This window comes from Callospermophilus lateralis, chromosome 10 (genome assembly GCF_048772815.1).
Source record: "Callospermophilus lateralis isolate mCalLat2 chromosome 10, mCalLat2.hap1, whole genome shotgun sequence".
In the NCBI taxonomy this organism is placed as follows: Eukaryota; Metazoa; Chordata; class Mammalia; order Rodentia; family Sciuridae; genus Callospermophilus; species Callospermophilus lateralis.
This window is the reverse complement of record NC_135314.1, coordinates 94,967,272-95,111,450: the sequence shown is the minus strand read 5'-3', so window position 1 is coordinate 95,111,450 and position 144,179 is coordinate 94,967,272. Positions and strand designations below refer to the sequence as shown.

Sequence of the window (144,179 nt, the reverse complement as noted above, 5' to 3'; positions counted from 1 at the left end):
ACTTTCCACTAGACACACCTCCATCTGTTCTGGGCCCTCTGTGTTCTATGGGAACAGGAATCATCTTTGCCCCTGTATAACATAGACACTCCTGGTCAGAGAAGTGGCCTTGATAGAACTGGAGGGTCTCTGGCATAGGCACAGGGCTGGTATCAGCCCACTCTTTTGAGGAGCTAACTCTGACCTGCTGAGCCAGCTCTCTACTAATCTACTGAAAATGGGAAGCAGATGAGCCTCCAGGATAGTACACCTGGCCAATCAAGCACCATGGCTTTGCAACACAGTACAGATCCTGTGGCTGTTTGGGAGCTGGAGCTGTAGTTCACTGCTGCAGCCCAGTGTTGGGAGAAAATGCCATGCCACATATTCCAACTTAGATAAAGATCAAAATTCCAAATGCCAAATGCAGCTTCTACTGAATATTATCAACTTCTCACCATCATAAAATTTGAACAGTCCATTAAGTTAGACCATCATAAGTCAGGTACTCTCTAGACTTCTAGATCTATTGCCCCTACAAGGAGCACAGAACAGGAATTGAAGGTTCTTATTTGCGAGGAGTTGATTAGAAACTATAGGTATTAGGAAGCCATCATTTTTTTTTTTTTTTTTTTTTTTTTAGGGAAGTAATAGGATCTGATTTATACTTTACCAAATTCATTAGCACTGTGAAAGGTAGGTCCAGGAGAGAAGGCCAGGCAGAGAGCTATTGCAAAAGCTAATACTAGAGAGACTGATCCAGAACAGAGGCAGAGAGTGTGGGGAGGGTCATGAGACAGGAGAGATGCCACACAAAGTTGGAATAGGGGCTGGGGATGTGGATCAAGCAGTAGCTCGCCTGCCTGGCATGCATTCGGCCCAGGTTCGATCCTCACCACATACAAACAAAGATGTTGTGTCCGCCGAAAAAACTAAAAAACAAATATTGAAATTCTCTCTCTCTGTTAAAAAAAAAAAAAAGTTGGAATATACAGGACTTTGAGAATGCTCAGACTACAGGGGAAGAAAAACAATGAATCTAATATTGGCCTGGTCTTGATAGAGTGACAAGATGGATTGGGAAAGAGGGAATAGAGAAAGAGATAAATAGATAAAGAGTATTTTTTTAAGAACTAGGGATTGAATTCAGGGTATTCTATCACTGAGCTACATCTCCAATCCTTTCAATTTTTTATTTTAAGACATAAAATAAAAAATTAGGGTCTCACTAAGTTGCCCGGGCTAGCCTCAATCTTGTGATCCTCCTGCCTCAACTTCCAGAATCACTGGGATTACAGGTGTGCACCACCATGTTTGGAAATAAAGCTACTTTTTTTGATAAAACATTTTTAATGTGTTCTAATTAATTATAAATGAATATAGAATGCATTTTGATACATCATGCAGAGGTGGAGTATAATTTCTCATGATTATTCATGATGTAGAATCCCAATGGTCATATAGTTATGTATGTACATAGGATAATAATGTCTGGTTCATTCTACTATTCTTCCTACTCCCATGCCCCTTCCCCTCCCTTCACTCCCCTCTACCTAATCTAAAGTAACTATTCTTCCCTAGCTCCCCGCCCCCTTATTATGAATTAGCATCTGCATATCAGAGAAACATTCAGCCTTTGGTTTTGGGGGATTGGCATATTTCACTTAACATGATATTGTCCAGCTCCATCCATTTACTAACAAATTCTATAATTTCATATGATGGCTGAGTAATATTCCATCGTGTGTGTGTGTGTGTGTGTGTGTGTGTGTATCTCACATTTTCTTTATCCATTCATCTGTTGAAGAGCACCTAGGTTGGTTCCATAGTTTAACTATTGTGAGTTGAGCTGCTATAAACATTGATGTGGCTGTATCAGTGTAATATGCTGATTTTAAGTCCTTTGGGTATAAACAAAGGCATGGGATAACTAGGTCGAATGGTGGTTCCATTCCAAGTTTTCTAAGGAATCTCTATACTGCTTTCCATAATGGTTGTGCCAATTTGCAGTCCCACCAGCAATGTATGAATGAACCCTTTCCCCCACATTTTTGCCAACATTTTATTGTTGCTTGTATTCTTGATAATTGCCATTCTGACTGGGATGAGATAAAATCTTAGAGTAGTTTTAATTTGCATTTCTCTAATTGCTGAAGATGTTGAACATTTTTTCAAATATTTGTTGATCGACTATATTTCTTCTTCTGTTTAGTGTCCTTAGCCTATTTATTGATTGGGTTAATTTTTTGGTGTTAAGTTTTTTGAGTTCTGTATATTTTCTGGAGATTAATGCTCTGTCTGAGGTGCGTTTGATAAAGATTTTCCTACAGTCTAAAGGCTCTCTCTTCACATTATTGATTATTTCCTTTTCTGAGAAGCTTTTTAGTTTAAATCCATCCCATTTATTAATTATTTATTTTATTTCTTGTGCTTTAGGAATCTTGTTAATAAAGCTACTTTTAATTTTGAAATAATTACAGCTTCACACTCATTTCAAAGATAAGATAAAGAGGTACCTTTTGCCTAATTTCCCCTAATGGAGGCATCCTACATAACTATAGCGCAATATCAAAACTAGGAAATTCATATTGATACACTGTGTGTATAGTTCTCTGTCATTTTCTCACATGTGTAGATTTGTATAACCAACAATGCACTCAATAAAATTACCAAACTATTTCATTCAACTCTTTATAGTTAAATTCACCTCTCCATTTCCTTTGCCAACTTCATCCGCCCACAACCACTGATCTGTTCTCCATCTCAACAATTTTGTCATTTTGGAAATATCATGTAAATGGAATCGTATAGCATGTGAACTTATGTGACTAGCTTTTTTTATATTTAATCATACAGATCAAATGGAAGCATGAGGCCTTAGATGTCCCTAGCTGTTGCCTGTACGTAACAAGGTTGTTCCTTTTTATTCCAAATGATATGTCAAGATTGGGTCTAGTGTAGTTTATTCACCCACTGAAAGACATTTTGGCTGTTTCCAGTTTTATGCTATTAAAAATAAAGCTTCTATGCATAACTGTGTTAAGGTTTCTGTATGAACCCAAGTTTTCATTTCTCTAGGATAATGCATAGGAGGTGAGTACTTGGCCATATGTTTACTTTTCAAAAAAATTGAATAAGGCCAGTCTTTAAGGTAAATATTATTTTATCCCCATTTTAAAAGTAAGAAATGTCTGTGCATGGTGATGCATGCCTGCAATCCCAGCAATTTGGGAGACAAGGCAGGAGAATCCCAAGTTGGAGGCCAGCCTGGGCAATTTAGCAAGACCCTGTCCCAAAATAAAAAGGACTGAGTATATATTTCAGTGGTAGAGCATCCTTGGGTTCAATCCCCAGGACCATAAAATGAAAATAAATAAATAAATAAACAAGTAAAAAATGAGAAGGATGGTGATTAACAGCCAAGAGTTGGAGTTGACCCTATCACTACCATCATCAACTGTGGGAACTTAGCAAATCAATTGACCCACTCTAATTCTGTGTCATTTTATCTCATGCAATTTTTTAACCTTTCAAAGGCTTTGGAATAGTACAAGCACGATAATATCCTACTTTCTTGTACATGGAACCAACAGAATTCCTAGGTATAAAATGCACAATTGTGTCAATTGTTGAGTCAGGAAACAGGATGCTAAGATTAATAGAACTAAGAATGCAAGAGAAAATAGGGCAGTTTATACCTAGGTTAAAGTAGTGCATGCCTATAACCCCAGTGACTCAGGAGGCTGAGACAGGAAGACCGAGAGTTGAAAGCCAGCCTCAGCAACTTAGCAAGGCCCTAAGCAATTTAGTGAGACCTTGTTTCAAAATAAAATATAAAAAGGGCTGGGATGTGATTCCGTGGTTAAGCACCCCTGAGTTCAATTCTTGATATATTAAAGAAAAAAAAATGAGCAGGGGATGTGGTGGAGCATGCCTGTAGTCCCACTTGCTTGGGAGGCTGAAGTGGGAAGATCACTTCAGCCCAGGGGTTTGAAACAATTCAGCAATCATTAGGACTCATCCTCTGTATTAGGTTTAGGGCTAAACTTCAAAATAAAAATGTGCCTCGTTGGGGTGGGATGATAATGGGACAAGGTGATTTAGAAAAGGGGAGTCTAGACAGGAAATATCAAATAGAAGCAGATATTTTGACAATTAATGGCCCAGTTCAAGGACACCAACAAAAGAAATAAAGGATAGAAACATACCTAAGTCCAGGCAAGCACAGTCAGCTACTGGAAGGTCAACACAATGACAGAATAATGTTGTGAATGAGGTTTTTTTGTTTATTTTTGGTACCAGGGATTGAACTCAAGAGCACTTAACCACTGAGCCACATCCTGGGCCCTTTTTATATTTTATTTAGAGACAGGATTTTGCTAAGTTGCTTAGGGCCTTGCTAAATTGCCAAAGCTGGCTTTGAACTTGCAATCTTCCTGCCTCAGCCTCCTGATTACAGCGAAAGCTGTACCCTCTGAATCTGGCTGCAGCCAAATAAAACTGTTTCCTGTTATCTTCGGTGCCCTGCCTCGTCTGTCCTCTATAACAGAGGGTGGTTTGAGTATTAAAAGAATGAAGAAATCCTTGCACATGACATAGGCTCTAACTTCACAGACAAAAAAAAAAAAAAAAAAAGACATAAATGTCCACTTAATTCCCATCATCAAATTTTCAAATTGATCTGTATCCCTGGGTGTGGTGGCACACACATCCAGCCACTAGAGAGACTGAGTTCAGCCTCAACAATTTAGTGAGACACTCCTTCAAAATAAAAATGAGAAAGGGCCAGCGTGTAGTAGCTCAGTCGTAGAGGGCCCCTCATTTAAACCTGCATTGCCACAAACAAACAAACAAACAAAAACTTATATCCAATGGTTTATTTTATTTCCTCTTGCTCTTTTCTTTCCTGAAGCTAATCCTGTTCTGCTTCTGCTTACAGCCTTCTGGAAACCACATTCCCTCCAGGTCTATATCTTGTTAGATCACTCTCATAGTTGTCTCTTCTCTTTGCAGTCAAAATAAAAAACTGTCTATACCCACCCTACCACCTTTATGTCAATTCCCACAACTCACTTCTCAGTCTACTGTATTCTGGCTTCTTGCCTCTCCAATCCACCAAAATCATTCTTACCAAACAGGCAAAAATGACCATTAATGCTTTTTTGTTTATTGATTTGTTTTGGGGTTGGTTGGTTTGTTCTATACTGGGGATTGAACCCAGGGTCTCATGTGTGCTAGGCAAACATTCATCCACTGAGCTGTACCCTCAAACTTTTTAAATTTTATTTTGAGAAAGAGTCTCACTAAGTTGTCCAGGCTGCCCTTGAATTTGTGATCCTCCTGCCTCAGCCTCCCTAATAGCTAGGATTATAGGAATATTCCACTGTGTCCAGCACATTTAATTAATTTTTTAAACTCACTTTAAAAATAATAACTTTAAGACAAAAATTATATTAGAGAATATTCTCAAATCAGTTAAAAGATGATTCATATGAATCTCTGTAATAAACAACCAAATAAGGTGAGAGCTAGCATGCACCAGCAGGATTTCACCAGCAAAAGGAAAAAGTGAAAGTGAGAGATGGAAAAGGGCAGGAGAAATGTAAGTTTTCATTATCATGTCATTAAAAGCTGCACAAATGTCAAATACACAAAAAAAGAAAAATTCTTTCACCTGCAAGGACAAACATTCTAAGCAACTCTGTGGTCCCAGCTTTCTAGTTTGGGGGTTTACATCCCTCAAGAGCATAGACTGTCAAGATTGGTTCTGCCTCTTGAATTTAGCTCTGTGTTTTGCTATTTGAAATCATAAATAAAATGAATTACAGTGGATGGGGTAGAGATAGAAGATGGGAGGAGAGGGGAGGGGGATAGTAGAGGATAGGAAAGATAGCAGAATACAACAGTCACTAATATGGCAATATGTAAAAACGTGGATGTGTAACCGATATGATTCTGCAATCTGTATACGGGGTAAAAATGGGAGTTCATAACCCACTTGAATCAAATGTATGAAATATGATATGTCAAGAGCTTTGTAATGTTTTGAACAACCAATAAAAAAAATAAAATGCAACAAAAAAGAAATCATAAATAATCATACACAATGACCATGGTAGTTTGTAGTTACAGAGTACCTCAAATAGGAGGAAATTTACATGCCAATAGAGCATCTGAAAGTTGGATGTCCTGTATGTAGAAAGGGCAATGCCTCCTGTCACCACATCCAGGAAAGAGGAAAACGAAGTGGGTCCCAGAAGTCTCTGAGGCTGGCCTCCCATGTTTCAGAGAACATTTTCTTCTAGAAGCCCCCCTAACCCTCAATACAATGACTTGATAAGACAGCAATCATATTGTAGTCTTACCAATCTTCCTGCATCAGTTAAAGATCTTTTGAGTAGAAGTAACAAAATCCACTACCCCAACTGGCTTAAACAATCAGGGTGATTTCTCAGTTTATGTATTTCAAAAGTCAAGAGGAAGGGCAAGCTTTTTATGTATTATAGGAGGTGATGGCCAGCATATATAAAGAAAAAAAAGTAGCTGGGACTTGGCTCAGTGGTAAAGCACCCCTGGTTAAATCCCTGGTACCAAAAAGAATAAAAAGAGAAAAATTCTGTTTTGGAAAACTCTAAAAGAAAAAGTAAAATAGTCTGGACAATGCTTCAAACCAAATACTACCCTTTGTGTTAATCTTGCACTCTGAGTAATTTTTTTGTTTTTTGGTTGTTGTTGGTGGTGGTGGCGGTGTGTGTGTGTGTGTGTGTGTGTGTGTGTGTGTGTGTGTGTTGCTGGGAATTGATAGAGGCCCTCTATCACTGAACTACACCCCCAGCATTTTTTTGAGACGGGGTCTTGCTAAGTTGCTGAGGCTAGGCTTGAATTTGTGATCCTCCTGCCTCAGCCTCCCAAGTCACTGGGATTATAAGCCTGTACCACCACACCCAGCTAGTAATTAAGTTAAGGAATAATCTAAAAATGTGTACAGTAGAAAAAAATTGAAAACCAATTAAATATCTGTCAGTAGGTGAAGTGTTATATAAATTATGGTATATCCATTCAATGAAACATTAGGCCATAATATTAAATAATGATTCTTAAGTCTCTATAATAACACATGATTTATTACTCAGTGAAAAAAAAGCAGAATTTGAAATATAATTGTGCAGCCAGGTGTGGTGCTGCATGATAATTCCCAGAAACTTGGGAAACTGAGGCAAGAAGATCACAGTTATAAGCCAGCCTCAACAACTCAGCAAGATCCCACCTCAAAATAAAAATAAAAAGTATTGGGGATGTAGCTCAGTGGTGAAGTGTCTCTGGGATCAGACCCCCCCCCAAAAAATAAAAAGAAAATAAAAACATAATTGTATAAAATGTATATATCAGCTACAATTATATAAAATATACATGTAAAAATAAACTGAAAAGAAAGATACCAAATGATAATTTGAGTTTTACTGAAATTTGATTGTTTTCTATTCTTCAACTTTTTTATGATACTGTTAATTTTGCAACTGAAAAAAAAATAGAAAGCATTATTAATCACAGATATCTACTTAACAGTTTGCCTCTGTGCTGATAAAATACAAGTTACAATTAAATGGTCTATTCTCTGTTTCAATAGACCTCATTCATTCATTCAGCAAATTATTATTAAACATTGCCAGAGCATCAATCTGGGGTGTCCCCCAAAGGCTCATGTGTTAAAAGCTTGTTCTACAACTTGATGCTATCAGAAAGTGGTTAAAAACTTTACAAGGTTGGGCCTAGTAGGAGGTCTTCAGGCCATTGAGGACATGCCCTTAAAAGGGTTAATGGACCCCTAGTCTCTTCCTCTTTGTTTTTTGCTTTCTATCTAGGAGATGTGTAGTTTTATCATGCACTGCCTCACTCCAGGCTCAAAGCAATAAGGCCAATTAACCATGGACTGAAATCTCTATGGCTATGCCAAACCTTTCCTATTTATTCAGGCTTTTTGTTACAGTAACAGAATGCTGACTAGCATAGCACCTATTATGTACTGGGTGCCAGGGATCTATCAAGAAGCTAGATGACTGGCCTGCTGACTGTGCTTATAACACTGTGAATTACATAGATACTGACCAATTTGTTACAAATTAGGAAAACATGCTATGTAGGTAACCAATAGAATGTCATAGGAGAAGGGGAACTTGCTTTAAAAGGGGGTCAGACAAGCTTCTAAGTGAGATTTGAGGATGAAAAGGTGCCAGGAACAATAAGTCCAATTTAGCAGAAAACCTAAGATAAGAAAGAACTGAAAAGAGGAAGCTGGTATGACTAGAACTTGGTGCAAGATGAGAAGGGGTTAAAATGAGGTTGGCGAGGTAAGTAGAGACCAGATCATGCAAAACATTGAATAAAATTTTGAATTTTACTCCAAGTGTGAAACTCTCATTAAAGGATTATATAGGTGAGAAAAAAAGCCTCTTCTTGCCTTTTAATAAGATCACTTTGGGGACTGTGTTGTGGCTCAGTGGTAGAGTGCTCACCTAGCATGTGTGAGGCACTGGATTTGATCCTCAGCACCACATAAAAATTAAAAAAAAAATAAAGGTATTGTGTCCATCTACAATTAAAAATATTTTTTAAAAAAAAAGATCACTCTGGCTACCTTGTGAAGAATGATTGGTGGTGGATTGGAGAAAAAATAAGAAGTAGAGAGAGTAGCCAGAAGGTCTTTGCAGAAGATGGTGAGCTGGATTAACAAAAGCATAGTGGCAATGAAGATAAATTGGACTAGAATGAGGCTTCAGCATAAGTTTTCAAGATATACCAGAGGATATGTTGAAGAGAGGGGAGAGTAAGACATCAAACCTGGTGCTCCGAGTGGATGAATGGCAGGGACGTTTACAGAGATGAGAAGAGGGAGGAAGAAATAAACTGGGGGATTTAAATGAAGAATTTAGTGAAGTCTAAATAATGAGGAACTGTGCCATATAATCTGTTTATATAATCTTTCTCTCCAAGATGATATTTAAGAATAGGGAACATGTTTTCTGCCTTTGAAGTCTCGACATCCTGAACAACATGCTGCAGAGTACGCCTTCAGTAATGTTTATTAGATGAATATTACAGCTTTGCAAATATTCATTCATCTTGTGTACACTAAGTTTCTAATTATTGGGGTTCAGGGTGTAACTCAGTGGAAGAGCATTTGTCTTGCATGCATGAGGCCCTTGGTTTGATACCCAGCACAGAGGAGAGAGAGAGAGAGAGAAAGAGAGAGAGAGAGAGAGAGAGAGAGAGAGAGAGAGAGAGAGAGAGGCATAGAGATTCCAGTTATTGTAAAACTCCTTTTTAACAGTTTTTTTTTCCACTAAAACAGACAAGAAAAAACATAATTGACTGTTAATTATTCTTTAACTTAAAAAGAGAATCCGGGAGGGGGCATGGGAAGAATGGAGGAATTTTGGATTGGGCAAAGGGGAGGGGAGAGGGAAGGGGGCATGGGGGTACGAAAGATGGTGGAATGAGAAGGACATGATTACCCTAGGTACATGTATGATTGCACAAATGGTGTGACTCTGCATCATGTATAACCAGAGAAATGAAAAGTGTGCTATATTTGTGTACAATGATACGAGGTGTATTCTGCTGTCATGTATAATTAGAGAAAAAAATGAAATGTTAAAAAATTTCAAAAGAGAATGAAAAAATATTAGATTATTTTTAATTATTTTTTGTTTGTTTAGTTTTCTGTAGTCAAACTAAAAGAGGAGTTAAAAGCTCTAATGTGTGTGTGTTTAAATTCTTGGGACTGCTGCTGACCTTCCTGAAGTGATTTTACCTCCCAGTGTTTCAGTTTCTCCATTTGCAAAAGGGAGATAATGGTAGTTGCCGTATCTCAGAAGGATGTCATGAAAATAAGTCAGATAAATTGCTTTGCCCTCCTTGGAGAGGGGTTCTCAAAAGTAAGGATTATTAGATATGATGATGAATACCCACAACATCAAAGATAGTTTTAAATTGCCCCCCAAGTCTTTGAATATGTTAAGCCTGGGAATAGCACTGGGTTAGGTGTTTATACTTTCTGGCAAGCTTTCACCTCTTGTTAAAGCAGTAAATGGTCTTTGAACAAATGTATTTCTCATTCTTTGATAACTATGCTTCCTTGTTTGTACACTTGAGAGATGATTATCTTCTGCCATATGAGGTCAAGTTGAACTCCTTGGTGCCATTACAGTTCAATTGTAGCTTTAATTGAGTTTTTCTTCTGAGGCTGAAAATATGCCAGTTGGTTCAGTTTAGCAAACTACTTGCATTTTTAAAAAAGATTGTTAGGTGAATGCAATTATCTTCTGCAAATGATATATAAAAATAGTGTTTTTCATTTTAGTTACAATACTCTCATTCAAAAATTGGTCATATAAAGAATTCAGTACTTATATTTTTTCATTGCTTCATTTTTTCTGATGCTTTCTGTAAATTGTTTGTTTGTTTTTATGGTGCTGAGGATTGAACCCAGGGCCTCGTGCATACTAGGCAAGCCACATCCTTAGCCCATGTAAATTGTTTTTAATAGCTATAATTCTGTTTTTTAACACTTCTAATATAGTCATGGTATACATACAAATATCATGCAAGTAATAACCTACAGCCCTCAAGACAAAATTCAGGATAGTCACATATCATTTATAGCTACATTCTTATTGCAGGTGTACATCAAGTTCATAATCACTGTTATATAAAAAAACTCACTAACCAATATCACTTCACCTTTCTCCAATATCCCTTACCTGCATACTCAACACAAATAAAAACTACTTCCTGCTGTGGTAGCTATAACACACCCATCAAAGGTGTTATAAAATCATTACTTGTAAAATACAAGAATAAGACAGACCTCTCCTCTCCTTAATAATGCCAGTTGCTTTTACATTCTTTACTTGTGGATCCGCCCAGCCATCCTTCAAAGTGTTTTGGCAGATCCATTTAACACATGTAGAATCTAAAGTTGGGTAACTTATGATAGATTCCTTGGCTAAGTTAAAACAGGGTGAGTACTGGCCACAATGAAACTCTTATTCTCAGGTCTTCCTTTTTCCTTTTTAATCCCATGGAGGGAAAAATAATTTGAAGCAACACAAATGAGGATACTATACACTTCCATTCCTTCCTAGGAGGGGGGCTCTTAATCAAAATAAAGGACAGGTATAAGGGAAATGGCCTCATTTTCATCAAATGATGATGGCAATATCTTCACTGCTCCAGCGGAATCTAAAGAAATGAACACTGAAGGACAGGTCCATCTTCCAGGCAGAAAGTTCCTGGAGTAAATGTCCCGGGCCCTGTATAGGGGAAAGGAATAGTACTTCCATTTCAGGATATTATAAAAGTTTAAATTTGTAACTTCTGTCTTTATTGATATTCTCCGGGGGCCTAAGAATATTACCAATAATTGAGCATGGTGGCACACACCTGTAATCCCAGGGACTTGGGGGACTGAGGCAGGCTAGTCTTGGCAGATCCATTCAAGGCTAGTCTTGGCAACTTAGTCATACCCTATCTCAAAATTTTTAAAAATGGGAACTGAGGATGTACCTCAGTGGTACAGCGTCCCTCAGTTTAATTCCCAGTATCAACTATAAGATAAATAGAAAATAAATAAAATTTATAAAGGACTTGGGATATGGCTCAGTGATAAGAGTATTTGCCTAGCATTTGCAAGGTCTTGGGTTCCATCCCCAGTACTTTGAAAATAATAAAAAAAGAAACCAATCATGTACATTCTTCTAAAATATATTTTTCTTGGTTATCTTAAACTGGTAGGGTGACCCAACTCTGCACTTCTAGAGAAAGCATTCCCAACTTCTGGCATCATTGAATTGTTGAGTCCAAGATCATAAATTAGTAGCCTATAATGGACCATATTTTATCTCTAAGAGTTTTTTGTTTGGCCCATTGCAATGACTTTGGATATACAACCCTGAGCTAGACGAAGCTTCACTAGTTAAGGGCAAAATTTTCCACAAACTGCTTTTACTTTAGACACAACCACAAATTAGTGGATCTTCAGGCTACCCTCACTTCTGACCAGCTAGCTAAAAATTAAGGAGTTCCTACTAACCCCCAAAGTTTTAATAATTCACTAGAATGACTTAAAAAATTCAGGAAAGTGCTATATTTATAATTTTATTATAGCAATAAGATTCAAATTTGGAACCAACCAAAAAATGAGACACATTGAGTGAGGTCTGGGAAGGTGAAAAAGGTAAGGCTTCCATTGTCCCTTTTCTCATATCCTCCCAGCATATTGATATGTGGCAAGGCACAGATATTACCCATCAGGGAAGTTCATCCAAGTTTCCATGTATCTAGAGCTTTTACTGGGGATTTGCTATGGGCATGACTGGTTGAATTGTTGGTCATGTGACTTATCCCTAACCCTCTCCCCTCCAGGGAGGGCTAGGCTGATATCAAGGACCCCAGAGACCCAACCCTTTAATCACCCTCTGACCAGCTCCTATCTGAGCCTTCTCATTAGCATAAACTATTAGGTACCATCCAAGGTACTCACTGTGAATAAGAAAGATACTTCTAACACACCAGAAACTCCAAGGGTTTAGAGGCTATTTCCCAAAATTAAAGAACAAAGCCCAGCCAAATTCTTTTTTATGCACTCATACAGTATTTAAATTTATTTCAAATTAGCTATCAACATTTTTAATTCAGCATTTTAAAAATCAACATTTCTTAAAAAAATTTTTTACTTGTTCTTTTTAGTTATGTGTTTTGACATATCATACATACATGAAATATAACTTCCCATTCCTGTGGTTATACAAGATGTGGAGTTACACTGGTCATGTATTCATATATGAACATAGGAAAATTATGTCTAATTCATTCTACTGTCTTTCCCATTCCTATCCCCGCTCCCTTTCTCTAAATTCAACACTTTAAAATCAACATTTATTATCACTTTAAAATCAATAAAATTCTAATGTTTGGGCATTGCATGTAGCTCAGTAGTAGAGCACTTGCTTGGCATGTACAAGGCCCTGGATTTGATTCCCCCACCAAAAAAAAAAAAAAAAAAAAATGAAATTGTGCTCTTTCCTTCAATATTGGAAATTTTAGGCATCACATACCACAAGGTCGTTGTCCCCTCTAAAAAATACACTCATTCTCCCCACCATTTCCATAGGCTCTATTTTCTTGGATGTGACTCATTGCTTTTTTCAAACATGTCCACTGCAGGCACTGAAATTTGCAAACATTGGCCTAAATCTTGGGTATTTTTGCTGTTTTGACTTTCATCATATAGTATTACCTTAAAAAAAGAATGAAAAGGGAAGGAGTGACAATTGCCTTTTGTCATTTCACTCTCATTTAAATGAGTTTAAACCTGTTAGGTTGTTAGGCAGCCATGAGTGGGTCAGGAAAGACAATGAACAGGCTATAATTCACAGGCTGATCTGAGGACATCAGATATATACATCAAAGAGAGTCCATAGGTCACAGGATTGGGAATCACAGGGAACCTTATCAAAACATACAAACATCTGGAAAATGGGAATTGGTATGCCAAACCTCCCCCAATCATAGTTAATTATAACCTCTTAAGGGAACTATTGTTTCAAGATCATGTCACACCCTCCCCATGTCATCATAACCCTCTCAAAGAATATTTACTGAGAGCTTTTGTATAAGGGAAATGTGAAACTTTGGCAAGAACAAAAGAACCCAAAGACCTTAAAAACCCTAGATTCTGCAAGAGCCACCATTCTCTCTGGAGACAGTCCATGCAGTTCCTACACTGTAAACTATCCTCATTTCTCAATCTTCTGAAAAACTCCTGCTTGTTACTCTGTGCAACTAGCTTGAAATTCTTCCTGCAGAATTGCAAGAATTGCTAGGCATGGTGGCACACACCTGTAAACCCAGTGACTCAGGAAGCTGAGGCAGGAAGATCTTGAGTTCAAACCCAGCCTCAGCGACTTAGTGAGCCTCATCTCAGAAAGACCCTGTCTCTAACAAAATATAAAAGAAGGGCTGGGAATGTTGCTCAGTGGTTAAGTGCCTCTGAATTCAATCCCTAGTACAAAAAAAAAAAAAAAAAATTACAAGAATTGATGACTTCAAATCCACAGGCACATATCCTGTGTAACAAAAACCCTTCCTCTACACTGTGTGTGAATGTGGGTGAAGGTATTCACACACATTGGGTCTAAGCCAACTATTTGTCTTATGTCTTGGGTCAGGCTAATATGAAATTTTTTTAATTTCAGAATTGGAACAAGATGAATTGAAACTCATTATCATCCTTGGAATCAAAAAACATAGCCAACCCTAAACCTTAGGAAAGAGGCCTCTCATTCTGAGGGAAGGACAAAACAAAATCCACATTTCTCAATATTTTTAAAGCCAAAGCTCCTACATGAGCATAATATTTTCACATTCTCCTTTATTATCTGAAATTCAACATGAGTATCTAAAATAAAGGGGACAAATATTATTATTGATGAACTTCAAATACCTTTTCTTTCACTATACACCTTTGAGGATCACTGTTTAAATAATATAAAAGGCATAAAACGAAAGACCTGACAAGAATAATTTTAGAGGAGGAAAAGTTTATTTGAGGGCTCACATTTCAGAGATCTCAGTCCAATGACAGTCTGCTCCATTGCTCTGGGGCCTAGGTGAAGCACATCATGGCAGAGTGTGGTGGAGGAAAGCAGCACAGGACATATCACTAGAAAGTAGAGAAAGTGCACTCCACTCACCACTGACAAAATATATATCCCAAAGGCATACCCCCAATGACCCACCTCCTCCAACCACACCCTATCTGCCTACAGTTGACACCCTACTAGGGGAATAATGCATTGATTAAGTTAAAGATCTCATAAGCCTATCATTTCATCTCTAAATTTTCTTGCATTGTCTCACACGTGAGTTTTTGTAGGACATCTCATATATAATTCATGGATATGTGCAGTATAGTGAAAATTTTGATTGATCCAACATACAGGTTACTACTAACTGAGCTCAAACACAGCACATTCTGCATTTTTGTGGTCTAATTAGTTCTTAGTGCTATTTTTTTCACATTTCTGTGCTTTTTATTGGTGATTTTACTGTTTAAAGTGACTCAAAAATAGAGTTTAGCGGGGCACCACAGTATTCACCAGTAATTCCAGCAACTGGGGAGGCAGAGGCAGGAGGATCGTAAGTTCAAAACCAGTCTCAGCAACTCAAAGAGACCCTGTCTTAAAAAAAAAAAAAAAAAGTCCTGGGGATATAGCTCAGAGGTTCAGTGCCCCTGGGTTCAATCTCCAGTACCAAATAAGTAAATAAATAAGAGTTTAAATGCTGTCTAGTGTTCCCAAGCACAAGAGAGTTGTGATATGCTTTACAGGGGAAAAATTGTGTTCTTTCAGCATAAATTACAGTGTTGATGAACATGTGTTTTAAAATAGAAACACCCACCAAGCATGGTAGCACATTCCTGTAATCCCAGTAGTTTAGAAGGCTGAGACAGGAGCATTGCAAGTTCAAACCTAGTCTCAGCAATTTAGCAAGGCCCTGAGCAACTTAGTGAGACCTTGTATATCAAAATATAATATAAAAAGGAATGCAGATGTGGCTCAGTGGTTAAGCACTGAATTAAATCCTCAATCCCTGGGTTCAATCCTCATTAAAAAAAAAAAAAAAAAAAAACATAAAATAAGATTATGTATTGACCAGTTAACAAAAATGTGACAAAGGCTCCTGGGAACCTAATCTTGTGTTTCCTCTAGGAGCAAAGGCACATTATTCACCAATTCCGTGTTGGTGGAGAATTTATAGAAAACAACTACTGCAAAAGATGAGAATCACTCCACTTGTAAAACAGTGAAATGCACATTGAACTTCCCAGCAGAGAATCACATCAAAGTGTAAGAGAGCAAAGGCCTACAATGGAGGTAAGGCAGCTGCAGATATTCTCAGTTAATAGTTCTAGTGATCACACTGGAAAGGTTTCAGACATGTCATTCAGAGTAGTAGGCATGAGTTTATTGGAAGGGACAGGAAGAGGGGAAAGGACAGAATGGTTCCTCCCAGAGAGAAGAGGGACAGCACATCTATCTTGCCCTCCAGTTTTATTGGGAGTCCCAAGGAACTTTTCAGAGAGTCTCACCTAGGTCCAACTCTTGACTTTTGACTGATAGCAAGATTGCATCAGACTTCCAAGTCCCCACTGAGCATGGTAAAGATCCAAAACAACTCTGGTCACTTTGGTGTGGGCCAACTAGTTCTAATTATCATATATCCCTGAATTCTGGAATCTAGTCTCTGTAAAGTTCACAAAATTCCTTCCCTTCAGGCTAACTTATTCTTCTTATCATCAAGAAAGAGCCTTTCTTTGGGTCTACATTTCTCCTACAGATAACAGGCTTTTTGCTGAGGACTATAACACATTCTATTGACTTAAGCCAGGTAGGACTATATGTAAATTGCATTTTTTTCTTTCTTTTTTTTTTTTTTTTTTTTGGTAATAGAGATTGAACCCAGGGGCACTTTATCACTGAGCTATAGCCCCAGCCCCTTTTATGATTTATTTTGAAACAGGATCTTGTTAAATTTCTTAGGGCCTTGCTAAGTTGCTGAGGCTGGCCTTGGACTTGCAGTTCTCCTGCCTTGGCATCTGAGTTGCTGGGATTACAGACATGCACCACCACACCCAGCATAAATTGCTTTTTAAAAGAACACATGTAGGGGTCAGCATAGTAGACCCAGTTTATGAAAGTATCCCTTCATATTCCCACTGCTCACATCTATCTGTTACCTATTAATCGTAAGGTGGGGATGGAGGTGGATACAAGGTAGAACTCAAGGACACAGACATGTAACCCATGAAGGATGTTATTTTATTTCAAACCTTGCATGGTGGCACACACCTGTAACCCCAGTGGCTCAAGAGACTGAGGCAGGAGGATCACAAATTCCAAGTCAGCCTCAGTAATTTATCAAGGCCTTAAACAACTTAGTGAAAACCTGTCTCAAAATAAAACAAAAAGGGCTGGCTGGGGATGTGGCTCGGTGGTCATGTGCCCCTGAATTTAATCCCCTGTACCAAAAAAAACAAAACCCAGAAAATGATCAGACTTAATGCTAGCTATCTTTCCCAGGCTAACCAATACAGCCTAGGATGCAACATATGAATGAACAGAACACCCAACCACCCAGGAGGCTGAGGCAGGAGGAATGAAGTTCGAGGTCAGCCTCAGCAATTAATAAGACTCTCAAAATAAAAAATAAAAAGGGCTGGGAACGTAACTCAGTGGTAAATTGCCCCTGGGTTCTAGCACACACCCACCCTCACCCGTTCACCAAAAATGAATAGAATATTGGTCTGGAACTTGAAAGACATTGTTGCTAGTTCCAACTTTGAAAAAAAAATTTTTAGACAAGTCATTTAAACCCCTGTAAGTTCAGTTTCTTCATCTTCTAGAGCCACTTACATTTGTCATAATTATTATTTGTAAAAGTTTGTCACACAAACTGTCTCATTAGATGAATTTAAAAGCTACACCCTTATTCCAAAATTATAGAAGAGAATCATTTTGCTAAAAAGAAAATGTATCAAATGTTTGTAAAACTGCAATGGGGAGGGTCAACTTCATACTTTGAGCATAAACCATGCTGCTGCACTGCAGACTTTTAAAGTGACATTTCCCCCACTTTTCTTCTTCCTTTTACCACCTCCCTAACAGCAGGGAAACATGACTAATTCCTGAAGTGTCCCCAGGCTAAGCCAGTGTGTCCTTCATTGCCCAGAATATCACAGCCCGCAAGAATAAACTTCAAACCTGGGAACTGGAGTAGGGCTCTCTCAAGAATATTTGTTGGACACTAATTAGTTATATTTACTGATAATATTTAGAACTCATCCCTGTATTCCTCTTTTAAAAGCCCTGTGGTTCTCCCCTTGGCGCCCCCCCCACCCAACTTCTGGGACAGGAATCTCTGTATTTTTCCTCTGCTAGCAATCAATAAAACTTTCCTTTTCCTCACATCTTTGTCCTCACTATTGGATTGGCAAAGGCGACAAGGGCCAAACTTTCAGTACAAATATTAAGAATTTTCTAAAAAAAATAATAATAATATACACTAATCAGAGGAGAATTTCAACTATAATAGCTAAACAACTATAGATTTATTTAAAATTTGAATTAATTAAATCACTCTTTTAAAAACCGAGAGAAAAGCATTTCTAGTCTATGGAAATCCTTCTCTCAAGGACTCACTACCACAAAGTTTATAAATGTGGAGAAGCAAAAGCACCACTAGATGGAGCAGGAACAAAAGGCATCGCTCTAGTTTAAAGAATCTGCAGTCTTCAAAAGGGGTTTTAAGAGATCACCTTCTGAGAAAAGGGAGGCTTAATAAAGCAGAGTTCTTGAAAATTCTGTTGCCAAAAGCTCAGTCCTTGTCCCTGATGTCAATCCAATAATGAGGACACAGTTTTGAGAAAAAGGAAAAATGAAGGTTTATTGCTTTACTAGCAAAGGAGAAACACAGAGGCCTCCTTCCTGTCCCAGAGGCTGTGATTCTGCCCATCAGCAGAATCAGGGGGCCCATGTGTTCTCTCTTGGAGATGTAATTCCCTTGTTAATCTGGGAAATAGTCCCTTCTGAGATCTTCTGGTACCATCCCCAAAGACTGGATTACTTCATTCCTATGGTAGGTTTGTACTCAAGGACAGATAAATCTGTCTAAAATGGGGACGAAAAGTAATCTTGTTTCCCCTGAGATTAGGGAGAAGCAGGGAGAGAGGAAAAGAAAGAAGCATGTCCATTTAAAAATAAGTTGCAGTAACTCAGTGAGACCCTGTCTTTAAATAAAATATAAAGCTGGGGATGTGGCTCAGTGTTTAAGTACCCCCGAGTTCAATCCCCAGTACCAAAACAAACAAGAAGTAACCACAAAACCCCAGGTCATGCACATTTTTATCCTGGTATCTTCTTGAAATTTTATAATTGTATATTTACATGTGTCTGTGATCTAGCTTGAGTTGACTTTTGTTAAAAATGTAAGGACTGTGTCTAGACTTGATTCTTTTTTGCATATGGTTGTCCAATTTTTCCAGCACCATTTAAAAAAATTTTTCCTTTTTCCATTAAATTGTCTTTGCATCTTTGTCAAAAATCAGTTGACTATATTTGTGTAGTTCTATTTCTAGACTCTGTTCTGTCCCACTGATCTTGTTATGAATTCTTTCCTTACACGGTATTGTTTTGGTCACTGTAACATTATAGTAATTGTTGAAATTGAGTACTGTCAGTCCTTTTGCTTTGTTTTTCATCAATATTGTATTGATACTTCTGAGTCTTTTGCTTTTCCACAAAACATTGAGTTATCGATTTGAATATGATTGAGGTTGCGTGGAATTTACAGATTGTTGGGAAGAACTGATATTTTAACAATATCGAATCTTCCTATCCTATTCATGAATAAAGGAATGGTTTCTTCATTAAAATAAATAAATAAATTGCAGTGGCCAAGCAGCTAGGACTATTTTCAAAGCATAAAGTAGACCACTTTAATTTAAATCCAGAAAGATTATTGGCAAAATTGGTACTATAACTTCATTCCTTATTTTGTATTCTTCTCCACAAAACCACACAGACCAGGCAAAAATCCTTTTCCTTCTTAGAGAATATTACCTCCGCCAGCCAGGAAAATGGTGCATACCTACAACTCTAGCAGCTTTGGAGCCTAGGCAAGGAAAACCACAAGTACCGGGCAGCCTCATTGGGGAGAACCTGTCTCAAATTTAAAAGAGAACTAGTTCAGTGATAAAGCACACCTGGGTTCAAGCCCTGGTACCAGGGGAAAATAAAGAAAAACCCCTGGTAACAGGGAAATAAAATAAGAAAATTACCTTCTAGCAACTGTGGATTTCACTTTTTCACATTTCTTAACAATGTGATGCTAACAAATACTTCTGTTAAACAACTCTGAGGGACCTATTTCAGGTAAAAGGCTGAGATGCTACAAACATACTTCATTGAACCCACCAGGGACTCAAATGACCTACATCACCAGCCCTCTTTTATTTTGTGGTGCTGGTGATTGAACACAGGGCCTTCTTTCTGCTTGCAAGGCAAGCACTCTATCAACTGAGCTATACCCCCAGCTCTCATAAACAGCATCTCCTTAAATTCTTGCTCAAGCTGGCCTCAAACTTGCCATCTGCTAACCCTCAAAAGCATCAAGATTAGAGCTCTTTGAGTATAACCCTGATGATTTGCCTTTATAATGCAGGCTCCTGGCTTTCCCGGACAGGGTAACCTACAAACGTGATTCTAAGGAAGTAAAGGCACTAAATTACGATGATGAATCACACCTAAGTTTGGAGTTTTTCATGATGAGTGGGAAAAAATAGCCTGTTTGTGTGGTTTCTTTCTTTCTTTTTTTTTTTTTTAAACCTAAGGGGCCATCAGTTCATTTCCTTTACTGAAAGAAAATCAGACCCAATACCTTGGGAGGGAGTATGAATGGAGATGGACTAGAGAAAGGGTATATATTCCTTTGTAATTTTTTCCTTCTTTCTCCACTTAATATCTTACATCCAAAGGCAGAGTTAAAAATGAAATGTTAAAACCATTAAGGAACAAAGATTCCGCTTAGAAAACAGCCAGAACTTTTAGTTAAAAACTTAAAATCTCGTGCTGGGGTTGTAGCTCAGTAGTAGAGCGCTTGCCTGGCTTAAGTGAGGCACTGCGTTGGATCCTCAACATATTAAAAAAAGGGGGGGGGGTACTTTTTTTAGTTCACCTACAACTAAAATATTTAAATTTTTTTAATCTGGGGCTGGGGTTGTGGCTCAGTGGTAGAGCACTTGCCTAGCATGTGAGAGACACTGGGTTCGATTCTCAGCACCGCATATAAGATCCATCATCAACTTAAAAAAATTTTAATCTTACACAGGCTCGCGCACATACACACTGTTCTTCCACGCCTAAGGGACTGCTCTGCATACCTTGAAAAGGACAAAACCCCAACACACTTCGCACTCAGGAACTAAATGATAGTTCAAGAATAAGTGCAACAAAAGGTGTGGGGGAACAAAATAAACCTCTAAGCGGGAACGTCTACTTGGCAACCTTAGGTCACTGCCCATTAGTTTGGGCCAACTCTGGAGGTTGCTCCACGTCTCCTGCCAAATTTACAAGCACTCTAGTCCAATTTTCTAGGCCCGGGGCGTCACTAAGCCCACCACTAACAGCGAGGGACGATGGACAGCACAATCGGCGTCCGCCATTCCATAGGGGATGCATGTATGAACCGAGTCCCGGGTCCACTTCCCACAGCTCAAGGAAGCGCACCGCGCACGGGGACCAGTTCCGTTCCTCTTCCTGCGACCAGACGGCCCAAGCCTCGCCCTTCGCAACCGAGACACCCGCGGCTGACAGAGACGAACTCTTCACGGCGGCAATGGGTGCCTCCGGAGAAGCCCCGGGCCGACCGCGGCCTTTAGGCGGGGCGCGGGAACAGGGCGGGCGAGCCCCCGCAGGTCCCCGGGAGGGGCGACGGGTCAGTGGCTGACATTTTTTGTTTGCTCCAGACTAAACGGTGGTTGGCGGTAGGCCAAGGCTTTTCCGCCCGCTGAAAGTCAGCCAGAAAAACAGCGCGCGGGAACCAAAAGCACGGCGCCTACGCCATTCTTAGTTAGGGTTAGAAAAAGGGTGACCGCCACCCCTCCCGGGCCCACCCTCCGCAACCCGCTGCGAAGCGTGCAGCAGCTCCTTATAAAGGAAGAGGACGGCGCCGCGCGGATTGGCTAAGTATTTGCCACAGATCTCGCGAGAGTTGGCCTCAGAATGGGGGAGAATTCTTGAGATTGCATTTCCGGCCATGAGGGCAAGCACCGCCCCTCTCCCTCTGTGGAAACCGTGGTGTGGTCTTTTACTGTACTTTAAAGATGAAACCAATTGTGCTTCAGAACACCTTTTTATTCTTTTACATATCTTTAAGATTCTTCTGATTACTGTATATATGAGGGTGTGGGGCGGCCAGGACACTGCTCTGGCCTTATTTATTGAACCTTTTCACATATCGTGCCTCCACCCCCCAGTTCGAGGATAGTGGGGAAGCCACTGTTAGGGGGAAAATGGCCCGGTCTGTCTCTAGGGCTTGCAGAGTGTACCAGGAAGAATGGAGCAGGCTTTCTTTCTTTCCTCTAGAGCCAGTAGGCAGAATGCCTTTTTCTGTCTCCAAACGGACCAGATGCTGTGTTCCTTCACTTAAAGATGGAGTTAACAGGGGAAAAAAGGGGGGGGCCAAGAACTCAACAGTGATTTCTAGTTCCAACTCCCACATTTGTTTGAAACCTCTATGAAAACAGATTCCTGGGCAGCATCCGAATTCCTGCCCTGCCCACTTATACCTGGAAGAACTTTTCCAGCTTCTTGTGCTGAAGATGGGTTTTATTAAGAGTAACTACACGGGGCTGGGGATGTGGCTCAAGCGGCAGCGCGCTCGCCTGGCATGCATGCAGCCCGGGTTCGATCCTCAGCACCACATACAAACAAAGATGTTGTGTCTGCCGAGAACTAAAAAAGAAATATTAAAATTCTCAAAAAAAATAAGAGTAACTACAACTGGTTTTGTTGTTGGCAGTACTGGGGATGGACATACCCAGGGCTCTGTGCATGCTAGGTAAGGGTTGAACTACTGAGCTACATCCCTAGCCCTACTTCACACATAAGAACCAACTCTCTGGATTGGGGATATAGTTTAGTGGTAGAGTGTGCATGAGGCCCTGGGTTCTACCCCAGTACCTGAAAAGAAAAAATAAAGAACACCTCCACCTCTCCTTTTTAGGAAAGAAAGGCTTTCAGTCCTTGACAGTGCTTGAAAGTAAGGTTGTGTTGTGATAAATAGGATCAATCCACCGCAAATGGTAGGTTTTTACAATGGCCAGTATGATGTAGTTTGGTGTATAACTGGGCAGCTGATCTTAAATTTTACTTGTGCTCAGTTGGGAAAACTCACTGTTGGCCCTCCTTCAAGAAGTGAAATGATAATGTAACAGGGGTTAACTTGATGTTTTGACTATATCCCTTGTGGGTTTGAAAATTGCATTTTCCCCCCCAATCTTCTTTTCCCTAAACTACCCCTCCCTGATCTTCATTTCCCTAATCTCATTTTCTCTGAAACACCTCTATAAAAACGTTTGTGTTCCTGCTGATAGGCAGTATCACAGCCTTTGGGACAGGAGTCACCTGTGTTTCTCCTTTGCTAGCAAAGCAATAAACATTCTTTTTCCTTTTTCTCAAAACCACGTCTTCAATGGACAGGCATCAGGAACAAGGATCAAGCTTCCGGCAACAGTAAGAGTTTGGTTTATGATGATTGTTAACGACAGAGAAAATATAACTAAAACTGAAATTTAATATTTTGTTCCCTAGATTTCACCTGAAAAGGAATACCTATGACTCATGGAAGAGGTTGGAGTCTACAGAATATGCTAGGCTGGTTGTTCTTAAGAGACCAAGATTAAGAACTGTGTGCCTGGATTAGCCATGCAAGCTACTTTTGGATCACTTTAAACTGAAATCTCAACCTCTTTAAATATAGATTTCTTAACTTGTGAAATGGAAATAAGACATCTCTTGAAGTTGTTGAAGTTTAAATTAGATAATGTATAATTAGTCCTACTTTCTTTTTTAAAGTGCTTTACAAATTATAAAATGAGGAGTTGGAAAGTAATTGGCCTTGTGGGAGCTGAAGTCAGCCTTTTGGTGAACTCAGTGTGGACTTTGATAAGCTTGTGTAGTTCTGCTTTATATTCATAAAGATAGGGTTTTGTTTTAACTTCCAAAGAAAAGCTATTCTCTAATCTAAAAACTAATCTTTGGGGTAAAGAGTTAAGTGTCCAAAGGTTTTAACTGTTCATGAGGTCAGAGGGAGTTAGCCTGGCACTTGAACTCTGCCCTTCCACAGCTGACAAGATTCCTACAGAAGTGTATTTAAATTCTCTAGTACTAGACAATGCTGGGCAGGGTGAGTGAGGGGATAGGGCTGGGTATTTTAACAAGTGATTGCCAAGGAGTGGTGTCTGGACAAAACAAAGTCACTTCCCATTTTTTTGAAACAAAATAAACTTAAAAAAATAATTTTTGTTTGGTAAAAATGGGAGAGAATTCCCACCAATGTCCCTAGCCACAAGGGACCAGTTCCTCTGAGAAATGAATAGTGGAAACTCAAATTTGAAAACATTTGGGGAAAAGGAAAATTGGCTTTCTGTTAATTGGCAAGTGTTCCAGTGGAACTCTATTTTTTATGGGATGTTTATGTTGTAAGTACCTGTATATAGACCAGAGTCTCAATTGAGTTTATAAGGTTCAGAAAAGATGATTGGTAAAATTTTGATTTTTGTTAATATATCTCAATAAAAGCCCACTGGAATGCCAAAAAAAAAAAAAAAAAAAAAAGAGGGCTTGGGATCATTCTGTCTTCAGTGCTTGTGAATCTAGTTGAGTGTGAGCATCAACTGTTAAAACTGCCCTCAAGTAATCATTTTTTACACTTTACCCAATCCAGACAATCAGTAAAATGCACCTCTTCACAAATGCTTGACTCAAGCCAAAGGAGTTATTTCCTGCTCTTTTTTTTTTTTTTTTTTTTTTTTTTTTCACAGCCCAGAAATTTTGCCTTACAGTTCTCTTTGGGGGAAAAGTAGCTATATGGTCAGGTTTGTAAGGACCTTGCTTAACATCTGGACAGCCACAATTTTAAGAAAACTTTCCCTCTCCCACCCAAGGGCATTTCTTCCAAAGGCTCACTACTCCCTCATATCAACCCCACCCTTAACTGCCCACATTTGGACCCACCTGTTTCTAATCCCTGAGCCTGCCCTATAAAAGTCCTGAACCCCAAGCCTGTTTTGCCTCTGTCTATGGAGAGACTGCCTTTATTTGTCAGCTCTGACAAACTCTCGTGTGTATCTCTGCCTGGTCTCCATCTTTCATTTCTTGCATGCCTGTATCCTGGTTCCTCACTTTCCTTTCAAGTTTTGTATATCAATATACCTACCAGGAGTGTACCATAGTAGGCATCAGAGAAGGGGACAGAGATGAAAAGGAAAATCTAAGAGTTTATCTAGTGAGGGAGAGAGGCAAGCAAACTAGAAGATATTACTTCATGAACTAAGAGGTCAGCTGAAGTACAAGTAATAGAATATACTAGAAAATATGAAGGAATCATTTTGATGCCATGGAGGGAGTAATATCTGAACTGAGTCTGTAAATTCTCTTAATTTTATAAGCAAAAAAAAAAAAAGTTGTTTCAAAAATCCCTTTAAGTACATTATTTCAATGAACCTCACAATGACCCTGTGAGACAGATAGGAATCAGCAACCCCATTTTATGGATGAGGACATTTATCTTCAAAATGTTTAAACAGCTGGATTCCAGTGTTGCACGCTATAATTACAGCAATTTGGGAGGCTGAGGAGGGAAGATTGCAAGTTCAAGGCCAGGCAAAGAACTGAAAAACCAGCCTCTACCTCAGAGCAAAGCCTGTCCAAGGAAGGGGGAAAGACCCTTGTCCTTGGAAAGACCCACAGAGCACTCCTAGGCACATACCCACCCTGCTGAGTTGCTTATCTACAAATAACAAGAGAGATCTTCGGAGCCAGATGTCTCTGACTCAGTCAGGCTAGGTGAGGACCCATAGCAACCCCCTAGCAACCACCAATCAGCATGAGACAGGGAAAATACCTGGAATGCTAGATGACTTTGCCAGTAGTTTACGGTGGTTGATAACGTGTTGGGAAACCGCGCAGTTCAGCACGTACACCCCTCGTGGCTTAAACCAATCAATTCAAAGGAATCCTCCTCTTGTACTAACCAATCATCCTTACCCAACTTGTTCCCACCAGTGAATGTGCTAATCATGTTTTATGATTTAATGAGTTGTTTTATGATTTTCCCGCGTGTGTGATGATTTGCTAAGAGATGCTATGATGTATGTGAAGTCCCTGCCTTCCCGAAAGAGTGTATAAAACTGCTGCAAACCCTGGGCTCAGGGCCTCTCAGCGTCACCAGTTGCTGTGTACACGTGGAAGACCAAGCTAGCTCGCAATAAACACCTCTTTGCTGCTTACATGGATCTTGGTCTCTGGTGGTCTTTTGGGGGTCCCGAATTCGAGCATAACACAACTTATTGAGACCCTGTCTCAAAAGGGGCCGAGGGGTACTGAAGATGTACCTCAGTGGTACAGCACCCCAGTATTGAAAAAAAATAAAGTTTAACCAGTGGCTCAGGAAGCTGAGACAGGAGGATCACAAGCTCAAAGCCAGCCTCAGCAATGGTGAGGCGCTAAGCAATGAAGTGAGACTCTGTCTCTAAATAAAACACAAAAATAGGAAATAGGGCTGGGGATGTGGCTCAGTGGCTGAGTGACCCTGAGTTCAATCCCTGGTACCAAAAACAAACAAACAAATAAATAAATATAAAGTTTAAACAGCTTGCTTTAAGTTATGCAGTTGGTAGCTGGCAGAGTCTGCACCTAAACCCACACATTTTGCCCCTAAATTCATGGAATTGGAAAGGCACTCCATTAGGTATAAATTCTCATTGTCTTTCAAGCCTAGCCCCAAATCAAATCTATTGGAAAGTCTTCCTTGAGCTCTCAACTAGTATTGGATCCTTAGAGCATTTTATACTTCTCATGGGACACTAAATCACTTTTTACCATGTATTGTTATAATTTAGGTATAAATGAATTCTGTCTGTTCTACGAGGTTGTCAGAGTTTGTTGTTTAAGAGATGAGGTCTTAGAGCTGGGATTGTGGCTCAGTGGTAGAATGCTTGCCTAGCACGTGTGAGGCACTGGCTTCAATTATCAGCATCATATACACATAAGTAAAATAAAAAAGTTCATCAACAATACACAAATTTTTTTAAAGTGGGGGGATGAGGTCTCACTATGTTGCCCAGGCTGGCTCTCGACTCCTGGGCTCAAGCAATCTTCCTGCCTCAGCCTCCTGAGAACCTAGGACTATTAGTTCATGCCACTGTACTCAGTCTCATCATCTTAAGGACAGAATCTGATTCCTGATTTAGCATTTATTACACTTGGCAAATTACACCTTTCACAAATCATATGCTAAAAACTTTGAATTATGTGTCAATACTTTCACCATTCTTTCAGCTACCCAGGTCATTTCAGAACTTCTTTTCCCTTTCATATCTAACTTGATACCTAGTCTTGTCAGTTTTTCATAATTTTATTCTTTTTAATTCCTATTGCTCTTAATCTTGAGTAAAAGGGATGACTACTTTTTATAACTTACCAAATGAGATCACTGAATCTCTAGGGCCTTCCCAGTCTAATTTATTTTCCAAACTACTCCCACATTCACTTTAACATAATTCCCTTATGTCTACTACTTTTAAATCTTTGCCTAAAAGTCACTTAAAACCTTTAAGTCTTTGCCTTAATTTACTTTCCTAGTCATAGCTCTCACTCTGATCCCTATGAGCTCTTCATTTTAAGAAACCTGTCTATTATACATGCCTTGAATATGCTTTGTTCACATCCAGGATGCTCACCTGGATATCTGCCCACTCACCACTGTAACATCTATCTAATACCACCCCATCCATGATGTTATACCTCTGTTATGAAGACTTTCCTCACCAGAGCAACCTTCTTTCCCTAAACTTCAGCAAAACTTAAACCTAATCACTCATCTGACACATAGCACATTGTACCACCTATTGGTCTCGTGCCGAGGGAAACATAGGCTCCTCAAGGTCAAGAATAGTTTTTCCTATAGCATTTATCTTGATTCTACTCAATAAGTATCAATTTTTCCATCCTTATCACCATTTTTATTTTTCCATCCTTATCACTGTTATAGAAATGCAACAGATATGAACATCCCAATAATTGAAATATTTTCTGTTCTCCCAGAAACATAATATCCAAAGTTTTCTGCCACAAATACTCAAAACATTTTCTTCTGACCATTTTATCTGTATTTTAGAAGCATCTTTGGTGTACTATGTTGTGTCCAACTTCTTTAAATTCTGCAGCAGTGATCCACATGTCCCGAAAAGCAGACAGGGATGCAAGAATAGACCCTCCCATCCACACTGATATTTTCCTTTCAGGGGGAACTGTAACCTGCACTGAGGTGTTAGGAGGTGCCACCTTTGCTATATCCTTAATTAGCCGCTTGTCTAAACCAGGGAAAGAGGTTGATCCCCCAGCAAGGATAATATTGGAGAAGAAGGAATTCCTCAGATCCACATCACATTTCATTATACTGCTGAAGCACATCTTGTCAATTCCAGGGGCATCGAGGTTCATGAGACACGGAGAGAAGAGGGCCTCTGGACAACGAAAGAGCTGGTCATGGAGCTTGAGGATCTTCCCATCAGGTAGTTGGTAAACTTTCTCTATGCACTCAGGTTTCTTGGCCCTTTCCTCTTCATAGTCTGTTGCCACATAACAAGAGGTTTCCTTAATGCTTTCAACAGTCTTTTTGTCTGTAGTACTAAGCAGCATGATGCCATGGTCCTTCAGTAGCATCATGAGGTAGTTGGTAAGGTCAAAGCCTGCCAGATCTAGCTGTTTTACACCATGAGGCAGACAATAACCCTCAAAGATGGGTACACATTGAGTAACCCCAGCACCTGAATTCAGCACCAAGCCAGTAGTGAAGCCAGCGGCAAAGAGAGCCAGCACAGCCTGGATGGACATATAGAAGGCAGGAACACCCAGATGTTCAAAAAATACTTCAGTGGTTTTTTGCCTGTTGGCCAGTGGATTCAGTGCTGACTCTGTAATCAAGACTGGGCCATCACAGGGCTTTAGTTTCAGGTTAGAGTCATAGATATGCTTCCACATAATCTCCATGTCCCCCCAGGAAGTAATGACACCACGCTCCACAGGATAGCTGTAGGGAGAGCAATAAGATAAATGGTAGGTTTTAATTTTCCCAGTTTCTGCTTTCTTCAGACTTCGACTAGTCCCTATATTATCGGTATCCCTTTCTAGGCAGTAATTGCTACAGCCTCTCAGAGGAGGTAACTGTCAGCAGAAGCAGCTGTTGCAGTTATACGACTGTAATTTAAAAAAACTGGAAAATCCCCAAATTATAGTATAACTTAAGTAGTTATACTATTTAGTTATTTGAAGATTAAACTCCAAATGACAAACAGCACCATAAATTATGTAACACCATTAAAGGAACTTGTATATTGTGAGCTATAGCTTTATTTACACGTTTGAATACGTTTGTGTAGATACAGAGAACAAATAAAAGCCTTTAGATGTTCGGTACCCTGGGTCTCAGGCTGAGGCTTTCCGGTATTCACTTCTTTCTCTCACCGTAGCCCGCCCCCCCTCGCTAGGCTCGCGGCCCGCCCAGCCCGCGGGGAGGAGGGAGTACCTGATCGACAGCGAATGTCTCCTTTCCTGCACCTGGTCGCCCAGCCACAGCTCCAGAGCGCCGTCGGCCGCCAAGTTCTGACATTTGTCGCGGCCGACAATGTTCGGGTAGACAAAGTCCGGTTCCCGGTTCCCGGCCAGGCCGGCCTTGATCACTCCCGAGCCGTTGTCGATCACCACTGGTAGCTGGTAGCAGTTCATGCCGCCGCCGCCGTCGCCGCCTGCTGTCCCTGGCCGCGCCTTCTTTGGGCTCTGCCAGGCCAGCGGCCTGGAACGCCGCGTCACAGAGGCCCTGCACCGCGCAGTCCTGTCGGAGCCCCGCGGCTGCGGGCCGCGGGTCCGGAGCGCGCCAAGCCCACGGACCGGTTCCCGCGGTGAGCCCCGCGGTGCAGCCTGCGACTGCCACTCCTCCGCTTCCTGGAATCGCGGAATAGCAATACTAGGAAAACCCCCAAAGATAGCAAATCTACCCCTTCACAGGTGCATTTCTCAACACTCTGAAAAACCACAAAAACAGATTGTTCCCCAAAGTCCTAGAATTCTACTTAACGCGTGTGCGTTTTAGAGTCCGCGGGAAGCTCTGGAAGGCGCCCTGGAAACTGGGAAAGTTGTCGCAGCATGGGAGGCACTGTCCTGTATCTGAAAGGCTCAACTTTTAGGAAAAGAAAATTGCCGAGTTTTAGACACTTTATTGTTTCTGTGCACTGGGCAATGCTCCCTTGAATTTCTTGCCTGGGATTTCTAAAAATGTACGCAATTAAAACAAATTATCCAGCGGGTTGCGGATGCGGTCGCCTGAAGTTCCTTTTCGGAGCCTGAGGAGGAGGATCGCAGAAGTTCGAAACCAGCCTGAGCAAATTAGCAAGGCCCTGTCAATAAAAAGGGCTGGGGGTGTAGTTCAGTGATAGAGCGCCCGTGGGTCCAATCTCTACAGTGTTCCCCTCCAAAAACCAAACAACAAAACACCTCCTCCTCCTTTTTTTTTTTTTTTTTTTTTTTTTTGGTTTGGTTTAAATAGCAATGTCTTCGCATTTTATCCCTCGGTTTTTGGAAGCTTGGTCTTTTTCTTGATTTTTAGGCATAAGCGTGTGTCTGCCTCTTTGTAGTTTAAGTGAGGTTCATAGGCAGGTCATATGGAGAAAAAAAGTACATTGCGTATTCAAAAACAAAGTACTTGGTGTCTGGTTTGGCACACCCTTTAGGGAATTTTAAAACAAGTACACAAATGAGAAACTCTGGTTGGTCTTCAGGAGCGCTAAAAGGAAATTAAAACGTTATTTACACGTTCTTCCACGAGGCCCAAAGGTTTGCTTTGTCGCTGGCTGACTAAGAGCATTGCGGGTCGGAGGAGCGACCCGTTGCGGGCTTTGGAACCTGGGTATCCGCTCAGGGATCGCATTCCCAAAAAGAAAGCCCCAGGACGTGTCCGGGATTCTGAACAGCTTGACGCGCTGGAAGGGTGGGGATGGGTTTTTAAGTGTGCCCAAAGAACTGGCAATTAGCGGGTGCCTGGGTTTTACAGCGGTACCGGGAGCTCTGCAAGAAAATCAACTCAAATTCGAACTTTCGAAATACTTTGAGTACTGTTCAATTGAAAATGTGATTTAATTTTCTGGGTGATTGTTATTTTATATATACATATTGTTGTCCATTAAATATTAAAACAATTTCCTTTCCTTTAGGTCAAACTGCATGTTGCCACACAGACATCAGGGACTTTGAGGAAACCTCCCAGCAACTCGGTTTCCGTAGTGTAGTGGTTATCACGTTCGCCTAACACGCGAAAGGTCCCCGGTTCGAAACCGGGCGGAAACAGCAGCCAGCTTAGGTTTTTTTTCTTTAAAAAAAAAAAAAAAATCAGTAACAAACCAAAGATGATAATTAACTATCCACTTTTTCCATGCATGTGATTTTAATAACAACTCTGCAGAACTTTTGAGAATCTGAACTTCTCAGTTTGGCGTTATTTGATTCATTCACCAAATGTTTTACTAGGAGATTTGCCACGTGAAAGAACTTCCCCAGATTCTAAAAAATTGAATTTGTACTATATATAGTGTCATATTAAGTTTATAATTATTTCTCAATAAATTATGGAAAATGGTTCTGACCCCTTCCTAATGGAATCAAGAAAAAAGATATAATTAAGACAGAACCAGTCTTAAGATTTTTTTTTTCCTTACATAACGGCTGTGGTTTTATTCACAAATTTGATTCATACAAGAGGAAATCCATAGAGCAGGAAGAAGCTAGTAGAAAAAATCTCACGGAAAGAAGAGGAAATAATTCAAGTTGAGATTAACCTTCAAAATAAAGTCATAGGTTAAATTCCTTAAAGTCTTTTTATTGGTGGGGGTATTGGGGACTGAATCCAGGGATGCTTAACCACCGAGCCACATCCCCAGCTCTTTTTAAAAATTTTGAGGCAGGGTCTCACCTAGTTGCTAAGGGCCTCGCTAAATTGCCGAGGCTGGCTTTGACCTCAGATCCTCCTGCGTTAGCCTTCCAAGCCGCTGTGATTACAGGCATGCATAACAGCGAGGGCTGACACAGAATTTTTTTTTAAAAAATCTTTTATTAGTTATTGATGGACCTTTATTTATTTGATTACACATAGTGCTGAGAATTGAACCCAGTGCCTCACACATGCGAGGCAAGCACTGTACCACAAGATAAAATATTTAAGTTGTAGTTTTGAGATTCATGATGTCCACAGGTAATAGGAAAAAATCCACCCAAACACATCAGTAAGGCTCATTTTATTGTTTGATACTTCTGTATATTGCAGACATAATTGATAGCCTTTTCCCTAACTGTACTAACCCCAAACTCGAAGTAAATAATTGTATTAAAATTACTCGGGTCTAGACATTGGAAAACCTTTTCCGGTATAAAGCCCACCTTCCTCTGATGCTGCGCATGCCCAGTGTGTTCTACTGCTTTGGTTTGCTTTCGTGCGTATCAGACTTCTTTCACCAGGTAAGGCATCTTGGAAACAGAGCTATAGTTGGCTGGCACAAACAAAACCCAGGGGGTCCCAAGAGACTTCGGGTACGTAAAAGGGAAGGGGGTGCTCGCCCTCTGCGTTAACAGCCCCCACGGCCGAGAGCCAGAGTACATAAAGCAGCAGTTTCCACTGGCTGGGCCGGGAGGGAGGATGACGGGAGAAGACAAGCAACTACAAGCCCCAGCATGCAGTGCGCAGCGTGGTCTCCCGAGAGACTGGCGGTGCAGGCTGCCCGGCCTCGGTCCAGAGTCGGGCTGACCGATACAGGCTGACTGTCGGCCAGAGAGCTCAGCATGAGGAAGAAGGGTGCGGCACTGTGCACCAGCCTTTAGGTCTCGCATCCCCGGTGCCTGCTGTTTCGGGGACGCCTGGCATGCTGGGGAGTCAGGGTTCTACGGGCCAGCTTGTCGGCCTTGGCCTGTGTGGGACCTCCACGGCACTAGAGCCTCCCGAGTTACCACGGGACTACGGAGCCGGATGTGACGCTGCCGTGGAGGAAGAAGGGAGAGGCGGAGCGTGGCGCGGTGACGTCCTCCCAAGATGGCGGAGAGACAGTGAAGAAACTGTTCCCCCTGGGTGGCCGTCGGTGAGTGCCCACTTCACCCTAGACCCCCGTCACTGCTCTCTCCAGACCCTGGGCCATGGGAGGGCAGGCTTCTTGGAGTTCTAGCGCTCGTCGGGGCGAAGGTGGAATGCTGTGCGAAGCAGCCCCCGTGGTGGCCTTGGCCCGTCTCAGCTGTGGGATTTCGCGGGAGTGGGAACCGGGCGGAGGGCAGGGCAGTGGAGGCCGAGGAAGAACCGGCTTCGGTTGTCACTCTCAGAAGCTGCCAGGCGGGAGGGAGTAGGAGGGGAGGGGTGTGGCCTCCTGGGGCGAGTGACAGAACCTTTGACAACCCTTGGCCCTATGCATTCCCCGCCCCTCGGGCACGCGCCTCGCGCTTTGGAGAAACTGCACCGTGTAAGCTAACAGGTTTTGGTGATTTGAGGGGAATTTTTTTAAAAAGTATTTTTCTTCCCATCTGTCCCAAGGAGTTGTTTCTTGATAGTTTGTGATTTTTTTCCCGTTAACCATTTACTGAGTGAAAGTTTGAGGGTTCAACTGATGTAAAACCTTGAAATTGTGCGGGTTTTTATTTTTATTTTTTGCAGTTTGTGCAGTATTTTCATTCACGTTCATCACAGTCATTTGTTGTTATGTGTAAGGATTGTGTTAGTGTCCAAGGCAAAACAAAATCATTTATCAGGTTTTTTTTTTTTTTTCCTTTTTGTTGCTGGGATTGAATCCGGGTCGTTTTACCACTGGCTGACATCCCCAGTCCTTTTTCATTTTTTATTTTGGGTCTCATTAAGTTGCCCTAGCTGTCCTCTAACTGCCTCTCAGCATTTTTAACTGGACAGGTTTGATAAAGTCTTTTCAGAGGAGATAAAATAAGACCTTTTTTTCTTTAAATTTTGTCCTCTGTCCCTTCTCCCCTCAAATGAGTGAACCTTTGATGAAAATTTGTGGTTATTGATTACTTTTTTCCTTTGTCTTTTAGATCAAGGGTAAAATCCCATTCTGATATCAAAATGCAGTATTCACACCACTGTGAGCACCTTTTAGAGAGACTGAACAAACAACGGGAAGCAGGTTTTCTTTGTGACTGCACCATAGTGATTGGGGAATTCCAGTTTAAAGCCCATAGGAATGTGCTTGCTTCCTTTAGTGAGTATTTTGGTGCAATCTACAGAAGCACTTCTGAAAACAATGTTTTTCTTGATCAGAGTCAGGTGAAAGCTGATGGATTTCAGAAATTGTTGGAGTTTATATACACAGGAACTTTAAATCTTGACAGGTAAAGTACACATTTTATTTTCAATTATAAAAGCTGCTCAGTAGTCTTTAGAGCTCAAGTCATTTGTATTTTTTCTATTTGGTCTCTTCATTCATTCTTCAAATGTTTATGCACACAATGTTTTTCTTTTAATAAAGAAGTCAGTGTCACTGACTTGGGATTAACAAGTATTTGATAAGCACAAAAAACAAAAATTTAGCATATTTGTCAACCACAACAAAGGCTGTGATTTCAGCTTTGTAAATGCAAAATTTAAACAGTAAATTCCAGTTTCCCTTTGCTTTTTGATCTTTATATCCTTCTGTTGTTCTTTCTCCCTTCTTCCATCTCCTACTTCTTAAGGTATCTGGAGTATAGATGGGGGAAGAAGGAAGAACTTCTGGGCTCATACAGTAGTGCTTCCATTGCCAACCATAAATAGCAGTGTGCAGGATAGCTTCCTGATCCTGATTCGGGAAAATTGCTTTGCTGGAGCCTAGATGGCAGTAACTCTGTTATCTCTTAACATTAACCCACCGTATTAATGCTTAAATCAGGTTGGTGCTAGCATGCTTCTCTAAAATGCTTACTGCTGTCACTGCATATACCAATAGGTTCTGAGGGACCTGACAACATAGGTACTGTGTGTCTTCTCTACATAATGAACCAGATAATTAAAATCAATAGCAATACATTTAGTAGTAGGAGGAGAAAAGGGGGAGAAGATAAAGCAAAGAGAAACTGATGATATTATTGCTGTTTTCCTACTGCTACCACTTGTGAAAGTGGTAGAAGAATATAAGTAGACTATTCTCCGTTTCCCCCCCAATCTCTTGATAATCCTGGGGATTGAACCCAGGGCCTAAGACATGCTAGGCAAGAACTCTACCACTGAGCCACATCCCCAGGCTTAGTCAAGACTATTCATAATCTTCTGACATAGATTTATGGGCTTTAGAATGAGATTTTGCCAGCCAATCAGTGTCTCCTTGACCAAGTTGTAACTTCCCTGGGCTTCAATTTCCCCATCTGTAAAAATGAGAAATAACTACTTTGATATTGTTGTGAAGATCACATGAGAATTTACTTGAAGCCCCAATAAACATTAGTTTATTCTAATAACGAATAACATTAATTTCTTTTTTCTTCTATACTCCCCACCCACATTCTGATTCCACATTTTTCAGAGAAAAATTAGAAAGAAAAAAGGAAATACCTGAAATTTTGCCACCCACTAATAACCACTATAACTTTTTAATATATATTTATTCTTTTCCTGAAGGTCTGTATAGATATTTACATGTACACATTAAGTAAAATTCTTCCCTTTTATATTGCAGTTTATTATGGAACTATACTTCTTTAAAAAGTAAGAATCAAGATGCTGCTTCATCCTTTTGAAAAGGAAACTTTTCATGCTGTTTTGGAATTATTTTAAATTTTGGTAAAATGGAATTTTTAAGTGAATCAGTTCTGTTTGATTAAAGGAGCAAAACAGTGTCATAGATTAATCTCACATAATAAATTACTTAAATTTGCTAAATAGTTGATTGTGCAGGTACCTCTGATCTAAGATTTTAGAATACTAGATAGAAAATAACCACATACCAGTGATTTTTGGTTGACCTTTAACTTAATGGTTTCTTTTTCTTGGTTAACTATGCAGGAAAAGATCTTAACTTGATTTGAACTCACTGCAGAGCATCTTTCTTTGTACCTTCATGCAAAGAAGCAATGTGAAGAAGAGCCAGGAGTTTTGTTCAGTCTTTTTTCGATGCCTATCTTTCCTGGTGAGCTGGGGAACTAATTGTTTGAGCCCAGCCAGGAGTGTAAGAGAAGATTTATACCAAAATAGAAATAACTGAATAAAATTTAGTTATTAAGAAAAAAGACATGGTGGTATGTAGTACCTGTAATCTCAGATTACAAGGCTGAGGCATCAGGATCCAAGTTTGATATCCTGACTCAAACAAAAAAGGGCTGGGACATATGGTTTAGTGGAAGATTGTCCCTGGGTTCAATCCCTAGTGCCAGAAACAAACAAAACCTAAACAGAGTAATAGAAAATCAAGTGGGCTCAGGAGCCAAATTGTCTTGGTCAAATCTTGGAATCTTAGTTCTAACACTCTGTAATCTTGGACAAGTTACATAGTTTCTTTGGAACTCTGACTTTTCTTTTCCTTTTTTTCCTTTCTTTCACTAGTGCTGGGGATTGAACCCAGTGCCTCATGCATGTTAGACAAGCGCTCTACCACTAACCTATACCCTAGCCCCTAATTTTTCATTTGTATGTACAATGAGAATTATAAAAGATTTCATAGGCACCTTCTGAGGATTAAGTGAACCAATTCTGTAAAGTATTTGGCCATATACCTGGCAATAAGTAATTAGATGACCTTCAATGATTAAAAAATGATAGAAGTCTGGATGTTGTAATTTCGTGTTTGTAAACAAAAGCAAAAGATCAGTTATTGAAATAAACAAATGCTGACTGGCTCTCTTAACTGTTGCTGAGATTATAGACTATGAAATAAACAAATAGTTTGTATAAATCACTGTTTCAGTATTGAACAATTAATGTGTCTTAATGCTAGTTTTATAGGCCTTTAAGGCTACCTCACCTGGTTGTTTGGTTCATTTTATGCAACACAGAGCATATTAATTTAAGACCACAAGATCTGTTTTAGTTAAGTATAATAAGTGGTACAGGAAGTTTGATTTTTATCCTAGTAGTGTCTCTCATTAATTGTACTTTTAGTAACACATTATAAAGTCAATAAAAATGCTGAAAGATGTTTTTAGATACTGATAATGCTGTATACCCATAAGAAAAAAATTGGATAAAAAGTGAATATAATTATATTTGGGGCATTTGTGCTATTTTGCAAGTAGAGAATTAACATGATTACAAAGAGTCATTATATATTTTAAAATTATAGCAATGGCCAATAAGAAAAGAATATCTTAGGTAATATTTTCTTATCTAGGGGAAAGACTGAGACTATACCAAAAATTTATTTGTAATCTGTTTAAGAATGTGGGATGGATTTTCTGAGAGAATAAAATATTCTAAGCTGGAAGTTAGGTTTACAAATTAGCCTGAAAATCTACTTAATCTGTAATGAACTGAAAAATGATTATTTGCAATAAAACACAAATTTTTAAAAGACTTTTTTAATGCTAGATTGAATAAGAGAAAACAAGGCAGGTTTAATTGGAAGATGATGAGAAATAGGTAGAGATTTGCAGGTACTGTAGAATGCTTGTAGATATCCTAGAGGTTCATGATGTTATTTTTTTAATTAAAATTAAAATTTTAGTCCTAAAAGTAATAATATTACCAGCACTATATTAGTATTATTAGCTACAATTAAAATTAGAACTTATCTTAGAGGACCAAATAATTTAGGAGAGAAATGACAAGTAAGGAAAGTTATTTGAAGGTGGTCTGTTTGTGTCTATACTCAGTATGACCTTTTGGTCATATTTTTAGTATTGATAACACAAACTTTCTTAATTTTATAGCTAGAAAATTGGAGTTTCCAAAGGTGCAGACTCACCCAAATTAATTTGTTAGTACTACCAGCCAAATCTAATGATTTTTCTCTATATTGTAAACTTGTGGTAGGCAGGGACTATTTGATATTTCTTAATATCTCTCTCAGTATCACTCATGTTAGATGCTCAGTATTAATTAGAATGCTGAACAGAGTGACTTGTCTTTCTATATAACTCTAACATGACAAACTGTAAAGCCAACTTAGATTCTGAGTATCACCAAAAGTGTGGGAAAGTTGCTAGAGGGAGCTTAATGCATTCTAAAACATTGTTCTTCTCGGCTATGATCCATAGACCTGAAGAATTGACATCACCAGGGAATATATTAGAAATGTAGAATGTCAGGCTCTGTAAAGACTTCCTGAATTTGAACCTTTATTTAACACAATTCCTGGGTGAGTCACATACACAGTGAAGTTTTAGAAGCAGTTAAAAGTCTCCCAGAGGAGCAGGGCAGACTAGTTGAAGACAAGTTTCATTAGACTCTTCCTGTTGCCAATTAAGAAAAGTTGGGTTGCTATCTGAAGAGACTTCAGAATGAATGAGAGGAAGCAGGGAGTTGCCAACAACTATTTTTGTTTCCACGGATTTTTAAAAGCAACCAGATAATTAAACATTGTTTTCCTATAGTGGTCCACCTGCAGCTGTAGCCATTATTTTCCATCTTTTCATATTTTGTAAAATTGAAGATCTTTGCCTAAACATTATTTTGAATGAATTAAATTGTGTAAATTTGTTGTTAAGTTATACCTTTTTCAGTATTCTGTTTCATTTGGTCTTTAAAATATGTGTAGCTCTGTTTCAAAAACAGTTTTTCTTTGATCAGAATATTGTCATTTAGCCTTGTTTCCTTACAGTTGGAATGTTAAAGAAATTCATCAGGCTGCTGATTATCTCAAAGTGGAAGAGGTAGTAACTAAATGTAAAATAAAGATGGAAGATTTTGCTTTTATTGCTAATCCGTCTTCTACGGAGATATCTAGTATCACCGGAAACATTGAATTGAATCAACAGACTTGTCTTCTTACTCTTCGAGATTATAACAATCGGGAAAAGTCAGAAGTATCTACAGATTTAGTTCAGGCAAATTCTAAACGAGGAGCCTTAGCAAAGAAGTCTTCTCAAACTAAAAAGAAGAAAAAAACTTTCAACTCCCAGAAAACAGGGCAGAATAAAACAGTGCAATATCCCAGTGACATTTTAGAGAATACATCTGTTGAATTATTTCTAGATGCAAATAAGTTGTCCACACCTGTAGTCGAACAAGTTGCACAGACAAACAGTTCAGAACTCGAGTTAACATCAGTTGTGGAGAATACTTTTCCTGCACAAGATATTGTACAAACTGTTAGAGTGAAACGGAAGCGTGGAAAATCACAGCCAAATTGTGCTCTGAAAGAACACTCTATGTCTAATATAGCCAGTATCAAGAGTCCTTATGAGCTGGAGAACTCTGGGGAAGAGCTGGATCAGAGGTATTCCAAGGCCAAGCCAACATGTAACACATGTGGGAAAGTGTTTTCTGAAGCCAGCAGCTTGAGAAGGCACATGAGAATACACAAAGGAGTGAAACCTTATGTTTGCCACTTGTGTGGAAAGGCGTTTACCCAGTGTAATCAGCTGAAAACGCATGTAAGAACTCATACAGGTAAGACTGGTTGACTATGGGAATATTCAACTCTTTGTTTTTTTTTTTTTGTTGTTGGATTGTTGTTTGTGTGTGTGTGTGTGTGTGTGGTTTTTTGTTTTTGTTTTGGTACTGGCAATTGAAATCATAGGTGCTTTACCATTGAGCTACATCCCCAGTCCTTTTTCATTGTTTATGACAGGGTTTTGCTAAGTTCATGAGATTGGCCTTAAACTTGTGATCCTCTTGCCTCAGCCTCCTATTCACTGTATAGTGTGCTACTGCACCAGGATGACTTTTTTTTTTAATACTATAGCTACAAGGATTTGGGTGGGGGATGCTGGGCAATGAACCCAGAACCTTTAACATTCTAAGGATACAGCCTACCACTGAAATATCTATACCCTGACCTAAAATAGTATTTTTATAGGCAGCATGTTAGCATACAGTATTTTCCACTTATGATCAAAATTTGCCATGTTCTTTTATTCATAGAAGTATTTAGCAATGTTAAACTGTTGGAAAGCTATTTGTAATTATAAGCAAGTATTTAATGGTTGTTTTATTGTAATTGACATTTTAAATCCTAAGGTGCTAGTTCCTTATTCCCTTTTTTCTCAAACATAAACGTGGTCCTAGCTTGCTGAGTATTCAACAGAGACAGGATTACAGCTGGTAAGAGAAAATATAATCTTAACTTAAGCCAATTTTCACATATTACCAACCACTCATATTATGTGCTCCTTTGTTGACTTCTGAACATGTTTATTAGAATCATATATACAGGGGCTGGGGTTGTGGCTCAGCAGTAGAGAACTTGCCTATCACGGGCGAGGCCCTGGGTTCAATCCTCAGCACCATATAAAAAAAACCAATTAATTAATTAAAGATATTGTATCCAACTACAACTAAAAAAAGAAAAAAAAAAGAATCATGAATACATTCTTAGATGGGCACAGTGGTGCATGTCTATAATCCCTGCTGCTTGGAAGGCTGAGACATGAGGATCACAAGTTCAAAGCCAGCCTCAGCAATGGCAAGGCACTTAGCAACTCAGTGAGACCCTGTCCCTAAATAAATACAAAATAGCAAAATAGGGCTGGGTATGTGGCTCAGTGGTTGAGTACCCCTGAGTTCAATCCCGGGTGCAGAAGGGAAAAAAAAAAAAAGAATTATATATACACTCTTTCCTCAGTTTCTACCTTTACCTTATTTTGCTTGTTCTATTTCTGGTGGCAAAGTATGAGCACCATTGGTACACTTACATTTATGCTTTTTTTATATACAATATATATTTCTCTTATTAATCACCTTTCACTATTATGAATTATAATGAGAAACATTAATTTCTTTTATTCTACCAATATTTTCAATAGTCTGGAAAGAGGTCCTCTTTACTTTTTTTTTTTTTTTTTTTTTGAGAGAGAGAGAGAGAAAGAGAGAGAATTTTAATATTTATTTTTTAGTTTTCGGCGGACACAACATCTTTGTTTTGTATGTGGTGCTGAGGATCGAACCCGGTCCGCATGCATCCCAGGCGAGCGCGCTATCGCTTCAGCCACATCCCCAGCCCAGCAGTTAACATTTTCTAAATACCAAAACTAGTACTGTTGATGAACACTTTTGAAAACTTAAATGACTTTAGCAATTAAAACAGAATTTTTCCTTCTTAACATATTTATTTGCTCCTTCAGGTGAGAGGCCATACAAATGTGAATTATGTGATAAAGGATTTGCTCAGAAATGCCAGCTAGTCTTCCATAGTCGCATGCATCATGGTGAGGAAAAACCCTATAAATGTGATGCGTGCAATTTACAATTTGCAACTTCTAGCAATCTCAAGATTCATGCAAGGTAATACAAACAAAAAATGACTTGTTTGTTAATCACCATAATCTTATGAATATACTGCTATATTAAAATTCAGGACAGTAGTGGTTCCAGCCTTCAGTATTCTTAGCACAATCCAGAAAATGTGGTAGTTGAAGGGTAATAAGAAGGGGTAAAAACTAGGAAATAAGGTCAGGGTGATATGGTGATTGGATGGTATAGTTCCCCCCAACCCCATAAGCCATTGCAGAGCTTTACCTCTTGAGATTGAGAAACAAGTGATATGACTTGCATTTTAAGAGGATCATTCAGGCTGCTGTAGTAGGAAAAGACTGTAGGATTGCAAGAGTGGAAGCAGGGTGACCAGTTAGGAATCTGTTCATAAAATTCAAGTGAAGGGATTATGACTTAGGACAGGGTCATAATAGGCAAGGGGATGGGTACCAGACATTTTAGAAATAGAACTAACAGAATTTGTTGACAGCTTGGATACAGGATCTGTAAGAAGAGTCAAAGGTGATTTCAAGGTTTGGGGCCTGAGGATCTGAAAGGATGGAGCTGACGTTAATGGAGGAGGGTTATAGAGAGAGCTGTTTAAGAAGGAGTTCAAGAGTCTAGAAGTACAGTTCTGAACATTTTAAATTTGAAATGACTACTACACATCTGACAAGAGATGTGCCATAGACAATTAGTTATCTAAGTCTGGAGCTTAGGAGACAAATTCGGTAGTCATCAGTCTGTGGTCACCAAGAGAATGAATGTGGATAGAAAAAGGTGGGAAGACTAAATCCTGAAGTACTCTAGGGAGCTCTTAGATCTGGGATATGTGCAAAAACCAGCAGAGGTAGTCAATAGAAAAGAAGGGCCAGTGTAAAAGGAAAATGGGCTGCCCTGGTATTCAAATGAAGACAATTATTCCAGAAGGGCATAATCACCTCCTAAATTCTGGTGATAGGGAGATGAAGATTTAAGAATTTACTTGAATTTAGTGAAAAGGAAGGTAAGCAATTCTCATAACAAAAGCCTTGTTAGCAGAGGTTAGTAGAGAAGGAAGTGAGTAGAGAAGAAATGGAAATAAAAGTTTTAGAGACTCAAATTTTTGGTAAAAGGGAACAGATAAATGGAGGAATAAGCTGGGTCAGGTTTGTTTTTGTTTTAAGAGGGAAGACATACTGTTTGTATGCTGTGATCCAGTGGCAGGGATGGATGGTATAGGATGGGGTATATTGTAGGAGTGATGCCGTTGAGTAGGATCTCAAGTACTGTACAAATAGTTTCTCTGGATTCAGATGAACTGTCATCCTCATATTTGTTTCCAGAAGGAAAACAAAACAATATAGGAGGCAAGATGCCAGCTGGGAGCAAGGATGGATGAGGATGTGCTGGTGACTTGAGGAAGGAATTTTGACAAATGAGTGAACGGACCAATAAAAATAATTGCAGTATTAGGAACTCACTGGCAACCATGTAAAGATGATAGCAAAACTTCCTGGCTCTCAGAACTAATGTTTTAATAATTTTATTTAACATTTAATTTTGGCAGTGTTTTACATTGAAACAACTATTGATTTTAATTTGAAATAAAATACTCTGTGAAATATTATTTGCAAAATGACTGCTGTATAGTTTTACCTCTAAATTGTTTTACTTAACAGAATACAATTGTATATTTATTTACCAACAGGAAGCATAGTGGAGAGAAGCCATATGTTTGTGATAGATGTGGACAGAGATTTGCCCAGGCCAGCACTCTGACCTATCATGTCCGTAGGCATACTGGAGAAAAGCCATATGTGTGTGACACCTGTGGGAAGGCATTTGCTGTCTCTAGTTCTCTTATCACTCATTCTCGAAAACATACAGGTAAGAGTTTAACACAGAGATTACCTAAAATAAGGAAAGTTGTACATAAAAGAAAAAGGGGAATTGGCCCTTTATAGAAGGAAGATTATAGATTTTATAGTTAGATAACTGTTCATACTTCTTGAAGCTATTGTGATTTTCACCTAAATATTAGATATAAAATCTGACACATTTTCTAGAATAATACAGGTGGATGAAATTTTTTATCATGTAACACACATTAAAATCAGTGAGGTAATTTTGATACTTACATAAACTTGAATTAAGACATGTTTTATAACTTTAGAAAACATCCTAAGCCTCTTGAGAATTTATTTCCTTTGGGTAAATTGTGGAGGGAAGTTAAGAGGTAGGAATAGGTTTAGGTGGTGCAGAATTTAAACTTCTTAAGACTTTTCTTACACAGACATTCTGAGATTTGTAACTTAAACAGATAATGCAGCATATTATCAGTCTTGAAGCATACTATTGATTTGAGTCTCATTTTTTGGTAAGGTATGTTTTAAAAGAGAATCGTCCTTAAGTGCTTTATTCTCCTTGAATAATATAATAGATGCAAGATCTAAAATATGGATTCATGAATTTACATAATCTTAATCACCTAAAAATCTACTTGCCCAGTTCATCTCTACCAGAAGGGACATTTTTAGGAATAAAGTTTCAGTATATGAAAAGTATCAGGTTATAAGAACAGTATAAAATGATTATTAATAATTCATATAAGTTGGATCACTGAAAATACCTCTAAAATACAACATAGGTTTTAATTTAAATATTTTAGAAAGCTTACTTTAGATTATTTGTAATTGAAAAATATTATGTTGGTTATAGTACACCACTTCGCTATCTTTTATTTTCCATCTAGGTGAAAAACCATACATATGTGGTATTTGTGGGAAAAGTTTTATTTCCTCAGGAGAGCTCAACAAACACTTTCGATCCCATACAGGTCTGTGTTTAGGGAGAACGTATTATTTTTTGTTCTCTCTTAATTTCTTTTAATGTAAACCTTGGCTTTTAAACCATTATGAACTATATGGTATCTAGTCATAATTTACCTATAACAATATTTTAATGTATGAATATCAACATTTTAATTGCATTTTTTTGTTTAAAATATGACTTAAATTTGGTCAGGAATTTTAAAGATTTTCCAAGAAATATGCCAGAAATCAATAGGATTTGAATTAAATCACACAAATGTACCAAGAAACAAAAAGGAATCAATAATATTAAGAACATATCAGATTTGCTTATTAAACTGTTTCTGTATGCAAGATTTAGGAATAAATTTAAACATTGAAATTTTTATTGTAAAAAGTAGTACAAAAGCATATAAAGAAAATATTTAAAACAAAGGAAATACCACTTTTAAAGTATACTATTTTAAAGGATTCTTCCTCATAATTCCTAAGTAGATTAGTGTGAATATCTAGTAGAGATTTAATAAATTTATTGGCAACTTCTGTATTCTCATGTTTCTTGGTTTATAGTGTGAAGCACTGAATCGCTCTTATTTCAAAAGAATTACAGAGCTGGGGATGTGGCTCAGGGATAGAGTACTTGCTTAATGTGTGCAAGGCCCTGGATTCTATCCCCAGAACCACAAAAAAGGGAAAAAAGAGAATTATAATATTGTACCCTATTGTCATTATTTAAGAATTTTCTAATTTATAAGCTGAGAGCAGAAACCATAATTACATTGTTTTCTCTAGCTCTTTTAGCCAGGGTCTGGCATAAATTGACACTCAATAAGTACCTAAATGATAGAAGTAAAAGAGTAGGTTACTTTCTGGTTTGTAAACAAATTTCAGATAATGAAAAAAAATACTCAAATTTTTCTGAAATAGGGATATACTATGAAGTACAGGAATGCCTATGTGTATAGAATTTCTCATTTCAGTATATTATAACCAAGCGATTAAAATGGTAGATTAAAACCAAATTTAAAAAGTATAATGATTTTTGCCTTATATTCATAAATATTGATGTTTTTGTCTCAACAGCTTTGTGAATATTAAAGTTTTAACTTGCTTTTTAGGAGAAAGACCATTTATCTGTGAATTATGTGGAAATTCTTACACAGATATTAAAAATTTAAAGAAGCACAAAACAAAAGTCCATTCTGGTAAGTACTTGTATATTTAAAAAATTTGTTGTTCTCCCATTGCTGCGTTTCGTTAAAATGTTGAGTGTACATTTTAACAGCTTAAATTAGATATCAGTTCTTAAAAACTAAGACCAGAAATCTAATAAATAAATGGAAAATGTAGGACATAATAGATATAAAAGTGATATAGTTTTTCTGGGGTATTAGGAAAGTTCTAATTTTAGGGATTTTAGGAATGAAGAGAGTTCAAAGAATGGACATGGGTAGGGGAGGGTTCTTTCTAGGCCAGCCTCAGCAGCCTAGTGAGATCCATCTCAAAATAAAAAGGGTTGGGGGTGTATGTGACTGTGGTAGAACTTTCCTAGGTTCAAACCCCCAGTATCGCTAAAGAAATAAACAATACAAAACAAGAAAAAAAAAAAAAAAAGGTAGTAGAAAGTTTTCCCCCTGAGTAAAGCAGAATTTCTGACCTCTTAATATAAATGAAAGTGCCATTGTCTGAACTTGAGTTCACAGAATAATAAAACACTCAAATTTTTTATTTTCCAGTATTTAGAAGGTACTGGAGTAAAATTTGAGGAATTTACAGCCTAGTTGAAGATTCAAGGCATACCTAGGTAGACTGTTATATAGCAGTGAGAGAGAGATGCCACAAGGCAGTATGTGAAACTTTACAAATGTATAATGAAGTAAATGGAAAAAAAGTTTGTTCTTATCTAGAATAACTAGTTCCATTTTTATAATGGAGTTGGTGCTTAAACTTAGCCTTGAGACCCAGATGGAGTATGTATAAATAAGGCAGGTATATCAGTAAAAGAGAAAATGCTAACATAAAGCTTCGAAGGTTTAGTGCAGTTCTGGGACCAGTAAGTAGATTTGTGTAGTTCAGGCATTTGGGGTTTTTTAAAAAAGATTGTGTGAATTTTTTCCCCGTCGATTTCAGGTACAGATAAAACTCTGGATCCCAATATGGAGGATCATACTTTGAGTGAACAAGATTCAATACAAAAAAGTCCTTTGTCAGAAACTATGGATGTGAAGCCTTCTGATATGACTCTACCATTAAGTCTTCCCCTTGGGACTGAGGATCACCACATGCTTCTGCCTGTCACAGATAATCAGTCTCCTACATCAGATACATTGTTGAGGTCAACTGTGAATGGATATTCAGAACCACAGTTGATTTTTTTACAACAATTGTACTGACTTTGTGAGGAATGTGGAATTGCTAAGACATCTGTGGTAGTAAGCATAAACATCTCTGGTAAGGTGCATATATTCATATTAAATTCTCATTCATTTGAATTGTGACCATTCTTTTCATTCACCGAAGTAAAAGCACCTGATGCTGCATTCATAACTGCAGTGCTTGTTTTGTTTGGGGGCTTTTATGTCTAGACTATATACACAGCTTTTTAAGGAATGAATTAATTCTATGGTAGCACTATCTTGGGTGGGTGGATTCGTTTTATTATTTTTTAAGTTAGAGCCTCCTTAATTCCATTTTTATTTGAATTTTAGAGTTGCCTTCATTTATTGAAGTAGAATCTGTCAGTTTGTAGTGCTTCTGTTTTGGCCTGTGGGATTTTCTAATCTTCCCCTGCCCCATTCCTGCTCAAAATTTAAACAAAATCCATGCTAGTATCAGTCCTAAAGTGTTGTAAGCTCCATAGATCAAACCATAAACTATGGTGGAAAAATTTTTCATATTTCCACCTGTGAAAATTTAGTTACTGAGTAAGAGCTGTGCTGTTTTTATAATTATATGTTCCATTAGAGGTAACTTCTCTAATGAAACCAAAAGAATTGTTTTTTCTTAAAAACTAGGAAACTGTAAAAATTTTTGTCATTTAGAACACAATATTCTGGGTTCTAAACCAATGATCAGTTGAGTCGGTGTTTTTGATTTATTGGAGACTATATTTTCAAAATGTATTTTAAATAGACATTTGGTGTTTTTAACAGTTTTGAAATTTGATTCAGTTTATATCTTATTGAGTTTTTGGATTGGAAATGAGGAATATATACTGAGTTTTGAAAATTTTTGATAAGCCTCTCATGACTATTATACACTTTTTAAAACAAATATTCTAAAAAGAATTTTCTGGACACAAATAGTGTAAACTAGAAATCACTTTGCTTCTAAATTTGATACATTATATTGCATAAAGATTCAAGAAATTCGCCTAGCAAACTTGAGGCACTGGCTGTCCACAGCACTTCAAAAAAGGAAAAGAAGAAATCAACTTCAATTACAGTTAACATTTTGGGTTATCAAAAGTTCAGTTTATCAAACATTTTATATAAGCTTTGTGTTCTTAAATTTTCTAAGTTGAATCACAATTTTGGGTTGTTGTCATGGTTTTATATTGTTTCTTTATCTTCCAAGAGAAAAATCAGTATTTATCCTCATATTTGCTACCACTCTTTTCCATCTCACTTTTCCCACATATTAATTTATTTCACCCTTGATCTTTGAACATTAAATTATTATTGTTTCACAAAGTCATTTCCCATAATGCTGATAGAACATCATAGTGACATAATTTCTCATTTCTTCCATGCATTAATTGTGGCTTATTTGTTTTTGAGTTTTAAACTACACATATAATAAAGTTAATGTGTTCATTCATCTTGATTTCTTTAATCACAATTTTATTTATTTGGGGTCCAAGTCATAGGAACATATTGAAGAATGTAATAAAAACAGTGAATTTTGTAGACTCAGAGATTTTCACCATTTCCCAGCACACACAATTTATTTTCACAATAAATTGCCACCAGTGGAAATGACTTAATTAAATAGAGTATAAAATGCTACATTTGTATAATGCAAATTTAATGTTTGGTCATTTAGTTAAAAAAAATCTAATTATGCATGTGTATTAAGTTAACGTACTGGGTTTAAATAAAATCTATAAAGTTTAATGTTAAGCTAATTTGTTTTAGCTTAAGTTCAGTAGGAAATTTGAATGTGAAGAAATTTTAAAAAATTAAAACACTCAAGCCTCTTTAAGAGGTTTGCCAAAATGGAAAGATTAGTTTAATCTATATCTTCATTAATCCAAACTTCTAATGGATAAAATTTCTTTTTAAAAAATGACTATGGCCATGGCATAATTCTGTGAGGGCAAGAATGGTCAAATTTCTTCAAATATAATGATAATTAGTATTTTGCCTTTGCATAAATTAGCCTACAAAGTTATTATTTTTAGTATTATTCAGTAAAATTGGAGTGACTGGGGTTGTGCTTTTTTTAAAATCACATCTGCTTTGCTAAAATAATTTTACTTTAATATTGCTTGAGTCATTGTTATCTTCTCCTTTTCACTAATTATAGACCAAGAGAGCTTGAAGACAGTATCCCTTATAATTTTACTGTTTATCATAATATGCTTGTATTTTAGTTTGTCTGGTAATCATGATAACACATGAATCATTTAATTAACTCCTTTAAATATATTTGTTAAGCAATGCAGGAAAGATTTAATTATAAGTCAAGTATTGTAGAATTTTTTGAAAGTCTGTCTTTAGAATGTTGAATATCTTTCTGAGAAACTATTATTTTCTAAATGAATTAATTTTATATTAGATTCCTACTGTATTGCTAGGTTTTAAACTTTATAAAAGGAAATCATAGATCATTTATAAATGATTTTTTTACTATTTTTAAATGGTATTTGTTTTATGTTTAATTTCACAGGATAATTTTGGTAGACACACTTTAGAAAACTTTTTTTCCCCCAAAGTCAGAGCTTCTATCACTTCCATTATAGTAGTATTTATCATCTTTTCTCTATAATTATTCATCTTTTCTCTATATTCTAATCCTATAGAAATTGTGCACATGAAAGTGGTTAAAATAGACGTAAGGGCTGGGGATGTGGCTCAAGCGGTAGTGCGCTCACCTGGCATTCGCGGGGCGCTGTGTTCGATCCTCAGCACCACATAAAAATAAAATAAAGATGTTGTGTCCACCGAAAAACTAAAAAATAAATATTAAAAATTCTCTCTCAAAAAAAAAAAAATAGAAGTGTACAGGTACTAATTTAAAGAAATATCCTGGACTAATAGCTCTAACTTTTTTTTGGGGGGGGGGTACTAGGAATTGAACTCAAGGGTACTGGACCACTGAGCCACATCCCCAACCCTATTTTGTATTTTATTTAGATACAGGGTCTCACTGAGTTACATAGCACCTTGCCATTGCTGAGGCTGGCTTTTGATTCTCCTGTCTCAGCCTGCTGAGCCACTGGGATTACAGGCATGCTTTTCTGCGCCTGTAACATTTTAATTCATAATCAGAAATGAATTTAAGAAAGAGCAATATCCAGGCCCACTTCACCTTAGACTTAATAAATCAGACAAATCTCCAGGAAATATATACATGCTGAAAAGCTCCACAAGTGATATATACCAAATGCTGGGAACTATTATCCTAAACATTTCTTGGTTTTCTACCTTTGGAAAGCAGTTAAAAGAAGCTCTTGAATATAATTTTCCATCTTTTAGGGGACTTTGAGTTGCCATTTCTTAGCTAGAAACACCATCATGTAAAAAGGAGTCATATTAAAATAAGAAATTTAAATTCTAGGGCTGGGTTTGTTGCTCAGTGGTAGAGCACTTGCCTAGCATGTGCAAGGCCCTGGGTTCGATCCTCAGCACCACATAAAAATAAAATAAAGATACTGTGTCCAACTACAAAAAATAAATATTAAAAAAAAAGAAATTTAAATTCTAAATTTTCACCCACTGTTTTTGAATAATAATTGAAAATTAGTTATTGGAGCAGTAATTTCTTGACACCATGATATAATCTACTCTTCTGTCCTCTGCAACCCCTGCTCCCATTCATTCAAGTAAAGTTTGATATATTTAAGAAAGTAGGTAATTACAGTGTTAACATAGTAACTTTTCGGAACTAGCGTATTTAATTTTGAGAAGGGGATAGTAAACACTGGAGGTGAACATCCTCTGATTTGGATAAAATATCTGGCTAGTATTTCAAATGCTGGAACAAATACAGAATGTGTGAAGATAAAAAATTAATCAGATAAACTCTACCCTTAAGTATAATCATGGAAAAAGCCAGCCTTAGTATAACTAGCAGTAAAATAAGCCAGAATGTTGAGTGTTATGGTAACAGAAGGCAAGAAAGGAAATGTTAAGCAGTAAGTGGGAGTTAAATAGAGAAAGGGCCTTTGCCCACCTGGATAAACAAACAAGAAATGGCTGAAGGGAGGAAGTGGCACGAAGCTGACTGAGGAGTGAACTAGGAAGAATGGAGAAGTATTAAATGAATAGATACAGGAGTGAGAGAAATGTCCAGCATTGTACCCACACTGACTTACCTGAAATAGTCCTCTACCAATGTCTGATAAAGCAGAGGCAGATAGCCAGCTTTATAACCCATGATCTCACCCAACAACCCCAGTTGACTTCTGGAGCTGCATTTGTAACACGATTCTATACTTGTGACCCCCATCTACTGGACACCTTAAGAAACAGTTCCTGGACCAGACACCTGGGCAGACTCTTTCTCAAGAATTTGAGCCATAAAATTTAGACTGTCAAGAAATAATATATGTTTGGGGAGCCAAGAGACTGCTCCAGAGAGGAAGGAGTGGCCCTGGTTTTGGGCTTTGCAATCCCATGCCTGAGGAGGGGTCACAACAGTGCTTCATTTCCTCCACTGGATGCCAGTGATTTTGACAGATGTGTCCTTGCATTAAATCCCCTTTTTCTCAAATGGGCTTTAGAGTATCTGTTCCTTGGAGTCAGTCAACCCTAAGTTGGACTCTTGATTTTGAATACTTGGTGATTGAGAAGATGGTGATATCATCAACTGTGAAAGAAACATAAGGAGTAGGTCTGGAAGGTGATCTTGGATATATATTTGATTCCTACTGGGATAGGCATGTGAAAATGTCTGGCAATAGTTGGAAATCAAGCCTAGGAATTGTTAAATCTAGAAATGTAGATCTTGCAGCTCTGTATGAGGCCAACAATAATTTATTGAAATGATGAAGGAAGCCTGGGAGATGATATGGGAGAATAAAAGATGAGGACCAAAAATTGAGGGAAATATATATAAAGTACGTGCAAAGACAGAAAAGGAGGTGAAAATAACAGAAAAACAGGAAGATATCCAGAGTTGTGCAAGTTTCTCAAATGGGACTTTACAGTGATCACAAGGTAGAATGCAAATCAAAGACATAATTGGGTTAGGGAATTGAAGCATGATTATTATTTGAGAAGGCAGCTGCAGTGTAATACAGTAGGAGCCAGATGGATACTATTTGAGAAGTAGATATTAAGACATAATGAATGAATAGTACTGGAGAAATTTGAAAGTGACAATGTGTAAAGAACATTATTTGAAAGTGTATACTACTTTATTCCGTTTTGCTTTCAAATCTGAAAGGAGGAGTATAATATGATCTGTGACTATGTAATAAGCTATATTTAAACTGGATCTTTTTGTAGTAACAGGAATTAAACCAAGAGCGCTCCACCATCTCCAACACTTTTAAAATTTATTTTTAATTTTATATTTTTATTTTGAGACAGACTAAACTGCTGAGTCATTGGGATTACAGGTGTGTACCACTATGCTTAGCTAAGCTGAGTCTGATAGCTGCCAGGCTTGGTGGTGCATGCCTGTAATCCCAGGGATGCTGGAGGCTAAGGCAAGAGGATCCAAGTTCAAGGTAGATCTCAGCAATTTAGTGAGATCTTAAGCAACTTAGCAAGATCCTGTATCAAGATAAAAAAGGACCAGGGATGTAGCTAAGTTAAAGTCTAAAGGAAATTATGAGTAAGCTGAGAAAGGCAATCTGTAAAGGAAGAAATGAAGTTTGGGGAGCCAAGAGTTAAATTCCCAGTCACTGCCCCCCCCCCCCCCGCCAAAAAAAAAGGATAATTGCTAAGAGGAAAATGGGAGAAAGTTATACAATATGGTTGCAGATTTACTCATTATGATTAAGATGTGCAGAGGGGATGGAGTTTTCTTACAGAATTGATATAACCTTCTTAAACCCTACCTATTTTCTATTTCCATAGAAAATTAACTTTGATCTTAGCCAGTTAAAAACTTTATACTCTGATATAAAGGAGATATAAAATATAATAACTTACGGTATCTAAAGTAATCCTTAATCTGCTAGGAAATGCTATCTGGCTTCTGCCTTTTGTCTCTCAAATTGTGTCCAGATGTATGGAGAGGGTTTACATGACATAATGGCATTAGTGTGAGGGATCTTGAGCTCTTCCATTCTCTGGGCATCCTACTGGCCTCTGATATAGTTAAGCAGTGGCTTATAAAAATATATGATCAAGTCTTTCCTAACTTGGTCAGAGCCTGGTGGTTCTTGGCTGAACTGGCCTCACCTCCGTTCTCTTGGGTGTGGAGAAATCTCTAAGGCTCTGCCACCTGCAGTTCTGTCTCAACCACTCTAATGTAGGTCAGGCTGCAGGTTTATCACTTGCCATTCCACAGTAGGCTCAGGAGAGCCCCGTTGCTTCCCCTTTAGTTATCTTATAAATCTCCCTCTCCAAAAATATAGGAACTTGTGGGTCCATTCCATACCATACAGTAATAGACAGTAGTCTGAGAAAGCAAACTATATTGCTAAAGACTTCTTTTAACATGGCTGTGTCTTAGCCTGAAAGGCCATATCTTTTCATAATCCTTTAGACTATTCTACTGCCAAGCATATGATAGAATACTTCAAAACAATTAAAAATGGACTACTGTACATTCAGCAACATGAATTGCATGTATATAATGTTGAATAAAAGAAGCCAGACACAAAAAGATTATATGATTCCATTTACATAAAGATAAAAAATCGGCAGAAAGACTCTGTAGTATTAAAAGTCAGTATAGTAGTTGTCTATGAGAGGAGGGTTGGAGGAGCTAGCAGCACTCACTTCCTTAGAAAGGGTATATATTTATTTACCTGTATTTATGAAATAGTTATTAACATCTATCTGTACTACCTAAAATAGGATACATACATAGAATATTTTTTCAACTTCGGAACTTTGAAAACCCTTTAAATTCACTGGGAATTTGTCACCTGAAACCTTTCTACCATTTTGTAAACAACTTTCAGTTAAGGTATCTGTATCCTGTTTCACTACTTGGTTGTATTTTCATTATAAAAATACTTAGGGGGCTGGGGATGTGGCTCAAGTGGTAGCGTGCTCGCCTGGCATGCGTGCGGCCCGGGTTCGATTCTCAGCACCACGTACAAACAAAGATGTTGTGTCCGCCGATAACTAAAAAATAAATATCAAAAAATTCTCTCTCTCTCTCTCTCTCTCTCTCTCTCTCTCCTCTCTCACTCTCTCTTTAAAAAAAATAATTAGTACAGTTCTGGTTTCTTCAGGATTAAAATTTTAAGTCTTTTTTTTTTTTTTTTTTTTGGTGGTGCTGGGGATCGAACCCAGGGCCTTATGCATGTGAAGCAAGCACTCTACCAACTGAGCTATGTCCCCGGCCCTAAAATTTTAATCTTCATATTGTAAATTTTTTTTTAAATTACCCAATTTTTCACAGTGACAGCTATAAAAAGTTTTACACATTTCATAAAAGTAACCTAATTTATGAAAGAGAATAGGACATAAATCCAACAGAAGTAATTACATGAAAACTATTTTAGAGCTTGCTTTTCAGAAATATGGACCTACTGAAACAACACAGCAAAATCTGCATTAGATGAGGGGCTATTAGCATCTCTATGAGTTGGTGTCCAGTAATAATGCTTTTTAAGGCCGTTGGAGACTTCTGCAAGATACACATGTCCATCCACCACATATGGCTCCACATCTGTATTGTTTGGTTTTAGATGGCCCATTTGAATTAAATCTGAATATGCCTAGGATTTTTAGGAAAAATTATCATTAGGAATATAATTTATTCAACTTACAATGCTGAAACAAATATAAACATTTGATTTAGCCATGCTATTTTGTAGTTTAAAATACTCTTAACATGGTTGAATTTTAATATTTTCCAGGTATTTTTTATTCATTTAATTACAATGAAATTGTAATATTGTGAAATTTTTTTAAAGTTTTTAATGCATTAGGCATGTTTTGTCATTTTGTAACTCTTCAATTCCTTATACTAAGTGGACCAAAGGTTTCACAGTCAAATTTAAGTCTTACAAGGTGATGGTGCACTGAGTAGAGGGTTGTTTTGGTTGCTCTGAAAAATCTGATGATAGCTGGGGACCCATTCCTCAGAAAAAATAAATGGAACCCTAGGATTTGGACATTTCAGTTTTATGGAGTTCATGAACCCCTAAAGCTAATACAGATTTAGGATGAGAAAGAATTCCACAGTATTACATGCTGGCCTATTATTTCTTCATTGTAGAATTTTCTTTGCATATCTCTTGGATCCTTGGTGTCTATATAAGGGTATCATACAATTACAGTGAATTGGTTTGTTAATAAGGTTTACATTATAGAAAGAGGCAGAAATTTAGACATGAAAAGATTTAGCTAGGCCAGGCCCAGTGGCAAAGTCCTGTAATACTAACTATTCAGGAGTTTAAGAAAGGAGGATGGTAAGTGCAAAGCCAGCCTGGGCAAGTTAGCAAGACCCTGTCTCAAAACAAAAATTTTAAAAAGGATTTGGGCTTGTTGGTGCATGCCTGTAATCCCAGCAGTTTGAGAGTCTGAGTTAGCAGGATCACAAGTTGGGAGACCAGTCTCAGCAACTTAATGAGGCCCATTCTCAAAAACATAAAAAGGACTGAGGATGTAGCTCCGTGATAAAGTGCCCCTTGGGTTCATAGTACTTCCCCCACCCCCCAAAAAAAGAAAAGAAAAAAAGTGTTAAGGATGTTGTTCAGTTCAGTGGTAGAGTACCTGCCTAGCATGCCCAGGATGTGGGTTTGATCACCAGCATCATCAAAATTAAGAAAACAGATTTAAAGGTTTGTTTTGATTTCCATATTTAGCTAGTCATTATCAGTGGTTACAAAATCAACTTACATACCTTCTAGTTTATAGAACTACTAAAGGACATTGATGTTTTTCAAAATTTATGAGTGTTTGTTAGACAGTAGTATGTATTTTAGTGCCCTGTAAGTAGTGGAGTTTTGGTTAGTCCTTGTGCAAATTTTGAGAATTTTATCTTCTTTTTTTCTCCCAGTAATTCCTTATTATTTATTCTCCTCTTAGAAAGACACACTTGGAAATATAAATATAAAATAAATATAAAATGGTATATATCATACTTAGCAATAGCCAAATACACATTTTCTTGGTATTCCCCTTAAGAATAAACTAATGAAATTTTCAGAAGCATACTATACTCTATCCCTCTCACCTTCTTGGGAAAAAAAAAAAAAAAAAAGGTCAATTCTTTCAATTCTCCACAATTTTTTTTTTTGAGGGGGGGTGAGTTACTAGGGATTGAACACCCAGGGGCACTTAACCACTTAGCCATCCCAAACCCTTTTTATATTTTATTTTGAGATAGGGTCTCACTAAGTTGCCTAGGGCCTTGCTAAGTTGTTGAGGCTGGCTTTGAATTTGTGATCCTCCTGCCTCAGCCTCCTAACCTGCTGGGATTACAGGGGTGTGCCACTGCACCTGGCTCCATGATTTTTAACAATGGAGTCTCAAATTAAGTAATCTAAGTCTATTGAGAGACTAAAATATCTAAATCAACAAATTTAAAAATATTTGTATGTGGGCCAGGCCCGGTAGCACACGCCTATAATCACATTGACTGGGGAGATTGAGGCAGGAGGATCACAAGTTCAAAACTAGCCTCAGCAAAAGTGAGACACTAAGCAACTCAGTGAAACCCTATCTCTAAATAAGATACAAAAAAAATAGAGCTAGGAATGTGGTTCAGTGGTCAAGTGCCCCTGAGTTCAATCCCTGGTACCAAAATAAATAAATAAATAAAATGCACACACACACACACACACACACACACACACACACGTGCATATATATGTATGTGGCTGTACATCCACATACATAATGTATAATATGTTGCCAAGAAACTCCAACTAACAAATATTCTAAATAAGGTTTTCATTTCTTATATTTTGCATGAATAGATTCTGTTCTGTTCAAATCTGCATGGCAATTAAAACAAAGTTGAGTGCAATATACATGTGTTTGTGTGTATGTGTACGCACACGTGTGTATTCTCTTAAGACAAAATATTAAATACAGGTATATTTAGTATACATCTCCTTATATCTTGTAACCATTTCTGAGGCACATGTAAATAATGTCTGTTATAGAGAAGTTCCAGAAAGAGCCTTCATTGAGGAAAAACTTACCACACATGTGGCCTCATCAAATTTGTTTCCCCAAATGTAGATGTTAGATAATGTGGGATTTGTTTTCACTGACTGTGAAAGTGCAACAAGTCCTTCTCCCTCTATATTGTTGCTGACTACTGATAATCTGTAGAAAAACAAAAGGTAATAATGCTAGAAACCAGTAGTTCAACAAAGAAAAAAATGTGTAAGTTACCAATAACATTTATTACAGCCATTTTCACATGTGAAATCTCAGCATTACTCTTTAATGTTTTAATGTGAACAAAATATTGGCCATATAACTTCTAAAGTTTAATTAGGAAAGCTGCCTAGCTTTTAAAAGTAGTATGCTTTATATTATTCAGTAAATGTTTGGGTAAATTGTATCATATTGAATGTTTCTGATTTTTCAATATAATTCAAGGTATATAATATAATCAACAAGAATTTTCTCATGAATTTTTCTTTCTTTTTTCCTGTGGTGCTGGGGATTGAACCCAGGGCCTTGTGCATGCTAGGCAAGCACTCTACCAACTGAGCTATATCCCCAGCACCTCTCAAGAGCTAAATATCTAATATTTAAAAGGCATTACTTTTGAAAAATAGAAATTAAATATTTACTGTAACTTAGTAGGGAAAGATTTAGAAACTGAATCTTCACATTTTATCATAATTTAAGATTTAAGGAGTTTGAGATTAGTATTGTAAAAAAAACCATGTTTTTCTGTTAATGTGATTAAATATAAAACCATACTAACACTTTAAGACTTCTGTTGTGTGAAGTAAGAGTTTCACTGAGACAGTTTGCTCCTGCATTTTCTATTCTGTTAAAAGAAAGATCTAAAACTTCCAGGGTGATATTGCTTTTCAGAACATCAGCCAAATACTCCATTCCATCACGAGTTATTTTATTGCTGTGAAAGGAAAAATATTTGGTAATATTTGAAAATACAAAGTACTGCTTTGTTATTTACAGTAGTAAGATGCTTGAAAACATAATAAATAGTACTTTCTATTTTAGCTCACTCAATTTCCAAAAAAGTTAATGAATTTATAAAATATTGTTCCATATCTGATTAACATAACTAAATTATTCATTCAAGATATGAGATTATCAAGGACCTAGGAATTAAACCAGAGACGCTGTGTCTCATAGAAGAAGAAGTAGGCCCAGATCTTCATCATATCAGATTAGGCCCCTACTTCCTTAATAAGACTCCTGTAGCACAAGAATTAATAAATGGGATGGACTCAAACTAAAAAGCTTCTTTTTGGCAAAGAAATAATCAGTGGGGTGAATAGAGAGTCTATAGCTTGGGAACAAATTTTTATCACTTGCACATCAGATAGAGCACTAATCTCTAGGATATATAAAGAACTCAAAAAAGCTAAACACCAAAAAAACAAATAACCCAATCAATAAATGGGCTAAGGAACTGAACAGACACTTCAGAAGATAATATATAATCAATTAACAAATATATGAAAAAATGTTCAACATCTCTAGCAATTAGAGAAATGCAAATCAAGACTACTCTTAAGATTTCATCTTACTCCAGTCAGAATGGCAGCTATTAAGAATACAGAGAACCAGGGGCTGGGGATGTGGCTCAAGTGGTAGCGCGCTCGCCTGGCATGCGTGCGGCCCAGGTTCGATCCTCAGCACCACATACAACAAAGATGTTGTGTCCCACAAAAGCTAAAGAATAAATATTAAAAAAAAAAAATTCTCTCTCTTAAGAAAAAAAAAAGAATACAGACAACAATAAATGTTGGCGAGGATGTGGGAAAAAAGGCACACTCATACACTGCTTGTGAGACTGCAAAATGGTGCAGCCAATATGGAAAACAGTATGGAGATTCCTTGGAAAACTCTGAATGGAACCACCTTTTGCCCCAGCTATCCCACTCTTCCATGTATACCCAAAGGACTTAAAAAAGCAGCATATTACAGGACACAGCCACATCAATGTATTGCAGCACAATTCAAAATAGCTAAACTGGAACTAACCTAGATGCCCTTCAATAGATGAATGGATAAAGAAATGTGGTATACATACACAATGGAATATTACTCAGGAATAAAAGAATAAAATCATGGCATTTGCAGGTAAATGGATGAAGTTAGAGAAGATAAGGCTAAGTGAAGTTAGCCAATCCCCAAAAAACAAATGCTGAATGTTTTCTCTAATATAAGGAAGCTGATTTCATAGTGGGATTGGGAGGGGAGCATGGGAGGAATAGACAAAATCTAGATAGGGTAAAGGGGTGGAAGGGTAAGGGAGGGGGCATGAGGGTAGGAAAGTCGGTGGAATGAGATGGACATCATTACCCTAAGTACATGTATGAAGACACAAATGATGTGAATATACTTTGTATACCACCAGAGATATGAAAAATTGTGCTCTATATGTATAATATGAATTGTAATGCATTCTGCTGTCATATAATACATTAGAATAAAAAATTTAAAAAGCAAAAAAAGATGAGATTATAAGAGACATAATAACAATATTATCTAAATTAATAAATATTAAGGCTTAGGATGAAAAGTTGACAATGGTTGCCTTTCCTAATCACTGAAAATAGTGTGTAACAAAATATCTCATACAACTTTTGATTTAGTAACAAGTAAATTATCACTTACCAGCTGATATCAAGGTAACGCAGGCTTCTGTTCAGATACAGTGCATCGCATAACTTCTGCATACCACAGTTTTTTATACCATGCTTACATATGTGTAGTTCAACAAGCCAGTGGTTTTCTTTCAACATGTGGCCTAGATGGACAGTGGACTCTTCCTGAAAATAGATAAAATCTTGTTTTTAAAATAAAATTTGAGGGGCTGGAGTTGTAGCTCAGGGGTAGAGCACTTGCCTGGCATGTGTGAGGCCCTGGGTTTGATCCTCACCACATATAAAAAATAAATAAAATGAAAGATCCATTTAAAAAAATTACAGATTTGAAGCAATGCGTGTTTATTCCAAACATATGCTACTATTTAAATTAGCTTTTTAGAAATATATATATTTTTGTTTTGTTTTTGCAGTATAGTGGGGATTGAACCCAGGGCCTTATGCACACCAGACAAGTGCTTTACCACCAAACTAATATCCCAGCCCAAAAGTTTGAGACTTTCTTGCTAAGTGGCTCAGGCAGGCCCTGAACTTGTTATCCTCCTGCTTCAGCCACCATAGTTAGGATAATTTGACATGTACAATGATGCCAGACATGAGAAAGGTTATACTGTGTTTTTTTTAAATTTTTATTTATTTATTTTTTAGTCATACATGACAGTAGAAAAAAATATGGAATGCTTCACGAATTTGCGTGTCATCCTTGTGCAGGGGCCATGCTAATCTTCTCTGTATCGTCCCAATTTTAGTATATGTGCTGCCGAAGCGAGCACAAGAAAGGTTATACTGTTTAAGACTATTAGTCTACTCAAAGTTGTATTTGGCCTTAAGAAAAAAAATCATCTTTGCCTCAAATCATATATTTATTTGTTTGTTTGTTTGTTTATGCATGCAATACTAGGGGTTGGACCCAGGGGCATTCTATCACTGTGCTACATACATCCCCCTCCCTTTTTTAAATTTTTATTTTGAGATAGGGTCTTACTAAGTTGCCAAGGGTCTTGCTAGCCTCAAATTTGTAATCCCCCTGCCTCAGCCTTCTAAATAGCTGGTATTACAGTTGTGTCACAGTTCCTGGCTTGTACCCTCTTAGAAATAGGTATCAGGCACTTGTAAGATGCAGTGAGTAAGGATGTAGAAGAGATGGAGAGTTTGATTTACAAAAACAATAATCAGTCATTTCATGAGGGAAAAAATAATAACTGGTTCATCCTACATTAAACACGTAAATTCCCCTACTGCTGGCTGGACCCTCAAGAGTCTCTGAAACTTTCTTATATCCTCTGTATGTTCCTGAACTTTGCCCCTGATTTCTACTCTCTTTTTACTTATAGTGTTGGGGATTGAACCCAGTGCTCTAATACTAAGCTATACATGAAGCCCTTTTTTTTTTTGTATGTTTCATTTTGAGACAAGGTCTTGCTAAATTGCCCAGGCTGTTCTCAGACTTATGGGTATGCACTACTAGGCCCAGTCCTGATCTCCACTCTTGATGGTTTTAAGACAAAATACAAAGACATTTCCAATCTTGATTTTACTTTTAAAATATACTCATTAACCCTGTGATATATTTGATTACTTTCCTTTTATATGCATGCCAAGAATGTGTTCTACTCTTGTTTTCTGATCACCAGAAGACTTTTTTTTTTATTTTTTAAATTTCATAGTCTAGCTACTTCTAAGAAAAATTATATACGTAGTCCCAACTAAGGTTTGAATACTAAGCATTTTAAGTTTTTAGAAAAATTGAAGCATATCTTAAAATGAATGAGCCCAGGTATTTTGTGGTAAGAAATCTTAAGATTGCTCTGTAACATAAGTAGTTTTACAGTCACTGGAAATATTGATGATGAACATGGACAACTACATGTTCTTATTATGTATAAATACATTGAGATAAACTAAAAGTTAAAGGAAACAACATAGTAATAACAAAATGTACATAAGTTTTATAATAATCAAAACTGTCCAGATGTTAGCTTTACTTTTTTCCTGGGCTATATGAATTTCAGCAAATTTCATCTAGCCCAGTCTCAATTTACTTTTCTGTAAAATAGGTGAAATTATGCTTCCCTCACAGAATTAAATAAGTCAACAAATAAGCACCTGCCACAAAATAAGTATTCTATAGTAAACTGTAAATCATTTATTATTGTTTAGTTTTCCAAAATTCTGTATCTGATTTGTTGAAATTACTGAAAAGATATAACTAAAGAAATGCTGTATAGTCTGGAATCTTAAAAAATGCAAACTGACCACTTACAGATCCACGATTGCTCTGCTTCCTGCTGACAAGAGGACATAATACATTTTTGTGTTTGTACCTTGACTGCATTTTTAAACTAAGAAGCTTGAAAAAGGAACCATCTTTATTAAAGGAGAGAACTACTATCAGAAATAGTAAAGGATATTGTCCCCATTTGCTGAGTTTGTGACTTAATTTAGTTGCACCTGGCATCACTATTTATCTAAGCTTCCCAGATAATATCAATGAGCATCAAAGGTTAGGTCAACATTTACAACGTTTTATCTTTATCATCCTGATTTTTCTATGGTAATGAACATTAAACCTTAAATGCAATAGGTTTGCAGGCTTTTATTTGGGAACAACACAGTATAGGAAAGAAGGTTTTTACTCTACAAATACTAAAGAGTGGACTACTGCCCTCTAGGATACATACAGTGATGTCTACCTTAGAAAAGAGAAGAGGCCTGAAGTATCAGGCTAGGCAAGAACATGGCCCCACATAGGAGCCCTGGGCTTTTAATATTTGTTCTCAGACAGATTTGTGATTAATGACACCACTCAACAAATTTAGAAGAGGGATTGCATCTAATGTGATTTCATATATTTAAACATACTTATTTCCTAAAAGATATAGTCCAAAAATTTTTTAATTTAACTGTCAAACTTGTCAGGTCCTCAATCTGAGATCCTGCCCTGCTGCCTCACCTCTCCCTGCTTTGATTTCAGTGCCTTCCTTATGCTCCTGTGGCACCCCGAGCACATCATTCTCTAGACTGGTTGATTTCCCTCTACACAGACTGAAAACTCCTGAAGACAGGGTCATATGATTTGATCTTTTATCTCTGTCACCCTGCATTTTGTCTGGTTTAGGGTTGCATTCAAATATTTATGATTCGTAAATGAAGCAATTCACTGTGTGCCTACTTTGAGCCAGGTATTTTGCTGGTATTTAAAGCATTTTTAAAAGTATGTTTCTATTATTTGAGGATTCTGGGTGTCTTGTTGAAGAGATTAAATTTCTGTTTATGAAACAATATGATATAAAACTCAAAAAATGTTAGTAAAGAAAAGTACAGAGGTAATTCAAAGGGAGAGATCTACATAGGCAAAGAATGCAAGATACACTTCTGAATGTGAAAAATAATACTTAAAATATGGTTCTGAATTACTCATACTAAGGTGTAACTATCAGGTAGTTAATTTTAAATTATTTAAAGAGCTTTGAACTTTGTTAAATTTCATTTGGAAGTTCAAAACTCACTTAAATATTGAACTTAAAACATTAAACATTTGCACATTGAACTTTAATAAAGTTTATTTTTTGGACTATATAAAGTGCTTTTGGTGGTGCATGCATATAATCCCAGCAACTTGGGAGGCTAAGGCAGAAAGATCACAAGTTTGAGGCCAACCTTAGCATTTAGTGAGACCCTCAGCATCTTCCTGATATCCTGTCTCAAAATAAAAAAGAAAAAGGACTGGGGTTGTAGCTCAGGAATTAACCATCCCTGGGTTCAATTCTCAGTACTTAAAAAAAGAAAAAAAAAGTGCTTTGGATATTTACTTTTCCTTTTAGCAGATATATCTCTTTTTATTTAGACCAATAAAAAAGGGGTTCTTATTCCTTTTTTAACTTTTTTAAAATTTAAAATATTTTTTAATTTGTTCTAATTAGTCATATTCTCTCTCTCTCTCAACACTATTTAAGTAAGTTTAAGCCACTCTAAAGTGGCTTAAAGGATATTTGTTAAGGAAAAAGAAGCCTGAAAGAAGCAACCATGTTTTTTCTATCTCCAACATGCACCTTAACTACACATAGGTTCAAGTTCAAACTTGCCAAACTGCTGTTCAGACACATTTTGCTGTTATTTGTTACCATGTTTCAAAAATACAATGCTTCATCACATTTCAACAAATAAAGACAGTTGACACTGGGCTCTTACATCCTGGCCTTTAATAAAACTTTTACCATATATTATTTTTGTCTTGAATGTTTTAACCCTATAGGTCTACTCATTCAGAGTTTGAGTTTCAAGAAAAAAAGACGTTTGATGCTTAAATAAGCAATATCTAAAAGCATATTCAATTTTAAAAGTCTTATCAAGAATATAATAATTTTCCTTTTAAAAATTTCTATTTGTAAGTAGTAGTTTACAAGATATAAGGATAATTCCAAAAATACAATGTATTCATACACTATAAACTTCACTAAGAACTTAGTTTTATTCACATGCTGTTATACTAGCTACCATCACTTTGAAAACATACCTGTTCCCCGTACAGTATAGGTCGGTTTAGGTTTATTCCTTTAATTGCTTGGTTTTGAGTTAGTACTGTTGCAAATGCTATCACATTTTGCATTCCCTAAAAAATAAACAGGAGAATTCATTAAGGAAACTGACACTATATAAATTAATCTCTCTACATAAATATTTCAAGATTATTTATCTGAATTCTAATAAATCAAACTTTGTTTTTAAAAAGATTGCTCTTTGAATTATAGGTTGATTGAATTCAGAAATCAATTGTTATTATAGTCTTCTTTCCCTGGCCTAAAACCTGTTTGCAACACGCACAAGGAGTTTCTTAACATTTCAGTATTCATTTCTTGGGTGTCTGACTCTAGTCTTGCTTCTTGGCCCTCAAGGTTCTGTGTGGAGTCCTCAAGATGTGGACCCCAGCTAGGGCTCATACTTCTTATGCAATATATGACTTTGCACAGGCATTCTTTTATGTTCATATAGCACATGAAGACAAGCAAAAACCACATTTTTCATTATCAGGCTCAGAGTAGCTTTTACCATCCTAATATTTTTCTTTTTTTTTAGCATTATTTTAAATTTTTATGGCATAATGTAAATATTACAAAGTATTTTCAAAGTAAAGGAATTTGTATTATACTAGAGAACTAGTATTTGTTTAATTAAAATGAACATGATTGTTTTCTTTAAAAATCCCTTACAGGTTAAGATGAGTATGGACAAAAGTTTAGGAATATTTTTATTATACTGTATATTTTTCTATGATATTTACTATAATCTGATTTTATTAACAGTCTGTACTATTATATCAAGGAAAAAATCCCACCTTTTCTCTTATTTTAGACATTAGGGACAAGATTAACAATTCATAAGACTGCCATTTGACTGGTTTCTTGGATGGTTCTCTATGCTGATTTCCTGGGAGAATAACAAATTATCTTGGTGATTTTTTTCATAAACAATTTACTCACCAGGTCACAGTCACCCAGATCTAATTTCTCTAAGGATGAATTAATTTGCAGCATTGAAGCAAAAAACATTCCACCTTTATTTTCAATCTTATTTCCAGTCATTCGCAGGTATTTCAAAGTTGTATTCTTCTAAAAAAGAAAAGAATCAAAACTTATTTAACTCTTTTTGGGGGGTACCGGGCATTGAACCCAGGGGCACTCAATCACTGAGCCATATTCCCAGCCCTATTTTATTTTTTTATTTAGAGACAGGGTCTCACTGAGTTGCTTAGTGCCTTGCTTTTGCTGAGGCTGGCTTTGAACTCACAATCCTCCTGCCTCAGTCTCCCGAGACACTGGGATTACATGTGTGCACTGCTGCGCCCAGCTGTTATTTAACTTTTTAATCCATGGAATTCTCTAAATTAAATGAGTTAGGAGAGGGAATATTACCATTTATAAACACATGTAATCTTCAAGGAGATAGACTAGGATATTCCTTAAAGGTAATACTCAATTTCCAACAATAGATAAAAATCTACTAGTTTAGTAAAACGAATGACCAAGAAACAGAAGTCCAGTCAATAACCAGTAAATAAAACACATTTTAATAAACTTTACTTTCATTGAAAATATATTTTCTAAGAAATTATACCACTTTTTTATAGAGGTGAAATCCACATAATGTAAAATTAACCATTTTAAAGTATACAGCTCAGTGGCATTTACTACATTCCCAATGTTATGTAGCTATCATTTGTAGCTAGTTCCAAAACATTTTCATTACTCCTAAAAAGTAGTCCTGTACCCATTCAGCAGTCATTTTCCATTATGCCATCACTTTTTTGTTGTTGCAATGTTAAATTCCTAACTCCCATTTTAAAGCAATATAATTTCTCAGAAACTTGCAAGATTTAATTCCATTTCTTATTCCACTCTTGATTAAATAACAAAATTATAGATATTTCATTATTCTAATGAATACATGTTAGGATATATAATAATGTAAATAATTATCTGTTTAAAATGAATTCAAACTCCTTTAAGATCAGGAAGAAGAGAAGTGTGTCTGTTCTGGTCACTTCTATTTAACACTGTATGGAAAGTTAGAGCTAGGGAAATTTGGCAAGAAAAAGAAAAAAAATCCAAATTAGAAAAAATGCTTGGATATGACATGATCTTGTACTGAATATGAAAACCCCTAAAGAATCCACTAAAGAAATGCTGTTAGAACTAATAAATTCAGCATAGGATACAATATCAAAATACAAAAATCAATTGTATTTCTATACTCTAGCAATGAACAACCTAAAAATGAAGTTATAAAAACAATTTCACTTTCAGTACCATCAGAAAAAAATAAAATATTAATAAATTTAACAAAAGAATAGCAGACCTGCACATTGCAACTTACAAAACACAGTTGAAAGAAATTACATGGAACACATTCCATGTTCTTCGTTTGGAAGACTTAATATTGTTAAAATGGCAATACTCTACAAATTTATCTACAGATTTAACAAAATTCCTATCAAACTCCTAGCTGCTTTTTCTTATAGAAATTGATAAACTCCTAAAATGTGTATGGAAATAAAGGGACCCAGAAGATCCAATATAATCTTGGAAAATTAGTAAAGTTAGAAGACTTTATTAATTTCAAAACTTACTACAAAACTATAAAAAAACTATAAAAATCAAGATAGTATAGTACTGGCATAAGGACAGAAAATGGATTAATGGAATTCAGAGTACTGCAGAAATAAACCCTCACATTTACATCAGCTTTTTTTTTTTTGGACAAAGGGGTCAAGATAATTCAATGGGGGTAAAGAACAGTTTTCTTAACAAATGTGGTAGGGACAAGTGGATAGCCATTATATAAAAGAATGAAGTTAAGAATGAAGTTTGATGCCTACCTCATACTATATATAAGAAAAGAGCTAAAACTACAAAACTCTTAGAAAATATACATGTAAATCTTTGTGACCTTGGGTTGGGCAAAGCGTTCTAGATATTTAACATCAAAAGAAAAGCAACAAAATTAAAAATTGGGTTGATCAAATCTAAAAGGTTTTATACTTCAAAGAACATCAAAGAAGTGAAAAGACAACGTACAGAATGAAGAAAATGACTTGCAGATCACATATTTGATAAGAAACTTATATATAGAATATATAAAGAATTCTTACAACCCAAAAGGACAACCCACCAGTTGCAGGGCATACCCCTGTAGTCCCAGCCACTCAGGAGGCGGAGGCAGGAGGATCTCTTTAGCCCAAAAGTTCAAGACCAATCTGAGGGGCTGGAGATAGAGCTCAGGGTAGAGCAGTTGCCTAGCATTTACATATGTAAACCCTGGGTTCAATCCTCAGTGCTTCAAAGAAGGAGAAAAAATAAAATGACCAACCTGAATAATATGATAAGACCTTGTCTCAAAATAAAACCCAGTCTCCAAAGGGCAAAAGATTTGAACAGAGATTTCTCCAAAGGATATATACAGATGAACCATAAGCACATGAAAAGATTCTCTACATCATTATTCATTAGAGAAAAGTAAATCAAAAAACTACAAACTGTTTCACACTCCCTAAGAAGGTTAAAATTAGGCAATAACAAGTGCTGGTGAGCATGTGGAGAAATTGGAACACTCAAACATCGCTGGTAGAATTGTTGGTAGCTGCAGCCACTGTGGAAAACAATTGTCAGTTCTTCAAAATGTTAAATAGACATCACATGACCCAGCAATTCCACTCCTAGGTATGTATCCTACAAACTGAAAACAAGTCCATAAAAAATATGTGACTATCCATAGTAGCATTATTCATAATAGCCAAAAAGTAGAAACCCAAATGTCCATCAACAGATAGATGAACACAATGTGATATATCCATACAGTGGAATATTACTTGCTAATAAAAACAGATGGAACGTGTTACAATATGGATGAAACTTTACACGTTAAGGCAGCAAACAAAAGGCCTTGTATCATAGGATTCATCTATATGAAATGTTCAGAAATAGGTAAGTGTACATATAGTAAGTAGATTAGTAGCCTCCAAAGACTGGAGAGTACTGGGAGGGAATAATGGAGGGGGGATTGCTATAGGTTTGGAGTTTCTATAGGATGAGGGTGATGAAAATGTTCTAAAAATATTGATAGTGGTGATGGCTGCACAGCTCTCTAAATGTACTTTTTATTAAAAACTCTTGCTGAATTAAAGACTTTAAAAGGGTAAATTTATTATGTATTATAATCTTGGTAAAACTATTTTTAAATGAATTCAAAAATGCTCATGTAATGTCCATACTTTAATAGACTAAAAGTGAAATAAAGAAATAATATAATTTTACATTAACATTTAATTATGTTGTTACCAAGCAATCAAAACTTAAAATTCCCAAGCAATATGTTAGTTTGAAGTACATAAATGCTTACATGAAGTGCTTTAGCAATCAATTCTCCACCTTCAGGTCCAATATCATTAAACATAAGATTTAAGTAAATGAGATACCTCTGTGTCTATGAGAGATAAAAAAGAAGCTATTATGCATGTATTATGGAAATCAATCATATACACATTTTTTAATTAAAAACACTGATCAAAGAAAATTTTTATGATCCAGAAAAACTGAATTCCAGCAAAAGCAACTACCATTAAGGAAAAATAATGAATTTTCAATATAAGTGAAAGAAAATTACTGTATTCACTTTAACCATCAACTCAAAGTGTGGACATGCTTTGGTAATTCATAATGGTGGGGGAAGAATAGAGGTATTTTGGACTAGAGAGAGGAGTGAAGGAGGGGGCATTCTGCCGCGCAACCAGCGCGCAAGCTTCATAAGAGTTTCGAAGCATAGAAATTAACTAATGAGTTTTAAAACTAAAGAGACATACTCTCATTACCTTTAATGCCCAGCTCTGGAGATGGCTTCTCCTAGCTCCCGCCTCCAGCCACCTAATGCGGTGAGCAAGAAAGGGAGAGCACGCCAGGGAGTGAGCTTTTATTGGGGAACAAAAAATTCAAGGGAAAAATCCCATCCAATGAAGGTCGAGGAGGGCAGCATTCCAAGGTCAGGGTCAGTGATTGGTCTTCAGGTCAGTGGTCAGGCACACCTCCACATGGACAAGCCCTCGCACCTGGGACAGGGTGGGGAGGGCTCTGACACAGTTGTCAAAGCTCCTCTCACCCAGCCAGGGAGGTGACTCAAATCACGTTCGAGATTGGCTTCCCATAGGGCATAGGTGTAGAAATGATTGTAGAATAAATTGGACATTATTACCCTATGTGCATATATGATTATATGACCTGGGTAACTCTACATCATGTACAACCAGACAAATGAGAAGTTATACTCCAGTTATGTATGATGTGTCAAAAGGCACTCTACTTTCATGAATAACTAATTAGAATAAATTTTAAAATATTTAAAATTATTAAAAAGTGTGGACATACTTTATGTATTTACAATGATATACAAGTTTGCAAAAGATAACTCAGGAAATCTGGGTATCAGCTCTACTGAGACCAAATATGAATTTCCATGTATTTCAAGTGTTATAAATATAGCACAGAGTCAGGACCTTGACATTTTGCATAACTAGTGTTTGTGTACATGCTGTTAGACTAAGTAGTTTCACTGCAAACAGAACTAAGAATATTCTGTAGTCAAATAATACCTGAAGCAGGTTTGCAGCATAGTATGCACCAGCATCACTTAGAACATTATATCTCACATCCAAACCTGAAAGACACAGATGAAACTTTACATTCCTTATAAAATAGAACACTGAAGAGCAGGAGGTACTTATTCTTAATCAAACATACCATTAATATATGGGCAAGTCTCTAAAATTTGGGAAAGAATCCCAAAATCTTCATCTGTTACTCTTTCTACTGGGATTAATCTATTGTTACCCGCGATGTTTAAGGTGATTCTTTTTTCCAATCTGTTAAAATACAAAAAAAAAAGAAAGAAAGAAAAAAATGGAGAAAAGAGGCTGAAATACAAAGATGACAGATACTGGAACCATGTAGTAGAATGACTTACAAGTATATAGTAGATTTTTACCAGGTAACTAAAAACTACTGGACATTCTATAGACTTTGCTAAGCACTTTAGTGTATTCTGTATGAGTTAATTTCTCTCTTACACACACATACGCAAAGTATTCCCTCTTTATATTAACAACATAGACAATATTGATGATTTGCCTAAATTTGTCAGCTCACAAGAGCTAAAAGGAATCTGGAGCCCTGACTTGAAGGATCTTGGTCTAGTGCTCTTCCCAGTATCCTACACCATCTCTAAGATCTACCAACAGTGTCACTCATCTATTTATTCATCTGAATCAAAACATTCATCCATTTTTACCCAGCTTTTTCATGGCTATAAAATCAGTGAATAGCCCAGGACTTTCACACATCTAAGAATTAGTAAAACTACTAATGTAGTCATTTTTCTTACCCCTTTTTCTTACCCCTTTTTAATATCTTCATCCACTTCTTGGAGTACATGCAATATATAAGGATTTATTTTCTTGGAATTTTCCAAACACAGATTACAATAATATTCCTGGAGCCCAGCAACAGATTCTGGAACTTTTGAAAAAAATAAATGCATCTATCATCACAAATTATTCTAAAAGTTTTTTTCTCAATATACGTCCTTCAAAAGTGTGTGTGTGTGTGTGTGTGTGTGTGTGTGTGAGAGAGAGAGAGAGAGAGAGAGAGAGAGAGAGAGAGAATGTGTAAAAGAAAAGGAGAGAGAACTAAGGATAAAAGAGAAGAGAAATAAAAGCAATGGGAGACCGAATAAAAATGCTGATATTCTTTATAAAGAATAATTTATATGAGGGCCATTGATGCACCCACCAAGGCTGGGCAGACACTGGCTGATGACAGTGGAAATGACATAAAGGGAGAACTAACCTCTTTGGTAGCTGAGGAAATGCTGTCCAGAGAAATATTTTATGTGAAGTCATGTAATAATAACGGAATGTGCAAAATCAAACCGATTTCAGACTCTTCCCATTGTGCCATATGAACTGTAAATATAAATGAAGCAAGTACAACAGATTTCACAAGTGTGTATGTGTGTATGTGTGTGTGTGTGTGTGTGTGTGTGTGTGTGGGCTGCACCATGGACCAGGATACCAGAAATGTGTCAGATTTAGGAGTGGTTTTTGTGAAGGCATAAGGGAATCTTTGATTAGAACCTAAACATTAGTTTAAGAAAGTTGCAAGAATATTTTCATTTAATTAGCTAGCCATATTTTAAAGCTTTGCTATATTTCCCTGTTACTCTTTTGATTTAAAATTCACCTGTGTTTTATATATGGAGATTTTATGGTGCCAATAATTGGCTTTCTATACTATATTCTTATTAGCATAAAAATATTAAATCAGTCTTCAAATTATAAAGCAAATTGTAAAGGCAAAACTAGGAAGCAACAGCTACACGGGAAAATGTCAAGAATCTAACCCAAATTTCGTTTTTTATCTACACCTCTGGCAGACATTTAAAAATTTCTTAGAGAATGGGCCTACTTATTTTGGAGGCAGCTCCCTCCAGATGATCTTTTATGGCGGAACAGCCACATACTGGAAAATCCAAGAGTTGGAATCAGATTTTGTCGCCCTATCCATACTCCGTGGTATGTAACTTTAAGCAAATTAAATTCTCAGGGCTTAAATTTCCTTTTATGCTAAGGCAGAGCATAATAATGCTTTGTCCTGGTGCAATGAGGATTAAGGCTCTTTATCCACCTCGTTTCACATCCATCAACACACACTTTAAAACAAGCCCAGTGACTGGAAAGGCCGAGGCAGGAAGATCTTAAGTTTGAGGCCAGACCTCTGCAACTTATTGAAACTCTGTCTCAGAATAAAAAATAAAAGGGGCTGGAGATGTAGATAAAGCATCCCTGGGTTCAGTCTCTAGTTTCAAATAAATAAAGAAATCAGAATCCAAATTTGAAATAGGGGACAGGTGTCATTCAGGCTAAGCTTTTTTTGTTAAACTAAGGCAGTCCAAAAGTGCAAAGTCAGAACGGTCTCCAGATTTCTCTTGCTCCACTGGTGTCTAACCAAGGCGGCGACGAGCCCCCAAACACACCTTCCTTGAGACCCCGGAAAGCAGCTACGCGACTGGAGAGCACAGGGCACACCGCGGGCGGTCTGGGCTTCTCTCCTGCCTGCGTTTGGAGACTCCGCAAAGTCTGGTCCAGAGTTGGGTTGCCCAAGGGCATCCTCCAGCCGCACCGCTTTGGGCAGGCAGCTTGCTCGAGGAATCAGCCGGTGCGACACCGCCGCCCCTCGCGCGTTGCGTCCGGGCCAGGTGGGAGCACAACGGCACCCTCCTTCTTACCGTTCTCGCTCGCGGAGGCCGAGTCTGGGTTGGGGTTACGGATGAGAGTAGGAGTTGGGGTATCATCGGTCTCCACCGCCTCGGCGACGTTCTCCTGCAGGCTACTCGACATCCTGTGCTCTTCTAAACGCTGCTGCAGCGGCGACATTGCCTTGGCAACTGCTCGCCGCGCCGCGCCGCGCCATGGCCCGCCCAGGGGCGGTGCCTCAGGGAAAGAATGGGGCGGAGCCACGGCGCAGGCCCCGAGCGCCGGGTCCAGCGTGTTGCGCGCTCCTTGCTCCGCGCGCGTGGGCCTTGGGGCCCTGCTGGGCACGCGGTGAAGCAGATTCTGAGGCTCCTCGGCTACCCTGCCTGGGCTGAAAGGCCCACTGAAGGAGAGCTCCCCGGCTCCTTTGCAGGGAGGAGTTCCCGGGATTTGGGTGGATATAGGGCTAGGGGCTGGGGCTAGAGAGACGATTATGACACAGCCGTCACCCGCAAAGGGTGCACAGGTCTGCGGATGCCAAGCTCTGGAAACTGATGGTAGCACCAGCACGAGTTAAGGACGTGGCGGTATGGGAACATAAAGGGTTTTGTGGAGGGGCGGGACCATCCAGGAGGACTTTCTGGAGGAGGTGACAACCAAACTAGTCAAGAGGTAACCTGTCAGAGGGCGCAACTGCTTAGTGTGTGCTGCAGAGGCGCAGGTACTTTGGGTGTACCCGGATCAGTTCAAGGAGTTGAGAGGCAGGCGCATCTTCCAAGGAGCACAACTGTGATGGAGCTGGAGCATCAACTGTTAAGGGACAGGGACCCCCAGAGCCCTCAGATCGCAAGACGCTGATGATGGAGGATGGATTTGACTGGCCCTAGACGGGAAACCTAGTCACAAGCAGTTCCAGCAACCCAAGAGAGACTGGCTAAGGTGGGAGTCTTACCGCTCCGGTTTCAACGAAGGCGGCAAGAGGGGACAGAACCCAGTGAATTACAAAGTACTACTACGGTCAGGATGTGGGGCTTTTTTGAGTGAAGGGGGGAAACAAGGTAGGAAAAGGGCAAGATCTTCTGTTTGGGAGTTGCCATAGACCGAAGCGAAGGAGATGGAGGGGACATGTAGAGGACTGTGGAACTATTTGAGACTCCTTGCGGGTGAGAAAGTGGAGGAAAATGCGAAAGGTGAAAACAGGCCACTTACAATTAATTATAGAATGCTTGACTAGTGCATGCAAGACCCCAGGTTCAATCCCCAGAAAGAAACACATACATACACACACACACACACACACACACACACACACTCACACACACACACCACACTTCTCCTTCAGCTAATTAGCTTTTTAAAACAATAAACATAGGAGTTCTTCCTCCCTTGTACTACCATACTGGGCGAATTCCTAAACAAACCAGCGCTCCAGCTCATGAAATTGTGCTCGACCTTGCTTGCCTATATGTTTTAGAGTATCACTTGAAATGTCCAATGTAATGTAATCCAAAAAGCTCCCTCCTCTTAAGAATCACTGATGAGGGGAAGATGTTATTGAACTGACTTAAAGGAAACTTGGGTGGGTTTGCTGAATACTTAAATTCAAGATTCCAGAGTGGAGGTATAATTTGATTCTGAACTTTCTAGAAATCAGAACAAAAGATAATATATGTTCCAATAAAGGGCATCATTTGCATTTTTCTGGCTTCTTATCCTAGGAAAGTTTAGTATGTATTCTTATATGAGTAACTTAATAAACAATGTACCATTGCTTGGTAGAAGATCCATAAATATTTTTAAATGATTGCTTCTTTTGCTTTAACTCAATGTAACAATCCAAAATCATGGCATTCAATCATAATTTAAAGGTGTCATTTCTCTAGAAACCCAGATAATACTTATACAGAGAAAAGGCTTGCTGCCCAAAGCACATAGAAGCCAATACCACGGCACCCCGTTTTTGTGAAAAGAAAGGGTTTTCATGTCAAGGAGACAAGAAGCATTCTCAAATCTGTCTCCTCTCTGAGCTGCATCAAAGGAATTTAAGCAGCTTGGGGTAAGGAATTGTGCCCAGTAAAAGGGACCAGGGAGAATTGTGGATACTTTGTAACTGAGAAGTTTCCAGTCTCTTTGTTCTGGTCTGCTCTGCTCTGTAAGGTCCTGTTCTGATTATTTGTGTTCCACTCAATGAAGACTTTGGGTATGGCCAGGTTCTCAAAGTCATTTTAAGCCAAGTTGTAGGGTTCTGCACCTGTGTTCTGAAGAACAGCTTGGATAATTTTTAGAAATACGGAATTTGCTGTTTTATAGACCAGTTTCAATATGGCCCATCTAGGTATGTTTTCTTATAATTTAGAGATGGAACTCAAAGGATTCAGGGAATTCATACTTAACATATCCATCAGCTATCTTTTTTTTTTCCCCCCCTACCAGATGGCTCAACTGTGCTGCTATCAAGTGCTGGAACAGGGTAGACTTGTGGTTGAAATTTCTGTCATTGAATTTTCTGAGGGGTATTTGGAGTGCTGGCTTCTGGTGTTATTCAGGCATGCATGTTTGGGTATTGAATATGCAGGTGGAAGAATTAGTGTTTTGTTACTTAAAAATTTTTGGCCCATGGATAAGAGTGAGTCATGAAAATTCTACATTTATTTTCTGATGAGATGGGAAAGTATGGTAGTGAAATACAGACCAATACCTTCTTGCTCATTATTAAAGGTAAGTTTGAAATAACAAATTCTTTAAAAATAAATAAACAAGATTTTCCCTGTGAATTGCCAGAGAGATGATGTGAGTAGGGGAATGAAGAGTAGAAACACTCCAAAAAATGGGTAAAATGCCATTTTTGAGTCTATCTAAAGGAAATAAGTCCTGGGAAGCTGTTTAGATGAATAGTTTGGTGTTGGGCTGATGGGGGCACACTGCTGTACACAAGTGCTGACAATTCTGGCAAAGGGATATTCTGCTAAGGACTTTTTCATCTTTAGGCAACTGATCAGAGATTTTTTTTTATTTTTAACCAGGGATTGAACCTAGGGGAACTTAACCATTGACACATCTGCAGCCCTTTTTATATTTTATTTTGAGATAGGGTCTCACTAAGCTGCTTAGTCCTTCCTAAATTGCCGAGGCTGGCTTTGAACTTGCGATCCTCCTGACTCAGCCTCCTGAGCCGCTGGGATTTTAGACGTATACCACTGACCCTGTCCTGATCAGAGATTTTCAAAAGGATGAAGTTACTGAATCCCAGCTTATCAGAACTCTGGGGATATTTTAAAGCCCATGATAAGTTTTTTTTTTCCTCCTACCATTTTTCTCAAGCATAAAACATATCAAGGATCTAAAAATTCCAAACTCAACTCTTTAAAAAATTTTTTTTTAGTTGATGGACACAATACCTTTATTTTATTTATTTATCTTTATGTGGTGCTGAGGACTGAACCCAGGGCTTCACACATGCTAGGCAAGTGCTTTACCACTGAGCTACAACCCCAGCCCCCTAAACTCTACTTTTATGATTGGCTGAAACTTTGAGATTCTCTTCACCCACTGTTAAATATCTAACTCTCGTATAATAAGAAGTTCACTCCAGCTTATATGGAACTTCATTTCAAGGGATTTTATAGTTTCCCAGAAGTTTGTTTTAATCAAAGAAAAGGGTAGTGTTACTATAAGGTAGACAAGACTTTACCCACTAGGATCCCTAGTGGGTAAAGTAATTTGACATAAAATAGGTAAGCAGAAGAAAATCATACAAACAATATAAATTTGACAAGGTATGAGAGCCCTTGTAAGAAAATGTAGACCCAAAGAAGTAGAAAAACCTACATACTTTTAGATTATGTTGAACAAAGAAAGGCAATTCTGGAAAAGTAACAAAATTATGTGGGGAGGCTTAAGGAAGATGGATTTTTTTTTTTTTTTTGGTATCAGGGATTGAACCTAGGGGTGCTTCACCACTGATCCCATCCCCAGACCATTTATTGATTGATGATTGATTGATTGATTGATTGATTCATTTATTTTGAGATGCGGTCTCACTAAGTTGCTAAGACTGGCCGTGAACTCCAGCCCCAGCCTTCTGAGTTGCTGGGATTACAGGCATGTGCCACCAAACCCATGGTGAATGCCTGGCTAGGAATTATTTTTAACAAGGTCTGTTTGTACAGAATTCTCTCAGCTATGACTCCCATTGAAGAGTGTTACCTTGCTCCTGGTTTAGGGAGGCCATCTTTCACAGGGAAGTTTTTTATCTCTTGCTTTCTGAGAAAAACAGGAAGATTTTCCCATATAAAATGCTTATCAACTTTTACTAAAAAGGAAAAAAAAATTTGCTGAGAATTGTATTGGTATTACATTGAAACTAGAGATTAAATTGGTGGATCTTTGACATCTCAATCTTATTGCATATTATAATCCACGGGCATCCTTTATATCTTCATTTATTTAGGTTTTTAATTTCTTGTTTTCAGCTTTGGTTCAAATCACTGCAATTTTAAAATATTGCTTAGGGATTTAAGCCCATCCCTCCAGCTAGACTTAGAGATCTAAAACATGAAATCTACAGGTTCTCCACTTTTTAATCCAGCCTGTGACTTTCCCTACAGCCACTTAGTCAGCTAAAGTTTAATAGAGGACGCCTATCTAGTGGGGAGAACTGATTCTAAACATGAGAACACTCCAGATTCTAACCTCCTATGCCAACCCACACAGGGCTGGTAAAAAGTTTGGCTAGCTCTCCTCCTCCCAGAAGTTCTTCTCTGCCTACCAGCCCCAAATGTGAAACATACCAGGCATGAAAGGGCCCCATCACTGGCCTCTACTTACATAACAACAGCTGGTCCATGTCTAGAATTTCATTCTTTTAGCTGTCTTCTGCTTAGTGGCTTTAAGGAAAATAATAACATTTAAAAAATATGATTCCATTTCTATTTTCCCTCAGTGTTATGGCAAAACAATGATATTTTGCAAACTTCTATTGCCTATCTATAAGCATTTTTAGAAACTGGTATTAGACCCTCCCCCCTTTTTTCCATGTGAGTCAACCTATTAGGAGAAAGAGGAGCCTATACTTTAATTCTTATCCTAACATGAAATACGAAAGTCTAAATTTTAGGTTGCATAATAATTTCAAGCACCAAATTTAATCAGTTAGATCTTAATTGTTTTCTTTCATAGAGATAGCAAATCTGTTGACTGGAGATTTCTGATGTTTTTCTTTTCATAGTATTTTGGATTTTGAATATTTGAGCTCTTCTCTAAAATAATGTCAAAGGATTTACTAAAATTACAAGAACATTCACCTAAAGTTCTTCTGAGAAATGATCCACCACAGGTCACAGATAGGACATTCTTCATTGACGCTTCTAATCAAAACCTGACTGCCATTCCACTGGAGATCTTGGCATTAAAGGAATTAGAAGAAGTGCATTTGGAAAATAACCAGATTGAAGCAATACCCGAGGACATTCAGCAATTAAAGAATGTCAGGATCCTCTACCTGAATAAGAACAAGCTGCACGACCTGTGCCTGGAGCTGGGGACGCTGAGCAACCTGGAGGGCCTGGACCTCAGTTACAACCCCCTCCTCTCCTCTTCCCTCCCAGTTATCAGCAGCCTCCGCTCCCTGCGGGAGCTCCGGCTCTACCAGACTGACCTGAGGGAGATTCCCATCCTGATCTGCAAAAGCCTTCGCCATCTGGAACTGCTGGGACTGGCTGGAAATCACCTGGAATCGCTACCGAAGGAAATAGTGAACCAGACCAAACTACGGGAAATCTACCTGAGGAAAAACCAGTTCCAGGAGTTCCCGCAGGAACTCTGTGTCCTCTACGACCTGGAGATCATCGACCTGGACGAGAACAAACTAAATGCCATCCCAGAGGAAATCGGGAATCTGACGAGGCTGCAGAAGTTCTATGTGGCTTATAACAACCTGACCTTTTTGCCCGAGTCTCTGGGCCAGTGTAGGAAAATATCCGTGCTCGATTTATCGCACAACCTCCTGCATTCCCTCCCGCGTACCTTTGGCGAGCTCCTGGAGATGACGGAAATGGGGCTGAGTGGGAACCGCCTGGAGAAGGTGCCGCGCCTGGTCTGCAAGTGGACCTCGCTGCACCTGCTCTACCTGCGCGACACCGGCCTGTGCGCGCTGCGGCGCTCCTTTAAGCGGCTGGACAACTTGCGCTTCCTGGATCTCAGCCAGAACCACCTGGACCACTTTCCGAAGCTGATCTGTGGGCTGAAGAACCTGGAAATCCTGGCGATGGATGATAATCAAATAGGGAAGGTACTGACTCCCCTCCTGGCTGTCACTATCTTCTTGGGGGCTCTTCCTGCCCTAAGTTGGTGGGTTCTGTGTGTAAACAGAAAATCTGAACTGACTTTAGGGGTGAAAATTCAGTGTGACCAAATATATCCTCCAGGGGAGGGGTACTTTGTACTGTTTTCCTGTAAATAGCAGTGGTGATCATAAATAGCAGCTAATATTTAATTAGAACCTGTATGTGCCAGTCGCCAAGCTAAGTATTTTACACCTCTTATTCTGTTTAATCCTCACAATGATTTTTTTTTGTGTCTTTGGTGGTATGTGAGGAAAATGACAGGCAGGGAGCTAAACTTGTCCAAGGCCATACAGCCTGTAAGTGATAGAGCCAAGAGCCCAACCCAGAGCTGCTGGCCTCCAGAGTCTATAATGAAGTCCACTTCCTGACAGGGTTTCCATAAACAGCAGGTTTTTCTTACACATACATTTAGGCCTAAATGTTCCCATTCATGGGAAACTGCACAGATTTGTTCCTAATCGCCTACATGTGTGCAGGATTATGGTTCAAATTGGTCATTATAGCATTGTTGATAATCATGAAGTATGGGAGACAATCTGAATGTCCCTTAGTAGGGAATTGGGCAAATCAACTGTGGTAGGTTTATAACATAGAATGCTGTACCATAATCTGAGAACCGGAGCTATATGTGTGAAGGTGGGTAGAACTCAAATTTTAATATTGACTAAAAAGCAACAAAATTGTGGAACTTTATTATACCATTTGTATATTATTAAATCACAAAAAAATCACACATATATACATCCATATATATGTATGTGTATACATATACATACATACATATTTTTATGGATATTTGTGTACATAATAAAAGTATGTAAATATAAATTGAAAGAAAAATGACTAAATTCTTGATGGTAGATGCCTCTTGGAAGAGAAAAGAAAGTCAACAAAACGGGGAAGGAATAATAAGGAAGCAACTTTAATATTAGAATTTCATTGTATTTATTAAGATTTGTGCAGTGGGCTTGCATGTGTTTTTATCTTTATTATTTCTTAATATTTGAAAATTAAAAAGAATAGAGTTGCTATTTCAAGCAAAGGGCAACTGAAGAGAGAGAAAAGGGAGACTTTGGAAATCAAAATCTGGAACCAAGTAATAGTTCTGATTTTCCTGGCCATGGACACCAATCTCATATAATCACCATAAGTTATAAAAAATCCTGGGCCTTATGGATTTTTATTTTAAATATTTGTGGGGGGTAATGGGATTGCACTCAGGGGCACTCAACCACTGAGCCACATCCCCAGCCTATTTTGTATTTTATTTAGAGACAGGGTCTTACTGAGTTGCTTAGTGCCTCCCCGTTGCTGAGGCTGACTTTAAACTCGAAATCCTCCTGACTCAGCCTCCCAAGCTGCTCGGATTACAGGCATACACTACCCTGCCCAGCTATATTTTAAATATTTTTGATTTGCGATTTCTAAAACTTTTTCCTAATTGCTATGGTGTTTTCTTTTCTTTTTAGGTTTCACAATTTTATTTTACAAAAAAGTATTCAACATATACTTACTGAGCACCCTATTGCTGTGGGGTTTTAAAACTACATTTTGATGGTAATCTGAAATTTATCAAGAGAACCTAAGACTTACTCTCTACTAAGTTAGCACCCCACATTGGAGAATTTTCAAGGTTCCGTTGTACATGACAGCAAATTCCCCCCCCCACACACTATTTAACTGCTTATATAAGAAATTCTTTTTAGTGGACAAGCCTTTAATTCTAGAGTTGAAGTGAAAGGACTGAAAACATAAAGTGCTTTGGGGAAAGTAAACACATTGACTTCATTCCTATCAAGTTATGAAGGATATCTAATCCTTTCTTGAGAAATTTTAAAAGGTCAGAGTCACACAGAGACTGCTTGTTGACAAAGATAAGCCCTATTCAATACCACGAGTTACTGTAAATGAAACTGTACTGCAATGTAGACATGATAAATATTTTTATATTGAACACAAAAATCTCTATGTACCATTGCTTTTATCTTTAATTATTCTGATGGCATGTTTTGTGCTTTTGTTCCTCTTTCTAATTTTCCTCTTAGGCTAATTCCACCTGTAACCTCCAGGGCATTTCTCTCCTTAATGACACATGACCTTCAAACCAACTTCTTATCTCTCCCATCCCAAAAATCTCAGCTGATGGGTTTTTGGCTCTTGAAGCCTGACCAATGGCTTCTGTTTGCCTAGGTGGATAAAAAATAGTTGATGTTCGATGCATGGACTTAATTTGTACTGTAGATTTCTATTAAGGGAGAAAACCAAAACAATGGATTCAACATCAAAATGGCATAGCTCAATTATAGTGTCAGCAATCATTCCCCTCTATTGGTGTGCTGTAGATTCACTCTATATCCAGATTTATTTCCATTATACTTTAATATGACTATGAGAATCTAAATATTGGATCCTGAAAAAAATCTCTGAACATTCAATATACTTTGAAAAAGAAAAGCTAAACCTATGTGTTAAGTAAACAGCAATAAGAGCAAAATCACTAGGTTAAAATAAAGTTATTAGATTGAAAAATCTTTTCCCATTGTTTTGAATTGCACTGAACACAGGTGCTTTCTTCTTCTTCTTCTTCTTGGTATTGAGGGTTGAACCCAGAGATGCTTTATCACTTAGCTACAACTGCAGTCCTTTTTATTTGTTATTTATTTTATTTTTAAAAAATATTATTTCAGTGTCTTGCTAAGTTGCTGAGGCTGATCTGGAACTTGCTATTCTTCTGCCTTAGCCTCCTGGGTTGCTGGGATTAAAGGTATGTGCTACTTCATGCCCAGCATGCAGGTGCTTTGTAGGAAATGAAATGCCTGATGAAGAATTTTTAAAAACCAAGGAGAAGAGTTTAAACATCAATTTCTCTGAAGATTGACTTATCTGATTTTTAAAAGTAAATAAATTGCTGTGTGTGATGGCACATGATTGTTAATCCCAGTGGCCTGGGAGGCTGAGGCAAGAGGATGGCAAGTTTAAGGCCAGCCTCAAACTGGTGGTAATAATAATAATAATAATAATAATAACAACAACAACAACAACAACAATGATAAAATAAAAATACATTTTTAAAAAAAGTAAATTTTTAAAACTGAAAACATTTTAAAAGTATTGGGAAAGTGAGACCATATTTTATGCACACACAAAAGAAAAATGTCTTCTGGATGATTCCAGGTGTGTGAAACTTTTAACAGATAAGTTGTACATCTGGTGAGCTTTTCCCCCACCAATTGTGAGTGACTGGTTCACCAGTGATCTTCCCTCCCAGGTGTGAGGGAGAGGGGGCCTGCGCTGAGCTGAGGTCAAACCAGAATGGAAAGCAGGGTAGCAGATTAGGGAATGGGTAGGAAGAATGCCCAAGGGTAATGCAGGGAACTAGGAGAAAGAATTTCCTGGTCAGGAATAAAACCAAATTCAGAAGTATGTGAGAAGCAGTTGAGATGCATTGATGGGCGTTTTTCTTTCTACAAGAAAATCTGTAACACAATTAATAGTGTGATTAGGTCATATATATTTTAAGAATGAGATTTTTTTCCCATGAGGTTCAAGAGAGCCAGAAAGAGACTGATTTGTGAACATGATAGTCATGCAGATTATGATTTGATGAAAGAAGGGAATCTGATGTTTAGAGGTTTTGGCTGAAGGTAATGAGTTTGTCTTTCCAGGTGTTGGGTAACTAGGAGATGGGTGGCTAGTTATCACAGTGGTGGCACAGAAAATCTCCCTACAGGCTTCCAACCCTGAAAGTTTGGCTATCTGTGAGATGTCCACCCATTACCCTTCGGGACACAGGAGCTTTGGTATTCACTGGAAAGCAGAAAGTGACAAGTGAGGGTCATAATAGTCTTCACCAAATGCTCCAATTAGAAATGGTGAGCAATTGTTTGCTTCCAACTGAGATTTCAACTGGGGTTTCAAAATTGCTCAATTAAAGACTTTAGGGCCTGATGAGGTGGCTCACGCCTATAAACCTGGTGACTCAAAGAGGTTAAGGCAGGAGGATTACAAGTTGGAAGTTAGCCTCAGTAACTTAGCAAGACCTTGTCTCAAAATAAAAAATAAATAAATAAAAGAGATGGGGAGGTAGCTCAGCGAAAAAGCACTCCTAGGTTCAATCCTTGGTACCACAATAAATAAAGTCTTTACCATAAAGGATGAGAATCACATTACTAAATTTATCAGTTCTGGTAACTGAATTTATTAAGGATTAATTATCACTGCAATATCATACAACCACAGAACCTTTTCTTTTAAAAGTATCAGGCATTTACCATATGAGAGTTCATAAATTTGCAATAAAGCATGTTATAATTACTCTGATTTAAAGTAGTTCATAAAAGTAGGAACCAGAAGGGTGATAGGAAAAAAAGTTGAATTTCAGCGTTATGATCTACAAGTAAATATAGTGTGTGTAAACTTTTCACAGTAAGAGATGCTGACTTGCCCTACTTTTCATTTAGCAATCTGCCTCAAAACCAGAAGTGGCATTTATTTTCTGACTGTTAAAGATAATCTTGATTTTAAACTCATCTCTTTGGAATACTTCTAGTTGCCTTCGGAGTTGAGCTTACTTTCAAAACTGAAGATACTTGGACTATCAGGAAATGAGTTCTCTTCCTTCCCAGAGGAAATCTTTTCTTTGGTGTCTCTAGAGAAATTATACATGGGGCAAGACCAAGGATCCAAGCTTACCCAAGTGCCAGAACACATTGGGAAATTACAGGTAAGTTCCAAATGAAGACAGAAGCAGGCCACTTACCCCTAAATACGGGGCCTAAGAAAACACAAGGTGCCCCAGAAGCTGGGTATGGGATTATCCATGTTAGATTTTCAGTTACAAACAAGTAGTCGTTTTTACACTTTGAGGTTTTGCTGTCACTGAACAACCCATACCACATAATGATCACTGCTGGATATGTCATGCCATATTTCTTTCCATTGTGGGTTTGGTCATGTTCCAGTTGTAGAAATTAAGTTACACTTCTTTCAAATACATTTGCATGTTGGTAAGTAGCCCCCTGAAAACTGTACTATTTTCAAGCTAAAGTACTATACTAATAGCACGACCAGGAGTCTGCATTCTGGTAGAAAGGATTCCCTCCAAGAGGCAGTGTGAGCTCCCTCCCTGCTTGGAGATGTGCAAATTATGTTGCACCAGGTTCCTGCTGATGATGGGTCCACAGTACTGTGCTGAATCCTACCAAAGTAACAAGATAGCTTCATTAAGAGGAGGCTTACTGGCATCTTTTTATATATTCATCCTTTAAAGGATGTTACTGAATTTTCCATGTTACTGAATTCTTAATAATGATAAAGTAGATAGCTGGGTGCAGTGGTGCATGCCTATAATCCAGTGATTTGAGAGGCTGAATCAGGAGGATTGCAAGTTTGAGGCCAGTCTAAGCAATTTATTTTGAGACAGTGAGACCCTGCCTCAAAAAAAAAAAAAAAAAAAAAAAAACAAACAGGAAAGGGCTAGGGATGTAGCTCAGTGAAAAAGTATGGATTCAATTCCCAGAATAGATAGATGATAGATAGATAGATAGGTAAATAGATAGATAGATAGATGATAGATAGAAGTGTGGGCTACCATAAAACCCCCCAGTCATGGAACTGACCAACATGGCATGTATAACAGGTAATCTTCACTGTGACATAGAAGTCCTGTTCCTAATTCCCCATGCCTCTACCCTATGTTCATAGAACAACTTTTGTCTTCTAGCTCCTTGTACATGTTATACCACAGTCATAGGGTGAAATACAAACACTGAATTTTTTACCCAGGTAAGTTGGAAATAGTTATTGAACCCAAACCCATTATCAGTGCATTTTGTCTACTTCTACTTAAGTCAATGTTAGGTTGATAGCTGAAGCAATTATAATTCTGTCATAACTGCTGTGGATAACTAGTTGTTGAAAGGAAGCAAGTGGTAAATGCAGTTAAATTGTCCATGCTATTTTTCTGTAAAATTGTAGTAAGATAAATTTTCCATATCTTCTTTTCCCCAAATAAATGAAAACTAAATCTTATATCAAAAAATAATTTTAATAGTTGATGATGGTCCTTCAAATTTGTTTTTCCTTTTATCCCAATGCATGATTTTCCATTGAGAGCTCATAGGCACTCAAAGGGGATTTTGGTTATTATAATTCATTTTTCAAGATAAGGATTATTATGGTGTACTATCATGTTATTTCAGAGTCTTAAAGAATTGTATGTAGAGAACAATCATCTGGAGTTCCTGCCTGTATCCTTGGGAACAATGCCTAACCTGGAAGTTCTTGATTGCCGGCACAATTTGCTTAAGCAACTCCCAAATGCCATTTGCCAAGCACAAGGTGAGAAACTTACTGACTCACACCTAGGAGAGTCTGCAGTCAACAGTCCCATGATGAACATTTTCCTTGCCTTACTAAAGATCCATCTCGGTGCTTGGAGAACTGAGCCCTGTCCCACTACCTCCTTTCAGGGCTCACTAGTGAGTAATGTGGGAGAGGCCAGGTGCCCTGATCATGAGGTTAAGAGTTTTATACACGTAGGTTGTAATTTGAGTTGGAAAGAGAAATTAATAGCAACTACTGAAAAAATTAGCATAAGTACACCTACCATCAGCAGTAGTTTACTGAATACATCCTATATGTCAGAATTTTGAGTGGGGGTCCTGCAATAAATTTTCATATAGGACACCAGTCACTTGAATAAAAGGAAAAGTATTGGCACAGAATGGTGAAATCAAGAATGGGACTTTTGCAACTATATGATTGACTTGGAAAATCACATAACAAGCCAGGCACCGTCACACAACAGCTGTAATTCCAGACACTCCTGAAAGCCTGAGGTGGAAGGATCACAAGTTCAAGGCCAGCCTCAGCAACTTAGTGAGATCCTCTCTCAAAAAATAAAATATAGATTCCGACCATTCATTATAGTATGTTTATCATTTTGATGAAGTTTTGTGTGCATGTATGTGTAGATCTGCATGTGCCTTGATAGTTTCTGTACCAAAAAAAAAAAAAGTACCCAAACATTTTCCACTGGGCTAAGTTGTTTTTTATCTGCATATGCATCCATCCATAGAACCATTTATCTGTCTACCTAGCCACTCATCCATTCATCTACTTAACAAGCTTTTGTTGAGTACCTACTAGAACCAAATGAAATTTTTTGGCCATACTCTGATGAATCTCCAGGTTTACTGACATGTTTTTAAACTGTGGCTATTCAATGAAAGGAGGTGAAGAAATATGAGAGTTGGATTTGTCACCTGCATACAAGACATTTCAGAAATCAAAGTCAGGTGTGGGATATAGTATGCCTTAGAGATGCTCCTGTTCTTGGTTCCTGGAGGAGTAAAACATTTTCAAAATTTTCAGTGTTAACTCTCTTCCTGTCCCTAGTATTTATTTACACTAGCCTAAACACTTCCTGTTGTTATGAAGAAGAGAACTAGGTTTGCCCCATTAAATCAGATGCCTCTTATACATGGCAGGAAACAAGTGTTTCAAAATAACTGGACTAATTATATATTTTAATTTTGCCTGATTTTTATTATGCATATGATTTGTATTATGTTCATGAAACATACAAATCAAAATTTCCCTGTATTTATCTTCTCTTTGATAAATCAAGTAGAGAAAAATAGCTGAGTTTGTAAGCCATTTATCAAGGAGTATGATTTAAATAAAATTTTTCTCTTCTCCCTCCTTTATACTGAGTATTATCAAACTTTTCATCTCTGCCTATAGGATTAATGAAATATTGAATTTTGGTGTTTCATTTGCATTTGTTTCCATTGGGTGATGTTGAGCATCTTTCCCAGGTTTACTAGTCATTTTCATTTCTCTTTCAGTGAAGAGTTTAAGATAATTCCTTGTAAAATATAGATCTGAACCATTATAGTATGTTATCATTTTGTAAAGTTTTATGTGCATGTATCTGTAGACCTTCATGTGCCTAGATACTTTCTGTAAGGACTCACAGAAATCTAATAACAGTGGTTCCTTGTGACAGTTAAGATGTGACAGGGTTGGTATGAAAGGGGGAATCATTTTTATACTTTGTTTGCTGCTTTGTTATGCATACATTTTTATTTATATGGGGTTACTTTTATACCAGAAAGTATACAATTTTTCAAAAAAGTAATTTGCTTATTACCTTGAGAGTGGTAGGGAAATGACTATGTGAGCTAGATGCCCTATGTTCCACTGCCTCTATTGACTAGACAGGTCACATCTATGTGTCCAACCCTGGAGTGATAATAGGAAGTAGCAAAGCTTGTAGGCTATTGGAGAGTCCCATCCAAAGGCACAGAGTCAGATCTTCCAATATTCTGCTGATCTAAGAAACAAGTCTGAGGGCAGTTTTTTCCAGTGAGCCGTCAGTTGGCAACTACTGCTATAAAATAAAAGCAAAATCAAACAAAGGAAAGAAAACCCCAAAGGCAACATCCACTCTTAGAAGGATAAGAATATCCAATTACTGAGTTTCTGCTTTCTCTATTATGAGGAAGAAGACACGTAGAGATGGGCTTTTTATTAGATGAAATGAAAATATTGTCCATTCTTGCACATCTGTGCTCTGATTTCTCTTACTAACGCAGAGGTGGATCCCTTAGATACTGGGCAGGTCTAGGAGCCAAGTTAATATTGCTTGTTCTTAAGATAAAAATCACCATTTGACAAAGTTAATTGGATAACTTCCCTTTAGTTACACCACAGAGTCATTATTATTCCCTTTACATATACATATATTGTTGTTATTATTATTTATTTATTCACAGTGGTGCTGGGGATTGAACCCAGGGCCTTGTGCATGCTAGGCTCTACCACTGAGCCACATCCCCAGTCAAAATCCATTTGAAACCAAAATCTTTCTAGGCTTGAAAGAGTTGCTGCTAGAGGACAACTTGCTCACCCATCTCCCAGAGAATTTGGACCGCCTGGTGAACCTCAAGGTTCTTACACTGATGGACAACCCCATGGAAGATCCCCCTGAAGAAGTGTGTGCTCAAGGAAAGGAGGCCATATGGAACCACCTTAAGGAAAACAGAAGAAAGAAAATAATGGTCATAAAGGTAAAATCAGCACAGATTCTTGATAACACATTCACAGTTGCTTTGGAGTGGGTTAAACAAATTAGAGATTATTCTATGGAGCCATTTTTATACTTCTCTACCTTGTCCTTCTTGGGAAGAGACTCTTTTTTTAATATTAATTTTTTAGTTGTAGTTGGACACAATACCTTTGTTTTATTTATTATTTTAATGTGGTGCTGAGGATCGAACCCAGGGCCTCACATGTCCTAGGTGGGTGCTCTTCCACTGAGCCACAACCCCAGCCTCAGGGAAGAGACTCTTAGGTACTTTTATATCCACATGGAATTTTTGAGAGAATTTTTAAATTTTGGCTTTCGTATTAAATTTTTGTCCTATATGTCTCCTATTTCTTGTCAAATAAGAAACCAACACACAAGCAAAGGAAACCAAAACTTTAAATCCCAAGAAAATCTAAACTTCTTGAACTATTTCACTTGAGTAAAAAAAGCTTGTATTAACAAAGGCAGAAAGTTGAAGTTGAAAAATTAAAAATTAAAGCATTTGTGGATCAGAAGCTCAGAGACCAAAGTTTTGCTGAGCTAGGGCTAGGATCAAAGGGCAAGGAGCCTTGGGATCCTGCTCTTGGCCATGAAGTCCATGAGACATAGAATGCGCCAGACAGACCAGAGGTGTCCACTTCAGTCAGTGCTGGGGATTGAACCCAGAGGTACTTTACCACTGAGTTATACCCCAGCTCCTTTTGTTTTTTATGTTGAGACACGGTCTCACTAAGTTGCTCAGGATGGCCTCAAACTTGCAATCCTCCTGCCTCAGCCTCCCTAGTTGCTGGCATGACAAGCCTGTCAATGTTCTTTATTCTTCAGCTGGTCACGTCCCCATCATCACATACCAGTGTCACTACATTAGTCCCCAAATTGTCATCCCTGCTTCCACATCCACTTCCCCTATAATCTGCCTCCACTCAATAGACATACAAAGCCTGTTAAAATAGATTGGATAGCACTACTCTTTGCTGAAATCAACAATTATTCTGGAGCAAGAATCAAAGTCTTTGGTCTGAAAGATTCTTTATCAATGACTCTCAACCCTATCAGACTTACTACCCTCCCTTTTATAAGAAATATTTGTGATATCTCCTTTTCTAAAATTTTAATAGAAAATATCACCTATCAAAACATCATTTCAATAAATCAAAATAATGCACAAATTACAACATAAATAAATTTTATAATTATGTTATAAATTATAAAGTAAATTAGAATTTTTTTTTTTGTACTGGGAATTGAACCCAGGGCTGCTTCACCACTGAGCCACATCCCCAGCCCTTTTTAATATTTTGTTTAGAGATAAGATCTCACTGAGTTACTTAGGGTGTCCATAAATTGCTAAGGCTGGCTTTGAACTCACGATCCTCCTGCCTCAGCCTCCCAAGTTGCTGGGATTATAGGCAAGGGCCACTGCGCCCAGCATAACCTGCTTTTCTATTACGTTTTCCCTCAAAGTTGATACTAAAGTTTTACATGTATTTTATTTTATTCTTTTCTGGATTTTCTTTTCCAGAAAAGATCACACATGCAAGGCAAACCCTTTACCACTGAGCTATGACCCCAGCTCCTACTTTTTCTTTTTGGTACTAAGGATTAAACCTAGATGAAATTTACCACTGAGCTATATCTCCAGTCCTATTTATTTATTTTAAAATTTGAGACAGGCCAGGATCAGTGGCATAATCTGTAATTCCAGCAGCTCAGGAGGCTGGGGCAGGAGGATCACAAGTTCAAAGCCAGTCTCAGTAACTTAGTGAGAACCTGTCTCAAAATAAAAAATAAAAAGGGCTGCAGATGTGGCTCAGCGATTAAGCAGCCCTGAGTTCTATCTCCAGTATGGGGGGTGGTGGAGTTGATACAGGGTCTAGCTAAGTTACTGAGAATCTCACTAAATTGCTGAGGCTAACCTCCAATTTGCAATCCTCTTGCCTCAGCCTCTGAAGTTGATGGGATTACAAGTGTGTGCCACCATGCTGACTCCTTAACTCTTTTAGGTTGCCTTTTTGTCCAGCTAGGCAACAAAACATTTATATAAATTCTACTTTTAAACTAATTTTTTTTTTCTGTGAACATGTTTTTCAATATTTTAGGTCATTTTATTACAATTACTAATAGTATAAAATCAACTAAAAGAACATATTTGTTACAAATTTTTATAATTGTGAGACATATCCAAATGAGAGGAACTTTTTTGCACTTTGTTTAAATAACCATGCATAAATATTGTGAATTACTAGAATGGGACAGGTTTTATCATGGATTCTACTCACGTAAATCTTTATTTACAAAGATGAGTTGTGAGAATGAAATTTTTTTGTATCATTTTGTTTTAAATAATAATGCCTCACACATTTCTGAACTTCTTCCAGATTTATATATCTAAAAGGAGAACGCAGGTCTTAGCTGAAATATCAACTAGTCTTGCTTCTAATTTCTTTTTTTTTTTTCCTTCTATTTTTTGAAAGCAGAGTTGGAATTCCTCAGTCCTTGAGCCGTTTGCGGTCCCAATGTCTACACTAGTATTTTGGATTGTCCTTTCTCTTGAAACCCCAGACATTTTGAGTCCAGGGCAATACTTCATAGTAAGACCTAGAAGAATGCAAAGTATGCCAGTTCTCTGGAAAGTGCCAGAAGGGCAGTGGTGAGGGGGATCAGCAGTTGTATTTCCAGGCTGATCTTAGGAAGGGGCAGTGGGGAAGTGGAAGCTTGGGAGATGGACTGCTTTCAAGCTACTCCTGCCTGCACACCTTCCAAGGTGGTGATCTGGACTACACATCACATGAGAGACTGCTTAGCCCAAACAAAAAATCCTGTATGTTTCCAAAGTGCCTCTAGAGGGCGCACTGTTCCTTAAATAATCACCTTCCTGTTTTCACTCCCCATCTTTCTCTTCAACTTAAACTAGATCCTGAGCCAGGAACCAAGCATCACCCTGCCTCAGGGCCTTTCCTCTGCCTAAAGATGCCTTTCCCAGATATAGGCAAGATTCTGGTCCTCACTTCAGTGTCTTCTCCAAAGTTCTCTGACCAGAAAGAGCCCTTCCTGCTCTACCTTATATAAGACAGCATAGTCCTACCACCTCATTCATTTAATCAATAAATATTTATCAAATTTCTACCATGTCCCAGGCACTATCCTAGGCACTGGAAATACATCAGTGGACAACACAAATATTTCTGTCCTCGAATTGCTTTAAATTCTAGTGTGAGGGGAATAAAAGCATGAAAAAAAATAAAACAAAGTTTTATACTATATAAAAAATGATAAGTGCTGTTAGGGGAAAAATAAGTTAAAACTTAGAGAACTGAGATTGCCAGAACTGGTGTGTATGTGAACAGAGAGAGTGTTGATTTACAGGAGTAGATCTCAGGGTAGGTCTCATGGAAAAGATGGCTGCCATAGTCAATCAGGGCTGCCATAACAGGGTATTGTACTCAAATGGCAGAAGTGTGGTGGGAAGCACAAGGTCTCTGATGTCTCTTAAAAGGACACTAATCCCATCCTAAGGGCCCCACTGTAATGATCTCATCTAAGCTTAACTTCTCAAACCTCCCTCCAAATAGCACCACATTGGCAGGTTAAGGCTTCAAGATCTGAATTTGGAGGAACACAGTTCACTCCATAGCAATGACAATCAAGCACTTGAGGATTGAGCCTTCTGACTATTGGAAAATTGGTTAGAGGCAAAGAGAGTACAAAGGCCCCAACTTAGGATTGTGTCTGGTGTATCTGAGCAGGAAGGAGGCTCACGTGGCTGGGAGTGAACAAGACAGAGACTAGTTAAGGGGTCCAAGAGGTCATGGGAGGGAGCAAATCAGATAGGGCCTTGAAGCCATTGGAAGGGCTTTGACTTTAATTTTGGAGAGAAATCTGGGGCCACAGGAAGTTCTGATAAGAATCTATTATGAGAGGAGAGGTTTTCCTGAGTGAGTGGGAGTAGGACAGAGGGAATAGGATCCGGCTCCAGTGGGAGCTGGTTTTAGGTAGGAGCCCAGTTGGATAGCAACTGGTGTTACACACTGATTCCCCAGGCTTCCATTTCTATGCACGTCATTCTCCACAGTTCTTATCACCATCTGTCAAAATATATATACATGCATTTATTGTTTCTTCTGCCCACTGAAATGTGAGCTTCAGAAACTCAGGGACACTAATATTTTAATTGCTGTTTCCCAAATGTGTAGAACAGTAGAACAGTACTTTTTTTTTTTTTTTTTTTGCTTGACTGATTGAGAAAGATAGAATATAAGATTTAGAATTCAAGCCACCTCCCACTCTATGCATCTTTAAGACCACACACCAGAACAAAGAGGTTTAATGATCTCCAGTGTATCATTGTCTTAATCCATTTTTGTTGTTGTTGCTATAACAGAATACCTGAGACCAGGTGAGTCATAGAAAATAAATGAAGGTTTATTTGGCTCATGGTTCTCAAGGCCAGTAAGTCCAAGAGCAATGGTATCTGAAAAGGGGGTCACAATATGGCAGAAGGTGAAAGTGCAATTGAGCACATTCCAAAGGAGGCGAAACACACATGGAGGCCTTGCTTTGTAACGGTTGTCTCTTTCTGTCGTTAACCCAGTCCTATGAGAACAAGGACTGTGTGTTAAGCCGCCATGGCCCAACAGCTTTTAAAGATTCCACCACTTCTCAATGCCATTACATTGGGAATTGTATCCACGTGAGTTCCAGAGGAGACAGACCAAATTAAAACGGCGGCAATCATGACATCAACAGATGCTGAGTTTGGGTTTACCTTGTTTGCAGATCCAGGCATGGTGGCGTGGGACCATGGTACGGAAAGGATTTGGGAAATATGAAGAACTAATCAAAGCACGAAAGAAAGGAAAGACGTCTCCAAAAGATAAGAAAGGAAAGAAGGCGGAAAAAGGAAAACCCGTAAAGGAAAAAAAGAAATAATTCTTATAAATTAATGAATTGAGGTAATGATTAATGGATTAAGAAGGCAAAATGACCAGGAATCAGATGCCTTCCATGCTCAAACTTATAGAATTGTGCTTATTTGTAATAATAAATGATTCCTACTTTTGCTGAATTATTTATGGACAAAAGAATATACCTGGGAATAGCTTCAAAATAATATGGGGGAGAAGGAAGAGAATAGAGATTGGCTATAAACCAACAACTGTAAAGCAAGTGGTTGGTACATAGGAGTTTATTTTAATATTATGTCTGCTTAAAATTTTATTTTGAAAAAATTATAGATTCACAGGAAGTTCCAAAGAATGGTACAGGTAGGTCCAAGCACCCTTCACCCTCCCTCAATGCTAACATCTTACATAATTGTAATACAATAATAAAACTATAATGACATTGGTACAATCAACAGAACTATTTCAAATTTCTTCAGTTTGCACATGTCCTGGTGTGTGTGTGTGTGTGTGTGTTTCAATGCACTTTTGAAACATGAACGTTCTAAAAACCATCACAATCAAGACACAGAATTGTTCTTTACAAGTCTCCCTTGTGCTATTCTTTTGTAGTCATACCTACCACTATGCACCTCAATCCCTAAACTGTTCTCTATCTCTAAAATCCCATTATTTCAAGAATGTCATATAAATGGAATCACACAATTTGTAATTAAGATTGACTTTTTTCTACTTAGCATAATCACTAGTAGTTCATCCAAAATATTGCATGTATCAAGTTTATTCCTCTTTGTTTCTGAATATATTACATAGTCCCACAGTTTGTTTAAGCATTCACTCACTGAAAGATATTGGGTTCTTTCCAGTTTGGGGCTATTACAAATCAAGCTGCTATGAACATTCATACACAGATCTTTGCATAAGCATAGATATTTATGAAATTCATGGCACTGCACAGGGAAGAGAATATCACATTAACCAAAATATGCCCTTCTACAGCCCTCAAAACCACTCATTCTGATGACTCTTTTGAAGTAGTACTGATTTAAAATTTACATGTTTTCTAAGCAATGATTGCAATCCTAATTATATTGTAGCTAGAGAAAAGCAAGACACAATGTGATTTGATGGTATCAGAACAGAAATGTGTATGCAAACATCTCTGCTCTGCAATGGCTTTGATGCAGTAGTATAAGAAAAACAAAAACAAAAATATTGGGGGTGAAGTATAGGGAATTGAACCCAGGGGTACTTAACTACTAAGATACTTCCCCATCCCTTTTAATTTTTATTTTGAGACAGGGTATTGCTAAGTTGATTATGGCCTCAATAAGTTGCTAAGGCTGGACTCAAACATGGAATCCTTCTGCCTCAGCCTCCTGAGTTGTTGGATTACAAGTCTGTGTGCCATCACACCTGATTTCAAGAAAAAAGTTTTTCAAAAATTGCTTAGAGCAACACAAAAGCTTTTATTAATGAATTAGTAATAAGAAATACCCAGAGGTGACAAGTTAACAATTTGTTCTAACTATAAAATATTTTACTTTATTTTAATGAGATGTGATTTTCATGCAGGATTTTGAATTTTTGGCTACCTTTTAACCAAGATTTATATATCAATGGCCATTATTAGTGTTCATAGTTTATATCTGAGAGAAAAATACAACCCAACAAGTTTTATGTTATAATAGCAAAGATAACATAGCACTTTTACACAGCTAGTTTCTTTTACATTAGATTCACATTTATGTGCATTTAGGTACACGCACACATACACCTTTATATTTAGAACATGAATAGGAAAACAAGAAAGAAAAAATTTCAGAGTAAGAAGAAAGCAAACACTCTATCAGAATCTCAACATGTTTGGTAGGCTTTCTAAATAGTAAGTGAACTAATTATATATCCAAAACAAAATCTGTTGAAAAATGTCATCCTTTTTTCATAAGACAGAGAATAAAGACATGCTGGAATTGAATTATTAGCTACATATATTTACAAAGCTCTTGTAGCATAAGTCCCAGTAAACAACCACAAGTTGATACTCAGTTAATGACACTGGAATTTGCTCATACTCTTTTCCTGCTCTAGAGAATTGTTCCTAGCTAAGTAAGACCTAAGAAGCCAGTTTACCGAAACCCACCATGGTCAAAGTGAATGCCTCTTCTTTTGGGATCTTGGTCAAAGGATCCTAGTTCTTCCTCCTGTGAGGCTGGGAGGGTCCATCTTTTCATTCCTATTTCAGTGATTTCAGGGAGTTTGGTCACAGCACATAACAGGTATCTAAACCAATGTCCACAGCCCCGAAAGTGTGATGGCCGAAGGCTAATATCCAGCTCTGTTAACTCTTTGAGGAACCACAAATTTTGGCAGAAGATGGCCCATCCTGTATCACAGATGCCATCATTATAGCTCAGGTCAAGCTTCTGCAGTTTGGTCAGATGTCCCATCCGTATAACTGATGCTGCAAAACAAAATGAGTATTGCCCCCAACACTAAGAAACAAGAATACTTTCTACCCTTGTTGTTTCCTATTTCACATAACACGGCATCTCTGGGATTAGTAATGACAATATTAGTAATTAGTAATTATTTGTTTTTAACTAACAGCTTTTATTCAGGCATCTGAACAAAATTTCCCCTGTACATGCCATTTGCAGTTTGAAAATGGATTTTTTTTTTCATTTTTCCAAATCTCAACCCAAAGAATTTTATTTTTGTCCAGTTCCTGCTCTCTGCCTCCCTGGAGACCCAGCTCTCCTTCAGACTTAGACGTCTGGAGGGACGATTCATTGGCATGAACTCAGGACTACTTGTAAATAGTCTTCTTGTTGTTTAATACTGTTTAGTTATTTCCTAGTCATTCATTCCATCATTCTTCATTCAATAATTATTTAACCAAGCACTTTCAGTGTGCAAAACATACTTGGATAATTTCACTTTAGAGATCACTAGTACACAGGACAATTTCCCCCTTTGAATAGTACATACCATAATAGATGCTATAAAGGCACTTAATAAATAATAGTTATGATAAAACTAAGAGAAGATAACAACTTCTGCAAGAACAGGTGGGAGAGATACCCAACGCAAATAGCACATTCTTTCCTCTTCAGCCCAGGTACGGGTCCCAGAATCTTGGAGTGTCAAGGGATCATGAAAGTCTCCCCATTCAACCTCCAGAGCAATGACCAGAGAGGAATCCCTTTGACAGCCCTCTATGGGTGACTACCATGACTCCATCTGAACCATCCTTTCAAGTTCATTGGGAAGCCACTTTAGCAGGAAGAATCCCTTCTTGGGCCCCCTGTCTGCTCCCAGTGACTTTCACCCATCATTTCTGCTGGCCAGCTGGAAAACTCAGCTCCTCCTTCTCATGCCAGTCCTGCAGTGTTGGACAACAGTCAGGTCTGCCTCAAATTCCACTTTGAGGACTAACCATGCCCTGGTCTTTCAATCACTTCTCGTCCATCATGGATCCCAGATCTAGTAGGACACTCCAACCCCATCTCTTTCATTCCCCAACAGGGGGCGCTGGAGAGCTCAGTCGTCTGAACACTCAAGAGCTGCTGTCTGTCCCTAGGTGTCGGTTTCAGTGTGTGTGTCACCTTAATGTCTTATCTCACAACATTACTCACAGTATTCTCAAGATCTGACCTGTGTTAAAGACAGCGTGCATGTTTTCCCCCCACTCTTTAGAAAAGTTTGTAGCAGAGTGTAGTGGTGTGTGCTTTTATGGCCGAGGAGTTAAAGGCCAGCCTAAGCAACAGCCTAAGCAACTCATCTGGTGGTGGGGGAGGGGGGGGGTTGAATTATGGAAATTATCAAATATACAACAATTAGAGAGTGTGGCTGGCTGCCCTGTCCCAGCGTTCAGCCTCAACAGTTGTCTTCATTACACTAATTTTGCATCATATAATCCTCTTTCGTCTACCCCCTCCTTTTTAAAAAGTATTTTTAAAGCAAATCTCACTCATTTTTCTATCCTTTTTGGATTTTCCATATGTGAACACCCTATTTACAGTATTATTTTTTTAATATTTTATATTTATTATATCTTTAAAGATCTGGGTAGTGGAATTGTGGGTCATGTAAATATTTGCTTTGTAGTCTACTCTATGGGGGAAAAAAATGTTTGTTTATCAAGGAAATGAACACCAGCTACCAGTGATTAACAAATCCTTAATGTTTCTGTTAGAAAGAAAGCAATATAAAAGTGGCAATGGCTAAACCCACATTTAGTAATATTGCTACTAAAAATTGAAAGAAGAAAAAAATATCCCTGACAAATGTAAAAGTATAAATTTTATGTAAGGGAAAAAAACTAGCAGCAAAAATTAAGAAAACATACAATGACTGAAGGTATAATTGATAAATAAAATGAATTAAAGAAATAAATTTTAATTGTAAACTTTAAATAAAATAACTAACTTATGTATATTTAATGGTTTCAAGCTTGGCATGGTGGCACATGTCTGTTATGTCAACAACTCAGGAGCCTGAGACAAGAGTATCACAAGTTCAAGGCCAGCCTCGCCAACTCTGTGAGACCCTGTCTCAAAATAAAAAAATAAACAAAGGTCAAGACTGGGGTTGTGGCTCAGTGGTGAAGCGCTTGCTTAGCATGTGTGAGGCACTGGGTTTGATCCTCAGCACCACATAAAAATAAATAAATAAAAGGTATTGTGTCCATCTATAAGAAAAAAAAATGTTTTAAAAAATAAACAAAGGGTTGAACTACATTAGGTAGAGCACTCCTGGGTTTAATGCCAGTACCAAAAAAAATATTTTTAAAAATTTTAAAAATGAAATAAAAGGGCTAAAGATATAGCTTAGAGGTACAGCATCTCTGGGTTCGATCCCCAGTACCAAAAATAAATAAATATAAATAAACAAATATATAGGTAACAAATATAATTATATATATAAATAGCAAATACACATAGTTATCTCTCTTGATATACATTTTCTGAATTGGATACCATTAAAACATATATATTTAAAATAATAAATATATATGTTTTAATGGTATCCAATTCAGAAAATAGACTTTTAAAAAGCTAATTCTTTCAGAAGATTGGTAACATTGACGAACATCTGTGGTACTCAGAATTCTATGATGGGACCCCCTAAATTTCCACCCTACTCCCCAGAACTGTGAATATGATAGATTTTGCTTCTATAAAGAAGTTACATGAAATGGTGCAGGTAATATTAAGAAAGGGAGAGTGGAGCTAACCTAATCATACCAGCACTTTAAAAAGACAGCATTTTCTCCTGCTGGAGGCAGAGGAGGAAGGAGGTCATTTAGGAATGGTGAGAGGTTTAAAGGATGAGAAGCTCAGAAACTGTTTTGCTAGCTTGAATATGAGGGATCCAAGTACCCAGCAATGTGGGCATCCTCTAGGAGCTGACAGCAGTCCCCATTTGAGAGCTAGTAAGAAAATGAGGACCTCATTCCTACAGCTGGAAGATACTAGACTCTGCCCCACAAGAACAAGCTTGAACGTGGATTCATCCCCAGGACCAGACTGACACTTTGGTTTTAGCCTCATGGTATTCTCAACACAGAACACACAAGCCATGCCAGACTTCTGACCTATGGAACTGGGAGTAAATACATGGATATTGTTTGAAGATACAAATTAATCTGTTACACAGCAATGGAAAACTATATGTTTAGTCAGACTAGTCAAGGGAAAATAAGGATAGAAATACACATTTCAATATCAGCAATGAGGAAAAGTATATGGCAACAGATATTAAAAGGATAATAAGGGAATTACTTAATTTCTATAAATTCAACCTCCTAGGTGAAATGAAAGACACAAACTATCAAAACATACTACAGAAGATAAATATGAGTAATTTTATCAATTTTTGAAATTGAATTTATAATTTAAAACATTCCACAAGGAAAATTACACCTTTAGCTGACTTCAGTGGTGATTTCTGTGAAATGACTGAGGAAGGAAATAATACCAATTCTATATAATAGTCTCAGAAAATAAAAAAGGAAGGAACATGCTCCAACTCATCGTATGAGACCATTAGTACCCTGACACTAAAGCCAGACAAAGACATTACAAGAAAACTATGGGATCGCTATCCTTCATAAAGATAACACACAAATATCCCCAACAACATATTAGCAAATCAAACTCAACAATATGTAAAAAAAGTTACATAACAGCAGAATGGGCTTACCCTGGGAATGTAAGGCTGATTTAATATTTGAAAATCAGTTAATATTATTCACAATATTAACAGATTAAAGATTTAAAAACATAACACTTGCTTATCTCAACAGACGTAGAAAAAGCATTTGCCAAAATCCATCTTTAATCCACTATAAGAACACTTAATGAATTAGGATTCCTTACCTGACAAAAGGCAGTTACAAAAAACCAACTGCTAACATTGTATTTAATGAGGGAAAAGACTGAATTCTTTCCACCTAAGATTGGGAACAGAGGAAGGATATCTGCTTTCATCTCATTCAACATCTACTGGAAATCTTAGACAGTGAAATAACCAAGAAAAAGAAGGAAAAGATACATAGAGTGGAAAGAAAGATAAAACTTTCTTTCATCATAGATGACATGATTGTGAAAAATTTTACAGAATCTACCAAAAATCTTCTAGAAATAATAGATGATCAGCAACATGACAGTATAAAAAATTACAACATTACAGTATAAAATATTAGTATTCAAAAATCAATTGTAGGGGCTGGGGTTTATAGTTCAGCAGTACATTTGCCTAGCACATGTGAGGCACTGGGTTCAATCCTCAGTACCACATAAAAAAAAAGTAAATAAAATAAAGGTATCGTGTCCAACCAGAACTAAAAAAAATTTTCAAAATTTAAAAAAATCTATTGTATTTCTATACATTAGCAATTATTAATTTGGATTCAAAAATTAAATAGTACCTTTTATAATAACACCATAAAAATTAAATACTCAGATAAAAATTTAATAAAATATGTGCAGGATCTGTACAGCAAATTATAAAACACCAATGAAAGAACCAAAGAGTACCTTAATAGGGAGATATAATATGTTAATGGACTGGAATATTCAGTATTGTCAAAAATGTCATTTCTCCCTGAATTGATGAATGGCGTTCAAATCAAATTTCCACGAGGATTAAAAAATGATATTGACAGTATGATTCCAATTTTATATGACTATGGCACGGAATTAGAAAAACCAAAATACTTTTGAAAAAGAACAAAGTCAGAACACTCATACTGCCTGATTTCAAGACGTAAAGTAAATCAAGACAGTGTGATATTGTTAAAATAATATAGACATAGATCAATGGAGCAGTAAAGAAAGGTCAGAAATAGACCCTCACAAATAGGGCTAGTTGATTTTTTACAAAAATACAAAGGAAATGCAATGGAGAGAGGAGAGGTTTTTTTTTCAATTAACAGTGTTCAAATAATTTGAAAGTCATATGAAATAAACACTAATTTCTATTCATACCTCACACCTCATATAAAATTAACTCAAATGGATAACAGGTAAAATGTAAATATAAAACTTTTAGAAATACCGGAAAAAAAATCCTTGAGAGTTTTGTATTTTCAAAAAGTTCTAAGTTGAAACACAGAAAATGCTCTATCCAACAAATTAACAAAAATATAAATAGACCTACTCCAAAACTGAAGGTTTTGCTCTGCAAAAAACAGTTAAAGAGAATGAAAAGCAGATCAGAGAAAATACTTGCCAGTGACGTATTTGGTAAAGGACTTAATGTCCAGGAAATCAAGATAGATCTCAACAGTCATTAATAAGAAAACAAATGATCCAACTTTTTAAATTAGGCAAAATATTTAGAGCAGACACTTCACCAAAGAAGATGTACAGTTGACAAATAAGCACACAAAAAGATTTTCACATCATCGATCACTAGGGAAATGCACATAAAAATCACAATGTTTTGTCCCAATCTTCTAATCACAATCATTTTTGTTATAACATTTGTTTTGAGAAAGCAACTTTCTTCCAACTAGATTGAAATCTCAGGGAACAGTTTGAGCATAATGCAAATTCCTTCTTTGTTTTGCACAATGACCAACAGGAAACACCAGGTGAACGTATAAAACCACCCCAGCTGCTCATGGGAATAAATCTGTACACACGAACACACCTCAGGGGAACAACAATGCTCACTCAACCACATCTGGTGTTGGAACTTTTAATTCTACCTCAGGTAATTCTCCTTCCACAGACAAACTTTAGATCTTTTCAAAGTGCCATATTTACTGTAATATTTCTGTATTTCTTAGCCATTTTAACACTGGAAAAAAAAATACTGTACTGGTATTTCTACTAGTTCCTATGTGTCACTGATGAAGTTTCAAGTGCTGTGCCTCTAACCATAAACCCTGTGGTTATTACTGAGTGATTTTTGCATAGCACGTGATTTTTAGGCACAGGTGTCCTCTCATAGCAGAACAGGTGGCAAACACTGAGAACATAGATACAGCTACCTCATTTCCGTGGGTGCTCATGGCTTCAGAGATCTGAAAGTTGGTGACTGAATAGAACAGGGGTGTGGGGACAAGGAAATATAGGAGACAGAGACTCTCCAATTCATCATTTCCCAGGGGGAAGTGGACCTGCCTAGTGATTTCAGGTATTACATTGCCTAGAATCTCACAGTACAAAAGTTATTCAGTTTTCCTTATAGCTTTCTAAATTGAAGTGGAGAAAGTGCCAGATTTATTTATTTTTCTATTGATTTGCAAAGAGAGAATTAAACTCTTCTCACAGTCTTCAACAGGCATCACTTTAATCTGTATGAAAATTAACACACATTTCAGTGCGAAAATTGTGTCCTAACTTCCTTGATATTTTTGGTTTATTTTATTCATTTACTTATTTTGTTCTGGAGTGAAACCTGGGGTGTGAAAGGGGAGCTCTATCACTGAGCTCCATCCCCAGCCTTTTTTATTTATTTTTTTTATTTTGAAGGGTCTAAGTTGCCCAGAATAACCTCTACAGTTCCTCCTGCCTCAGCCTCCTGAGGAGCTGAGAATACAGGCATGTGCCACCATGCCTGGCCAGTTTTCTAATTAAATAAAAACAAGAGTCAATTCAGAGGTAAAATTAAGTAGTAGTGCAAATACCGTGTGGCTAGGGCAAACCTTGTGGAAGTAAAATGATGGACGTGTGAACACTGAAGACTCAACATATGGGAGGGTGTGGAGCAAAAGCTATCTACCTGACAGGAACCTCCTCACCTATCTATATCCATCTCCTCTTATGAAACACTTTTATGTCATTTCCTTTTATTTATTTTTAAAATATTTTTTTAGTTGTAGATGGACACAATACCTTTATTTTATTTATGTATTTTTATGTGGTGCTGAGGATTGAACCCCAGTGATCGAACTCACATGTGCTAGGCAAGTGCTCCACTACTGAGCCACAACCCTAACCCCTGCCATTTGCTTTTAGAATTGTCCCTCACTTTAACCAGACCTCTCCTAGACAGATTTTTGGGAAAGGGGAAGCTTACCTGGACCTCAGCCCCAGGCCTCCTGTCTTCTCCCCCTCCCCCATCCCTGTGCTCTGCATGCCAAGACTGCCTTGGAATGATTTGATACAAACCCAGGTGTTCCACGTCTTCTGTCACCAGGGAACAGCTGCTCAGCCTCAGCACTTGAAGAGATGTTGAAAGCTTTAGTGTTTCCAGAAGTAGCTTCAGGTTGCCACCAACACACTTATTCCAAGAAAGGTTGACTATTTCCAGAGCCGGGAGGTGAATAGAGGCTTCGACTAAAAGTGATAATGATAAGAATAACTTAGATATTGTAAGCCTTGAACTTGAGGAGTATAGACCAGGACAACGTATTAATATACTCAGGGTGGAGAAAGTTGTAGAGAGTGTTTTCTCCGGCCTGAAATTCATGGCGTCAATTTATATTGATGATTTTTAGTTGGGAAAACATTGGAAACTTCAGAACAGTAAAACGTGATTAAATGGAATTCACTATTGGCTGGGGGTTTTTCTCTCTTTTTCTTCATATTTAGGAAGGGAAAAAAGGCAAAGTGCTTGGAGAGCTAATCAAGATTTTCAGAGCATGCCCTGGTTGGTTACATGTTCCACTGTACAGTCACTGTTGAAAGTCAGAGATGGGGATAAGCCTCCCGAAGGCTTTGGAACAACAAGATATATTTGTGTTTACTTCACTGCAATTACTGAGGCAAGGAAAAGAACCCATGTATTCTGGAAAGTTTTTAAAGAAAATGAAAACATTTTCTGCTTGATTCTCAGTTGACCTTAGAATTAAAATTAACCAGAACAACTTATTCCCAAGCATAGTGATTAAAAACACTTTTTGTGCTCTGTTTTCTTTCTAAAGAACAATATGGCTAGGTGCTATGGTGCATGCCTGTAATCCCAGTGACTAGTGAGTTTTAGGCATGAGGATCACAAGTTGGAGGCCAGTCTTAGCAATTCAGTGAGGCCCTGAGCAACTTACTGAGACCCTGTCTCAAAATAAAAAATTAAAAGGACTGGGGCGGTAACTCAGTGGTAAAGTACCCCTGGGTTTAATCCCCAATATCAAAATAAAAAGAATAAACAATAATATGTGTTCAATGGAAAATATCTATTCTTTATAGTATCTTGTAAGAAAGTCTCACTTATGATACAAAGATGTATAATAAAGAAAAACCAAACTTTTCTTAAAGAAGAAATGTAGAGTGCTACTTGGGAGACTGAGGCAGGAGGATTGCAAATTTGAGGCCAGCCCAGGGCAGCTTAGAAGACCCTGTCTCAAAGCAAAAACTAAAAAAGGCTTGGGGTGCAGCTGAACGGTAAAGTGCTGGCTGAGCCTATGCAAGGCCCTGGAATCAATCCCCACTACCACAAAATAAATAAATGAATAAATAAAAAGTGATTTATAGTATATCCACCCATCAGGTTAATTTAAATTGAGTGGGTAGAGTTATGTCAGATGATATAATTTAGTGTAATATCTACTTGATCATGATTCATTGTGCAGCTAGAATTAGAAAGTCATGTATCTTTGGACAGCTTGATTTCTTCAAGATTTTTTCTTTTTCTTAAAAAATATTCTTTTCCCTACTGGAATTATATTTATGAAATATTATGTTGACCCAAAATTTACTCTTTTTTGGAACTTATCTAAATTAGTCTAAGCAGTGGAGTGTGTCATTTGTGTATGTCATGTGCCTACCTAACCATTTGATGGATTACAGACCCTTTTAAGAAGTTTATTTATTTACTAACTTAACTAATGTTAACTAACTTAACTAAGTGTAGATAGTACCTAAAATGTGCTTCAGGTATGCAATAAAGAATGAACACAATCTCTCCCCTCAAGGAGATTACAATCTAGAAGAAATATAGACATTAAACAACCACACAAATAAATACATAATCATAAATTCTGATGAAGGTTATAAACAGGTTCCTAATTTAGATAACAAGAGACATTTTTATGTGTTCTTTGGGACCTGAAAATTGAGTCAAAACTCCCCAGGAAGGAGTAGGGATTGGAGGTAGGGCGTGGCAGAGAACAGGATGGTCTTGTGTGACATGAAGGAACGGAAAGAATCCAACTGAGGTTGGGTTCAGAGAGCAAAGAAAAGAATAGCCAAGGTACTGAGGCTAGATTACTAGGGCCATTTAAACCACATTGAGGAATGGGGGGTATCACCTGAGGTGCGACAGAAAGGACACTGAATTTTTTTAATGGGGCAGTGATCCAACACAATTTGCTTTAAAAATGAAATTTATAGACTCTCTCCCCATAATAACATCAACAACTGACATTTATTGAACATTTACTATGTTGCCAGGAGCTTTCTAAGAACTTTACATGCATGAACCCACTTAATTCTGACAACCTCGAGCGGTATATACTATTATTTCCTCTTATATTTTACAGATGAGGAAAATGAAACATGGAGCAATAATATTAAGTACCTGAGGTCCCACAGGTCTCAAGAGCCACAGTCAGGATTTGATTTCAGGCAGACTGAATTCCAGGTGCTTTGAGGGGCAGGAAATGTACCAAACACTTCCCCAACACAGAATAATTGTGATCAATTTTAGGGAGCTCATAGGTAGGCCCCCTCGAGCATACCGATGGACTCTCTGTGACCCCAGATAAAGAATGCCAGGTCTGATAGGAACATGACCTGGGATTTCTCCCTATCCAGACACATGGCAAAGAGATGAAAGATTACTGCTTGGGAGCAGTAATGACAAGGACCAGGTCTACATGGGTGAATGCATCGGAAGTCAGCAGTGCCCTTAGAATTTGGAGTGAGTGATATGTATTTATTTTTATTAATAGAATGCATTTCATTAGTAATAGCCCTTGTCTGGTCCTTCATACACTTTTCATGAAGTGTCAACCGGCATAGCACTTGAGAAAGGGTCAGAGGGGAGGACTCTGTTTTCATCACTACTCGGGAAGTACCCGATCCAATGGCTTTAGTCACGTGCACATGTGCAAAAAAGAGGTAACACAGCAAGCCTGAGACTCCTACCCGAGAAAGGCCTGCTACTGACCATGCCCTTTGCTGGCATGTGGGAGCTTGGAATTGGGGAATGTTCTTACCGTTCCCTGATAAGGCTAGATCACTATGCCTAATCAGTTTGTACTTATAATATGATTTATGCTGAACACCAGTTTTCCTTCTGTGAGTCTGGAATTTTGGAATGTGCCAGGCAGAGGATGCCTATACGATTGAGCCTCATTAAACCCTGAACTTTTAGTAAGTTCAGGCAAGCTCCACTGGGAGATGATATGTCACACATGTCATCATAACTCACTGCTGGAGGAATTAAGTGTGCCTTGTATGGCTCCACTGAGAAAGGATTCTTGGAATCTTGTGCTTGGTTTCCTCTGGACTTTGTCCTGTCTACCTTTCCCTTTGTCGGTTTTGCTTTGTGTCCTTTCACTGTAATAAATCTTAGCCATGAGTGCAATGGCATGCTGAGACCTGAGTCCTCCTAGTGAATCACTGAACCAGGAGCTGCAGTTGGGGGCCTCCAGCACCATAGTACAAAGTGCTGGTTGCCCAGGTGGTATATTTTGAAAAACCCTACAAAGTCCTTTTGCCTCAAAATATCTCCTTCTACTTGCTGACCATACTCTTGCTCCTAAATAGGCAGAAATTTCAGATCCAGTAGCCCTTGATCTAGGTTGGTATATCCATGAACTTGAGGCTTACCCAGATTCCTGAGAGAGAACAGCAAGAACTGTGGGGATCTGGGTGCCGTGGTGCACACCCACAATCTCAGCAATTCGGGAGGCTGAAGCAAGAGGATCACAAGTTCAAGGGCAGCCTGGGTAACTTAGAAAAACCCTGTCTCCTAATAAAAAATAAAAAGGGGGTTGGGGGATGTAGCTCAGTGGTAGAGCACCCTGGGTTCAATCCTCAGTACTGAAAAAAAAAAAAAAAAAGAACTGTGGGGAAGTGAACTCAGTCAGCAAGACTCACACACCTTCCATCAATGTACTGCAGGCTCAATTCAGATGGAAACTTCTGGAAAATTTTAAGTTATCATGGGTGTAGACCCTCCAGAGTTGGTTATATACAAGGTAAATTTAAAATATAAAATCTGCAGTTTCCAGAATCATTTGCCTTGAGAAGATCACTTGTGAGAGGGCATATTTCCTAAGAAGACAAACTATAGTCATAAACTTCATGACTACGTACCTCATTGTACCTGTGGCTTGAGCTTTGGAATGAAATTTGTGCATAGAGAAAGAGAGGGTGGACCCTCCCCCGTTATTGCGTGGTGCCTGCAGGGATCTGGGCAATTCTCTCACCGAGAGCTGTGAAAGTCTCACTTTCCAAAGCACAGTTGTTTATGAGTAACGACTTCAATGTGGGTAAAAATCGGAGCCTGCTGAGTAGGTTCTCAGAAGAGCTGCCCATGTTTTTGTTGGCCGATAAGTCCAGTTCTTGAAGATTTGAGAGTAAAGGGATAACCTGGGCTGTTAAAATACCAACAGTGACATGTTTTAGGCACCATCTCACAGACAGCCATCCAGTGTTGGGTTGTCACGATCCTCTTAACTGAACAGTCAACCAACTCTTCCCCAGTGTGACTCTGTCCTTTGCGCACCTTCCAAACCAACCTCTTCCCAGGGAGCCACTCTGCTTTTCTGCTTCAAAGCCTCTCCCCAGACCAGAGGTTAAGAACAAAGACTTTGGAGACAAGAAAGAACTGGGCTCCAGTCCTGGATCCTACTACTAAAGAGCGGTGTGATTTGGAACAAGTTACCCACTCTGAACTTTTTTTTCCTCAACCATAAAACACATCCTTCATAGGATCATTAGGAAGATAGGAATTGGTCTATGTAAAGTACTTGGTACAGTACCTGACACATATTAAAGTTTGATATCATTCTTTTCTTAGAACGTAAGTACCAGGCCAGGTGTGGTGGCACACACCTGTAATCCCTTAACTCGGGAGGCTGAGGCAGGAGGATTGTGAGTTCAAACCTAGCCTCAGCAACTTACCAAGGCCCTAAGCAATTCAGCAAGATCTCATCTCAAAATAAAAAAATAAAGGGGCTTGGGATGTGGCTCAAGTGGTAGTGCGCTCGCCTGGCATGCGTGCGGCCCGGGTTCGATCCTCAGCACCACATACAAACAAAGATGTTGTGTCCGCCAAAAACTAAAAAATAAATGTTAAAAAATTATCTCTCCTCTCCCTCTCTATCTTAAAAAAAAATAAAAATTAAAAATTAAAAAGGGCTGAGGATGTGGCTCAGTAATAAAATGCCCCTGGAGTCAATCCCTGGTACAAAAAAAAAAAAAAAAAAAAGCATGGGAGTTGGGGTGAATATAAGTATTAGGAAGCAGGAAGGCATTGAAACCAAGCAATCAGGGCACCTGTCAGTAACAGCACCAGAGTGGTTCTTGTTACCCCTAATTCACTATCCTTGTGCTGCATTTCCTGCCCCCAGGCCTTTGCCCCAGCTCTACCAAGATGGGAAATGCAGTATCCTGGTATCTCCACAAGGCTGGCTCATTTCCTCAGATCCTTCCAGGGCCACCCAAGCTAATGTAAGCCCGTGGTCACTTCACATCACCCTATTTTTTACTTGACAGCACCCACTGTTGCATGATATTTTCTTGTTTAGTATTTGTTTTCTGTCTCCTTAACTGAAGGAAAGTTCTAGGTATGGGGGACTACCTCGACCCCAGGATGGGGATCAGTACCCAGAACATCAGAGGTACAAAAGCTTGTGCCAGGAGGGAAGCAAAGGAAGGGAAGGCAAGCCGGGCAGGGAGTTTTTATCCCAACAGGTGGAACTGCTTCCTCCTCTTCCAGCATCTTGAATACCCCCACCCCACTGAGTAATCTGGATAGGGATTGTTTTATTCCTGCTCCTACCATAATGAAGCTGACTGTCTGAGTTTTCCGTAGACCATGGCATGGTGCCTCGCACAATTAGAAGATTAATCAACAGTTATTGACTAAATGATCTATAATTCCATTTCTTTGGAATTATCTGCAACAATCAGACAAATGAATGTTCAGTGATTTAGCGTCAAGAAGCATTTCCAGCCTTTAAAAATTAAGTAGAAAGTGGACAATACCATTTGCTCCAGTTATTATATAATAGTTGGCTTTCTGAGGCTGTTCATCCATATTAGTGGTTGTGACCTGGATAAGGAAGGATTATCCCTCAGTTATTCTGGTGGTAGCCATGGAGATCCTCTAGCACTTTAATCTTTCTCTTATCCACCTTATTTAATAAGATAAGATGTGATACTCATGTTATTTGGTTCCACCAAGGGAATCCAGTGGTCTGAAAACTCAGCATGTCTCCTTAGGTGTGACTCTCAGCTCTGATAGGTCAAGGGGATGGTAACACCACATAATGCTCCATGTAGGGCTCGAAAGGAATTTTCTTTTTTTACTTCAGAAATCTTCATAAAAACCTTTAAATTTTCTCATTTCCCCCAAATCAAGGGATAAGGACCTGAGAAATAATTTAGCAGTTCTACAAGATAAATGTTAAACCTGAAAACCTATTTTACTATTTTTCTCCCCAAATTATACTAATTTTTTTTACAATTATATTTATTCATGCTTGCCATTCATCTGTTCATTTATTCATATATTCAACATGCATATATTGGGGACCAACTATATGCAGGTGCCTGTGCTTGAGCAATGTGCAGGTGCTTAATGAGACACATACTGACCCTGGAGTTGCCCATGGTCCAGAGAGAGCAAGAGCAAAAGCCCCCAGGCCAGTGCATGCCTGGTGTGTCTGGAGGTGAGGAAGGACAGCATGGCCAGGGTGGAGTAAATGAGAAGGGGTAGAGAACTCAAGCAGAGTGGGGGCAGGAACAGGGAGACTGGATCTTGTAATAATCTAGGCATGAGATGGCAGGGGCCTGAGCTAGTAGAGGTCTATATGGTAAGCCATGCTCAGATTCCAAATGTCTACTCAAGATTTATTGTGGCCACGGATAAAAATAAAACCCTTAATCTCAAGGCGATGCTTGCTCTGTTTGCTGTGGGAAATTGCATTCACATACAACACGTTGCAACAACAGACCTATGTTTATGGTAGGGAAATAAGTGAACCTATATTGAGCCATTATGTTTACCCATCACGTACCACTACCTGGCTCTTTTTCTGTAGTTTCACTTGTTTGAGTAGCTTGACTTTACTGGGCAAGTTTGAACATCATTTTGGCATTCTCTCTACATACCTGTTTGTAATCAGCTTCGTGACACTCAAAGATTCATTGCTAAGCAGAAACATAAATTCAAATTTTTCTCCAAGTGCCAAATCTATCATTTACAGCCATGCATAGGAGGAATCTAAACTCAATAACATTTACTGAGCATTCAGTATATGCTAAACACTGTGTTGAGATAGTTCCAGAACTTTGATAATTTGATCCTTACAATAACTTCATAAAAAGTAAATTTAAGTGTACATCTCAAATTTTCCAAGTTTCCCAAAGTCTCTCCTTTACAGAATATACTTACTCAGTGACATTATGTCGTCCACTGTTAGTGAGCACTGGTGAAGATCTAGGACTTCCAGATGCTTTAGCATGACCAGTGAGGCTGATGCATCTTCAAAACCTCCACCCAGCTCCTTATTGCAGGAAAGATCTAATTTCCTCAGCTCACCCAAGTATCTAAAAGTGGCATCTAAAAAGAGTCAAAATGGCATTTTAACATATTTTAAGGTGGTAGGAAGGTATGTGACAAGGAAGGCAGAAGTGCCGCAGGAAGAGAGACTGACTGAGCACACTGTGTTGACGAAAGCCAGAAGGAGGAATAACAGTAAGTACACTTCCGCCAGCTGGTGCTGTGTGGATCTGACATGATTCCACACACATGCTCCCTGACATCTGCATGGATGGCCAGTGGTTCTGACCTGAATCCTACAACTATATGACCCCAACTATACTTGAGCAATGGAGTTTCTGTGGACTCTTGGACTTATCAAGTTGCCAGGGGAAGGATATTACAGGCTCTGTAAGCTAGAGGAAAAAACACAGTGTCACGCTCTATGACCTGGAGACTTCACACAGGGTAATGTTTTAACCATAGACACCACTGAAGCCATTATTTTTATCAGTACCAGTTCCTTCCTACCACTAAGCATAAAATAATGCTGAAGTTTTTCAAAGACACCGAAAACCTGCCAAAACTTTTCCCTTTTCCACTCTCTTATCTCATGCTTAAAATATCTTGTCTTTTCAGAGTCAGCCATTCCAAAAGCTTATTTTTGTAATCATGATGTTTACTGTAAAATATTAATAAAATAAATAAAATATGAAGAATATTTAAATTACCCATCCATAATTGTATTCCCCAATATGTCTACTGCTTACATTTTGTTTTATTTCCTAAGAGCTTTTAAATATGTATTTGTGCATCATCTATACTGATAGTTTATGATAATTTTATATTTTATAGATATGTTGTTAACGCACCCAATATTTTGACACTCTTTTGTGATAATCCACATGAATGTAACTTCAGTACTTTCAGAGTTGAGGCACTTTGTAATCCCTGAGCAACACTGTTGAGACTACCACCGATGTTTCTGTTAATGGAAAGATCAAGTACTTCAAGACTTTGCAGCTTGGGTAGCAACTGACCTGGAAGAAAGGAAATCCAAACAAGAAGAGCAACACTGTAAAAACATGGCATGTGAAAATCCAGGGAAAGAAGGAGAGAGAATGAAGTTTCCAGAGACCTGAGGATAGAGTTAGCCTACTTTAAAATACAGGGTAAGAGAAAGCCCAGCAAATGTAGATTCCCAAGCTACCAATCATGGACATCTTCCCATTCTTTTTTCCCTGGGAAAAATTCTTCCAAATTCCACTTACCCACAAATGCCCCATCTTCTGATGTAAGGGCACAATCCATTAGTTCAAGGACATGTATCTTGCTCCCTTTTTGGAACTTCTGGAGAATCAGAGGCAAGTTTCCTCCCACTTTACTATTCCAGGACAAATTTAGCTCTTCAAGTTCAGGTATCATTTCAAGCGCTTCTCCTGTTACAGAATGGCCAGAAAATCCAGTTGATCATTACACAGAAAGGCAAGAAATTCATTTCAAAATTGGTACAACCATTATTTCTGGAGTATGAAAACTGGGCCAGGTGCTATGCTAGTTGACACAGAAGTGAGGGAAGAAAAGGACCCAGTTCCTGTCTCCTTACAGAAGGGTGAGTTTTTATATTTGCAGGCATAGCTATTCTAGTCTCTCCAAAATTATGAAGCCATGATTGGAAGCTAGAAAAAAAAATGGTTGTTGTTAAAAAAAAAAAAATCCACTATCAGTAGGATGGTTCTACTGGGTTGTTTTTGTGGTAGTAAATATCTGAACCAGTCCATCTGCTTGATCTCATCGGTCCTCTCTGGGTTCTGTTTGGGGTTAAAGTGAGGCAAAGCTGTGAGCTGGCTACCATGGGGTAAAGCTCACCTCAACATCAAGAATATCATGTGCAGCTAAACAGCCACTACAGAGAGGAACTAATAATAGAACACCAGGTGTTAGCAGCTGCGACAACCACATAGCCTCTGAGGGGAGAGAAGTACAGAGAGAGAGAGGGGTGAAACTTGTCCATTTCCTGTCTAAAGCCATTTCATGCAGAAAAGCATCTGAAGGCTAGAATGGAGGCTGGGCAAGATGAGGGAAATCACCCGAGAGTTAGCTGTAAAATGATTTTTACTGCCTGAGGAATAGAACACACACATGCAAAAGTACTTCCTCAATGTTCAGCATAAATCTTTACACCCATCAGTTAAGGGTTCTGGAAAGTCCCTATATCCAAAAGCCTCTCTTCCACTGTTCTGCAATTGGGCTGGGACTTCTACTATGGTTTATTCATTCCATGGGTTAAGGTTTGGGGAGTCCAGGAGTCCTGGGTTGAAATGCATGTTCTCCATTAGTTACAACATCTTAACCAGGAATGGACAAGTGTCATTTGTGGGTCATTGCCAGTCAACCTGAGGTGACTTTCTACAGCCCCACAGTATCCCCAGGATCCAAGAGAAAGAGTGATGATTAATTAGTTATGTCTACAATGAACACGACAGTGGAAGGCATTAAGCAATTATAAGAAAGGTAACAGTTTTGAAATGCCTCCTGATTGATGGGTGTTATCATATCAACAAACCACTTGTTCTCCTTGTACCCCAGCTGCCATTAAGGCTCAGAGAGAACGGAGTATGGATGATAAATAAGCCTTCCTTCATGGGAGAGGATTTGGGAGTTCTTCCAGAGACAACAGCTCTGGGACAGGGAGGAAGGTACAGAACTTCAGTGACAAGGGTGCTGAGTCTCTCCAAGACCAGGTAAGTGTGGAATGGATCTCAAGGCAGAAATTCCACTTCTTGGATTCCTACAGACAAAGCATTGTGAAAGCTCAGGTAAATAAAGAAACCAAACTGATTTCACACATGATTAATGATATGTTAAATTTGAGACTCTGCCACATAATAACCAGCTGCTAACTGGTGGGCTATATTGATCGTGTACTCCCCCAGAGGGGTATTTTGAATGAGAGAATAGGGGAAAAAAGGACCTATTAGTTAGTGAGCACCTACTATGTACAAGGCATGTAGTAGGCACTTTACAGAAATCAATTAGTTCTCCCACAGTTTTTGAGGCAGATATTAGCCTCATTTATCAGATTAACAGGCTGAGTTTCAGAAAGGTCAAATTACTTGTTAAATTATAATGTTTACACAGTTAGTTGAAAATCAAAGCTAAGATTTAACCCAGGATCTGGCCAACTCCAGGATGTTTAGTGTTTCTCCTTGGCCACAGGAAAGTGGCCAGAGACATCAGGAGTCTCCACTTAACATGGACTAAACTCAGGAGACAGTTGGCATACATGTGTTAACAGAAATCTTTAAAGAGATGTAAGTGATCAAAGTAAAGAAACTTCAGACTGAAAAAGAATATAAAACATTCATTACATCTAACAAGCCAGCTAGCCTTTTACCAAAAAGTTGGGTAAGTAGTATGACTTTGTACAGATTTTATTCTATGTTTAGTATACCAACTGATTTATTTGAGGTTCTAGTTCTAGTTAAACCATCATTTTTAGTTAAAATCTTGTCTTGATCAATTTTTTTAAATGGGGGTAGGAAAATCGGGGAGGTATTATTCTGGAATTTGAAAAGAACTTAAATATTATCTACTCCAACTCCTGTCTTTTATAGATGAGGTAACTGAGACCCAGAGCAAGCTAGTGCTACAAGAGCCTTACTTAAACTCCATGAAAGCAGTTATCTGGTCAGCCCTGTTCCTTCCCTTATCCACAGAGCTTAGCATAACACCAAGTACAGGGTCACACAGCTCTTCAGCAGTTGTACAAGTACCCAACACAGCATTGCATTTATGGTGCTCTTGACCATGATCACTGGGATAGTCTGTAATATAGATTTGTTTGCCCTTGAGAGTTTGAGGTGTAAAGAGGCTTCCAGGAAATCATTCATCATACCCAGTGCTCGGACATCCTCAGTGGTAAGTCTGCAACTAGCCAGCCTCAGGACTTTTAACTTGCTGGTAACATGCATTTGTTGAGTGATTGAGGGGAGGTTCCCACCAACAAAATCATTCCAGGAAATATCCAGTTCTTCCAAGTCTGGGAGAAAAGGCAGCAAAGCAACTAGAAGTAAACAGAGGAAAATACTGATTTGTATGTAATTTTTAGTAAGCAGAATTCAAATCTTACATGCACAAGATCTAGTTTTGCACTATAAGAGGTTGGGGAGGTGTAAGACATGTTGACTTTTAGCCAAACAGGGATTTTTCAAGTTGTACAATTGGAGAAATTATGACATTTAAATTTCCTATTTTTTGGGATGCTTTTTATCTGTGCTAAATAACTGTACCCTGAAAATATGGTGATGTCTTCATATGATCCTTTATTGGGGTTGAACCCAATAGCAGTAATGATAATTCTACTGTTGCTGCTGGGACCACTGTGACTGTGATATGTATTCTAGTCTCTTTATTTTGCAAAAAAACCCTGACACCCATCACCCATCACCCTATTGGATCCTCAGAGCTAGGAAATACTCTAAAGGCCAGGACTGCTGAGATTGGCTGTGCCTGTTATCTTTTCTTTTTTTTTTTATCTTGATTACCTGGCCATCACTACTTTATACTTCAGTTGACCAAGAAGTGGAGGTTTGAACAGGCTTACAGCTTGATAGGAGCCTTCTCCAAATCTCTGCCACTGCTCATTAAAAGTGAATTTACTTTCTGTGGAAAAGATTCTCGAAGGGCATCTAGCTCCTGAAGCAATAAAACTTAAGAATGGAAATGCTAGAGTAGAAGAGATAAAGTATCTCTGCTTGCTTGCTCTTAAAACTGTCTTGAACTTTAAAACAGTGGTCACATTCAAGCAGCCTATGAGCTTCTGTAGTTACAGGCACAGGAATTCCAGTCTTTCCAAAATTCTGAATCCATGTGACAAATAAAAAAGTTTCCACTAGCATGCAAAGCACTTTAGCAACTGCATCTTATTTGCCATAATCAAAATATTATAAAAAGGATTAAACTATTGAATACATTAGGAAAAAAAAGGAAAAAACTCAGTGACATGCTTTTTTTTTCTTTTTTAAAGATTTGTCCTTTCTTCATATATATAAACCTTTATCTTCTTTCTTTATTTTTTTTTAATGGGGTGCTGAGGATTGACCCCAGTGCTTCACATATGATAGGCAAGCACTCTACCACTAAGCCACAACCCCAGCCCCAACCACGTGCTTTTTTTTAATATCAAATGTTGATTTAGCAGATGATTGTGTCCCATAACCTTTTACTCCAATTTTGATTTTAACAAAGGAAATCAAGCCTCCTTCCTGTTAGTAATCTCATTAAGAAAATGCAATACCCGTACACAACATACAGGCCAGCGGCCAAACTTTAGCTTGCATCAGAATCCCCTGTGAGGCTTGTTAAAATACAGAATCCTGGGGCACAGTCTGAAAGGCTGATTCATTAGATTTGAGCTGGATTCTGGTGATTGTATTTCCATGCCCTCTGCAAGTGGATTCTGACCCCATATGCACGAGGAACCACAGTTTCCTCTTAAGAGACCTGTCCAAATGTTAAATAAAATAGTGCTCTGATCTGAATGTTCACAGACCCCCAAAATGCATATGTTGAAATTTAATCCCCAGTATAATAGCACTAAGGGGCGGGGTCTGTAGGAGGTGATTAAGTAATGAAGGTGGAGCCCTTATGCATGGGCTTAATGCCCTTATAAAAGAGGCTCAAGGGAGGTTTTTTGGCCCTTTCTATTGTGTGAGGGCATAGTTAGGAGGTGCCATCTATGAAGTCTTGATCTTGGACTTCCCAGGCTCCAAAACTGTGAGAAGTAGGCTTCTGTTTTATGAATTAACCCAGTCCACAGCTCCAATAGATCAGAACAAATGGTTAAGGACCCCTTACTCAAAACGGATTCTGTTTATCTCTCTGTTGGCAGACATGTACAATCTAATTAAAGGCTTGTTTTAAGATATCTAAGAAAAAGAGAGTTAAAAAAAAAAAGTGGTGTGGGGAGGAGAGCTTTTCACAAAATGGAAGGTATATGTGTGTTTATAAAAAGGTGTAAGCAATAATTGCCCAGAGTTATACTTTTCATCCCACAATAATGAACAGCATAATACTTCTTTAAATTCCGATCAGGGCTCAGTTTTATGGATGAGTTTTATGAGTTTATATCAAATTCAAGAACAGATGTATTTCAAGGATAAAGAGGTAATTACTAGGTAGGTAAATTTGCTTAGGAAAAAAACAAATGAATCAACCTAAAATCAGCTCAAATCTTTGAAGAATGATGAAGGGTTGAAGAAGGGTCAGCTAATTTTTTTCCAGTATTAGGGATCGAACAGAAGAGGTCTCTACCACTGAGCTACATTCCTAGCCCTATCTATCTGTTCATTTATACATACCAGGGATTGAACTCAAGGGCATTAGCCACTGAGCCACATTCCCATCCCTTTTTAAAAATTTTTAATTTTGAGACAGGATCTCACAAAGTTGCTGAGACTGGCTTTGAACTCGTCATCCTCCTGCCTCAGCCTCCCAAGTCACTGGGATTATGGGCATGCACCATTGTGCCCAACTCAGCCCTTTTTATTTTGAGACAGGATCTCACTAAATTGCTGAGGCTGTCCTCAAAGTTAGGATCCTCTTGCCTCAGCCTCTTGAGCAGCCGGGATTACTAGCATGTGCCACCGAATTAACATCATAAATAAATAAATAGTGTTGCAGCAGTTCTTTCTGACATTATCTTGCACTGCTCAGCAAACTTTGGCCTACCAAAGTCACTGAATGTGTTTTGCCTGCTCATCTCAACATAAAAGCCCTGTATTCCTCTGTACAAGGTCAGCTGCATACAGACCCATTTTGCGCACATCTGCGGTTGTTAATCCACAGCTATTCAAATCTAGACACTTGTTGACGATCTTTTTGCCCAGTGTCTGCAGGAACTGATCATTTTTCTCCATCCTGGATCCCAATTCCATTTCTGAACTGAGAGTGTTAGCTATATAAAAATAGAGAAATTGTCTTTTAATAACAGATAGCATTAAAGAGACTTAATGACCATATAAAACAAGTGAAAAAGAAACCCTGATAACAACCCTGAATCATTCCCTAGGAAACCCACCTCAAAAGGGGACACACTTACCAGGCACAAAACTTGACCCTGTTCCTGCTACCAGGTGCTCAGACACCAACCCTCCAGGAGCCTGAGCCACTCAGTAGATTTTCTTTCCTGACCTGCCCTGGACTTCTCAGTGTGAAGACAGAATTGCATTCCTGGGCAACTGAGAGACACTTGCTGCCTCAAGAACACACATACCTTTGGCAAATACAACTGACAGGCAGGAAGCTCAGATATTTGCCTCCAAAAATTAAACAGGTAAAGAAGCATTGAAATCACTGTCAATGAGATTCAGGTGGTCAGCGGGAGTGAGGAAACCATGTGCTGATCAGCCCCTAGATAGTTCAACTGGCACACAGAAATCCAGAGACAACAGTGTCCTGGAGAGCTTTGGTATTTTCTCAACTCCTGCCAGAGAATGACTTCAGAAAGCCTCATTTGTCTTTCTTGCTCTTTGGGACTACTTACACCTCAACAAGTTCTCTGAAATAGCATTATGCTAACATGATATCATAACAAAAGGTACTTCATTAAGCACCTATTATGTACCAGTTCTCCTCTATTTACCTGTGCCAGCACGTAAAACAAACATAAAGTACATCATTCTTTTGTAAGGATAAATAAAGATGCAGGTACTGAGAGTGACTTTAAAGTGGTTTTGTTAGGTGAAAATGTATACTTTTATTTTTATTTATTTATTTTCGATACTAGAAATTTAACCCAGGGACGCTTTACCACTGAGCCACATCCTCAGCCCTTTTTATGTTTTATTTTGAGACAGTGTCTCACTAAGTTGCGTAGGGCCTCACGGAGTTGCTGAGGTTGGCTTTGATCCTCCTGCCTCAGCCTCCCAAGTCACTGGGATTACAAGTAAGCACCACCATGCCCAGCTAAAAAATATAATTTTAAATATATAAAATGAGCATATTGAAATCCCAAAGGAAATCCTAAGTTCTGAATGCACGGTAATATTTTACTAACCCTGACAAAAAAAAAAGTATAAAACTACATAGTTAAGAAGAATAGTCAATAGCAGTAAAAATTAAAAGATTGTAGGCTATGTTAGTAATAAGTTTAGACTAAAAGATTAGAAGGTTCATAAAACTCCACTTCTCATCCACCGTATATCTTGTGACTTGCTGTTTTTGGTAAGAAACAGGTGCACACATGATGGCTGGTCTTGCCAGGTTCTACCAGTAGGAGGCAGCACCATCCCCATTTTACCTTTTCACACTGGTCTGAAATTTCTGTCATGGCACATTGGATACAAGGTATTTTATTTTGGGTAGCATTGCCAGATTTGAGAAATACAAAAACAAGATATTTGGTTAAATTCAAATTTCAGGTACAAAAAAAAATTATTTTTAGTATGTCCCACATTACATGTATTTTATCTAGCACCTCTAGTTTTGAGTGGGGCAGAGCAGAGAGCTGTGGGACATGGGGCAGGGAAGGATTGCCTCTTACCTGCTCAAAAGTACAGGACATCTTGCCTAAACTTAATGATAAGAATCACAAACTATTCATAGCTTTGGAAACTTAGACTACTAATTAATAGTCAGAAGCAGAGTCAGAATTTGAACTCAGAATATTTTGCTCCAAAGCAAATATAGGTGTGTGTGACTTTTGCATTTTAAAATATTTCTCTGTGTTGCATCTTATTGTCTTCTTTCTTTATAAAATCTTCAACTTACAAGTTCCAGCCCCACCAACTTTTTCTGTCTTCTCTTTTCTACTCAAGTCACTGTTCTGTCAACCGTTTCCTTTACTGTCAAATGTTTGGAAAGAGTGGTTTGTACTTGCCAGCCCCATTTCTTCACCACACCGCCAGTTCTGGTTGCCACACTTTTTAAAAGTCACCAACAGTGACCTACTAATCAACAGATTCAGGAATCTCTTCTCCATCCAGCACATACCTGGCTGCTCTGTAGATGACTGACAAGTCCACAACAGCACAGACAGAACACGGGCTTCAAATCATGAGCCCATTAAGTGAACAACTCACTTCACTTCTCTGAGTCTTGGTTTACTCTTCTACCAGAATGAATGTATTTCCTGCTTGGCTCATTTCTCTAGAGCATAGTGACTTAAACTTACTGAAGCCTTCCATGATTAGGGGACTCAGCAGTGCCTTTTACCTGAGAGGTACTTAATAAATATTTGTTGAATGAACAAATAATTGAATTTTGGCTCTACAGTTCCTTAACTACTAAAATAAACCAACACTCTATGTCTTGATCAAAAACGCCTACGTATGAGTACTAATTTAGGAGACGCCTAGACATCTCTTAAAAGACCTTATTTTAGTTTTTGTTTTAATCTGTAAACACTTTCTGCAAATGATCTCTTATATCATGCTCAGTGTGTAAAACAAATGAGCCACAGCTGTAGAATTGAGCTGGGGGAAGATCCAGCCCTCCATGGAGGACAGAGCAGTGGTCACAAGAGTAGCTCTGCGGAATGATTTGGGCCCTCTTACTGGCTGCTTTAGCTCTGAACAAAATCTCTTGGTTCTCCAGTTAATTCTGTGAGCTCACCAGCATTTTCTCATTGAGTTCCTTTCCAACTTAAATGTCAGGGTTGGTTTCTGTTGTTTACTATCCAGAAGAGCAATACTTTCATAAATCATTATGAAATGCTAGTCACATGAGTGGTACTGCTCAGGGAACCAAGGTAACAAGGTCCTGTGTTCAGAGAATTACCTGTTACCCGAGGAGACAGACAAGAAATTGCAGATGAGAAGCGCAATAGAGGCACCCCAAGGGTGTATGCAGCAAGCCTCCGTGACAATAAGAACCTCAAGGATAGTGGTCCCAGGCATGGTGGGTGACTTTTGAAAGCTTCTAAGAGAAAGTGGTGTTTGAATTGCACTGAAAATGAGTGAGAGTCAGGTGTGTGGGTATTTCGGGGGAGGATAGTGACACAAGAGAAGGTTTTTCTGGGCCCAGGGAACCACTTGGGGGAAACATGGCCAGTTCAGGAAATTATAAGTAAGTCAGAATGTCAGGAGAACAGGATGAATATGGGCTGTGGTAGGAGGTCAGGGGTAGTCAGAGGTCATGAAGAGATATCCATCTGCTCTACATGAAGCCCATGCTTGGGAGGGAAGACTTTCTCTTCAAGGCAACAGAGACTTAGTGAAGGGTTTTAAGCAGATGAGAGACCGTCATATCTCTGGTTTATAAAGAGAACTCAGGCTGGGTGTGGTAGTGCAAGCCTATAATCCTAGAGGCTGGGGAGGCTTAGGCAGGAGGATCACGAGTTCAAAGCCAGCCTCAGCAAAGTAGCAAAGCCTATGCAACTTAGTGAGACCCTGTCTCTAAATAAAAATATAAAAGGGGCTAGGGATGTGGCTCAGTAGTTAAGCACCCCTGGGTTCAATCCCTGGTACCAAAAAAAAAAAAAAAAAAAGAAGGAAGAAAGAGTGAGCCTTCAGTGGTAGAGTGGAGGAAGGTTGGCAACAGAGCAAACTTGAAGCAGAGAAACTAATGAGGAGGCTGTGGAGGTGGTGCAGGCAAACAACCATGAGAGCCAGACCACAGCCACGGAGAGGAGTAAACAGGACTGAGGGCCTCTGAAGGCAGAATTAACAAGACTCCAGGGGCCCCTGGATTTGGGGAGAAATGGAAATGGAGAAGGCAAACATGGACTCGGGTGGGGGGGGCAGTGTTGCCCAGCAGGGGTGACCAACTGCTCGGTTTTGCATGGTTAACTTAAGCACTATTACAGGAATTCATTAACCACTTTCCTGAAGCTCCAGATCACACTTTGAAACAAATATGAACAACTTTCTAATATAGATGGTCTCCTTGTAAAAGTAGACAGTAACTTTCTCTTAACAAAAAATGCTTTAAATATATTTAATTTGCGTACTAGTGAAACAGCATTATATTGAGTATTTGATGCCAAACAATCCAGGGGAAGTGAGTTAGGTATAAATGAAACAATGCTGTCCGTCTTGCTAATGGTAGGTGATCACAGGACTCCTTCTACTGTTTGCTTCATTTTTATATATGTTTGCATAAAATGTTTTAAAAATACATTGAATATATTGATGACATTGAATATGACACATAACCTTGGAGAGAGATTTGGCCGTTTTTATTCTCAGAATCCTTTAATTTGTAATCCTTGTTCTGGCAATTTATACCAAAAAAAAAAAAAAAAAAAGGAAGAAGAAGAAAGAAAGAATTGCTGAAATACAGTGAAGCAGGTAATAGGAAAGAATATTTGCAAGAGGGTGAAAGGAAGAAACTAATTATAGCATATAATGGAATATTATACATCTACGAAAATTATACATATACACATTGTGTAGCAAAATGGGATTGAGCAGAATAAGAATATGTTCTGGGGCTGGTTTAGTGACTCAGTGGTAGAGTGCTTGCCTAGCATGTGTGAGACACTGGACTTGATCTTCAGCATCATATAAAAATAAAATAAAATAAAAATACAAAAAAATCAAGAAAAGATACAGCTATTGCATTGATAGATAGATAGATAGATAGATAGATAGATAGATAGATATAAAAGAATATGTTCTGAGCCTGGTGTGGTGGGACACTCCTGTAATCCCAGTAGCTTGGGAGGCTGAGGCAGGAGGATCACAGGTTCCCAGTCAGCCTCAGCAATTTAGCAAGTATGTAAGCAACCCAGTGAGAGCCTGCCTCAAAAAATAAAAAGGGCTGGGGATGTGGCTCAGTGACTAAGCACCCCTGGGTTCAATACCTGTTACCAGAGTCGGGCGGGGGGAAACAGAATATGTTCTGAAAGTAAGATCAAGGCCCCATGTAAGCTCAGGAGAGATTTATAAACTATTACTGAAGCAGCAACTCCTTCCTAAGATGTTTCTTTTTATCTCTGTTAATAGCTACAACCTGCTAGTTTCTGCTTCTGCGATCATGCTTGCTCAGCATCTATGGCAGGAACCAGAGTTGCGTGGAGAAAGGGGGAGACATCATGATTACTTCCATAAGAAAGTCCTGAAACCCAAAAGTCTGTGCTATAGAAAAGATACTGAGAACGAAGGACTGTGCTCAGCTTTGGGAGAGGACCCCGCTGAGCCCTCACCAGTGCTGACCAAACCTTTCTCTTCTATAGCTCCAAGTGCCGCTTGCTCTTTCCAGGGCCATAATTTTCCATATTTTCAGTAACATTACAACTGTGCAAGAGATGCCTGTGTGGCTCTAGCTGCCTCTTGGACTTGTCTCCTACATCTCTCATCTTCAGCATCCCTGACCTCCTGGCCCGCTCTCACACACTCTGGGCTCATTTTCACCTGGGGCCTTTGCACTTGGAGCTCCCTGTGCCTAGAAAGCATTTCCCATGCATGTGCATATGTCGGGTTTCATTCATTCATTCCACATGGCTAATTTTATTCAGATCTGTGCTTAAATGCTACCAAATGAGACTCCCTTTCTCTAAACCCAACTAAAATAGTGCCCAGTCCCAACGTCATTCTCTGCTTCTTAGCTTGCTCCCTGCACCCCCCCCCCATCACTTTTAACACCTGAAATTATATCTGCACTGGGGTCACTGTTTATATAATGTACTTTTTTCATGGCTGTATTTCTAGCAGTGGCTGGCATACAGTAGGCACTATGTTAACTGGCTTACTGACTGCACATAAATGCATACATATGCAAAAAGACTAAAGGCAATTTTAAAGAAAGGACAGAGCTGGATACAACTGTGCATACCCCTAGTCCTGGCCAAGGTGGCAGGATCATTTGAACCCAGCTGTCTAGAGGTAACTAGAACTGAGAGGCAACAAAGCAGGACCTCATGTCAAAAAAAAAAAAAAAAAAAAAAGTAAAACAAACCACATGGAAAGAAAAAAATGATCTTTTCTGTTATAATGAAAGAAAGTTGGGGATTTCCTTTAAACCTTTTATAATATTGTATTGCTTTTTGTAACCTAAAAGTAAAAACTTTTGAAAAGCCAAACTATTGAAAACATGAAAGTAACATAAATGTCTAGCATAGAGACTCATCAGCTTTGGTTTAACACACAGATTTCTTTACAGGAAAACATTATTCTAAAAAATAAATAGTAGCAGCTAATAGTTTACCAGTGTCTGAGGTGGCCATCCTGTGGGACCCGTTGCTGGGCTGGGGAACAGTTGTTTAAAAGTCACTGTTGTCTTTTCTGCTTTCAGCTTTGGACCTGAGTCTTGAGCACCCAGGAAATTTACTGGCAAATGAAATCTGGGATTTAGTTTCTCTAAGGAATTTTTCCTCCTTTTTTGACTCATGGTCAAGTTGAAGGAGGTCTTTCTCTGTAGAACAGCTTCCTGATGCCTTTCTGTTTTCTAGGATTGCTTAGAAGAAAACAATACTCTGTCAAAACATTCTCCTTTACATGAGTTTCCTGTGTCCTTTTCCAAATTGTTTATTGTTGGTAATGATTAACATAAAAATGAATGAGGTAATCCAGGATCAGGATCAGGAACCCACAGATGGTAACGGATACAAAACCAAAGCAAATTTGAGTTTTTAAATTTGCCCCATGTTATTGTGTGAGATACAAGTCATTAAACACTACTTTGGCAAATGTAACAACTGTGCCAATAGATTTTAAGCTACAGAAGCCAATTAGTGCTAACTTGTAAGAGATGTTAATAAAGGAGGACTTTAGAGTGCCTCTCAGCAGGACTGGCTGTTTGCAAAGCTAGAGGAAATTGCCTTCAGCAACCCAGCCTCTTCTCCTCGCATATAGCTCCTTCTAAATCTTACCATTTCCATACTTTCTCTACCACCATCCCATTGGCAGTAAAGAATTCATTCATTCCATGAATACTTTTTTTTTTTTTTCAAAGACAGAGTGAGGAGGGGGGGGAGAGAGAGAGAATTTTTAATATTTATTTTTCAGTTTTCGGCGACACAATATCTTTGTTTGTATGTGGTGCTGAGGATCGAACCTGGGCCGCACGCATGCCAGGCGAGCACGCTACCACTTGAGCCGCATCCCCAGCCCACCATGAATACTTTAAAAGAAATAACTGTGGGCCGGTTACTATTTCTAGATTCGAGAGGTTCAAGGACAAACAAGACCCAGCTCTTGTCATTGATGCAGTCATAACCAGGTCGGAAGATGGACCTATGTGCCGAGGACCATAATCATGTGGGACAGGGCTGCAGGGAGGACAGGCAGAAGGAGTCAAGGACCTCGGGGTGAGTGAAACCTGCCTCAGAGATCAGGCTGAGCAAGAGTGACAGTGCCTGGGTTTTGAAGAACTGAGAGGTAACTAGAAAGTGAAGAGCAATTAAAAAGCAGGGGGCTGGAGTGGAGAGGGAGGAGGATGTTGGGTAATTTTGAAGTTATGGGACTTAAACCTAAAAAGAAGAAAAATGTTATTCTAAAAAAAAATATCAAATCAGCTTGAATTATTTCCATTTCTGTAGAAATTTGTTTAGGTGTTTGTATTGAAGTAGAAAAAACATAGGTGAATAACAACATGACCATAGATGAATATTTGCTGATAATATATACATATATCTATGATGAGAGAGAGAGAGAGAGAGAGAGAGAGAGAGAGAGAAATTCATGATAGAGAAAGCAAAGCAAAAGCAAATTGAAAGGAGATATATATATTCTGAAAATAAAATAACCAAACAAAACAAAAAATCGGGAAGAGAGGGAAGGTCATGCCAGGCACATGAAACAGCAAGCTCAAGAGCTGCCAGGCATGAAGTTCTAGAAGAGCCTTCCTTGGCTTTAGGCATGAATCCTGGTTTGCCTGGAGCTGAGGAACAAGGAAGAATGGAGATTAGGGGTGGAGTCTGGTGTGATTAGAAGCAAAAAGGATTCCTGAGGTCCGTTCTATCATTTTTCTGGACATACAGTTTATGGACATTACAGTTTATGGGAGGGTTAAGGGCTTAAACTAAAGGAATACAACTGTAAGTGGAATTGAAATTGGTTCTCTTTCTATAAAATGGTTCTTTCTGTGGTTATGTTTCCAGAACGGCTCTTGAAACATTATGTACAGAAAAATCTTTAAAAAAAAACTGACCTTGCAGAACCCATCATAGCCTGTGGGATGGAATGTTCTTGTACATCTGGAGTGCTGCTTTAGGATCATACATGGACATCCCATTTTCTTTCTTTCTTTCTTTTCTTTTCTCTTTTTTTTTTTTTTTTAAAAATTTTCTTTTCATATCAGAGCAGGATCCAGTCCTGGTTTACCCAGAAACAGAGAGCAATGCAACCAGATGATTGCTTCAATTACACTGGCCTCCCCACAGGTCGTTAAATGGGGTTAAGTGGGAAAGAGACAGGAAGGACCCCCTACTGGGATTCTCTCATAAACCTGGCAGAGCCTGCAGAACTGGTTGTCTCACCCTGATCCCAAGTTTCCCCATAAGCCCATTTCATTGTACTGGTCTTCTAACCCCCACCCAAGACTTACCTCCAGGGTCGTTTGCACCCAATTTCACCTTCTGGAGATTTATGCAAGGCCATTCTCTCTCAGAAGCCTGCTAAGTGAACGGCTTCACTACCCGCCCCCCACCCCACCCCAAAGTGTACAGACTCCAACTCCCCAAGTCTTAAGAAAACACTGCTGGAGGTGCTCCAGGATGTGGTAATTTGCCCAAACAAAACTCCACCCAGTTCTGAGGCCTACTGAGTTATCTATGCAGGTTAATAGCACACTAGGGAGCAGGGGAGCCAGGGCAAGCAAGAGACCCATGCAGGACCCAACAAACAGAAGAGAAAACCAAAGGAAGGAGAGAAATGCAAGAAGGAATCCAGAAAGGAGCCCTTGCGGGGAAGGGAGAGTTGGAAGCTAAGAGGGCAAAGCACCTGCACATTGCTTACTATATCCTCATTTAAGTAGCAGGTTGTCATGCGCAGTTTTGAAATAAAAAAAATATTTTTCTTCGAAATGCGTTTGGGAAAATTCCTCTTTACATGATAAAGTTTAATAAACCCTCAGGCATCCCATATTCAAGCTTTAAAAATGGGCTTAACCAAATCTTCTGCATCTCCCTTGCCTCAGCCTGGACTTGACTGTATGAAGATAAACCCAGAAATGGGATTTGGGAAGGACTTCAGATCACAGTGCAGGCTTCTCACTACAGCAGCTGAAAACTGTCTCTTCTCCTGGGACCAAAGGCATTCACTTAAGAGCCCCTTGGGAAAATTAATTTCAATTCAGCCCAGTGACATTAATTGAGCAGTTACTTTAGACATTTATTGTATTCTTGGTAAGCTAGGTTATTGCCAAAAAAACCCCAAGAGTAATTCATATTTGATGGGTTATTTCTCTTACATGTAAGCTGTTTGTATTCTGCTACTTTTGCAGAACTGAGGAATACCCTTGTTTTCTATTCTTAGGTTTGGGCTTAACATTTTTAATTTTTTTGAGAAATGCTTTCAAAGGCCTTAAATTTTTTTGATTCAGTATTTCAGAGTGAATCGTATTTTCAATGTTGCTTGTCAAAGTGAGATGCATTTTTTCCCTTTCTCTACAAAATCTGCTTTTTAGAAAGGAACAGAAATCTTGTTTCATGTTGCAATTTGGATAAATCTAGAGAACATTATGGCAAGAGAAGTAACTCATTCACAGCAAGACAATACAGGACAATACTGCTACACAAAGTATCTAAAGTGTCAAACATGCAAACAGCAACTAGAATGGTGGTTGCTAAGGACAGGGTAGCTGGGTGGTGGTGGGGAATGGGTAGTTATTTAATGTGTATGGAGTTTTGCAAAATGAAAAGACAAAAAAGTTCTGGAGATTCAATGCACAACATTACAGAACTGTATGCTTAAAAATGGCTAATATGATAAATTTTATGTTATGTGTTTTTTACTCAATTAAAAATTTTAACAGTATATTTTTAAAAAGTGACCTAGAACTAGAACTCTCAATGTAAAGAAGTTTTAGGAATACCTTAAGCAACTTCTGCTTTCATTTTCCTTCTTATATATTCATAATTGTGGTAATAATTTTTAAAACCCACACCTATATATCTATATAAATTTTAAATAATTAAAAGTTAAAATCCTAAGCAATTTAAAAAAATTCATTTAATTCTAAAGCACTTTAAGAACATACAGTATCTTGAGTTTTATGCCTGATGGGCTTAGTTCATCCCCATCAGAACTCTAACCTTGAAAAGATATTGTTAGACATATTTCTAGAAGTTTAGTAAATACTACTATTCACAGTTAATGTAAATAGAAAAATATTTATTAAAGGAATGGCAGAATGTCTATTGAACGGATCTCAGAGGTAAATATGTGTTCACCCCTGCTCTTTTTGAAACCCCATGGAAACAATAGTTGCCGCAGTCTGGCTGGGCACAATTCAGGAGCCACTTGTCAAAAGAAACTAACTTTATTTTTAGAACCACACAAGCCAAACAAAACAGCTCCTCAGGAAGGAGGCCCTAAGCAACTCAGCGAGACCCTGTCTCTAAATAAAATATCAAATAGGGCTGGGGTGTGGCTCAGTGATGAAACCCCTCCTGGTTCAATCCCTGGTACCAAAAATAGTAATAATAATAATAAATCATAACTCTATAAGGGTAAAGAGAACTGGATATATGTCAATACAATTTTGGACTCCAGAGAGAATGACTGAATTAAAAGGTAAGTGCCTGGTAGGATTGAGAGAATAAAATTTTCAACTATAGACTCTCAAAAGGCTTAGTGATTGAAGATGCCAGGTAATTCTGAAGAAGGAAATGGGATATGGGTAGGACCGTACAAAAATGGATTAGTTTGTAAGACATTAAAATGGTACATTCCTCATCTCAGGGTAGCCAGATAACCACCTCTTCTCCACCCTGGCAAAGGGTAGAAAGTTTGCTGATGCAGGGGCCCATCCTGTAAACCCAGCTACTTAGAAGGCTGAGGCAGAGGGATTACAAGTTCAAAGCCTGCTTGGGCAATTTAGCAGGACCCTGTCTCGAAATAAAAAGGGCTGGAGATATAACTAAGTGTTTGAATGCCCCCAGGTGCAATTCCCAATACCACAAAGAAAAAAAACTAAGAAAGAAAGTTTATTTTCAGGACAGGTTGAAACACAGAGGATCTAAACTCAGATACTGGTTGTGTTTTGAGTACCTTATCCAAAAAAGAAGTTATGTTTATATCTTGAGCCATCACACCCTTCCTTATTCCCTTCTGTTTCTCTAAGAACACACTGGCCACCAAGCCTAACCACCCTGTTCCACCACTCAACAAAGGCACAGTGGAAGACACCTACCTGGGGAAACTGGCTAGCCCAAGAGAAAAGACCTACATATTAGCCGAGATCCCTCAACTAAATGACTCTATCCCTGCTCAAGCACACTACACAGAAGCCTAAGGACTGACCGCTCCCAAATATATGACACATAATTCTATATGTGCATGGAGGACCAAGGTTCTCAAGATAGTTGAGGAAAGACTCTGGCATGAAAAGGAGAAGCTGAAACAATAAGAAAAAGGAAACTTGGAGAAACTAAAGACAACATAAGGAGAAGAAAAGACACTTTAGAGTCTTTTAAGACTTTCTAAAGATTTTCTCTACTTGGAGAGTTAAGAGATGGTGTAGGGCTTACAAATCAAGAACCAGAAGATATAAGAAAGGAAACATCCAGAGAACAAAAGAACTTTTAGAAATTAAAAATATTTGGTAGCAGTTTCTAGGCAAATGCAAGTGGTGATAGTGTAATTTTGAATCTCAGTCCTCCAAAATGCACAACTATTACCAACTATGAAAGAGAAGAGGCGTCCCCTGAATCCATAAATATAAGGGGAGGGATGACTGTCTGACAGCAGTAAGGCCCCCATGGAACGCATGGAATCGGCAGGTGGGCAGGAGGAGGTACAAAGCAAAGAGCCAGCAAGCCTATAATAAAATGGTCTTTACCCCTAAATTAAAATGTCCTCACTCAGCATTTAAACCCTTTGAATCTTTTTGAGGACAGCTGCCAGATTTGGAAAGGAGGGGTTTTTTTTTGGGGTGAACGCAAAGGAAAAGTTAGATGGTGTGGAATCCTCTGCACCCTATTTAACCTCAAGACCAACTGACTAATCTCCTTTCCAGGACAAAATGCCTCATGGAGGAAAATCTGCTGGCAGCCAAGTCTAAATTGAAAAGCCAGAGACCTAAGGGCACAGGAAAGAGATCATCCAGATAAAAATGGGGAAAGAGAACAGAAAAGGTAGTTTCAGAAAGTACAAGTACACTGCTTATCTCCTTATAAAAGCCACAGGAAAACCATGAGCTGGGGAAGTGATCCTGGCCCACCCTTTTATCCTATGGTCCACCACAGGGGCCTCTGCTTGGGGCTCCTGGGTATATTCTCCTGACACAGCAGCTGCCTTATCAAAAGCAAGTGACTCAGAGAGAAAAAGGACAAGGGTGTGATGCCGGTTATGACCTAGTCACGCACCATCAATTCCATCAGTCCTGTTAGAAGTGAGTCACTAAATCCAGTGCACCAACAAGGTAAGAGAAATAGCCTTTACCTTTCTCAGGAAGGAGTATCCAAAGATTTTCTGAACACCTTATTAAAACTGTTCTAAAATATAAAAAGGATTATTGAGAAAATAAAGATATAAATAGAAGATAGTCAAAGATAAACCAACATTTTTTTTCTTCTTTTTAAATTTCTTTTTAAAATTTTGTTCTTTTTAGTTATACATGACACTAGAATATATTTTGACATATCATATGTACAGGGAGCATAACTTCCCATTTTTGTGGTTGTACGTGATATGGAGTTACGCTGGTCGTGTATTCATATATGAACATAGGAAAGTTAAGTCCGATTCATTCTGCTGTCTTGTCCCTTCCCATCCCCCTTCCCTTTCACTCCACCCTGTCCAATCTGTTGAACTTTCCCTCCCCACCTCCACACCTCTTGTTAGTCAACATCCAGGTATCAGAGAAAACATTTGGCCTTTGATTTTGGGGGATTGGCTTATTTGACTTAGCATTGGTTTATCTGACCATCCATTTACCAGCTAATGCCATAATTTCATTCTTCTTTATGGCTCAGTAATGTTCCATTGTGTACATATACCAGATTTTCTTTATCCAATCATCTGTTGAAGGGCACTTAGGTTAGTTCCATAACTTACCTATTGTGAATTGAACTGTTATAAACATTGATGTGGCCGCATCACTATAGCATGCTGATTTTAAGTCCTTTGGGTGTATGGAATGGAATAACTGGGTCAAATGGTGGTTCCATTCCATGTTTTCTGAGGAATCTCCATATTGCTTTCCATAGTGGTTGCACCAATTTGCAGTCCCACCGGCAATGTATGAGAGTACCTTCTCCCCACATCCTCACCAACATTTATCATTACTTGTATGTCGGCAGCGGCAAATGAATCATTGTTTTGAACTCCATAGTCTTGGACAGCTAGTCTGCCCTTTTGGGTATCTCTCAATACAACGGTGCTGGAAGACACGTCCATTTGCAGGTGGCTCCTGTTAATGGGGCAGAATCCATGCCTGGCCTGGGATTTATGTGTTCAATATTGTTGAATTCAGATGCCTGCTGCCCTGGGGTGAAAGAAACGGGGAGCATTCAATGGCCTTGAAGCACTAGCTGTCCAGAGCAAGAAGAAGATATTACGCAAATAGATGAGCCCCCATTAGCCCATTCCTGCGGACTTTGTTTACCTTGAAGAACTCTTCCTGAGAATAAATCCTTTTGTTGTGTTTGACTACATAATAAAAGATTCTCGGTTTTTTTCATTTGTTAGGGAACAGATCCATCAGGTCTGACCACCCACCAGGCCCCCTGTTTTGAAACTACTTTTCTGTGTCTTTTGTCTTTTATTTCTTATTAATTACTTCAGACTTTTAATTTCTCAGCCGGTTCATTCCTCTGTTTGGTTTACTGCTCCCTCGCTGTGCAGGATGCAGAGAGACTTGTATTCTTGATAATTACCATTCTGACTGGAGTGAGATGAAATTTCCATGTAGTTTTAATTTTCATTTCTCTTTTGCTAGTGATTTTGAACATCTTTTCCATATATTTGTTGATCGATTGTCTTTCTTCTTTGAAGTGTTATAGTGTCTATTCAGTTCCTTTGCCCATTTATTGATTGGGTTATTTGTTTTTTTTTTTTTTTTTTTTTTTTTTTTTTTTTTTTTTGGTGTTAAGTTTTTTGAGTACTTTATAAATCCTGGAGATTAACACTCTATCTGAGGTACAGGTGGCAAAATTTTTCCCTTATTCTGCAGGCCCTCTCTTCACATTTTTGTTTCCTTTGCTGTGAAGAAGCTTTTTAGTTTGACACCATCCCATTTATTGAGTCTTGATTTTACTTCTTGCGCTTTAGGATTCATATTGAAGAATTTCCTAAGTTGACATGATGGAGAGTAGGGCCTACATTTTCTTCTAGTAGGGGCAGTGTCTCTGGTCTATGCCCAGGTCCTTGATCCATTTAGAGTTGAGACAAACTAACATTTACATAATGGGATTCCCTGACACAGAAATCCAAAGGAAATACTAAAACCTTTAATTCTTGAAAACATTTATAAAATAAAATAAAACTTAAATTTACCTAGTAAAATGACACAGTACATCTTTAGGAAAATCTATTTGGAATGGATAATAGCAAGATGTATTGTAATAAAACTAATAAGTTTGAAAGAGAAAAAGAAAGAACAGAAAGACTAAGTTATTTATAGGGTAAAGTCATCAGATTTTCCAAAAACAGTTTATTATTTGTTTCCAAATAGTGGAATAGCTTATTTTATTTTATTATTAATTTTTGGTACTAGGGATTGAACTTCAGAGAATTTTACCATTGAGCAACATCCCCAGCCCTCTTTATTTTTTTATTTTGAGATAGGTTTCACTAAGTTGCCCAGGATGGTCTCAAACCTGCAATCCTCCTGTCTCAGCCTCCTAAATCACTGGGATTTCAGGTGTGTGCAACTGTGCTCTGTTTGGAATACCATATTTAAAATATTTGGGGGTGGAAGAATAAACCAATTACTCTATAGTTAGCCAAACCGAACTTAGAAGACATACTTTAAGAAACATTTTAGAACTCAGGAAATACCTTTGCCATGAACTTTTCATGGAGGTCTAATCTAAAGAATGATCTTCAAGTAATAAAAGTAATTGAACAGAAAGAAAAATTGACTAGTGTTGATCAATGAATACATACTTATCTGTGGAGCTAAGAATCACTGTTGTGGGCTGGGATTGTGGCTCAGTGATAGAGTGCTTGCCCAGCACATGTGAGGCACTCGGTTGATCTTCAGCACCACATATAATAAATTAATTAAATAAAGGTATTGCGTCCATCTACAACTAAAAAAAAAAAAATTAAATATTATTAAAAAAAAAGAATCAGGCTGGGGTTGTAACTCAGTGGTAAGCACTTGCCTTGCATGTGTGAGGCACTGGGTTCGATCCCTGGTACCACATAAAAATAAAATAAAGTCATTGTGTCCATTTACAACTAAAAAAATATTCTTTTTTTAAAAAAAAGAATCGCTGATGTATTTAAGGGAGACCAAGTGTTTAATAGCTTTGTGATCTGATACTGTGGATATTAAATTATGAAAATGCTAAAAAGAAATAGCTATTATAAAATGGGCATGGTGGCACACACCTATAATCCTAGCGGCTTGGTAGTCTGAGTCAGGAGGATTGCAAGTTCAAAGCCAGCCACAGCAACTTAGTGAGGCCCTAAGCAACTCAGCGAGACCCTGTCTGTAAATAAAATACAAAAAAAGGCTGGGGATGTGGCTCAGTAGTTTAGTGCCCCAGGGTTCCATCCCCAGTATGAAAGGAAGAAAGAAAGAGCTATTATGGTATAAAGATTATAGACTAATTAAGTATAATTTCTGTATTATAGAAACAATAATAAATAAATAACTACAACAAAATAAAAATCTGTTGTACTTCAAGAGACAAAACAAAAACAAAGAAATTATATGAGAAAAGCTTCCAGAACTTAAAAGTATGCATTTCTACATTGAAATAGCTTCCTGAATGGCCATCAGAAGAATAGGGGTGGGGGACATGCACCTATCAACCCTATATCAAAGTACTTCTTGAAATTTCAAAACAATGAAGAGAAATAGAAGATGATAAAAGCTGCTATAGAAGAAAAATTCAGTTACATAAAAAATCTCAGGACTCAAAATACCACTGGGCTTTCAACATCAACCTTAAAAGCCAAAAAGACCTCCAAAATTCTAGGAAGAAAGAATTATTTCCAATATAGAATATTGTCTTCCCAGGCAAACTGTCTTGTGGAAAGGTCAGGAGAAGGTATTTTCAAACATGCTAACTCTTAAGAAGTTTCTGTCTCATAAACCCTCTCAGGTAGCCTCCTTGAAAATGAGGGAGCCAGCCAAGATAAAGAAAAACATGGGTTCCAATAAGAAAGGAGGATTCCAAGAAGGATATCCAGGGAAATCCTGAAATGACAGGAACCAGGTCTCCAGTCAACCAGTCCATGAAAGTCAAAAACAGTGACTTCAACAGGGCTCCTTCAAAGAAAAAGAAGAGGAGGAAGGAATAATATCTGAGTCATCTGGCCCTAGTGGAAGGAGTTTTGAAGCTCTGCCAGAATTCATGGATGAATTGGTAATAAGTACAATAGGAAGCACATTTAGAATGTAATAACTTCTAAACAATTACATGTAATAAGACACTGAGACCTGTGTCGGTGGAAGCCAGGATGTGGGCAGGCAACTGGGGAGGGCCCGGCGGTGCCCCCAGAAAAAGGAGAAGGAGGCGGGCCAGCATGGAGAGCCAGAACCTGGAGCTGCAGGCTAAGTGCAGCACCCAGGGTGCAAGAAGATGAAGTCATAGTTGTGTTGAGTTTGCATTTCTCCTGGAAAACAAGGCTTGAATGCAAAGCCAGCATCAAACAGATCTAGAATGAAAAGCCAAAACAAGTTGTTTAACAACACGGTTTCAGGCCCAGGGTGATACAACTGGTGGAATTCAAAGGGAGATGTCTTCCTTGTGGTTTTTCTTGAGTATTGTTGAGAATGTTCCGTCAACCAGAGCTGTACAGGAGTTTTGATATTGCTGTCTGCCTTTGGCCGAAGGACGTTTTACTCCTTCAATACTTCACTTAGGTGAAAAATCAGGAACTGGCTGGGGTAAGCATTCTGACACTTTTCAAGCTTAGATCTTCCTTTTTCTGATGATGATTTGTTACAATCTCTGGTTCCATCTACAAATGGATGTAAGACACTTGACAAAGTCAGAAAAGCCTGGGAAGAGTTTTGTCTCCAAATCCAAGGATGGTTTCTTTTGCTAGAGTGGCCTGCTTCTGGTTGAAAAAGGAAAGGACCGTGGTGGGAGACATTGCTGGTTATCTCCCAATATCTGCCTTCCTCTTCTTCCCTAATAAAAGACTTTTAAGCTGGACACACGGCTGACTGAAACAAGATTTATCTTTTTCAACATCTCATTTGAAGGAGGAGGAGGAGGAAGAAGAGAAGAAAGAGAAAATAATAAACAAGCTTGGCAATTGTGGGATCAATATACAAAATTCAATTTTATTTCTGTACATTTAGCAATCCCTGACTTTTTCTACCTAATTTTTGACACAGGATTTCACTAAGTTGTCCAGGCTGACCTCCAACTTGCCATCCTCCTGCCTCAGCCTCCCCAGTCGCTTAGGCTCAGCTCAAAAGACCTAATATTTTTTAAGTTGCTATATTCCCCCAACTGATCTACAGATTCACTACAATCACTATCATAATCCCAGCTGGCTTCTTTGTAGAATCTAAGAAACTGGTCCTAAAATTCACATGGATACTAGAGACCCTAAGTAGCCCAAACAATCTTGAAAAAGATCAAACATCGGAGGATTCACTCTTTCTGAGTTCAAAACTAACTACAAAGCAACAGTAATCAAGGCAGTGTGATATTGGCATAAGGATAGACATAGAGATTAATGGAATAGACTTGAGAGTATAGAAATAAACCCCCACAGTTATGGTCAGTTGATTTTTAACAAGGGTGCCAAGACCATTCACTGTGGAAAGAATAGTTCTTTCAACAAGTGGTGCTGAGACACTAGATCCACACGCAAAAGAATGCGGTTGGACTCTCACCTCACATCATCAAAAACTAACTCAAAATGCATCAACAACTTGAATGTAAGTTTCAAAAAATCCTTAGAAGAAACATCAGGTTAAATCTTTGTGACTTGGATTTGTCATTTCTTAAATACCATACAGAGAAAACATAAGCAGCCAGGAGAAAAAAAAAAATAGATCAATGAGGCTCCATCCAAATTTAAAACTTTTGTTCTTTAAAAGACACTATCAAGAAAGTGAAATGACAACTCACAGGGAGAAAATGTTTGTAAATCATCTATCCGGAAAGGGTTTATACCTAGAATATAGGAAGAATGATGGGGACAAATAAAAGACAACCCAGTTTTCAAAGGAGTAATTGATCTGAATAGATATTTCTCCAAAGAATATATACAAATGACCAATGAAACATTAATGATGCTCAAATCATCAGCCATTAGAGAAATGCAAATCAAAACTCCAATGAGAAGTCACTTCCTAGCCAGTAGATGGCTAGAATTGAGAAGTTAGGATGCAGAAAACCCAGAACCATCAGAAGCTGCTGAGGGAATATAACTCAGTGCAGTTACTTTGGAAAGAGTCTGCAGTTTCTCAAAAAGTTAAACACAGAGTTACCATTTGATCTGAAGATTTTACTCCAGGTATATATCTAAAGAAATGAAAGCACAGCTACCAGAACTAATCTGTGCACAAATGTTCATACCAACATTATTCACATGGCCCAAAGATGAAAACAACCCAAATTCCCATCAACGGATGCATGAATAGACAAAATGTTATTTTACAAATGGAATATCATTCAGTTATAATAGTGGAGTATAGATATATAGAGCATAGGTGGAGCTTAAGAAGATTGTGCTGATGAGAGAGGTCAGACACAGAAGGCCATATATATTAAATAGCCAGATTTGGCAAGTAGAGAGAGACAGGAAGTCAATCAGTGGTTGTTTTAGGAATGTGGAAATAAGGATGTGATCACTAAAGGATATGTGCTTTCTTTGTGGGGACAGGGACTGATAATATCCTAAAATTGATTGTGGTGATGGTTGCCCATCTCTGTGAATATATTAAAAATCATTGAATTGTCCACATTATATCTGGGGAATTATATCTCGATAAAGCTATTACTTTAAAAAATAAAGCAATCATTACCCAAAAAACCCAAAAATGTGGAAAAACATAAATGTGGGTTGGTGATATGGCTCAGTGGTAGAAAACTTGCCTAGTATGTGCAAAGCCTTGGGTTCAATTCCCAGCACTGCAATTAAAAATAAGTAAAAATGCATCAATATGTTTTGTCTATTTTATGGTTAAGCTATAAAAAAACTTTTATGTAGCCATAACAATATGAATGTTAGGTATCAATTAAAAAAAAAAAAACACCAACTCTGTAACCACACTGTAAGGCTGAGGAAAAGGAAAATAGAGTTGAAACAAGTAAATCCATATGTGGTTTACAGAGAAGATAATAGTTAACCTCTAAAAATGAAATAACAGGGGCTTAGTGTGTGGCTCAGTGGTAGAGCATCTGCCTAGCCTTTGCAAGGCTCTTGGTTTAATCCCCAGCAAAATCAAACAAACAAAATAAAAATGAAATAACCATGTAAGTGTATTATTTAGAAGTGCAAAGCAAACAGCAGACAAATAAACAAAAGAATTGAAATAAGTTGTCTGAACAAAACTCTTATCATAATTAGGTTTTCTGAACCTGACAGAAACACTTTAGATTTTTTAAAAACATTTTTTCTTATTAAGTCTTGGAAGAAGAAAGAAATGAGAAACCACAGTGATAACTCAAAGAACAAAAAGCTGTTCTGGCTTTTTATAACCTTTTGAAGAACAATGAAAATATACATCAGTGTTGTCATTTTCAATCTAAGGATAACATTTTATGAACTAACATTTTCATACAAGAGAAAAAATGCTAAGTTCAAAAAATTATTTTGTCTAGAAATTACAGTGAAGGTCTTTAAATACATTAAAAGATTTAAACAGAGTTTTTTATAATAAGAAATAGAGGAAGCAAACAGTTATTTAGTACTACCAGGAACTTGCTTCAACTAAGGCCTTTCATAAGTATGCCACCTTTAAAGTCCTTTTTGTCTTAGTTATTCCTTTTTAATCGAAGCTGGCCAAAAGGAGACACAAACAATTTTGTTCCCTGTTTTCTCTGTTATCCCCTGTTGACCTCATTGATGGAAGATTGGCTCAGGCTGCCTTTGAAGTCTAGCATAATTCCAACAGCTGAAGTCATCCTTCATAATGGATTCAGCATGGTCCAACTGCTGAGCTTCCCAGGAGATTCTTTGAAATAGCTATAGAATTCAGAACAAAATGATTTGGGGGGAAACATGGATAAAAAAGAAAAAAATATTGGTGGAATGTTAAGACATGCATGGTATACCTGTGCCCATGTATTCCAGTAAAGATGGCTGGGAAATCGGGCATTTGCAGCTTCCATAGTTGGAAGTGGCTCTTCTTCTGTATGGAGGATTCTCCAAATATTGAAAAGTCTTCATTGTGTGAAGTCATTCAACATAATGTGACTATCTATTTCATTCACAGGATTTCATTCTCTGTTTTTTTAATTCTTATACTGATTAAGATGTTAAGACATACATGTATACCTGTTTTTCAAGAGGAAAGTGAAAAATTTTTTCACTCTCTCAATTGTTCTGATTTTGCACACGAAAAAGTATGTATAAGATAAAATACATTTTGTAAAACCCCCTAAGTTTTACCACTTTTCATGTGTTTACTTGTTTATTTAATTTATTGTTATCCTAGGAGGGTACTTGTGACACATCTAAATGCAACCATTAAGTCAAGAGTCTTTTTTTTTTTTTAAGAGAGAGGGAGAGAGATAGAGAGAGAGAGATAGAGGGAGAGAGAGAGAGAATTTTTTTAATATTTATTTTTTAGTTTTTGGCAGACACAACATCATCGTTTGTATGTGGTGCTGAGGATCGAACCCAGGCCGCACGCGTGCCAGGCGAGCGTGCTCCGCTTGAGCCACATCCCCAGCCCAAGTCAAGAGTCTTGAAGCATCCTTTTAAAGGCGGGTATTTTGCAGATCACTAACAGATAAGGGAAACTAACTACTAGATTATAAAAAGAGGTTTATAAGCTCTTAGAGACTTATTAGAGGCCATGGCATTAGTAAACAGATGTAAAAATTTAACCCAAATTAGTGGCTATAAAAAATAAATAACATGAAATAATAATGGTGATGGAGTGGTGGGGAGCATGGGAGGAATGGAGGAACTTTAAATAGGGCAAAGGGAAGCAAAGGAAGAGAAGGGTCATGGGGGGTAGAAAAGATGGTGGAATGAGTTAGACATCATTACCCTAAGTACATGTATGAAGACACGAATGGTGTGAATATACTTTACCTACAACCAGAGATATGAAAAATTGTGGTCTGTATGTGTAATCTGAATTGTAATGCATTCTCCTGTCATTTTATAACAAATTAGAATAAAAATATATTTTTAAAAAAGAAATAACATGAAATAGGAGGATTTGCCACTTTGCCTTTCTCCAACAAATTATTAAATCACATTTTCTGACGTAGCCTGCAAAGTGAACGCCCATATTCCACAAAAGAAAAGAGGCAAATCAAGGCTGCCTTTGTGCACCAGAAGCCATAACCATTTCTGAGATGGGCCATCAATCTCAGATCACATAGTGAATGAAGTTGGCCACAGAAAGCTCCTTGCCAGTACCAAGCTCCTTGGTATTGCTTGACAGCAGAGTTGGAAGCAAGGAAACTTCCAGGCTTGAAATAGGGTGTTGCAATACATTTGATGTCCAGGATGTCTGATTTTAAAGTTGTATTGGTATCTTTTGCATATATAAGCTTTTCTCTTTCAAAAAATGACAAAGTAGAATTTTTTTCAAAAGCAACAGAACACTTTCCATTATGATCTGGTAGAAATTAATGTGACTCTGTGTGCTTTGCCTCATGGTGGTGCCGTACCTAAAGCCAAGATTATAGTATAGCACACTGTCCAGGAAAATGACACCACTAGAATGTAGAGCTGGCAATCGATCAAGAGAGAAAGAAGTTGGATCATGAGCTCACTCTCCATACTCAGTGGCTAGAAATAACATGAAGCAAGAAGGTTTTCTTGTTGTTCTGGTAGGGCACATTTGTGACCTGACATATTCCCGATCCAACTTGTTCCAGAAACATACTTTCAAAGAAAAGAGAAAGACTGGATCTCACATTTCCCTGAAAATGTCATTAATGATAATGTGTGTAAAAAGTCAATGTAGTATTTTCTCTTCAGTTTGGATTTCTTTGTTGCATAGAACAAATCCTTGCTGTATTCTAAGAATTTTGATGAAAATGATTAACTACAGAAAGAAGTCTGCTGAATTGTAAAGAGAGATACAATTTAACTTACAAAGGAAAGTGCTTAATTTTATCTTAAATGTATACAGCCATTCAGATAGTTAAAGAATCAGAACCTTTTCCAAAGCCCTTTGAGACTAACAAGATTTTCCCAGGACATTCTTTAAGAAATGAACATCCATTTTGGCCAAATTTTTAAAGGAATTTAATCCATTTATTAGCTTAATGACTTAACTGGGTAATTAGTGGTTTTCTTCAAAGTGTAGTAACAATGCTTAACAAATAAGACCCACCATAATTTTCTAGTTGGCTTGGATATTTTAGCTTCTAGTACAGGCAGCAAGTATTTATAATGAATCCTTATAATTCCTGAGCATGCTATGTCTCAGGCCTTAGATATATAAGTTCAGTGTCTTTCATATGATAAATATATAATTAACCCAACTTAATTACTAACAATGAGTAAGTGCTGCTACAGGGTCTTGACTTTCTTTGGTTCATGCCAAGGAAGAGTGTAGCTATGAATGTAGCAGGTGTCCTGCCCTTAAAAAGGGATGGGAGATATAGCTCAGAGATAGAGCACCCCTGGGTTCAATCTCCAGTATCTAACACACACACACACACACACACACACACACGCTAATCATAGCATCACTAACTGTGGGAACTTACACAAATTATTAAATCTTCCTAAGTCTTATCGGCTTCATTATCTGTCAAATATTGTGCAGGGCAGCAACAGGCTAGGAGGATAAAGTGAAAAAGTATCTGGAAATAACTAGCACAGTTCCTAGCACATCTAGGTATTTAGTAGTACTTGTTTTCTTTCCCTAAGATTACATAAATGTCTGATAACAGGACACTAGATGTCATAGAAGGAGGCATGTTAAGAAGAAAGGAAGACATTCTAGCTGCAGGACATATTTTGATCAAAGTCACAAAGCAAGAAACACACCAGGATTACCCATGGACACTGGGCAAGCCAGTCTCACTGGCACTTTGGCTACCACTTTGGCTCAGGTACACTGAACCAGAGAATTCTCCCCAAAATGGTAAAGAAATGAACTAGGCCATTGGTTGGGCTGCCATGCCAGTATCAGTGGAAATGTCACTTTCTTGGGAGGTTTAATTTGTTTCTTTTCAAATAAGTAATGAGGTAGGTAGAAATTCAAGGCCCACAGGGTATTTGCCACTGTCTATAGTGACAAAGGTTCCTCACTGCTCTTCAATTCATACATTGAAGCCCTTATCCCTAATGTAACTATACTAGAGATGGGGTCTTTAAGGAGGTAATTAAGATTAAATGGGGTCATAAAGGTGATGTCCTTATAAAAAGAGGATGAGAGACCAGAGATCTCTGCTTGGGGGTTCAGGTGAGGACACAGGGAAAAGGTAGCCATTGGAAAGCCAGACAGTAGGGTGAGTGAATACTCATGGGAAGATCTAGAAATGACTACGAGTAGGGCAGGGAATGATGTTTTTTTCCTTTGCCATGGGCTCCTCCCCTTTCTACTTTAAGTCCTCTTTGAAGGTAATGAGAAGTCAGAGACCAGTCTTGGGTGCAGGATCTTAGGTGTAGCCAATGCGATACTGTAAGTCTTTCTTGGCCTTCTCTAAAACCCCAAGACTTAGAACCCTGGCATCAGCATGCACTCACACATCCCTTATTACACAGTAATTTACCAGAAGGCTGCAAAGATAAGCCTGCCAATGGGCTCTTCCACTCCCATTTGGTGATGTTGATCCTCAGTTGTCTCTTCCAGCAGATTTGTCTCTTTATTGGCAATAAACAGAAAACACTATTTGAGCTCAAAGTGTCTCCCGATGGGTATAGGTGCTTACAACGGTTTCCTATCCTGGATATCACCTCCCCTGTGCCCAGCACCTGGAGAAATCAAGATTCACAAAATCCTGAGGCCCGAAGATCTATAATACATATTTCATAGTGCTTTTATTCCTGACAGAGGAAAAGACAATGGAAAGAAAAGGAGAGTGTCCCTAGATAAAGTGCAGGGTTTTAAAAACTACGGTGAGAGCTGGAAGACTTTCAAAGGGAGAAGTCCCACTTGTCAATCATGTTTTACTCCCTTAATTTCAGCTCTCTACTTGTAGACTTTCCCTACTGTAAAGATGACAAAATTAAAAGGACTTTTCCCAGCCTTCCTTGAAGCTAGGTTCTGCATGTGATTTAGATCTGTTGAGCCCTGGCAATTGTGCAAGGCTTGAATTTGCAACTGAGATACATGGGGAAAGAATTGAGTTATGTGATGTCCAACTTCCTGGCGTGTGTGGTTTCCAGCCTGCAGCTGTGGCAGCCACTTTCAGTTTCAACAGGCAGTGTCTTCATCATGCTGGGCAGTTGCTTCCATGATGGGTGGCCAAGTTATGCGCCGTGGCTTTGGAAGGACTTCCTAGAAATACAACTTAGAATTTATTTCTCCGTAAGCTATTTAATACCTGCAATGGATCCCTTTCCACCTAATCTAGCCAAAGAGAATCCTGGTCTCTGCCAAAGAACCCTGCCAGATGTCCTGGGATAGCAGAGGGTGGAGGTAGTTGCTGGAGGAGTGGAAGAGCCATGGGAGGTTTATGTTTCATGAGCCTGGCGACTGTGTCCCCACTGTCTCCTGTTCAGCCTTGCTTGCCTTTTCTTCAGATTCACTTCGCAGACTCGGAATCTCAGCCTAGAACATTCTTTAGTTGCTAACTCCTACCTGTTCTTAAATCAACCCTCCCATTCAATCTTGAACCTCAGGATGCCCATGTTTTGTGCTCTCTTAACATGTTCTAATTCCCTCATAATTTCAGTCAAGGCAATAATTAACTAACAGTTTATAGCATTTAAAATAGAGATCTACTCAGTCACACGGGAAATTTCGTGATAGCAGAGACTTTGTCTTATATAGCTCTAGTGTATTTCCAGTGTCAGTAAATAGAGTTTATTGTACAAGGTCATGCTCAATAATTAGAGTTTGAAGAAACGCACTCCATCTACCTTCCTCCAACCTGGTGCCTCGAACTGAATACTTACTTCCATGATCATTGCAGCAAAAGAAGATGAGCTGGAAAATTGGGCCTGGCTCTCAAATGCTTCTGCTTGGGAATAACATGCATCATTTTCATGAACATTTCATTGGTCAAAGAAAGTCACAAGGTCTCCTAAATTCAAAAGGGTTTTCGAGGACAGAAAAAGAACTGAAAATACTGGTGTACGGTGGTAGTGCCTGTTGCAGCCTCCCATCCAGGAAGCTGACCTAAACATTAAGGTTGGAGGAGGGGGAAGCTCTGATTATTCTGTAACTGGTGGCTTGAGTTTTATTTCCTAAAGCAAGTGCATTATATTCTTTGCTCTAAAGCATGTTTTTGGTACGTCACTTCTACTGTCTTGTTCTCTACTGGCTAATGTGCATTCTTATCTTGGCAGTTCTAAGCTCAGGGATTTACCAGAAATTTCCCTGTGAAAATGAGCTGTAGAGCAATAGCAGAATCTGCTTACCCAAGCGGGCTGACCATCTATTCATTGCCTTCACAAGGCACATGGATTTAGTTCCTTTGTTACATATGAACCATGGCTGTGCCCTGTTTTCATTCAGTTGCCTTGAAATTCAGTTGCTTTGGAGTTTTGCAGAATGGAACTTGCATCAACAATCAATTGTACATTTACTGAACGTCTGTTCCCTATAATGCCTTTGACAGGTATTGATAGATGCAAAGAAATAGAATTGATGGCTTTTGTCCTTAAGGAAATAAACTTCCAACTGAGGAAACAAGTTGTAAATCCTCCCAATACTACCAAAATTTATCGCTATGTTTTTTTTTTTGTTGTTGTTTGTTTTTAATGTACAGGTCTTCAGGCAATAAAAGAATTTCAGAGGTAAGAAAGCTGCACATAGTCAGGGTCTGGGGGATGTGAAAGGTGAGCTGGGCTCAGGGGAAGGAGAAATTGGGTCACCATGCTGCATTATGTTCTAAGCTTGGGCTTCTTCAGTGAGAGCCTGAGAGAGAATAAAGGAGGGACAAGATCAGCAACAGGACAGAGGAGGGAGCACCTTAATGGCCATGGAATAGGTGTGGCTGGAGCAGCTGAGGGAAATACTGCACGTAGGCCACCTCACCCAGTGCTGGCCTCCCTCCCTTGGGTCATCTCAGTGCTGACTTCAAGTCTTCCCCGGATTATATTCCCTTCTGGGATTTCAGAAACTCTACCTCTTCCTGGAAGTCCAGCCGGTGTGTCTGTTTCACATCCTCTCGGCCAACATTTTACTCTGACTATTGGTGTGCTGACCAGCTACATGCAGATGTAACTGGACAGCACACTGGGCTGACCCTCTGCCCTGAGCATCTCTTCCACCACCTTGAGCGACAGACATCCCACTGTGGGTGCCCACCTGGAAGTGCAAAGAAGTTGGCACCCCTGAGGTAAACCTTGACCAATGGGAAACTTAGGGGCTCACAAAAGATACATGTTTCTTTCTTTCAAGCCTTGGACTGCCAATTGTGAGGACATTTACACATTTTCTCAGAGGGTCCCAGAAGCGATGAACCACTGTGCCGGTAGGGTTTCCCCCTTTTCCTTCCCATCATTTCCATGGATTTCAAAAATCACAAGTCCACAAGCCCCAATTAGGGCACATCTCCCCAAAGAAAATGTTTAAGCCTTTTCTTTCTTTCTTTCTTTCTTCCTTCCTTCCTTCCTTCCTTCCTTCCTTCCTTCCTTCCTTTCTTTCTTTCTTTCTTCTTCTTTCTTTCTTTCTTTTTCCTTTTACTTTCTTCATTAGGCACTTACCCTTTGTTTCAGAGTTAAGTTTTGAGGGGAAAACTTAACTCTTTGCACCTTACACTTACAATAGACTCTTTTGGAGATCTTTCCATATTAGCACATACTTATTTACCTTATTTTTAAGATAAATATCAACTCCATGGAATATCATAATGTATGCAGTCAGTTCTCTGTTGCTGTGATAAATATTTCAATGGACATCTGTGCATATGTCTTCATCCTCATTTCCCCCTCAAGCTACCCTAACCTTTATTTTGGTGTTATTTCTGCTGACCAAAATGCTGGGAGAAGTATCCTAACCTTCACTTTACTAGGACAGGCCAAGATGGATAGTCTTCTTGCAGTAAAGCTGAGCGGTGGAGATGCGCCTGCCATATGGGTGTGCCCAGATATCTGAGTGTTTAACCAATGGAAAATTTGAAGGAATAGTCCATTTGGGAGACTGCTTTCACTTCTGACACCGTTTATAAGTTCAAGAGTCCCCTGAACTCCCCTCTTCTGACATTTGCAAGTTTAGGAGTGTTTAAT

The 144,179-nt window shown here is 38.2% G+C and overlaps 5 protein-coding genes and 2 non-coding genes across 11 annotated transcripts; 3 read left to right on the top strand and 4 right to left on the bottom strand.

The window, feature by feature from the left end:
- Positions 1-27,860: 27,860 nt before the first annotated feature.
- On the bottom strand, positions 27,861-29,691 carry Actrt3 (actin related protein T3). The gene is made up of 2 exons (XM_076868481.2): positions 29,407-29,691; positions 27,861-28,911 (listed from the first exon to the last, which is right to left on the bottom strand). The coding sequence occupies exons 1-2, from the start codon at positions 29,604-29,606 to the stop codon at positions 27,993-27,995; spliced, it is 1,119 nt and encodes a 372-aa protein (XP_076724596.1). The 5' UTR covers positions 29,607-29,691; the 3' UTR covers positions 27,861-27,992.
- Positions 29,692-31,147: 1,456 nt separating this feature from the next.
- Trnav-aac (transfer RNA valine (anticodon AAC)) lies at positions 31,148-31,220 on the top strand. Its single transcript has one exon. It is a non-coding gene; the product is annotated as a tRNA-Val (tRNA).
- A 1,110-nt stretch (positions 31,221-32,330) lies between these two features.
- Mynn (myoneurin) lies at positions 32,331-46,519 on the top strand. Of its 5 annotated transcripts, none has more exons than XM_076868242.2 (8): positions 32,331-32,998; positions 33,951-34,247; positions 38,642-39,432; positions 41,106-41,265; positions 42,926-43,104; positions 43,970-44,053; positions 45,146-45,232; positions 46,158-46,519. In XM_076868242.2, the coding sequence occupies exons 2-8, from the start codon at positions 33,982-33,984 to the stop codon at positions 46,418-46,420; spliced, it is 1,830 nt and encodes a 609-aa protein (XP_076724357.1). In that variant the 5' UTR covers positions 32,331-32,998; positions 33,951-33,981; the 3' UTR covers positions 46,421-46,519. The 5 variants fall into 5 exon arrangements, with proteins under 5 accessions (XP_076724357.1, XP_076724359.1, XP_076724356.1 ...); XM_076868241.2 differs by having other exon boundaries at positions 32,597-32,998; positions 34,177-34,247; XM_076868244.2 differs by lacking the exon at positions 43,970-44,053.
- A 7,337-nt stretch (positions 46,520-53,856) lies between these two features.
- Lrrc34 (leucine rich repeat containing 34) lies at positions 53,857-71,860 on the bottom strand. Its single transcript, XM_076867048.2, has 11 exons — positions 71,728-71,860; positions 70,091-70,211; positions 69,438-69,559; positions 69,290-69,354; positions 68,047-68,130; positions 64,632-64,760; positions 63,668-63,763; positions 59,162-59,316; positions 57,273-57,428; positions 56,533-56,659; positions 53,857-54,096 (listed from the first exon to the last, which is right to left on the bottom strand). The coding sequence occupies exons 1-11, from the start codon at positions 71,858-71,860 to the stop codon at positions 53,905-53,907; spliced, it is 1,380 nt and encodes a 459-aa protein (XP_076723163.2). The 3' UTR covers positions 53,857-53,904.
- On the bottom strand, positions 59,818-59,924 carry LOC143409078 (U6 spliceosomal RNA). Its single transcript, XR_013092589.1, has one exon. It is a non-coding gene; the product is annotated as a U6 spliceosomal RNA (small nuclear RNA).
- Positions 71,861-77,210: 5,350 nt separating the features above from the next.
- Positions 77,211-92,311, top strand: Lrriq4 (leucine rich repeats and IQ motif containing 4). The gene is made up of 5 exons (XM_076869050.2): positions 77,211-78,233; positions 82,838-83,011; positions 84,489-84,627; positions 87,166-87,362; positions 92,159-92,311. Exons 1-5 carry the CDS (start codon positions 77,211-77,213, stop codon positions 92,309-92,311), a joined length of 1,686 nt encoding a protein of 561 aa, XP_076725165.2.
- A 1,475-nt stretch (positions 92,312-93,786) lies between these two features.
- Positions 93,787-116,333, bottom strand: Lrrc31 (leucine rich repeat containing 31). Its single transcript, XM_076868344.2, has 8 exons — positions 116,210-116,333; positions 113,294-113,437; positions 110,667-110,834; positions 110,268-110,435; positions 109,309-109,476; positions 106,115-106,282; positions 101,910-102,077; positions 93,787-94,747 (listed from the first exon to the last, which is right to left on the bottom strand). The coding sequence occupies exons 1-8, from the start codon at positions 116,331-116,333 to the stop codon at positions 94,413-94,415; spliced, it is 1,443 nt and encodes a 480-aa protein (XP_076724459.2). The 3' UTR covers positions 93,787-94,412.
- Between the last annotated feature and the right edge of the window lie 27,846 nt (positions 116,334-144,179).

Coding starts and splice junctions, on each gene's coding strand:
- Lrriq4 (XM_076869050.2), top strand. CDS start 77,211: ATGTCAAAGGATTTACTAAAATTACAAGAACATTCACCTAAAGTTCTT. Junction 78,234..82,837: donor ATGATAATCAAATAGGGAAG/GTACTGACTCCC, acceptor GAATACTTCTAG/TTGCCTTCGGAGTTGAGCTT. Junction 84,628..87,165: donor TGCCATTTGCCAAGCACAAG/GTGAGAAACTTA, acceptor AAATCTTTCTAG/GCTTGAAAGAGTTGCTGCTA.
- Mynn (XM_076868241.2), top strand. CDS start 32,786: ATGCTGGGGAGTCAGGGTTCTACGGGCCAGCTTGTCGGCCTTGGCCTG. Junction 41,266..42,925: donor AATCTCAAGATTCATGCAAG/GTAATACAAACA, acceptor ATTTACCAACAG/GAAGCATAGTGGAGAGAAGC. Junction 45,233..46,157: donor CAAAACAAAAGTCCATTCTG/GTAAGTACTTGT, acceptor CGTCGATTTCAG/GTACAGATAAAACTCTGGAT.
- Actrt3 (XM_076868481.2), bottom strand. CDS start 29,606: ATGAACTGCTACCAGCTACCAGTGGTGATCGACAACGGCTCGGGAGTG. Junction 28,912..29,406: donor AGACATTCGCTGTCGATCAG/GTACTCCCTCCT, acceptor CTCTCCCTACAG/CTATCCTGTGGAGCGTGGTG.
- Lrrc34 (XM_076867048.2), bottom strand. CDS start 71,860: ATGCCCTTGGGCAACCCAACTCTGGACCAGACTTTGCGGAGTCTCCAA. Junction 59,317..63,667: donor CTATACTGTACGGGGAACAG/GTATGTTTTCAA, acceptor ATCTATTTTCAG/GAAGAGTCCACTGTCCATCT. Junction 57,429..59,161: donor CGTTACCTTGATATCAGCTG/GTAAGTGATAAT, acceptor TTCCTTTCACAG/CAATAAAATAACTCGTGATG.
- Lrrc31 (XM_076868344.2), bottom strand. CDS start 116,333: ATGGAATTGGGATCCAGGATGGAGAAAAATGATCAGTTCCTGCAGACA. Junction 113,438..116,209: donor CGCAGATGTGCGCAAAATGG/GTCTGTATGCAG, acceptor CTTTTCTCCCAG/ACTTGGAAGAACTGGATATT. Junction 106,283..109,308: donor GGACGACATAATGTCACTGA/GTAAGTATATTC, acceptor GTATTTTAACAG/CCCAGGTTATCCCTTTACTC.